The 144,179-nt window shown below is 43.3% G+C and overlaps 2 protein-coding genes across 4 annotated transcripts in view; one reads left to right on the forward strand and one right to left on the reverse strand.

Annotated features, from left to right (window-relative positions):
* The first annotated feature begins 20,951 nt into the window (after positions 1-20,951).
* Positions 20,952-85,619, forward strand: PAFAH1B1 (platelet activating factor acetylhydrolase 1b regulatory subunit 1). The gene is made up of 11 exons (XM_075013715.1): positions 20,952-21,076; positions 55,976-56,193; positions 61,894-61,978; positions 69,830-69,904; positions 70,863-71,069; positions 73,074-73,242; positions 76,891-76,993; positions 77,808-78,036; positions 79,609-79,710; positions 80,194-80,350; positions 81,730-85,619. Exons 2-11 carry the CDS (start codon positions 56,162-56,164, stop codon positions 81,801-81,803), a joined length of 1,233 nt encoding a protein of 410 aa, XP_074869816.1. The 5' UTR covers positions 20,952-21,076; positions 55,976-56,161; the 3' UTR covers positions 81,804-85,619.
* A 6,416-nt stretch (positions 85,620-92,035) lies between these two features.
* CLUH (CLUH binding protein of NUMT mRNA) overlaps positions 92,036-144,179 on the reverse strand; it is a 65,139-nt gene continuing 12,995 nt past the window's right edge. The window contains exons 1-26 of one of the 3 annotated variants that reach the window (XM_075013337.1): positions 137,568-138,978; positions 127,551-127,741; positions 124,512-124,683; positions 123,242-123,385; positions 121,088-121,215; positions 119,757-119,911; positions 117,625-117,750; positions 115,749-115,896; positions 114,291-114,383; positions 112,990-113,684; positions 111,480-111,697; positions 110,475-110,576; positions 109,720-109,820; positions 107,692-107,844; positions 107,176-107,238; positions 106,234-106,478; positions 105,368-105,452; positions 103,140-103,293; positions 102,351-102,490; positions 101,302-101,382; positions 100,320-100,445; positions 99,604-99,725; positions 97,711-97,804; positions 96,825-96,959; positions 94,722-94,795; positions 92,036-93,814 (exon numbers count right to left, since the gene is read on the reverse strand). In XM_075013337.1, the coding sequence (XP_074869438.1) occupies positions 93,649-93,814; positions 94,722-94,795; positions 96,825-96,959; positions 97,711-97,804; positions 99,604-99,725; positions 100,320-100,445; positions 101,302-101,382; positions 102,351-102,490; positions 103,140-103,293; positions 105,368-105,452; positions 106,234-106,478; positions 107,176-107,238; positions 107,692-107,844; positions 109,720-109,820; positions 110,475-110,576; positions 111,480-111,697; positions 112,990-113,684; positions 114,291-114,383; positions 115,749-115,896; positions 117,625-117,750; positions 119,757-119,911; positions 121,088-121,215; positions 123,242-123,385; positions 124,512-124,683; positions 127,551-127,741; positions 137,568-138,495 (4,839 nt within the window). In that variant the 5' untranslated portion in view covers positions 138,496-138,978 and the 3' untranslated portion in view covers positions 92,036-93,648. Of the gene's footprint in view, positions 93,815-94,721; positions 94,796-96,824; positions 96,960-97,710; positions 97,805-99,603; positions 99,726-100,319; positions 100,446-101,301; positions 101,383-102,350; positions 102,491-103,139; positions 103,294-105,367; positions 105,453-106,233; positions 106,479-107,175; positions 107,239-107,691; positions 107,845-109,719; positions 109,821-110,474; positions 110,580-111,479; positions 111,698-112,989; positions 113,685-114,290; positions 114,384-115,748; positions 115,897-117,624; positions 117,751-119,756; positions 119,912-121,087; positions 121,216-123,241; positions 123,386-124,511; positions 124,684-127,550; positions 127,742-137,567; positions 138,979-144,179 lie in introns of those variants that run through there. The other 2 variants (XM_075013336.1, XM_075013338.1) reach the window with 2 other exon arrangements.

The raw sequence follows: 144,179 nt of genomic DNA on the forward strand, positions 1-144,179 counted from the left end.
AAACTCTCAGTGGCTCCTTATACATCCTGTTGAGGGAAAAAGCCAGCAGCATGGTGGGAGGGAAGAGAGTCAGCAGAGCCCACCAGCCACATCATGTGGCAGAGCAGTCCTGGGAAATTTAAATGGCCAGGGAGCAGTGCGATAATTTAAGGGGCCAAACTCTAATGAAACTTCTCATGCTGCTTCTAGGTTGCAAAAAGAGACATCTGCCTCCTAAGAATAACAAAGAGTGAAAAAAGAAAATGTACTCATACTGTGTGAGCACAGGGTTGGAAAATTTGCCAGAAAGCTGTGCAGTGCCACAATACCAGATTACTTATTCGCTGCCTGGCATGGCAAGGTGTGCTATCATGGAAGCCACAATAAATCAGGCCTCCCCAAAAACCTTGTGTGAACAATAAAAGAGTAACTGGTTGAGATCTTTATGGAGCTCTCCAAAAGGGATAAGTGGTCCATCCCCAGAAATACCAACAAGCTGTTCTAAGGGGCATAGCTCCAACCTGCCTGACCCCCAACCTGCTTATAACAGTGTAAAAAATGTGCTCCGCAGAAGTAAACCTATACCCCAACCCAGACGCAATCCGCTTGCAGCATTCTAAAAATTATACTCACCAGAAGAGCCCACTCCACCATTTCTGGAACATCAGGTCTCAGTGAGGAGACTGGCTCCAGGGTGATGACGAGCTGTGGGCTGGCAGGATCAGCTTCCTTGGGTGCCCGCTGACTGTTGAGTCCCCCTATTCATCTGCCTCTGCCTCCTGCTCCCCCTCTTAGCTCCCAGCAGAGTCCTTAGAATAGTGTCCTGAAGACTCCCTGTGGAGCATGGTTGGGTCCTTCCCAAGAATAGTGTCCAGTTGCTCATAGTAGCCACGTCTTGGGAGATGACCCAGATCCACTGTTGGCTTCTCTCACTTTGTGATAGCTCTGCCTGAATTCCTTTATTTTGACTCAGCATTGCTGAGCATCCCGTGTGTACCCTTTCTCAGTCATGCTCTGCAAAATCTTCTCATAAATGTCCGCATTTTGCTTGCTGATTTGCAGTCTGCTCATCACAGATTCTTCTCCCTGAACAGAAGTGAGATCCAGGCTCTCGTTATGGCTCCATAGTGGAGCTCTTTTGTGACCCTGAGAACTCAGATCAAAAGAACTCTAAGTAGTAATGATGGCCAGATGTAATGGCTAGATGCAATGAGATGGCTCCTGAGATGGGCTCCTGACGTGTGCTATCCATGCTGGTCAAAAGAAAATTAATTCAAATCCCTGGGCTTCCTGTTACCTACTTCCTGTGCACCTGGAGAGCAGCAGTGGGGTGAAAGTAGCCAGAACAGACACCTGTGGGTAGGATACCTGTGGAGGTCGATAAAACTGATTTGAAGTAACGCTGTTTCCACACTAGCATTAATTCAACTGCCCCACTGCCTTGTGGGTTATCCTGGGAAGGAGCAAGGCTAAGGGAGTAAACCCTGACAGAAAATCTGGAGGGGAGTCCTAAGGCGGTTCTGTGCCAACTTCTGGCATTGACCTGGCAACTCCTGCTGCTGAGCTGGTACCAGACGTACAGGTTATCCACTCCTTTGGACTATATCAGTAAAGCCGAGAGGGGGACACTGGCGTCTGGGCAGCCCAGGGTCCCAAAAAAAATTGCCCAGCTCGTGCCTGGAGAGGTACTCCAGCATTGCTTAACAGCGTTGAACCAACAACGGGAGGTAACAGATACCAGTTATAAGCTCTTGCTCGAATGGTGTAGAGAAGGAGTGCCAGGGGTTGCCTTTGATGGTGGGAGAGATCATCGCATCTCACTGGACGGTAATCACCCGCCTCAAGCTGGGCAGCCCCAGCCAGTAGGGTACTGTCCCGCCACAGTTCACCTGCCTCACTGGGTGTGTGAGGCTTAAGGTTCCCAAACCTGATAAGTGACTGAAATTTCAGCACCAGACAAACCAATAAGAAAATCAACAAGAAAAGGAAACCATCAAAGTTTTAAGCTTGCTTGCTGGAATGTGCAGACCATGCTGACCAGTTTGACTGAAGAGCTTCAGGACATCAGCGACACCTGAAAGACCGCTGTCATCAATGAGGAACTGAAGAGGCTCCAAGTTGACATTGCTGCTCTGCAAGAGACGCAACTCGCAGATTCGGGATCTCTAAAGGAAGAGGGCTACATCTTTTTCTGGCAGGGTAAAGCCCAAGAAGAACCCAGGGAGCATGGTGTTGGCTTTGCCATCAGAAACACCCCTCTACAAATGGTGGAATTAGTCATGAGCGGATCAGAAAGACTCCTTCAGGTCATACTTCAAACTTGCGCCAGTCCTGTCTGCCTGATCAGCACTTACGGTCCAAACCTATACGCCACACCAGAAGTAAAAGACAAGTTCTATGACGTGCTTAGTGCTGCGATAGTGCAAATACCTGCTCGCGAACAACTGTACATTTTGGGTGACTTCAATGCAAGAGTTGGAGCCAATCGTGACTCATGGCCTTCCTGCTTAGGCCACTTCAGTGTGGGAAAAATGAATGAAAACGGATAGCGTCTTCTCGAACTTTGCACGTGCCACAATCTGTGCATCACAAACACATTTTTCCAAACCAAGCCACAGCACAGAGTATCATAGAGACACCCACGCTCGAAAAACTGTCATCAACTAGACATGGTCATCACTAGACATGATAACCGCAGAAACGTCCTTCTGACACGCAGCTATCATAGTGCCGACTGCGATACAGATCACTCGCTAGCTTGCTCCAAACTCAAAGTGAGACCCAAGAAGCTGTACCACTCTAAACCAACTGGAAGGCCTCGCATTGATGCCAGAAAGACGGCAAACTCAGAGAGAGCCGAAAAGTTCAGAGACCCTTGAGGAGAATCTGTGCAGGAGCCATGGGGGTGCCGATGTGACATCCAGATGGCAGCATCTGAGGGATACAATTTACAACGTGGCTTTGTCGGTGTTTGGAAGAAAAGCTAGAAACACAAATGACTGGTTCGAAACTAACTCCAATGAGATGATTCCAGACATCGAAAAGAAGCGCATTGCACTCCTGGACCACAAACACTCACCGAGCCAGAGTACCCTGCAAGCACTCAGAGCAGCCAGAAAAACAGTACAGCAGACAGCCAGGCGCTGTGCCAACAACTACTGGCTCGAGGTATGAAGCAGCATCCAGACCAGTGCTGACTCGGGTAATCTCAGGGGAATGTACAAGGGCATCAAGAAGGCATTAGGACCCACCCAGAACAAGATGGCACCTCTGAAATCCAAATCTGGTGAAGTCATCACTGACAAAGCCAAACAGATGGAGCGCTGGGTCGAGCACTACTCACAGCTGTACTCACGCGAGAACATTGTGGTTGATACAGCCCTCAATGCCTCTGAGCTCCTACCAGTAATGGACGAACTGGATCAGGAACCAACTGTGGACGAACTGAAGAAAGCAATCGACAGCATTGCAGTAGGTAAGGCCCCAGGCCAGGATGGTATACCACCAGAGGTAATCAAGTGTGCCACAGACACCCTCCTGGAACCCCTACATGAGCTACTGTTCCTGTGCTGGAGAAAGGGAGAGGTTCCACAGGATATGCATGATGCTAACATTGTAACCTTGTATAAGAACAAAGGAGACAGAAACGACTGCAACAATTACCATGGAATCTCCCTCCTAAGCATCACTGGTAAACTGTTCACTCATGTCATCCTTGGCAGACTCCAGAAGATTGCTGAGAGGGTGTATCCCGAATCACAGTGCGGATTCTGCACAGAGAGATCTACCATTGACATGGTCTTCTCTCTGAGGCAGCTGCAGGAGAAATGCAGGGAGCAGAGGAAGCCACTCTACAAAGCCTTCATCGATCTCTGACCAAGGCTTTCGACTTGGTCAGCAGGGATGGACTGTTCAAACTGCTCCACAAGATAGGCTGTCCACCACAGTTACTCAAGATGATCCAGTCTTTCCACGAAGACATGAGAGGAACCATCCAATATGACGGCACATTATTGGATGTTTTCAGCATCAGGAGCGGTGTCAAACAAGGATGTGTCCTTGCTCCGACATTGTTCGGGATCTTCTTCGCACTCCTCCTGAAGCACCTCTTTGGATCTTCAACAGAGGGCATCTTTTTGCACACGAGATCTGATGGGAAACTGTTTAATCTTGCAAGGCTGAAAGCTAAGTCTAAGGTGCGGGAAGTCCTCATCAGAGATACGCTGTTCGCAGATGACGCTGCTGTAGTGTCACACACAGAAGACCAGTTTCAGAAACTGCTGGATCAGTTCTCCAAAGCATGCAAGGACTTCGAGCTTTCCATCAGCCTAAAGAAGACAAACGTACTTGGTAAGGACGTTGCTGAACCTCCATCAATCAGCACTGACACCTATTCGTTAGAGGTCATCCACGAGTTCGTTTACCTTGGGTCTAACATCACTGACACCCTGTCATTGGAGACTGAGCTAAATAGGAGGATCGGAAAAGCAGCCACAACTCTGTCCAGACTCAGCCAGAGAGTGTGGAATAACATCAAGTTGTACACCCACACCAAAATGCAAGTCTACAGAGCCTGCATCCTCAGCACCCTCCTCTACGGCAGCGAGTCTTGGACCCTGTATGCCCGCCAGGAAAAGAGGCTGAACGTCTTCCACTTGCGTTGCCTCAGGAACATCCTTGGAATATCATGGAAGGATAGAGTGCCCAACACCGCCGTCCTTGAGCAAGCTGGCATCCCAGCCATGCACACCGTCCTCCGGCAGCGGCAGCTCGCTGGCTTGGCCACGTCCACAGGATGAATGATGGAAGGATTCCAAAAGACATCCTGTATGGCGAGCTAGCCTCTGGCAAAAGACCTCCCGGATGCCCCCAACTGCGCTACAAAGATGTTTGCAAGAGGGACCTCAGGGAGGTAGACATAGAGCCGGACAGCTGGGAGGAGCTGGCAGACAATCGCAGCAGATGGAGGCAGGAACTACACAAGGGCCTTCAGAAGGGTGAGATGAGGATCAGACAGCTAGCAGAGGAGAAGTGAGCCCACAGAAAGCACAGTAAGGACTTGCCAGACACCCACTACACATGCAACAGATGCAGCAAGGACTGTCTCTCTCATGTGGGCCTTCACGGTCACAGTCAACGCTGCAAATGATGATCCCAAATGGATCTATGAAGGGCGCGATCCATAGTCTACGTAGACTGAAGGATGCCTACTACTACTACTATTATCTCGACCTTTTAAATTTGAACTTGGTGTTTCACTGCATCAGAAGTGAGAAAGCTGACCTTAGGCTCCTCTTAAAATTGACCTAATAGTATTTGCAAAATTGTAAAATTGAGCTAAGTGCCTTAAAATCAACGGTAGTCAGGGGGGTAGCCATGTTAGTCTGGATCTGCAAAAGCATCTGCATCTGAAGGAGTGGGTCTTTGGCCACGAAAACTTATGCTCATACATTTCTGTTAGTCTATAAGGTGCCACAGGACCCCTTATTGCTTTTGTATTCTGTAGTGCAGACATAGCCCTAGAAGGATATGAAAAGGATTTTTAAGAAAGGGAGTGGGGAGAACAACTTGGAAGGCAATTTAGTCCAAATCTTGGATAACTACAGATTAACAATAATGTGATATTTGCCTGTGCCTTCGCCACCTTTAACTCTATTATCTCACACTAACATGCTTTGGACCACGTGCCTCCAAAACTTTTTACTAGTAAGTGCTACAGTAGCTTCTTTCTTATTACACAAACTAATGATGTATCCGTACACTTTGTTTATAACCATCTGGCCAAGCTGCTTTTCTTCACCTCTTTCTGACTAAAATGATTTATAATTTGTAATCATGTTAAATGTGTATGTGTGATTGAAAAAGTATCAGCAAAACAAAAGGAACACTTGTACTTCAGTATCCAGCTTGTTCTCTTGTTATTCAGAAAGCTCAGATTACATTGAACTTCACTTGTCATGAAATTGGAGATATTATGCTAGGATTACAGAATTATCTATCCAGACATTGGATGTCTGATTTTTAAACAAGATAGCTCCATAATTGAGTGACTTTTATAATGCAAATCAGATACCTGTGCCCACAAATGACCTTAATTAGCCATTTGAGCCTATGATTACCTAATTTACATCTACATCCATACTATTTGCATGCCCAAATTTCCAGAACAATTGTACATATATTGTACAAGCAGAGCCGAATGCCTAACTAGTTTAGAAATCAGTGTGTGCATGCACATGCGCATGTATGTGGTTTTACTGTGTTTTTTTTTAACAAAGCTTTGCGTGTCACTCATAGTTTTTATTTTATTAAACTAAACATTTTTAAGGCGGTAGGAATACTTTTGGAAATATGTAATGGAAGATTTTAATTTTTAATTATGTATTAGAATTACAGACTAATGCCTCCTCACAAACGTGTAGTAATTTGCCTATATGGGGGGGTATGTTACAGCATTGCTTTAAAATGGGAAGACATGAGCTTGTAATGGGCAGTGTGCCTTAATGCATCGAAAGAAATGGAAGTGCATGTAAATATGAAATCTACTTTTTTGTTGGAACATATTAGCAGGAATGCTATTTCAGGCAATGTTTAAGTATAAAACACAGGTTATTTTTATTGGTTTGGTAGGCCATTGAAAAATATTGATACTAAATTGATGTAATTGCCCCAGTGTGCCTTGGAACTGTGTTTCATTGGAGTGTGTTATGCTACTATTGAAAAGGTTGGGAACCACTGCTCTAGAAAGATGTCTGAACATGAAATGTGAATTTCTTAAAGTATGGAAATAAATGTCCACAGCTTATACTAAACCTGAAAAGCTTTGTCAAGGACATTATGTTTGCTTCCGGGTCTTAAGTGTCACCAGTAAACACATAGAAATACTTACAACACTTGTAGGTATGACATTTCACAGTACTGCTGTCAAAGAAGGTTGAACTTGGCAATTTAGCAGAAAAGAGCCCAACAGCACTACAGTACAAAGGAGACAGCAGATAAATGGTGACTCACCAGATGAGCCAGATTTACAAGTGCTAAATAAAGCTGTATTTCAAAGGTGAGCAGCAAAGGTTTTATAAAGTCCTCTGCTAGTGAAGACCAATAAAATAGAACTGACGAGCTACTGAAATAGTATTTGTAACAGGACTTTTGCCTTTAAGCTCTAAAGACAATTTGCCGATTTTGAATAACCATGTGATTTAAAAAAAAACAAAAACAAACCCAAAAATCCTAACCAAAATGCAAGCTGTTCAATCAAGGCACAGATAGAATTGCATTCTTGTTTACATGTGCCACTTACAACACAGCAAGGGCTCACTAGCCTTTTCTATAGCCACTATAGAATAAGAGGGGTATACAATATTTGTACCAAAATGCAAAACACTTTGAAAGTAATATGATAGAGTATTCTTTATGAACTTGAAAATGGGCTCACTTCAGTCCAAAATTCCATTAGGCTGTGTGAAGGCTGCACAAGAATGGGTCTATTTGCCAGGTTCTCAGTGTTGGAAATCATTTCCCGTAGTCTGCTAGAACCCAGATTTACTGATCCTCCATGGTGCTACAAAGATTACTGAGCACTGTGACTTAGCAACACAACTATCATCCATCTTCCGCATTTCATTTTCCCATGCTTTTTAACTATGGCCAACATTTTTTTTCTCTGTAACATTTCTTCCTGGGGATACCCACCCCTCACAGGTCTGGTTTTAAAGTGAGGTTCTTGTTTCACGAAGGCCATTCTTGGTAGCTTTAAAATGTTCATTAATGTTATCTTTTGGAAAGTTTCTAACGACTATATTGTGTTCTGCTTGCAAATAGATATTACTCACCCCACTACTACTAACACAGGCCTAGACGCCTCTTAGAAAAAACTCAGCAGCAGAACACAGAATGGCAAACGTATGCCACCTATGGTTGATGCATGGCAGACATGGGCCTTGGTGTGAGACAAAAAAGTCACCCCACCTACTTTGATGTATTCATTGTGGAATGGTGAAATACTACCCAGATGACAGGGTCTGCCCAGAGATACCTACAAGGACCTGGTCTAAGAGATTAAATACTCACCTAGTTCTAGGTAGTGAATAAAGTCTCATGACACACATACTATGTCTACACTAGCCAAAAACTTCGAAATGGCCATGCAAATGGCCATTTCGAAGTTTACTAATGAAGCAGTGAAATACATATTCAACGCCTCATTAGCATGCGGGCGGCCGCAGCACTTCGACATTGATGTGGCTCACCAGCGTGCGGCTCGTCCAGACGGGGCTCCTTTTCGAAAGGATGCCGGTTACTTCAAAGTCCCCTTATTCCCATCTGTTCATAGGAATAAGAGGACTTCGAAGTTGGTGGGGTCCTTTCAAAAAGGAGCCCTGTCTGGATGAGCACACGGCAGCGAGCCATGTCAATTTTGAAGTGCTGCGGCCACCCGCATGCTAAAGAGGCGCTGAATATGTATTTCAGCGCTTCATTAGTAAACTTCGAAATGGCCATTTCAAAGTTTTCGGCTAGTGTAGACAGGGCCATACTGTCATAACTAGCTGTCTCTATACATACACAGGGAATATTAAGTTTTAGTAGCATCTCACCATTCAAGTTAATGAGTCAATGGGCAGGTCGACTTGTCATTACCACTGTCAATATATATCACATGAGGATTTCTTCATCCTCCCACTCACCAAGTGGCTTCTCTTGTGGTTTAAAGCAGGGCTTACTCCTAGAACTATGCAAAATTTCCTATTTAATTGGGGGGGGGTTTCCCCCATGGAATTTAATGAAAAAGGTTTTTGCAGTGTGTTTTGCAGGAACTGACAACTTTGGAATTGAGATTCAAAGCCACAACTGCCACACCACTACACATGGGTGTACTCTGTGTGGAAACAGTTTAGCCCAGAACCAGTGACAACATGCCTCCAGAGTCAGTTTCAGTTTGGTAGCTGTTACTTCATGATATGAGCCAGACCGCTTGTTGTTCAAGGCTTGTTGTATTGCTTCTGCCTCTCCAGACAGAAATTGTGCCACTCTGGAAGCTGACTCTTGACAAGTGAAGTTGACTCCTGACAAGTGAAGTTGACTCCTGACAAGTAGCAGCACAAGCCACTTGTTCAAAGGTGTGGAGGAAGGCCTTATTTTCTACGTTCAATGTCACATTCCAAAGGCCAGGGTGTGACCTATCTGAGCTACCTTCCCAATGAACAGCAAGACTCCCTGAAGCCCACTTTTCCAGTTACTTTACAAATTGCTTTTATTGCTGGCATTGGGTCTCCTGCTCATGTATCCAGCCAGTATGTGGGTCTGTTACTGTTGTGCAGCCAACAGGCAAGCAATTTCCTTGATCCAGTTTCTTCACAATAAAAAAAAAGCAAGAGAGGGTTCCATCAGCTAAACCTTGCCAGCTCTCAGTTCTGCCATTGTTTCTATAGCTGCTTTTGTTTTTAATTCTGATGCCGCAATTTCTTGTCAGTTCAAGGAGCCAAGTGCCTGCCCACATTCTTCACCACATTTTGGCTGCTGGCTTGTCTTCCAAGCCCATGAACGATTGATGCCACATTCAAGGTTTCATTCATGGGTGACGCAATCTTCAACAAAACCCCAGAATAAACAGTTCAACGTAAGTCCAACAACTAAACACAAGTCTTTTCTTTTAACTCAGCACTTCCCACCACAGTTTCCCTGCTTCCAGCAGCTTTCTACCCCCAGCTACCCCTCATGCTGGCTTTTATAATCACCTGATCTTTAGTTGATCAGTTGCTCCTGGGAGGTAGCTGATCTGTTATAAATGAAACTAGGTTCATCTTCTGTTAGAGGACCAGAACCCTACAATATTATGTATAATAATGGCCCTTATGAGATTTTAAATACTAATTTTAAAGACGTATAAACTGAAGCACAGAGAGTTAAAGACATTTCTCCATATTCAAACAGAATCAATGACAGAAGCTAGATGAGAACCCAAGAGTCTTGAGTTACAGCCCACTTTTCTGATCACTAGATGAAATCTTTGTCTAATCCTGATAAAAATAATCTCTGAGCTTCCTATCTATTTTCTATGACCCAAACCCAGAATATTTATCAGGAACCTTTTGACACCTCCGAACTCTGCCAAAACAGGAACGTGGGGAAGACAAAATATGTCTAGCAGAGAAGGTTTCACATGGCACAGAAATGATTTGTTTAGCTAGAACAGAATTTCCACAAAACTTTGTCTATTGATTCAGCGTTCCTAATGTAAATAATTTACAAAAATAAAAGAAGGAAAATCTGTGTGAAACCAAGGTCTAGAAAGGCAAAATATGAATACACTTATGGACTTGAGAAGGTAAAGTGAACACTCAAAGCCAAAATCACCTTCCATAGCAACAAATATTTTTGTCACTGTATTTTCTTGCATGCCCAAATACAGCTGCACCGTCATGCACATTCATAAGCTAGTACAATAGCCAGAAGTTAAAGTAAGCCAATGCAACCCGATATGCAACACCCACAAGAAAGTAGCCAGCAAGGTTCAGTATTCTGTACCTCTTATTTGTATCCTGCATGGCAGTGGTGGGCAACCTGCAGCCCGTGGGCCTCATATGGTCCGCTGGGGCTCCACTCTTCTGTCCCCCTCCCCCAAGTACCTCTCATGCATTGGGGCACTGGATCCCTGCACTTGCTGCTCCTTTCTGTCCCATCACTTCTGGATCACTATGAATCACCTGATTCACACCTTGTCCCCGCTCCTCCTCCTTCTCTCCTAGAGCTGGAATACCACAAATCGGCTGTTCAAGTTCTGGGTAGGAGCAGGAAGATCAGGGATGGAGTGTGAATCAGCAGATTCACTGCACACCAAAAAGTTCTGGGAGGGAAGGGAAAGAGTAGGAAGTATAGTGCTGTGCTACACAAGAGCCCGTGGAGGACTGGAGTAGACAGGGGGACTGAAGGCAGAGCTCCAGTGGGCTGTGGGTTGCTGTGATCCACTGAGGTGAGGGAGGGCCACTCATGAGGCCCACTCTCTAGTTTTGGTTGCCCATCACTGCTGTATGGTATACTGGAAAGACATCGTACCACCCCAAATCCCTCCATGGAGCTGTCTCTCCTCCGGACCCATCTGTACAGCAGCAGCCCCACAGGAGAACAAGGTGGGGGAAGAGAAGCAGCTGGGATCAGTATGGTGGCTGGAAGCGTTACCAGCATTCTGTGCCTTTCCCTGCTTCCCCGCCAAGCAGGGAAAGGAGAAGAACCCCCAACTCTGTCCTTTGGCAGGGCTGCTTCTGTACAGAAAGAGCTGGAGGAGAGGAAGCTCTGTGGAAGGACAGGAGGCAAGGCTGGGGCTTCTACTAATTTCCCCACTGGAAGGGGCAGAGTGGAAAAAGCAACAGCACAGACAGCAGATCCTTGGCTGCCATACCATCTCCAGCCCCTCTCCCATACCCTTTCTCCCTACCCAAGCAATGTGGGATATGGAGTGGAGAAGAGGGAAGGAGAACGAGCATGGGGGCTTTGGACTGGGGGTGGGGCAGAATCACATGGCAGTTGATACGGGGAGGTCATCTGCCCCCCCCCCGCCCCTAAGCTGGCATGCCCTCTGGGAAAAAATGAATTTTAATTTCACCCAGTAATAACCATCACAGCTTTGTTCATCTATAACAATTAGTAAATATGCTAAAGGATGAGTGGAAGGCATTTTAATATACAAGGTTACGTGTTAGTTGGCAAAATTAATACCTACATACGGGTTTATAATATATATTCCCTTAAATCTTATTGTAAGTCTAAAGCAAGATCTTCAACCACAAATTAATTTTCATGCAATAGTTAATATATGTGTAAAATACACCTACAACATAATAGATAAAGCTGTGCCTGTCTGGCAAGGTATAAAATGCAATGAGGAAGAGCTCATTCTGAAGCATGGCTGTATTATCTGTAAACGTTTACATTAGGAATACAGGTTGAACCCCTCAAGTCCAGCACTTTTGGTCTGGCACCATTTGTGGTCCAGCATGATTTTAGTTAGCCAGATGTCCACTATAACGGTGTGGCCAAGTTTCCTGTGGTCCCATAAAGTTTATATACAGCCATCAGACATGGCTCTCAGTGTTCTGTGCTGTTATTTAGTTCTAATTTACCCCTAAATGTCTTCCAAGAACCCAGTAAGCAGTGGAGGTGGTAACACTGCTAGACTAGGGATTGGCAACCTGTGGCTCTTTAAGGAGTCAGCTGCAGCTCCAGGAACTGCTGCCACTGACTCCCCTTGCAGCTCCCAGCCCTGAAAACCACTGAAATAATGGAACTAAATGTAATTGGTTTAACGACCAGCAGGGCAGCAGGTGGAATCCGGCCATTAAACCAACTGAATTCAGTTCCATTATTTCAGTTGGTGGCAGGGCAGAAAGGTGCCTGCGCTGCAGGTTGGGGAAGTGCTAAGCCCACAGGAGAGCTGGCAGGAGGGACGGCAGAGCTGCTGAAGCTGTGCGGCCCCACTGAGGAGGCAGCAGCCACAGAAGAGCAGTGGTAGTGTGAGCCGCTGGAGGAGCTTGTCAGCTGAGGCAAGTTAATCCTGGGTATGGCGGGGGGCAGGTTTGGGGCTCTGAAGGGTTAAGCCTGCAAATGGGGGGGATGGGTTTGGGGGCTGAGGTGGGTGAAGCCTGGAGATGCGGGGGGCAGGATTGTTGGCCAGGGGAGTAGAGTCTGGGAATGGGTGTGTGTGGAGGGTTGATGCGAACATTGCTCTTTCTTGCTCAAGAGTCTATCTCCAGGCACAGCATTTTCCTTGTCTTCATTTGCTCTCCAATTCAGGGGTGAAAATAACTTAAACTTTCTAACTGGTACAAATTGTGTGTGCACTGTTCTTAAAATAGGGGTTACAAAAAGTATGATTTGACATTATTTGTTAAGGACTGTCTCAGGTTGACAAGCATTGGGGCTCTTGAAGTATTGATTTTGTATCTAAATTTGAAAGAATGGCTCTTCTTGCATTTTGGTTGTAGACCCCTGTACTAGACAATACTGACTTCCCATGGTTTGGCAAATTTTCTGATTTGGCACTAGTTAGGTCCCAAGGGTTCTGCACTATACAGATTCAACCTGTAGTATGATGACACATTACAAAAGAGAAGGCCTACTCACAAAATTTGGATCTTGATACCGACTCAGAATGAAGATATTCTAATCAGAGATTATTCTGATACATTATTAAAATACATAATAGAGACCAAACAAATGGTTTTAATCTAGTTCCAAAGTTAAGAGATGTTTTGATTTAGCAGTTTGGTTCAGCCAATGATTAAATAATGAAAATTACAAGGAAGGTAAACCAGAGATAGTAGTTCAGTATCACATTCTTTACAGAGAAGTGTGATTTATGATTAGACTATATGACTAAAAGCCAGGGCATGTCCAACTCTGTTGCCTACTTTTACTTTGGGAAAACCACAGTTTCTCACTGTCTCAGATTACCCATCTGTATATTGCATAAGGTTTCAAGAGTCTTAATCCATATTTGTGAAGTATCTAGAGTTTCTCAGATAAGTGTAAAATATTACTGAAGTGTATCTCAAAACAATATTTGGTATATAGTTATAATTCTCAGATGTTCCAAACCAGGTTCACCATTTAAATTATAACAATAAGCATATGTGCACATCCTAATAATGCTGTACATCAAAAGCATATACATGCTTTGGATTTACAGCATTAGTTCTAATCCCAAATTTCAATCTCTCTTTCTTCAAAGTGCACAGGTTGCAATTAATGTAATGGATTGATCCTATTTAAAATAAGATCCAGTGATGACCATAGCAAATAGGACACTGTCACTTGAAAACACCCTCCCTTTTGTTGGCAACATTCTGAAGTTCAGCCCAAAGATTCTTGTTTGATCCTTAAAACCCTGTTAGAAAATGTCTTTATGGTTTCTAAAATGGAATTCTTTGTACTTTATAGGCATCTGTGCCTCATGGCAGTTTTTAAAGTAATACTGATATGCACCTTTACAGTGTATATTTTTAAAAATCAAGGAAAGGTTGTTAATGTTTTCTTACAAAATACCTGTTTATTTTTTTTTTAAATCTTAAAGATCCGAAAGCAGAGTGTAGTCTCTCTCTCTCTCACACACACCTTTTATATCTGCATGCAGCATCACTACAGAAACCTTTCTCTTACAGGCTTTTGGTTTAAATTCTATTTAGTATCTTACTCTGTATTTCAAAAATCTTTATTTTTTCCTGTATAAGGTTAACCTTAAAATGCAGTTCCAATTGGGATAGCTCAGCGACTTGAGCATTGACCTGCTAACCCTGGGGTTGTGAGCTCAATCCTTGAGGAGGCCAATTAGGGCAAACAGACATCAGGGATGGTGCTTGGTCCTGCTAAGAGGGCAGGGGAGTGGACTAGATGACCTTCCAAGGTCCCTTCCAGTTCTAGGAGATGTGTATCTCCAATTATAACAAAACAATTATAACTCCTGATTTGTTCCCATTGTTTGTATTTACTACTGAATACACTTGCTGGGACAAACAATCCTTCCAGGCAAATCTGCTTATTTCAGTTCTTTGTATTGTTAACATGACTACATCACTCTTTGGACAGCAGGGAAACCTGGTTCGATATTTAGGGACCATTAATGGATTATTATGCAACATAGAGGAGTAGGAGCCATTTGTCACAGTCATTCAGGTGTTTAGCTAATTGTGACCACATCCACTGGACTTGATATATTTGTTTAATATCAGCATAAAGGCTATCTGTTAAGCATTTCCACAGGAACATAGAATCACAGAATACTAGAATTGTAGGGAACCTCGGGAGATCAAGTCCAGTCCTCTGCACTCATGCCAAGATCAAGCACCATCTAGACCAGCCCTGACAGGTGTTTGTCTAACCAGTTCTTAAAAATCTCCAGTGACGGAGCTTCCACAGCTCCCGTAGGCAATTTATTCCAGTACCTAACCACTGTGACTAATGTCCAACCTACACCTCCTTTGCTGCAATTAGACAGATGATGCTTTAAAGAAAGCCAAGTCCAGTTTCTTCAGCTCACATTCTGAAAGATCACACAGGATGAAAAAATTGGTTCCCGCTACTTGATGGTATTATAAGTGTCACAAACAATGTCACTTTTAGAGAGATATAGTGACAGGAATGCTTAGAATTCCAGGGTCCATTCCTTGGCTCTTGTGATGACTCTACTATGACCATGAACAAATCACTTAAGGATCTGGGTATAAAGGTACTTAGGCTCCTTCCTTCAATTAATCTTTTGAGGATTTGGGCCTATGAAACTTCTAAGAGACCTGCCTTATACCACTAGTCCGTATTCTGCAGTTAGAGCTAATGACACTTGGACTCATAATATAAAATAGACATCTATATTTACTGAAAATATTTAAATATGAAAAATATATTAGATAAGTATTTTAAGAGCGTAAAATGAGATAATGCTCAATGTCTACTAAGACTTAGAGTCTGTAGTGTGATTTTTTTACATTGTGCATGAAAAAATATTGGGAAATGTCCCACAACAAGTTCTCTTCGTTGGCTTGTTTCTGAAATATTACTCTGCTGTACTTGTATACAGAACTACATGGGGAGAAGAAGGGAGGTATGCTTTGAGTAGAAGATACCATGGTCAAGGTTTCTATGAAAAAATACTTCCTTTGAGTGGTGTTTAGATATTATGGTAATACGAATAATAACAATAACAAAGGGAGACAAGAAGTACGAGTACAGATGCAGGCTGAAATTCAGGCCTAATATTAGAAGGTGTAATTCCATTGTAGTAAGTAGTGGACTTGCATAAGTTTACATTAGGGTTGAAGTGGGCCCACATAGTATAGATTTGCAGGCAAATGCTTTCCTTAAAATACAGGATGCCCAGAGTTATTGCACAGTAGTTCTGAGATGCTTATGTCGCTACAATTTACTTTCTATAATGCAGTTGCAGTGAAAATCATGGGTATAGAAGAGCAAAAATTCATGTCGCTTAGGCTGAAAATTTAAGTTTAGTTACAGTGAAAATATTTTAGAAAAACAAGCAAACAATGAATTTTTCGTAGATTAAAAATAAACCCTAACAACCTAGATATTTTCTTTCTGGATCTCAACCTTAACTGCTTGAAATTCAAACTTTGCAGCATCTTGTTAGTGCATGAGAACGTGAAAGTGGAAGTGACAAGGAGCAAAAGAAACTTATTCTTTCTTATGCTCATCTAGCAGTACAAAGATGCCTTAAAATAGGTGTAAACTACATTTGCATCCTCTTCAAGACTTTTCAGCAATGCCAACAGAGGGCAAAGGGACCTTAATATAAATCAGAATCAATTTAAAAAAAAAAGACTGATCTGTTTTTACTGTTCAAGATGAATGAAATACAAAAAGTCAACTGTGTAAACAGTGCAAATTAAATGAAAAATGCATGCTGTGAAATTTAAACTAATTATATTCAACCACAAGCTTTTTAGTGTTAATAATTTCTGGTGTTATAACTCACAGAAGTAAGGAAACTTGTTCTGATAAATTTTTTAAATTAACAATGGCATTTTCAACATTGAAATCAACATACTTTAACAATAAGCCCCAATCCTGCAATTAAAGCCACATACAAAGAGGCTCCACATGGCATGGCATGTAAGAAGCTTTTTGAAGTTGTGTCCACACAGCAAAGTTATTTCAGAATAATGGCCACTATTCCAAAATAACTTTGCAAGCATCTACACAAAACCATCACCATTTCCAAATAATTTTGAAATAGCGGATGGCTTATTTGAATTTGGGAAAGAGTGCCTATTTCAAAATAGGTATTGCAAAACAGGGACTGTGTAGACAGGGAATAGGAGCTATTTCAAAATAAGCTATAGTGTGTCCAAAGGCTCTATTTTGAAATATGCTCTACTGTGTCTGGACACTATTTCATTTTGGCTTTCTGTGTCTGGACACTATTTCATTTTGGCTTTCTGGAAGAGGCATGGTAATGAGCAAAGGTGAATACTCAAATAAGGCGCAGATTTAACTATCTCACACCTAATTTGCATACTCCCCTAAGATTTCGCTTCCGGAAGAGCCCCTTTTGGAAGCTACAGAGCCATGTAGACAGGGCCCTTCTGGAAGGAACTGCCCCTTCTGAAAGCCCAAGGAATAAGGGTGCTTTCGGAAGGGGTGGTTCCTTCCAGAAGGGCCCCGTCTGCATGGCTCTGTAAGTTCTGAAAGGGGCTCTTCCAGAAGCAAAATCTCACAGGAATATGCAAACAGGGCATGAGATATTTAACTCCTCACCTCATCTGAATATTCCCCTTTGCTCATTACAATACCCCTCTGGAAGGGAGGAGCCTGTGTAGATGCGCTATTTTGAAATGAGCTATTCCAAAAAATCTCTTCCAGAATAGTTTATTTCAAACTAATGCTGCTTTGTAGATATAGCCTGAATGAGTGGATATTTGTTGTAGTTTTAAATTTTTTGTTTTATCCCACGAGTGCAGTTTTGAGCAAATGATTGAGTCATACTAGACACCTGAGCTAAACACAGTAAAACCAACAACTAATTACATCCAACTTGGCCTTTTGCACCCAACCTGATCTATGCTTGCTATCCTGGATCTTCTGAATGCAAGAATGGTCATTCTACAAAACTGTACAATAACAACAATGCACTTTTATGATGAACGAAATAGAGAACAGAATCAGACCACAAAACTGCTTGTCCTTTAAGTTAGGATTTGAACTCTTCCCACTTTAATATAAAGCTTCTATGCTAACCATAGTACCATCTAGCTCACTACTGGGGCTAGTATTCATGGCTGTAATAGTGAATGACTTTGTACTTTGGATACATTGTGAACCCCTAGAATTACCTTTGGAACATTTGTCGTATCAGCTGCTCTGGATATAAAGTACAAGGCGCCTTCATAACTTAAAATGGATTCTCAATTGCAATCTACTCATTAAAAAATAAGTTAAAAGAACCTTTGTATTCCACACTTCCCCCCAAATGACCCTGCTATTTTGTCAGTTATACAATCACATTTCACTATTTGTTTTTTTCTTTCCTATTGCTACTGAAAGACCAAACCAGTGAGAGGGAAAAGGGACTGGTTATACAGGGCAGGAAATATGAAATTGGTTATGCACAAAGTGCTGTCTAATGCAACTAATAAGCAAACAAACAAAAAGCCCCACCCCAAATATGCTATTTTTTTCTAATATCTGTTACTTGTGTTGTAATCTTATATGTTAATAACACTAGGTAAAAATATTCATACAGAAATATGATTGTGAAAATAGCAGTGTGCCTTTAGTCCTCTTAAAATGTATACCTCACAGCTAATATTACATGGAAAAATAAAATTTAGGTTTTTGCTGTCCACCAATATTTTAGAAAACTTTATGGACCAAATTCAGGTCAAGTGTGAATTGGATGAAACTATGGAGTTATGCCTGTCAACACAAGGAGTGATTTAACTCTCTATAACATTTCCTGTAATAACAAGGCTCTTTCTGCTTTTCAGCTTGATGTATTGTAAGTGGTTGCACTGATTCTATTACCAACTCATCGCTTTATCATATCTTCTGCACAAGATATATTGTGAAGAATCTACCCTAGAGTCGGCTGTCACTGACACTCAGGCAAGCCAGTGAAGTCAGTGGAGATTACATAGGTGTGAAGACAGAATTTGGTGATTGGGGTATAAATTCTGAGAAAGGAGTACCATAAATAAGCACATCAAGAAACTGGGTCTTAGCTTTTGTGGATTTTATGCCAACTTCTGCTACTTACTTGCAGTAAATTAGTGGACAAGGCACCATCAACACCTATTTCAAAGGCACATAGTGGATGTTACTGGACTAGTTTTTGTAAAGGGTTTAGAGATATTTGGCTGAGAGATACTATTTAAGTGCCAAGTGTTATTACTGAGGGGGACAAGTTAGGTGAAGTACAGGTTGAACCTCTTGAGTCCAGCACTCTCTCATCTGGCAACATCCATGGTTCAGCACCATTTTAGTTAGCGGAATACCCTGAGATCTGGAGACGATGACCAAAATGGCCAAGGTGAGGCAGACTGTTTATCAACAGAAGTTGGTCCCGTAAAAGATACTACCTTACCTATCTTGTCTTTCTCATATCCTGGAACCAACATGGCTGCAATAACACCACAGACAAGTATTATTACTCTCTCATACTGTTCTAGGGTAGTACAAGGGTCATGAATGATGTGTGTGTTCCTTTTAGATCTAGTAATCTTAGTTCCTAGGGGCAAGTTAATTTGTTAAATATACTGCTGATTGAGCAGCAGATTTTATACAAACCAGAATGAGTGCAGCATGCCAATCCATCTCCTTGTGGTGAAACCAAATTCAACGCTCACCAGACAGGAACAGCAAAGACTTAGCTCTAGTGTTTTTTTCCATACAGCAGCTACCTCCAAAGAACCTGATGTTCCTAACATGTGAAGCTGCTACCATGGCACATTGCAAACTTACATCTAGCTGCCTGCTACTACCACTACTTGGTTTCTTTCAGTATTACTCTTTCCCAGATTTCTTCCTATTTACTGTACGTTTCAAATTATTTTTCTCTGTATGTACTCACAATCTGTACTATTTCAGATGTGTTATTCTTGGTGGATGTAATTATGTTAATTATGTTACTCTCTTCCTATATTACTACCCTCTTTATGTGCCCTTTTAAATGTCTCTTCACAAGTGTTTGCAATTCTTAGTTTAGCATCATGTGCAACAGTAAATGATTTTAAGTAAATGTTCCAGATCATTAATAAAACATTTAATAAAAATAACAGTGAACTTTAAACTGACCTGTGCAATACTCCCACCGGGACCCTTCCACAATTTAATACAATGCTATTTAGTATTACCTTGTGTTTATTGTCCTTGAACCATTTTTCAGTCCACAGGGTTCAGATTCCAGCCAATTTGAACACACTTTTGTAATAAGATGTTGTGAGTTTGCCTGACTTTCTGTCCTTTGAGAAATGCATAGGAGCGCACAAAAAGTGTGCCTACTTTATGACCATATAATTCAACATGAACACGCCAGCCTCCATGACACCACCGCTCTGGGATCTGCACTAGCTCCCTCTTGGATTCATGTTCTGTTGGGCTAGGCATTGGACACACTGAAAAATGGAGTGACTGGTGTGAAGATGGGAATAGAGGATGATAGGGAGGAGGTTTGTGCGTCTGGGAATGAAGGAACTTGAGACGGTTATGTACTGCAAATAGGGTGTGTAGGGCTGGGTGAGAGAAATGCCAGAGGATGGAGTGTGGGGCTGAGAGTGAGGGATGCTGGAGGACAGGGTGTGTTGGGCTTGGAGTGGGAGATAACAGATGATGGGGTGTGGAAGGCTAGGAAGAAGGGAAGTGGTGTGTGGGGATGGGGGATACTGGAGGATGGGGTGCTCACGGCTGAGTGTGGAAGATTCTGGGGGGGGGGTTTACACAGAGGACGTACTGGGCTAGAGGGGGGCCTGAGGGCTGTAAGTAGGGGATTACGTAAGCGGGGAATGGCAGAGAATGGAGTGGGAAGGATGGGATGTGCGAGGCTGGGAGTGGGGAACCGCTGAGGAAGGAGATGGGCGCGGCGGGGGAGCGTGGGGCCGGCAGAGAGCTGCTGCGCGTGGCGCGTGCGGGGCTGGGAGCGGGGGACGCCAGAGAACGCGGTGTGCGAGGCTGAGAGCGGGGAAAAAGGCGGGGAGAAGATGTTGGGTTTTGATGTGGGAGATGCTCCAAGGGGCCGGCCGCAGTGCACGCCGGGAGAGCCGGCAGGGCGCGGTGCATTCTGGGTCGCGAGCCTCCGCTTTAGCTTCCCAAGATGGTCTCTAGACTCCTGTCCCCGCCCTCTCTGCTGCACATGCGCAGTGGGTACGGCGGGCCGAGCTGCTCCCTCCCTCCCTCCTGGCGGCCGGGTCGCTACTGACAGACCGAGGAGGAGCAGGAGCCGCAGCGAGAGCGGGTCGGAGCCTGCCGAGACCCCCCCTCTTTTCCTCCCCGCACCCCCGGAGAGCTACCCCCCCTACTCCACAGGGCCCGGCGCCGGTGAATGGGAGCGGCGGGCGGTACCGGCCTCAGGGATCGAGGAGAAGCGGCGGCGACGGCGCGGGTAAGGCCGCATCCGGGAGAGACACCCCCCGCGTCCGCCGCGGGGCTCTCCCCTGTCCGGCAGCGGTAGGGCGAGCCAGGCCCTGCGGTCCGTGCGCCTCTCTCTTCCCCTTCCCCCTCCCTCCTTCTCTCCGGCTCGCTCTCAAAATGGCCGCCGCGCCCGTTGGTGGTGAGGATGGGGGGGGGGCAGGGCGAAGAGGGCGGACAAGGGGGAGCTCCCATCCCCTCTTTCTTTCACCCAGCAGGCGGGTGGGGCAGCCGCCCCCCCTTCCCTAGCCTCGGCTGCCCCGGGGGGTTTCAGAGGAAAACAGGGCAGGGCGGGGGTGGGCCACACCGAGATGTGCTTCTCTGGGATGGGCTCCAGACCCCCCCGGGGGCCTTTTGCGCCTCCCCCCGCTTCTAGTCCTTTCCCCCCAACGCCTTAGCGAGAAACCAGCGCGAGGAAGGACCTGCTGGGCCGGACAGGAGACTGGTAGATCTCCCCATCCTCGGGTTAAGGGTGGGGGTGGTGGGGTGTGTGTCACGTAAGAGACCCTAACGCTCCCCACACCAGAGTGAGATTCCTTAGAGGGTCTAGTTTTGTTCCTCCTCCTTGTTCCGCCTGAGATTTGGTAGGAGGTGGCCCAGATCTTCAGAATCAGTTGCAGCACTAACAACAGAACCAGAGTTGTTTGTGGAGAGGAGAGGTCCAGCCTTTATGATGAGCCCGTTTCCCACAAGCCCCCGTCTCCCTGCGGTGATTCAGTAAAGGAGGGAGGGACAGGGCACGTTGCTTGGAGGTGGGTCAGACCTTTAGATCCAACTGCAGCAGAAATGGGGGAGGGAGTTCTCACCTCTCCTGGCGGGGGGAATGTCAAACCCATGCCTAGTACTTAGCATTCAGATGGCTGTTAGGACAAAAATAGGTGGCTGGTTGAAGGGGGAAGGATGGAAATCCTGAATTGGAATCTTACCTGCCCCTCTTAGATGTTGTGCAGGATAGCGTTTATAGGGAACCAGTTTTTTGGGTGATTTGCTGTGATGTCTTTTGCCTTACTTTCATATAAAGTTGGTGTGGCTTGGTATTCTGGGTGTACAGTTTGTGTGTGAAGGTTGTAGGAGGTAGTGTATTTGACCTTTGATATAACAATAATGTGACACCCCTCCTTTCCATGGTAGCTGTGGTAAAATTTCACTGCTGATAGTGCTGCAGCAGGGGTTGCTTGTTGCAGGTCAAATCAATTCATAATGAATTACCTAAGCAGGGTGGTGGTAGGTTACTGAAGCTTTATTAAAAGCCTTCATTGAACTATTTGACTGCAAAATAATCACGTTATGTTTAAATTTATTAACATGATTGACTCATCAGTGGGATGTGGGTGAGACTCTTCAGAGTGTATATTATGCCAAAATGCTACTTGTACATTTTAGTTCTGTGTGGTGAGAAGAGCCTGTGTTCACAATGATTTGTCATTTATGAAATGTTTGTGCAGCATTGAACTGGCTTTCAGAAGAGGGAGGGTCTTCTACCAAAATGTATCATTTAGCTTTAAAGTGGCTCTGGAATATATACTGAGGAGCTAAACAAAGAAAATATGCATTAAATAAAAGGTTTTGTTGCTGATATCCAGTTTGTTTTCAGCGCTATTGTTTTTGTGTTTTCTTTTGATTTGACCATGTTTATGAATGCTGGGTGCAGCCATTGAGCAGAGAAGAGACTGGGTGGAGTAAGGAGGCAGAAGCTGCGAAATGGCTAGATTACCCTTTCATAGCATTTTTTTTCTTTGCTTGCATTTTGCTGGGGTGGGGGAATGCTAATTGCTGTAACAATGAAGCCTTTTCTTCAGGGATGAGTCTAATGGTGCAGCAGCCTTCTGAAATTAAATAAATCTTGTATTCCGTTTTGTGGTTTATTTTTCTGCAGGGTGGATATCGATTTGTCTGGCAGTAAAAAGTGATCAGTCACTGTTGCAAAGCAAGGATTATTTTGTCTGCTTATCCTTTTCATATGTTGACTTTGACTTTTTTCAGTTGTTTACTTAATTTCATTTAAATAAGTATAAACTGTGGATTATTAACAATATTTAAGGGAGATTGTTAACGCAGAAGGTGAACTAAAATAATACATTCTGAATTATATTGTGACTTGGTGCTCTGTTCATTCAGATAACGATGTATTCCATACACTCCCCAGTGCCTTAGCAGGATAATTTTATAAGGTGTAGAGCTCTGGTGGCCAGCCAGTCCTGGAGCAGTAGCTGCTATAGCCAGCTAGCCACATTATTCTGAAAATATATTGTTTAAGACAACTAGTTACACTCAACTGGCCAAATAGCTATGCGTAGCTAGTGGCTAGCATGTTGGATACCAGAGAATGCAGGACTACAAGGTGGGTAGTCCATTTATGTGAAGTGATACGTAAGGATTTTTAAAGCTCTTGTGTAAAATTACTGCTTTGTGTATCGTTCTCATTATTAGTCTTCTGTATCATGGGTAGTATAGGTCCTTAGATTTAAAGATAAACACAAAAAGCTTTAGAACACTGTTGTGAGGAACATAATAGGTATCAACTGGTAGACAACTAAGGAAGGGCTTTTGCTTCTCTAGAAATACTTTACTACCCTAATGAGGGCAAGCAGTGTTCTTCAGTCTTTGACCATAGAAAGTGTACCTTTGAACTGAGGGTGTGATTCTACGATAAGCTATCTGAATCGTTGTGTGGTTTTGTATGCGTTTTATTTTCAGATTTAGTCTAGTCTTGACTAATGCCAGAGACTAAACTTTCATTTTGTTAATTTGACAAATATCTACACAGGACAGTTGTAAATTGTTTTCTTTTAAAAACTAGATAAATTGGTGTTGGCATGGATGAGGAAAGGCTTACTCTCACTAAAACATCTGACCTCTGGGATACCTTTAGGATAGGAAGACTAAATCTAGCAGAATACTTTTCTACTTGTAACTTTGATTGTCGTCTTTCCTTGGCAAGATGAGATGCGTCCTCTTGAGTGTCTTTAGTACAGGAATAACCTGTTAATTTTCTGTTTTTCTAAAGGAAGTAGTAGCTAATACTCACTTTTATTCAAGGTCTCTCCTGCCTACAATCTGACATTTCTTCCTGTGCTCCACCCAATCTTCTTTTGAAACTTTAGTCTTCTTGTGTGCTGTCAATGTTGTGCATTCTTCCTTGATACCTTTTACACCTAGAACAGCCATTCAGTCAATAGCTTCTGAGTGTCTAGCCTCGCTCCCAAAACCATCTTTCTTAAGGTTCCTGCAATATAACCTGCATCCAGCTGCATTATACAATTGTATTTTTGAACCCAGGGTCTGGTCATGCTTATCAATGGTTATTTTTTACTATTGTAATATGTTGTTCATATAAATGGTACAATAGCAGATAGTCGGATATTTACCTTCTTATTTGAGAAGATTTTATTCGGCAGGAACTGAAAGTGGTCTGAATAATTGTGTTAGAAGTAACATTATTTGCATAGTACAGGCTGAACCTCTCATCTGGCATCCTTGAGACCTAGCCAGTTTCAGATGAGAATTTGCCAGACCATGGGAGGTCAATACTGTCTAGCACATTAATAATACTTGCACTGCTTACTGGGCTCTTAGAAGGCATTTAGGAGTAAATTGCAGCTAAATAACAGCACAGCACTGAGAGCCAGGACTAGTGGCAGTAAACAAACTTTATGGGACCTAGGAAACTTGGCCACACCTATGGCAAGTGATCATCTAGCTAACTAAAATCATGCTGGATTATGGATGTTGCTGGATGAGAGAGTGCTGGGTTAGAGAGGTTCAACCTGTAGAAGCTGGATCGAGATATAATTATGATGCGTTTATAACTTTAGTATGGAAAATTTGGTTTGGCCTGTAGGCAAAGGAAAATGTGGAAAATTCATCCAACTTCAAAGGAACAAACTGATTTGGAGAAGACACAGAGCTATCTTGATTTTAAATTTAGTTCCCTTAAATTAAAAACAGCTTGTTGCCCATTCAGACTTCCCATCTAATTAAATCTCCTTAAACTCTTAATGATTTTGTTGCATATATTTTGTGATCAAATCCTACTCCTAACAGGTGTAGTTTATTGGCTCATTGCATCTTAGAATATATAGGTATTTGGAGAGGTTCTAGTTAGATCATCCTTTTTCAAGTGTTAGAGGCCTGTATGTTGGAAGAATAGGTTCTTACATTAAATGTTAAGATGAAGCAATGGTCTTCATAAAATGAAGACTGCAGCAACAGTTTTATTAAATGACTAATTTTGTACTCCCTTGTAACTCTCCCTTGTTTTAGAATGAAGCAGGCTAACAAAGAGCTTAATAGAGATTTTCAAAAGATAGATACCACTTTTTGATTAAAATACTTTAATGTGGCTCTTGGAATAGTAATTAAAAGTAGTTCCAAGTACAGTGGGGGGTCCTAATCCCAACTGGGGCCTTTGGGTGTTATGATGATATAAATATTTACTACCTTCTAACATTGCTTTATGTTCTTTCTGCTCCACAATCATATTACACTTCATATTTGAAACATGTGAGCTTTGACACTGGTTCATAGAGGGTACAGTAATAATATGTCCAGGAATCTGCTGCTACATGTAAATTAGACATGCTCTAAAGTAATCATGTCATTGGAACTCACAGGAAAAACATAGTGTCCAGAACATTAACTGGGGTGGCCAAGGCTGTTCTTCAAAGAAAATACCATTAGTTTTGCAGTTTCCACCAAAATAGTCCTGTAATTTTAGGGGGAATATGTGCAGGGTCATCTTCTATATGGAAGTATGTTATAGTTCAGAACAAACTCTTGACTTGTTTAAGTGGTAGACACACAACACATCCTGGTCTCTCTCTCTCTCTGTCACACTCACACTCACACTCACACTCACACTCACACACACAGTGTGGTCTTGTGGATGAGTCTAATTTCTGTGGTAAAGTCAAGTATAATGAGGATAATGCCTTTGATAAAGTGTGTTTGGGCCTGCTAGTTACTGTATAATACAAAGGGCTTTTAGCAGCCACATCTTTCCTTGGGGACAGTAAGAGAGACTGATTTAATGATTTGTCTGAGACATCACAGCCTATGCCTACACTTGCCCCCAACTTTGAAGGGGGCATGGTAATCAGGCTGATGGGAGATTACTAATTAAGTGCTTCAATGAATATGGAGCATTTAATTCTCCCCCTGTGGCAACTGCAGTGTCAGACTTCGAAGTGCCAGCCTGTGTGTGGCTAAGGGCACTTTGAAGTGCCTTTAACTCTCCAAAATTTTGTGGGGGCAAGTGTAGACATAACCATAGTGTAGCAAATTGCACAACAGATGTGGAACAGAGCTGGGATCTAGTCTTCACTCTGACCTGCAACTTGCTGTAATTCATGTTGCATATGCCATAAGTGTCTGATTTAGCTGTGTAATAAGAAAATTATTTAAGTAACTTTTCTCAGGTAGAGAGGAGGGACTCTGCTGGAACCATACCATTCACCATCGGTATTTCTAAGTTAACTTAGTGAATAGTCTATCCTGTGTCATTAAACATTTTTTGGGCGGCTGGGCAGTAGCTAAAAATGAAGTGTAGTGAATTTTTCAATGTATTCTCAGTTAAATGGTTATTAACAACTGTATTTCACCTGTCCCATCACTTACAAAACTCAATGCATATGAGTAAAGAATATATACTGAATCTTGTGCTAATGGAGCAGTAACAGTTCTGTTTAAAAGGTTTATTACGTCATTACATATTACATCACAAGGTTTATTCACTTAAGGATTCTCACATTAATAGGCATTAGACCAGGGGTTGGCAACAATTGTGCGGGGGGGTTGGGCAAACCCCAAGATTTTTGGTAAGTGGTCAAGGGCCACACTTTTCTGTGGGGTGTGGGGAATAGAAAGGGTCTCAGGGTAGGCAACTGGGGTGCAGGATAGGGTGTAGGGTCTGAGAGGGAGTTTGGTTGAAAGAGCCAACCAAACCTGAGGCAGGATATTGGGATGTAGGGTGCAGGAGAGGATATTAAATATTGGAACCCAAGGCATGGTTGTGAAGCAGGACTGTGTTCTAATCAGGGTAGGGGTGGGTTTCTTCCCCATCCCTAGAAAACTTCTGATCCTATGACACATTGATGAGGGTTTTCATGTTTTGATTTCCTGGGCTGTGTAGGCATTAACATGGATACTCGCATACTGATGTTTGTTTATGCTGGAAATAAAATGTGATGTCACTTGAAAAGGCAAAGAACACTTAAAAATCCAGACGATTGCAACTTTATCAAGATAAATTTATGTAATGTTCTGCTACTACAGACTCTTAGACTTGAGTTAAAAGTATCTGATCATCTCTGACTTCCTGCACACCACAAGCTACATAACATCAGGTTCCCACTCCTGTAATAGATCATGACTTCAGTAACTCCACCTGAAGTTCTTAAGTCTTAATTTAAAGACATTAAATTAAGGAGAATCCACTATTTACTGTCGCTGAAACCAGCAAGTGACCTATAGCTGATACAGCAGAGGCAGGCATACTCTCCTCCCCCCCCCCTCCCCCCCCCCAAAAAAAAAAAAAAAAAAACACCCTCGGTATTCAACCCCAATATGGCAGAGAGACCCTGAGCACATGGGCAAGATTCACCAGCTGGACACCTCAAAGAATTCTTTTTAGGCTGTCCTGTGGCACCTTATAGACTAACAGATTTTGGAGCATAAGCTTTCATGAGCAAAGACCTGGTTTGTCAGATGCATGAGTGGCGGGGGAGGGGGGTTCAAAGAAGCATTTAAAGAGGGAATTAGTCAAGGGGAGGGCTGAGACTCCCTCTTTAAATCCTCCTCTGAAACTCCCCCACTCATGCATCTGATGAAGTGGGTCTTTGCCCACGGAAGCTTATGCTCCAAATTATCTGTTAGTCTATAAGGTGCCACAGGACTTCTTGTTGTTTTTGAAGATAGACTAACTCAGCTACCTCTCTACTTTTTAGGCGGTGTCTACACTAGGCATAGGAGTCAACCGCAGATATGAAATTTTTTTCCACACCATTGGTGTAGCTAAAATCAACTTATCTGTTCTTGGTAACTTGCCTGTCTTAACAAGGGAAGGTCAATGGGAGAATTTCTTCCTTTGACCTTCCTTACTCCTCTCTTCTTGTGAGGAGCACAGGGTTGACTTTGACCCCTGAGAGCTAAGTTTCATGCACACGCAAAATCAAATCCCGGAAGATCGACAATGAGCAGGTTGATCTTCCGTGGTAGTGTAGATTAGCCCCGGCTAACTCCATTTTCCCCATCTAATGTTCCAATTCCTAGTGTTGGGTATATTTTGCTAATAACAGTTGCTGATGATCCCTATGCCACTGTAGGCAATCTCAGCATACCGTCTCTGCCATAACCATATCGAGCTCTATCTTAAAACCAAGTTAAGTTTTTGCTCCCTCTATTCCCCTTGGAATGCTGTTTCAGAACTTTACTTTTCTGTCCGTTAGAAACTTGGGGAATTTCAAGCCTAAACTTACTGATGACCAGTCTATTTCCATTTGTCCTTGAGCCAGTGCTGGCACTTAACATAAATAATTCTTTTGTCTCCCTCGTGTTTATCCCTATATATTTATAGAGATCAATCTTACTTCTGCTCATTCTTCACTTTCTTAGGCTAAATAAATTAGGCTCCTTAAGTTCATCTTGTAAAGTAGGTTCTTCTCTGATCATCTTGTAAACCATTCCTAAACCTGTTTCAGTTTGAATTAATTTTTCTTAAACACTTAAACTCTGAATTGTGCACAGTATTCCAGGTGAACTCTAAACAGTGTCTGGTTTAATGGTGGTAACACTTGTCTTTTCTGGCAGTATGTCAGCTGATGTATCCTAGGACTACATTCATCTTCTTCATGGCCATATTTTCAAGTGTATAACACAACAGTCTGTTTTAAGGAAATAATTGAAGTACATCACTCTAAGGCCATGTTGGGAGCATTCTGCCAACATCCCTGTCTTCCTCATTCCACGAAGAAGGTTTCTTGGAAGAGGGGTTTTTCCCCCAATAGTTGGCCCCATGTGGATGGGCCAAATGTTGGGAAAGCCTCTCCTGACAGAAGGAGATACTGCAAATGCATTGCACAATTTGCTTATCTTTTGCCGACAGTTCTCGGCAATCTAGACATAGTCTGAACGTATTCCTACAGACAGATTTAAAGTTATAGGACCACTGCTTAATGCAATGAGAAAAAGTAAAGACAAAACTTAGAATAAAAGAATCAACATTGAAATCCAATGCGAAGGTACTCAGCCAAACATAATGTATGGCCCGAAAACCACTCTACAGAGGAGCCTGGTGTTTGTTGATGCTGTTGACTCTTTGAAATGAAAACTGTGAAATGTGTTCAAGCTTCTGAAGATGCAGTACAATAAGGAAGACTTTGCCATTTGGTCACACAAATTATGTGTGGAAAAAGACACTTGAGTGCAATCATTTTGCATGTCTGAGTTGTTGAGAGACTCAACACTCATCTTTTGTACTTAAGAGTATGTGCTACAGCGAGGGACACATACCTATGTTTGCTCACTAGGTGAGTGAACTCCCCCCCCCCCCCCCCCCCAACCGCTAGTACGAGCCTTACCCCTCGCCGGCCCTGCAGACCCAACCAGCCGCAGGCTGAACCCCCTCACCGGCCCTGCAGACCCAATCTACTGATCTACTGCAGCCACCCGAACACCCCACTGGCCCAACCTGCCACCAGGTTTTAACCCTCGCTCCTGCTTATGGTCCCAAACTGACCCCAGTCTTTAACCTTCTCCAACTCTCCTCCAACCCAAAGTTCCCTTACCTTTCAAAAGCAGCGCCACATGCTGCCACTCCTTCTCCGAATTATGAGCACGTGGAATGAATCAGACTTTTACGTGTATTTTAATGAGAATTTAGTGTCCCTCTTACAAGTTCTCGCTTTTGAACAGAAAGTTTGGAACCAACTGTGCTCATATAGTGAGGGATGAGTGTATTTTAAAAACAGTCTGAGAGCTGATTGTGGAAGAGGGGAAACTCTTCCACAGCCACCTGATTGCTCCCCAAAACATGATAGGTATCTCAGTTTCCCCACAATATTCAGTGGAATAAAGATAGTCTTTATTTGTATCAATCAAAAATGTGAGTTGAAATTTGACTGTTGTCACTTTGTGTAAAGTACTCTACAAAAAGACACTAAGCTTAAAATTGTTTGATACTGATGAACTTGACAGGTTGCAGACTGCTATAGAAGTTGGAGAAATCGGTTGATCTGAAACAGAGAACCACATGGGCAAAATGGGAGAACTACAGAAAATGTTCTTTCCATCAATGTTCAGTAAAACTAATAAGAAATTGCAAGGTTATACAGAAAATCTAGAAAAGGAAGAAGCTGAAAAGCACTTAATGGGATATAATTAGGAGATTGTTCCTTTTCAAGTATTTAAAATTCATGATCCAGGTTTCTGATTTCAGCCAGTTTCTGATGGAAGCTGACAAACTTTGTTCCATCAAAATCGGTGGAAAGCTGAGGAACAAAAGCAATGGAATTCAAAAGTGAATCTGGTTAAAGCTTGATACTTGTTTTGCCTCATCAAGTCCTTTTGTGGCATGTTTGGTTGGGTCAAAGCTTTACTATATGCTTGATGCAAAAAGGACATCTGCAGTGTTGCATTGGTGTCCAAGAATAGATAGTCTAGAGTTCTTGATAGTGAGAGGCACACTGAATTTCCCTGTCTACTTTTTTTAAAGGAATTGTAAGGGTTTTTAATTTTTTTTGACACCGTGCATGTCTTTATTGCTCAAAGAAGATGTGGTGTTTTTTATTTTTTTTTATTTTCTAAAACCTTAGCAGGTGTTTTTCATACAGCAAGCTGTTTCTCCCACAAGAAAAGCAAATCGTAATTCCTCAAATGAATGGTGTCAGTGGTCTAACTTCAACCAATATTGCCTTCATCTTGGGCCAGTAAAACATGCACCAGCACAGTGTTGTATTGTTTTTATTTTTGTATTAAATAAACTGGCTTGTAAATATGTTCTGAAAACAAAACTTGATCCGTATCCTTTTGCTTGATTGAGTAACTGGTCAGAGTATTTCTCTTTGTCAGATCCTGTGTGCAATAGAGTACGTTACTATTTTTTGCTTTAAATTATTTTGGGTCATATTCTAAAGGGGAGTTTGACCTGTTTCAAACCTAGTTATGTGGCTTTAGTGTGGACACCTTTTTTAAAAAAAGAAAAGATTCATAAGTCTTGCCACATTTGTTTTCTGTAACTTAATCATTTGCCTATTGGCATAGGTTGACTAGAGGAAAGGTTAGTTGACTTCATAAGTGTATTTTCATTTTGTTTTGTTGCAGTTTCATCCCTGCTTGCTTAGCCTATAGTAGTCCTAAAATATTTTCCAGGGTAGGTCCTCCAAACTGGGTCATGTCTGATTAGTAGGTAGTGCCATGGTCAAAACACAGGTTTAAAAAAGTAGAGGGGAGAGAACTAACAGTGTTCCTAAACTGTACTACAGCTGTGAAAGCCCACAGCTATAGTAGGATGTAAGACTGCTGTTTAAAATTAGTTTCTGCCTCTACTCAAAGATTCATTGGTATTTTAACTGAATTTCCTGGCAGGGTAGGTAAAACGTTAGTATGATTTTTTTAGAGCAGGGGTTTTCAAACTTCACTGCACCACAATCCCTTCTGACAACAAAAATTATTACACAACCTTGGGGGGCCGGGAGTGCTAAAGCCCCAAGATTTCAACCTGAAGCATGCGGGTGGGCCATAACGTGAGGCTTACCACTCAGGGCTGAAGCCCAAGGGCTTGGCTTCAGCTCTGAGCAGTGGTACTTGCACTCAGGCTTCCACCTGAGGAGGAGGGGCTTGGGCTTCAGCCCTGGGTCTCCCGAAATCTGACACACCCATTAAAATGGGAGTAGTGACCCACTTTTGAGTCACAGCCCACAGTTTGAGAACAGATGGATTAAAGGTTCATTTTATCCCTCTTGTACTTTACCTTGCAGTTGCTTGTCCACTAGTAGACACAAACTTGTTTTTGACGTCCCATTGTTTCCAACAGATATGGATGTTAAGTCACTAGTTTTTGGACCAGTTCCAGGGCTAACTGGCCACCCCCCCTCCATGAATGGTGGGGCTCTCTTCATAGTCTCATCTTTTCCCATCTCTCACATTCATCATAGAGAGACTGGATCTGCTTTGTGGTCACACCATTAGAGTTCAGTGGTTTGCTAGATCTGATTAAATGTCTTTCTCACACCTTTTCCCATAATGTTTCGTAATTATAATTTTGAAGGCACCAGGGAATGACCACTTTCTTAGTGTCTTTTGCAAGTGTCATATTAAGGCTGCTAGTACCTTGTGTGTCTCTGTATTTCACCAGCAATACAGCTCTACATATAACAGTAGTTTAGCCTTTAGTAGTGCTTTAAAAGGATGCCGTTAGCCTATATATGGGGTCTGCAACCAAAATTGCAGGAAAAGACTTTTTTTTTTTTTTTTCAAATTCAGTTAGAAAAATCAATAGTTCAAGAGCTGCAGTGCATGTGAATGAGACAATCCTTAATAAATTACATCAAACCATATTTTTTGTAACCCCTATTTTAAGAACAGCATGCGCACAATGATTTGTACCAATTAGAAAGTTGTTACATTCACTCCTGGGTTGGAGAGCAAATGAGGATAAGGAAAAAGCTGCACCTGGTGGGGATAAGCTCTTAAGCAGGCAGGAGCAATGTTTGCATTAACCCTCCATTGTGTCTCCCCCGCCCCCCATTCCCAGGCTCTACTCCCCTCAGCCTGCAAACCTGCCCCTACCCCATCTCCAGGCTTTAACTGCCTCAGCCCCAAAATCCACCCCCATGTTGCCAGGCTTACGTCACCTCAACCCCATACTGGCCCCCAGGACTTGGCACTGTCTGGGCAGGAAGGCTGGCATGGAGATGTTCCACTGGTGGAGGTGAGCCACGCCCCCTGGAGTGGTGTGACCGCTCAGGTAGCAGGGCACTTCAGGGGGCTCTCTGTGGCTCCCTGCTCTGCTGCTGTTGAAATAATGTAACTAAATTCAGTTGGTTTAATGTCTGGATCCCTCTTGCCAGCCGTTAAACAAATGAAGTTTAGTTCTACTGTTTCAGCTTTGGCAGGACAGGGAGCCGCAGGGGGATCAACAGCAGCAACGTCCAGAGCCGCAAATGACTCTAAGGAGCCACAAGTTGCTGAGCCCTGGCCCTGTACCTACTGAATAGTTTTGAAGTTATGTCCACTGAACCCCTTTGCCCATGCTTGTGGCTTAACATCGTTAAGTCCTTTTCCTCTTGGTGAGTTTGAAAACTTGCATGAAGAGAGAGGGCTGACTAGACACATTTCTGTGAACTGAATTAACAAAATATAATACTTAGGTGTACTTGTAATAGTAAAGAAACCATCAAACAGAAGTGACTTTTAAATAATGTCCCTTTGATATGTTCAATTGCCTCTAATTTTAAAAGGCAGATCAGTCTTAGATAATTATACTGATCATTGGATCCTAAATTTGTGGCTAGTTATAATATTAATTCAAAACTTAAACAATCCCTGTATCATTTTTATTTTGATTTTGCAATGTAAATCTTTTCTTTGCTTACTGGATTCTTTATAATTGGCGCTCTAGCAAATTCATAGTCCATTTTGGTCAATTTCACAATCATGGCATTTTAAAAATATTAAATTTACTGATTTTTGGGAAGCTAAATCTGAAATATCATTGTATGTATAGGGTCCTGATAATGAGTTTAGGGATGGGGGAGAGATCCACAAATTTGAACATATCATCTGATATTTGTGTGTGTACTTCTTACACTATGCTACAGAGATGTCACAGGGAAGACCAGTGTTTCTCAGACTAGGAATCTTGACCCAAAGGGAGGTAGTGTATATGTCACAAGGTTATGTTGGGGGGAGAACTGTGGTATTACCACCCTTGCTTTTTTTCGGCCTTCAGATCTGGGTTGCTGGAGAGTGTCTGCTGCTTGCTGGGCAACAAGCTCTGAAAGCAGCGTGACCTCCAGCAGCAGTGTAGAAGTAAGGTTGGCATGATGTGGTATAGCAAGCCTAATTTCTGCACTGCTTCTGGTTGCCTTGCTGCCTTCAGAGCTGGATACCAGGCCAGCAGCCAACATTCTCTAGCTACCCAGCTCTGAAGGCAGCATAACAGCAGGGGTGACAATACCATGTGCACTCCCCCACCCCGACCTCTTTGGGTCAAGATTCCCAGTTTGAAAAATGCTGGTGGTCTTCCCTATGAAATCTGTGTAGTATAGGTAAAAGTACACAGGAGACTAGCTTTAAAGGTCTGTGACACATTTCTTGCAGCCATGAATTTGGTAGGGCCCTATTTGTAATTTTACATGGATGCTTAGTATAATCCTGTTTTGAAAAATATCTAATTGGAAGTTTTAGTCCCTTGAATTCAATCTACTGCTAGTTGGTAGTCCCTCTGTTTACAGGCAGATATGGATTGCCATTCTACTGTTAAAATGGCTAGTCTGGTACATGTATGTGACAATGAACAGTGGGTTTTGGACTACTGATATCTCATTGATTTTAGTTATACCTTTTCACATCCCTTTACTTTCTTGCAATATTTTTAACATTAAAAATCAATGTGAGAAAATAGATCTAGTGAGAAATTAGTCCCCTAGACAAGGTTTATATATGGTGTACTAAATAGGGATTAATCCTTTAGCTAACATGCCACTATATTGAGAACTGCAATTGAATGTTTTGGAAGATGTTGCAGTCGTTAAATATGTAGCTTGTTTTCGACTAATCATTAAGAGGAAACAGAAGTTTTGAGAACTTTATGCTTTTTTTCCCTAAATATTTTAGGACAAACTAACTTAAAATATGGATTTCAAAAGGTCAGTTTTTTCCACCTGTACCTTTTATAGAACATTCCTGAGTTTGTTTTATTTTTAAAAACAGGCCCTGAATTTTCACTGATATAACTTGCAATTGTTGCCTTCAGACTTTCTTAGAAAGTTGTACTGCAATATAGGGGAAAGAAGTTAACACTCGTACTGTATTAAACTCTTAGAAACACTTAGTACAAAATCTTTTCAGAAATTGCTTTACCTTTGTTTTTAAAGCAGCAGTACAAGTTAAAGATTTTAATAAAGGCTTTTTTTAAATAAAAGGTGACAGAACAAGGCTCTTTCAGTGGGCTGGATAACAAACATGTTACCTTCCTCCTTAAAATGATCAAATTTGTGAATGACTGGGGTCTAATAGATCCTGGATCATACATGCTTGTAAACGTGCCGAAAAGCTTATTTAACAGACTGTAGTTGAGTGGGGTTTTTGTCTTAATGTTTGTTACCCCAGCAGGGCACTAATAAAAACTACCTGCCATTTTTGAGTAGGAGAGAGACTTGTGCTTTAGGAGCCCTGTCCATCAGTTTCTACAGAATTCATCTTTTTGAAGAAGGGAAAGAAACAAACCAAAACCTCCCCTCATTGCAAAGTATATGCTGAATATAAACAGACATTAATAGTGTTCTCTAGAGTCTGTGGATAGCTCTGTCAAATTAGCAGCTGCTTTTTGATTTTTCCAAGCAGCTGCAGAGTAAAATTAAGATGACTCAGGTCAGTTTCACAGATCCTTAATTTTCAATTTCAATTATTTATTCATAACAGTTGGCTGGTGTGGATTGATCAGTTAGTTTAACTGTGCCAGGACATATAGGATACTGAGGATTATTGGTGAGGCTCACAAACGATGACCAAAAATGATGTTTGAGAGGTTACAAAGAGTGATGGAGGCATTGCCTTCTCATGACAGCCTGTAAGTTGCTGCTTCCAGAAGATGGAATGAATTGGGGTACTTTTTGTCAGAATGACAAAGATGTCACTCATAAGCTGCATTTTGGAACAGAATTCTAGCAGATGTCACTGGCTTCTACCATGATGCTGTTGAGGACTTTTTTCTATGTTGATCTGCCCCACCTCTTTTAGCAACTTTTTAGCTCTTGTCCTTTTGGCTAGTACAGGGGCGTGCAACCAAAATGGCAAAAAGAGCCATTTTTTTTCAAATTTAGTTACAAAAGCAATACTTGAGGAGTTGCAATGCATGTGAATACGAGACACTCCTTAATAAATAATGTAACCTTTTGCTTTTTGTAACCCCCTGTTAAGAGCAGTATGTGCACACTGATTTGTACAAGTTAGAAAGTTTTCTTTCACCCCTAGATTGGAGAGCAAATGAGGACAAAAAATGCTGCTTCTGGGGTTAGGCTCTTAAGCAGGAAGGAGCAATGATGGCATCAATTCTCCATAGAATCATAAAATGCTAGGACTGGAAGAGACCTTGAGAGGTCATTGAGTCCAGCCCCTTCACCTCCTGGCAGGACCAAGTACTGTCTAGACCATCCCTGACAGACATTTATCTAACCTGTTCTTAAATATCTCCAGAGGTGGAAGTTCCACAACCTCCCTAGGCAATTTATTCCAGTGTTTGACCACCCTGGCAGTTAGGAACTTTTTCCTAATGTCCAACCTAAGCCTCCCCTGCAGCAGTTTAAGCCCATTGCTTCTTGTTCTATCCTCAGAGGCCAAAAAGAACAAGTTTTCTCCCTCCTTCTTATGACACCCTTTTAGATACTTGAAAACCACTATCATGCCCCCCCGCCCTTAATCTTTTTTTTTTCCAAACTAAACAAGCTCAGTTCTTTTTAGCCTTTCCTCATAGGTCATGATCTCTAGACCTTTGATCATTCTTGTTGCTCTTTTCTGGACCCTTTCCAATTTCTCCACATCATTCTTGAAATGCGGCACCCAGAACTGGACACAGTACTCCAGCTGAGGCCTAACCAGCGCAGAGTAGAGCAGAAGCATGACTTCTTGTGTCTTGTTCACAACACACCTATTAATGTATCCCAGAATCATGGTTGCTTTTTTCTGTCATACTCCTTCCTAGACAGTCACTTCTCATTCTGTATGTGTGAAACTGATTGTTCCTTCCTAAGTGGAGCACTTTGCATTTGTCTTTATTAAACTTCATCCTGTTTACTTCAGACCACTTCTGCAATTTGTCCACATCACTTTGACCCTATCTTCCAAAGCACTTGCAACCCTTCCTAGCTTGGTATCATCTGCAAACTTAATAAGCGTACCGTCTATGCCAATGTCTAAATCGTTGATGAAGATGTTGACTAGAACCGGTCCCAATACAGACCTCCTGCGGAACCCCACTTGTTATACCTTTCCAGCAGTATTGAGAACAATTAATAACTACTCTGAGTACGGTTATTCAGCTAGTTTTGCACCCACCTTATAGTAGCCCCATCTAAGCTGTATTTGCCTAGTTTATTGATAAGAATATCATGCGAGACTGTATCAGATGCCTTACTAAAATCTAGGTATACCACATCCACTGCTTCTCCTTTATCCACAAGGCTCATTATCCTATCAAAGAAAGCTATCAGATTGGTTTGACATGATTTGTTCTTTGCAAATCATGCTGGCTGTTCCCTATCAGCTTACCATCTTCCAAGAGTTTGCAGATTTAATTAATTACTTGTTCCATTATCTTTCCTGGCACAGAAGTTAAACTGACCAATCTGTAGTTTCCTGTGTTGTTGTTCCCCTTTTTATAGATGGGCACTATATTTGCCCTTTTCCAGTCTTCTGGAATCTCTCCTGTCTCCCATGATTTTCCAAAGATGATAGCTAATGGCTCAGATACCTCCTCCATCAGCTCCTTGAATATTCTAGGATGCATTTCATCAGGCCCTGGTGACTTGCAGACATCTAACCTTCCGAAGTGATTTCTAACTTTTTTTTAAATCTTCTAAACCTACCCCTTTCCCACTAGCATTCACTGTTAGGCATTCCTTCTTCAGACTTCTCAGTGAGGACCGAAACAAAAGTCATTAAGCATCTCTGCCATTTCCAAGTTTCCCGTTACTGTTTCTCCCTCATCACTGAGGAATGGGCCTACCCTATCCTTGGTCTTCCTCTTGCTTATAATGAATTTATAAAAAGTCGTCTTGTTTCCCTTATGCCCATAGCTAATTTGAGCTCATTTTGTGCCTTTGCCTTTCTCATCTTGACCCCGCATTCCTGTGTTGTTCGTCTATATTCATCCTTCGTGATTTTTGTCCTAGTTTCCTTTTTTTATGAGATTCCTTTTTTATTTTGAGATCACACAAGATCTCCTGGTCAAGCCAAGGCGGTCTTTTGCCATATTTTCTATTTTTCCTATGCAGAGGAATATCTTGCTTTTGGGCCCTTAATAATGTCCCTTTGAAAAACTGCCAACTCTCCTCTGTTTTTCCCCTCAGTCTTGCTTCCCAGGGCACCCTACCTACCGGCTCTCTGAGTTTACCAAAATCTGCCTTCCTGAAATCCATTGTCTCTGTTTTGCTGTTCTCTCTTCTACCCTTCCTTAAAATTGTGAAAGCTATGATTTCAGGATCACTTTCACTCAAGCTGCGTTCCACTTTCAGATTCTCAATCAGTTCCCCCCCTTTGTTAAAATTAAATCTAGGGCAGCTTCCTCCCGGTAGGGTTTTCAGCCTTCTGAAATGAAAAGTTGTCTCCAATGCAGTCCAACTATCCAGACATATGTTGGGAAACTAACAGAGCGACACACATACTAGCCAATAAGTTCTTGAAGTCCCCCCATCACCACCAGATCCTGGGCCCTGGATGATTTTGTTAGTTGTTTAAAAAAAGCCTCATCCACCTCTTCCATGTGGGTAGGTGGCCTGTAGTAGACTCCTAGCAGGACATCACACTTGGTTTTTTAACCCCTTTTAGGTTAATCCAGAGGCGCTCAACACATCCATTTCCTATGTCCATCTCCACCTCAGTCCAAGTGTGTACATTTTTTAATATACAAGGCAACACTTCCTCCCTTTTTCCCATCTATCCTTCCTAAGCAAGCTGTACCCTTCCATTCCAACATTCCAATCGTGTGTTATACCACCAAGTTTCTGTGATGCCAACAATGTCATAGTTGTATTTATTTATTAGCACTTCCAGTTATTTCTTGCATTTGTGTATAGACATCTAAGATATTGATTTGATCTTGCCTCCCGGTTTTGCCCTGACCCTCCTCCTTCTCTGCCATTATCGCCTGTGCTCCCTCCCATTTCTGACCCATCTCCCAGGTCTCTATCTTCTCTGCTTACCCGTGGGCTTTGCTCCCCTGTCCCCATCAAACCTAGTTTAAAGCCCTCCTCACTAGGTTAGCTAGTCTGTGTCCAAATAGGGTCTTCCCTCTCCTCGAAAGGTGAATGCCATCTCTGCCTAGCATCCCTTCCTGGAATAACATTCTGTGGTCCATGCCTCCCATTTCCAGGCTCTCGCCTTTTGCCCCCCAAACCCACTCTCCCATCTCCAGGCTTTACCCGCCTTAGCCCCAAACCCACCCCCTGGACTAACTTACCCGTGGCGCTGGCTGGTGAGCCTTTGCTGGGCTGCCATGTGTGCCCAGCGGAAGGAAGGCTGGAACGGAGGTGTTCTGCTGGCAGGGGTGAACTGAGCCAGGCCCACCGGAGGTGGGTGGTCACTTGGGTAGCAGAGTCGGGGCTCTCTGTGGCTCCATGCCCTGCTGCCTCTGAAATAATGGAACTAAATCCCATTGGTTTAACAGCCGGATCCTTCCTGCCACCCTGTTGGCCATTAAACCAATTAAATTTAGTTCTACTGTTTCAGTTTTGGCGGGGCATGGAGCTGCAGAGGAGTCAGTGACATAGAATCATAGAACACTAGGACCGGAAGGGGCCTCGAGAGGCCATCGAGTCCAGTCCCCTGCCCCGACGGCAGGACCGACCACTATCTACACCATCCCTGATAGAAATCTATCTAATCTGTTCTTAAATATCTCCAGCGAGGGAGATTCCACAACCTCCCTTGGCAACTTATTCCAGTACTTGACCACCCTGACAGTTAGGAACTTTTTCCTAATGTCCAATCTAAACTTCCCTTGCTGCAGCTTAAGGCCATTGCCTCTTGTTCTCTCCTCAGAGGCCAAGAAGAACAAGTTTTCTCCCTCCTCCTTATAACACCCTTTAAGATATCTGAAAACCGCTATCATGTCCCCCCTCAATCTTCTTTTTTCCAAGCTAAACAAGCCCAATTCTTTCAGCCTGTTTTCATAAGTCATGTTCTCCAGACCTTTTATCATTCTAGTTGCTCTTCTCTGGACCTTCTCTAATTTCTCCACATCTTTCTTGAATTGGGGTGCCCAGAACTGGACACAATATTCCAGCTGAGGTCTAACCAGCGCAGAGTAGAGTGATGTTCACAACACACCTGCTGATGCATCCCAGAATCATGTTTGCTTTTTTTGCAACAGCATCACACTGTTGACTCATATTTAACTTGTGATCTACTAGAACCCCTAGGTCCCTTTCTGCTGTACTCCTTCCTAGACAGTCTTTTCCCATTCTGTATGTGTGAAACAGATTATTCCTTCCTAAGTGCAGCACCTTACATTTATCTTTATTAAACTTCATCCTCCATCATCAGCCTCCAGAGCCGGAAATGACTCCTTTTAAAGAGCTGCAGGTGGCCGCCCCCTGGGCAAATAAGTTGTTGCCACTTCAGGAAGAAAATCACAATTTGATTTTTAACTATTGTAAAAGACTGCTAGTATACTAAAGTATCAGAGAGGAAGCCGTGCTAGTCTATACGCTATCAAAACAAAAAGCAGTCAAGTAGCACTTTAAAGACAAGCAAAAAAGTTTATTAGGTGAGCTTTTGTGGGACAGACCCACTTCTTCAGACCAGAACAGACTCAATATATAAGGCACAGAGAACCAAAAACAGTAAGCAAGGAGGACAAATCAGAAAAAGATAATCAAGGTGAGCAAATCAGAGAGTGGAGGGGTGGCGGGGGAGTCAAGAATTAGATTAAGCCAAGAATGCACACAAGCCCTTATAGTGACTCAAAGTTCCCATCCCGGTTTAAACCATGTGTTAATGTGCCGAATTTGAATATAAAAGCCAGTTCGGCTGCTTCCCTTTGAAGAATGGTGCGAAAATTCTTTTTCAGTAACACACATACCTTGAGGTCATTGACAGAATGGCCCATTCCATTAAAATGTTGACTAACTGGTTTGTGGATCTGGAGTGTTTTGATGTCTGTTTTGTGCCCATTAACCCTTTGTCTAAGGGAGTTAGAAGTCTGTCCAATATACAAAGCATCTGGGCATTGTTGGCACATGATGGCATATCTGATGTTAGTAGAGGAGCATGAGAAAGTGCCCGTGATTCTGTGAGTAACCTGGTTAGGTCCAGTGATGGTATTTCCAGAGAAGATATGTGGACAAAGCTGGCAGCGGGCTTTGTTGCAGGGAAAGGTTCCAGGACTGGTATTCCTGGGGTATAGACTGGCTGTTAGTGAAGATCCTCATGAGGTTGGGAGGTTGTCTGTAGGAGAGAACAGGCATGTGACCCAGGGCCTTCTGGAGAGTGGCATCCTGATTAAGAATAGGTTGTAGGTCTTTAATAATTTGTTGCAGTGGTCTGAGTTGGGGGCTGTGAGTGATGACCAGTGGTGTTCTGTTCTTGGCTTTTTTGGGCCGATCTTGGAGTAGCTGGTCTCTGGGTATTCGTCTGGCCCTGTCGATTTGTTTTTTTACTTCTCCTGGTGGGTAGTTCAGGTTTATGAATATTTGGTAAAGATCTTGTAGTTTTTGGTCTCTGTCAGTTGGATCAGAGCAAATGCGATTGTATCTAAGAGCTTGACTGTAAACAATGGATCTAGTCGTGTGCAGGATGGAAGCTAGAAGGGCTTAGATAAGTATAGTGATCAGTAGGTTTTCGGTACAGTGTGGTGCTGATCAGGCCATCCTTGATTAGTACTGTAGTGTCCAGGAAATGTCTCTTGCATGTTGTAATTTGAGGCGTAAGTTGATGGTGGGGTGTAGATTGTTAAAGTCTCTGTGGAATTCTTCTAGAGTCTCTGTACCGTGGGTCCAAATCATAAAGATGTCATCAATGTATCTTAAGTAGAGGAGGGGTAATAGAGGATGAGAGCTGAGGAATTGTTGTTCCAGGTCAGCCATAAATGTATTAGCATACTGTCTCTTGCAGTGGAATGCTTCCCATGACGCTCTAAAAATGTCTGTCACAATACATACACACATGCACTTTGGCCTTGTTTTCCATACAGCTTTTTACTGTCACTTTTTGTATCTGGTACATCTGTATACCTAACTAGATATAAAAATATGTTGTCCATACATCAGCTTCTGTTATCACAACTGTGTACAGTGTCTGCATGTACTGCTTGTACTAATGTATTTTAGGAAAATGCTGGTAACTATTACCCTTGCTAATGATGCCAAAATGACATGCCCACAGAACAGTTAAAAGGGCTTAGATATACATGGTTATAGAATCCTGACCATGCTATAGGAAAGTGGTGAACTGGCTGTGGAAGATAATCATCTGGTAGCTGTTGTCACAGGTAGTAACAGCCTCTGTGCTATGTGTACATAACCTACATTTGGATCCAGTTGTGATAGGCGATAATTACACAGTAGCAGCGTAGTTCAGAACTAATCAATCATCCACTCTAGCATATGGCCCTAAGTACTGTTTAGTTTATATATCCAAGACCAAATTGAGTGGAAAACCTATTTCTTCTCACTGCCAGTGAGATTTGATTTCACCTCAAATGCTGATATGCCACTTCCTCTATTTGCTCCCTGGCTCCAAGATCCAAGCATCTTAAGTATTTTTTTAAAATTTAGATGCAGTCCGTTAAATTACGTCGTCATTGAAGAATTTTTTCCTTTATGTTCTAAATTTCCTTAGGTTCTCAGCGGAAAGATGAAGGACTTGGACTTGATTTCTCAGTAGGCATCTCCCAACAGAATAGTTTGAATATAAATCTTTTACATAGTATATTCTTGGGCATGGATTCATTTCCAACAAGCTTGCTTAAATTGCTCTTTATTAGAATAAATTATGCAACACCCAACAAAAGTAGGTAGTTTAAAAGTAATTGAGAATTGGGGAAACAGTAGACATTCTTGTTCTAGAAAACCATTTTTGTAGGGAGAAATTTTACATCCTTTTAAAAATAAGTCTAAGGAAAACTGGTTTGCAAGTTCCAGTTTCATCATTTTAAAAGTGCCATCCTGTCCTGCAATATCTGATAAAAATCAAAGCTTGTATGCCTTTATGTTTTACTTTACATTCCCATGAGAGAAGATTTAAGAAGACTGGGATAGTTCATTTTTGAAAAGATAACTAGGCTGAGGGTGTGGAGGGACAGGCTATGACCACAGTTCCCTGTGAGCAGCTCCACAAGTACACAGCTGTGGAGAAGTGGCTAAACAGCCATGTTAAAAAGGCAGTGAGAGAGAAAAGGGCAGCTTTTAAAAAGTGGAAGTCAAATCCTAGTGAGGAAAATAGAAAGGAACATAAACACTCCCAAATTAACTGTCATAATGTAGTAAGAAAAGCCAAAAAAGAGTTTGAGGAACAGCTAGCCAAAAATTCAAAAAACAATAGTAAAATGTGTTTTACATACATTAGAAGCAGGAAGCCTGCTAAAAAAGCAGTGGGGCCCTTGGATGATAAAGATATAAAAGGAGCAATCAAGGAAGACAGTGCCATTGCGGAGCGATTAAATGATTTCTTTGCTTCAGTCTTCACGGCTGAAGATGTTACAGAGGTTCCTAAATCTGAGCCAGCCTTTTTAGGCAACAAATCTGAGGAACTCACTCAGATTGAAGTGACATTAGAGGAGGTTTTGGAATTAATTGATAAGCTGAATAGTAACAAGTCTCCAGGACCAGACGGCATTCACCCAAGGGTTCTGAAAGAACTCAAATGTGAAATTGCGGAGTTATTAACAGTGGTTTGTAACCTATCCTTTAAATCCACTTTGGTACCAAATGACTGGAAGACGGCCAATATAACGCCAATATTTAAAAAAGGCTCTAGAGGAGATCCTGGCAATTATAGACCGATAAGTTTAACATCAGTACCAGGCAAATTAGTAGAAACACTAGTAAAGAGTAAAATTGCAAGGCACATAGAAGAGCATGAATTGTTGGGCAAAAGTCAGCATGGTTTCTGCAGAGGGAAGTCGTGTCTGTCTAATCTATTAGAATTCTTTGAAGGGGTTAATAAACATGCGGACAAGGGGCACCCAGTGGACATAATATACCTAGATTTCCAGAAAGCCTTTGACACGGTCCCACACCAAAGGCTTTTATGTAAATTAGGTGGTCATGGGATAGGAGGAAAGGTCCTTTCATGGATCGGGAATTGGTTAAAAGACAGAAAACAAAGGGTTGGAATAAATGGTAAATTTTCACAATGGAGGGGGGTAACTAGTGGTGTTCCCCAGGGCTCAGTCCTGGGACCGATCCTGTTCAACTTGTTCATCAATGATCTAGAAAATGAGGTAAGCAGTGAGGTGGCAAAGTTTGCAGATGACACCAAGTTGTTCAGGACAGTCAAAAGCAAAAGGGATTGTGAAGAACTACAAAAAGATCTCAGCAAACTGAGTGATTGGGCAGCAAAATGGCAAATGAAATTTAATGTGGGTAAGTGTAAGGTAATGCATGTTGGAAAAAATAACCCAAATTACGCGTACTACATGATGGGGTCAAATTTAGCTACGACAGATCAGGAAAGGGATCTTGGAGTTATAGTGGATAGTTCTCTGAAGACATCCACGCAGTGTGCAGCGGCAGTTAGTAAGGCAAATAGGATGTTAGGAATTATTAAAAAAGGGATCGATAATAAGACAAAAGATATCATACTTCCCCTATATAAAACTATGGTACGCCCACATCTCGAGTACTGCGTGCAGATGTGGTCTCCTCACCTCAAAAAAGATATATTGGCATTAGAAAAGGTTCAGAAAAGGGCGACTAAGATGATTAGGGGCTTGGAAAGGGTCCCATATGGGGAGAGGCTAGAGAGACTGGGACTTTTCAGTTTGGAAAAAAGGCGATTGAGGGGCGATATGATAGAGGTATATAAAATCATGAATGGTGTGGAGAAAGTGAATATAGAAAAATTATTTACCTTTTCCCATAATACAAGAACTAGGGGACACCAAATGAAATTGATGGGTAGTAGGTTCAAAACTAATAAAAGGAAATTTTTCTTCACACAGCGCACAGTCAACCTGTGGAACTCCTTGCCCGAGGAGGCTGTGAAGGCCAGGACTCTATTAGGGTTTAAAAAAGAGCTTGATAAATTTTTGCAGGTTAGGTCCATAAATGGCTATTAGCCAGGGATAAAGTATGGTGCCCTAGCCTTCATAACAAGGGCAGGAGATGGATGGCAGGAGATAAATCACTTGATCATTGTCTTCTGTTCTCCTTCTCTGGGGCACCTGGCATTGGCCACCGTCGGCAGATGGGATGCTGGGCTTGATGGACCTTTGGTCTGACCCAGTATGGCCATTCTTATGTTCTTATGTAAGTTCAAATATTGATTAGCTGAGTGCTCACAGCTAACTTTGTGTTTATATTGGTGGTGCACATTCTCACATACCTCATTGCACATAAATTTATTCTGCACATGGATGGAAAAGATTAGAGGGAATATTTTCTGTGACAGAAGTCTGTAAAATCTTACTGGTGTAGAGGAAGTAAATAAGGAAATGTTGTTTTACTCCTTCAGATATGTCACCCAATTAAATTAATAGGCAGCAGGTTGAAAAAGGGAAGTATTACCTCCACGCAATGTACTGTCAGCTTGTAGAAATCTTTGTCAAGGGACATTGGGACGGCCAGAACTGTAGCAGAGGGTTCAAAGAAGAGCTATGTAAATTCATAGAGGATAAATCCATCCATGTCTATGAGCCAGGGTAGGCAGTGATGCCACAACATGGCAGAAGATACAGGTGGTTAGAGGGGATGGATCATACTATCGCCTGTTCTGTTCATTCTCTCTGAAGCATCTGTTGTTGGCATTTGATGGAAAATTAGAATATTAGACTGGATGGACCTTTCCTTTGACATATGTCTGTTCTTATTTTCTCAGACTTTTTTGCCAGTTCTTCTCAATTATTTGATGGTCTGGATGTATTCACTGGAACATCAAACTTACATTCTCAATGTTAGATTCCAGTCCAGGCTTCCAAACAAGGAAAAACAGTGCATCAAATCATGACTCTTCCTACTCCTAAACTAATAAAGCACTTTCTAAATATAACTATTTCAATAAAATTTATGTTTAGAAACCTAGACTTCCTGACTGGTTATCACAAAGTGAAGACATTTAAGGATATCTCTCTCTCCTCCTCCTCTCTTTCCCCTCCCCCCCCCCCCCCAGATCAGGAAAGAATACAGTTGGTGCTGCTATTAACTAGTTAGAGCACTCTGGTAATATGAGGAATCGTATGTTGAAGAAACCATCTTTCTGAGGGCAGGAAGGAAGACATTCAGTTTGTGTGCCATCTGTTCATTCTTGCTTAGATCTGGCCTAAGCTTAACTTATAGGCCAATTATAAGTATGTCAGGCTGACTACTGATGTAGACACAGCTACACAGATGAAATAATGCATTCTTCATTCTCATTGCCATCATTTGTGGGTGGTGGTTCCTACAGAGACTGAAATATCCCTTCCATCGCTCTTGGTTATTTCTGTACTGCAAGACTATGCTGGCATAACTACTGGGACTACAGCTTTGATGCCCTAGAATAGACATGCTTCCATCTTTCTTCTGATGTACCTGGTCCTGCTAGTTAATCTGCTATAGGAACATATGTAAATGTGTTTGTGTTTCAACTTATCCTTCTTACTGGAGAGCTCTTCCCTCAGAAGACAATGTTCTTCGTATGGTCAAAGCAAGGCATGATTTGCAGGGAAGTAGTTAAGAGCAAATCTGTCACATTTTTATTCTTTGGTTTCCATTCAATTTTATATAGTGGGAGGTAGAGAAGCATCATCCTATTGCATCTGTGCTGTGTTGTATGTACACTTGGTAGTCTACAAGAGCTGTATCTGTTACTAATCATTTGATATCTAGAAATGAAAATCTGTTCTTGCAGTAATAAGTACATCTATGTACCTATTCACATAATTACCATCTTAAATGAGAAAGTGATACTTGTATTAAGGACAATAGAAGAAACGTGTCTCATTTTGGTAGGAGAGAAGGAATGTCTCCTTTTGTGTGTGTGGTGGGCACCAGTTGACACTTTTTTTGTTTAGGAAGTTTGATCCAATAGCTTGTAGGTTGATTGATAAGTACAGTATTATAGCTGTTACCTCTATAGGAAAATTGTTCATAGGATGTTCCAGGTAACATCAAAAAGCAACTTCAAAAAACAACCACCTCAATAATAAAAAACTAAAGATAACCAACCCTTTCCCCTACCATCTAGGATAATCTCCAGAAACATGTATTAAAAACATGTCGTCTTAGTTAGGAGCGCTCTCATCTCAGAATAGATATATATAGGGCATTATTTGACCAAGGAGATAGAAAATACTTTTGAGTCTTAAAACAGTATTCCTAGAATATTTACTCTAGCCACCCAGGAGAGATTCAGGTGCCACTCGGCAGAGTGCCAACAGCTGGTAACGTGTGTTTCCACTTTGTGCACGTGCTTTGGTGCACAAAATGTGATGTGCCCATGGATAGAAAAAATTGGAGGGAACAATGAACAGTATCTTTTCTTCCCCAGAAGAAATTAAGGAACGAGAAGTAGTTAGCCTGTATTTCCAGCTTAAAATGTAGAACCCTTAAAACATGAATATCGCTAGACACAAACAAGTTAGAGTAGTTCCTACCTTTGAAGATTAATTTTTTTCTCAAAGCCAGATTTTTATCTTGTCTGAATATGGCTGTCTTCATACTTAGTCTACAGACATGGCAAAGTGTGGAAAATAACTTATACTTCATCATACAAGAATCCCAACCAGTCTAGCCACTCCTTTTTAGATAGTAGAAAAGCTATCTTAGATCTCTTGTAGGATGCTTCCTAAAAAGCTCAAGAGATTTACTGGCTCACAGTGCTGACCCTTTGAGTTGTCTGTATTAATGGCTTGACATCAGCAAAAAAGGTGAAACTCCATACCACATGGTATGTTAATACTCCATTGCATGTTTCCAGATCTGCACTGTTTGTTACTTATTTCTTTGTCTTGAAAGATGACAAACTCAAAGGTTTGTGAAGTTGTCTGGTCAACTTTGATATGGAAAAGTCTATTCACACAATATCCAATAAATTCGTCGCACACTACATGTGCTGAATAGGCTACTACATTGTGGCGAATACGGGGATGGCCAGTATGTGGCTCTCAAGTTGCATGCAAGTCTTGAGGCCTTTAAATGCGGATCCCACTGAGAACCTCATGCAGGGAGTACTGTCCACCCACTTAGTGCACACACCCTACCACTTGGTGGGAGAAGCATGTGGCGGCAGTTTCAGCGGCTCTGGTGAGTCTCTGGCGTTGAATTAGAATGGGGGGAGGGCATTCAGTTAAAGTGGGGAAGGGGACTGGGCATGCCTGGCTTTGGGGAAGTGGGAGGGCATTTATTTAGAGCAGGGGGAGCAACTAAGGTGGCAAATATGGAAAGACAACCACCACAAGTGTGGTGATCTCTGAATTCCTTTTGGACACAACTGGTCTATTCATAGGCAAGATACTATCAGATGGCTACTTGAAAATGGTATGGCCTCAAAGTAATGTCTTTTAAAATGATGACTTTGCTTAACTGTCATTACAGATGGCTAAAAATTGTTTTCCTCTTAGTCTACTTGTTTAGTCAGCAATAAAGGGATGCCTAGTTTCACTGGATAAAGTATACCTACAAGCAGTTTATCCTGCTGCTGGCAGGATAAATTGCTTGTATATAAACTTTAAAGATTTGGACAAAACAAAGCTGTTGAAATGAAAACTTTAGGCCCTGGGATGCACTAGAAAAAGACAGTTTTTTTTGGTTTTTTACCTGTAGAAAAGTAAGTCCTATGATAAACTGCCTAACCAGGAATTTGTGTGGTTTTTTTGCTGATTCCCCACCCGAAAAAAGAAAGGGGGGGGGGGGGGGGAAAAAAAAAAGGAAGGCAGTATAGTCTGAAACTAGTCCATGAATTTAAAATACTGGGTTCTCGGTCCCTCACTGACTTGCCTTGTGATCTTCGGGTTTTTTTGTTTTTTTTTTGTTAGTCCTGGTGTCAGCTTAGACATTTGTAAAGGGAGTACAGTTGAGTTCATGATAGTATATAGGATCATATAGCTTTCTTATTAACTGAATTGAGGATATCTTGCAAACCTACCCATTCCAATCTCCAAAATACCATAGTCTCAATCAAGTGTCCTGCTGCACCAGTAGTAGTACACAGACTCATTGGCACTACATGGTTGATCTCTTGATTTATTGTAATATCAGCTGTAGTTTTGTTCACAATATGCTGTTTCCACAGGGAAAACATCATCGGTTTGATACTGCTGATTAATCTCTAAATGCATGTGATTAATTCAAAAATAATTGAACTGTTACACAAAAGAATAGCAATTATAATTAAATATTCTAGATGGTTTTCTACCTTTTCAATTGTATCTTATTACAGCACAAAATACAAACTGTACAGTGCTTATTTTATATTTTTATAGGGCAAATATTTGTAATTAAAAATAGCTACTTTCAATTTATCTCAGATTCTGTAGTGCAGTGTTTCCCAGATGGTGTTCTGTGGAACCCTGGAATTCAGTGAAATGAAAATAAGGGTTCCACAAGAAAACTCCATTACAATAGCTGACTCCTCTGCGTGTCTCTGCCCTGCTGTCGCTGAAACAGTAGAACCAAATTTAATTGGTTTACCAGCTGGCAGGGTGGCAGGAGGGATCTGACCATTAAACCAATGGAATTTAGTTCCATTATTTCAGCAGCTGTAGGACAGGGAGCTGCAGAGAGCCCCTGACTCACCCGCTACCTGAGTGGCCACACCCCTCCAATGGGCATGGCTCAGCTCATCCCCGCCAGTGGAACCCTCCAAGCCAGCCTTCCTTCCACTGGGCACATGTGGCCACCCAACATATGCTTCCCAGCCAGTGCTGCAGATGGATTAGTCCTGGGGGCTGAGGTGGGTTATGCCTGGGAGTGTGGAGAGTTGTTTGCAGAGTGGGGTGGGTAAAGCTTGGGGTAGGGGGCAGATATGGCAACAGAGAGCCTGGGAATGGGGTTCTGCAAAATTCTCTTGAGTTTAAAAGGGTTCTGTGGCAAAATAAAATTGGGGAAACCCTGCTGCAGTGTAATATCTTTACCGGGAAGTTGAATTTACTATAGAAGTTTTTTGTTCCATAACATTAAAAAAACAAAAAGGTGTAAAACTTGAGAGCCTACAACTCCACTTGGTCCTACTTGTTGTTCAGCCAATCCTAAGAAAAACAAGTAGGTTTGCATAGTTTACGTAATGGGGGAGGGATTGCTCAGTGGTTTGAGCATCAGCTTGCTAAACCCAGGATTGTGAGTTCAATCCTGGAGGAGGTCATTTACAGGTCTGGGGCAAATAGATTAAAAACTGTCACGGATGGTGCTTGGCCCTGCCAAGAAGGCAGGGGACTGGACTCAGTGACCACCTGAGGTTCCTTTCCAGCTCTATGAAATGTGTCTCCATATTTTAAAAAAAAAAAAGATTGCATAAGGTATTGCTGCCTAGTTCTTCTTTACAATGTCACCTAAAAGTGACAACAGGTATTCACATGGCACTTTTGTAATCGGTTTTATAAAATATTTACATGCCAGATCTGCTAAACATGCACATGTCCTTTTATGCTTCAGCCACCATTCCAGAGACATGCTTTTATGCTGATCATGCTAATTTTTTTTTAAAAGCACATTCATTAAATTTGAACTCCTTGGGTGAAAATTGTCTCCCCTGTTCTGGTCTGCTGACATGCTGCCATATATTTCATGTAGTAGCAGTCTTGAGTCATGACCCAGCACATTTTTTGAGAACAATTTCATGGTACATTTGACAAAACACAAAGAAGATACCAATGTGAGGTTTCTTAAAATAGCTACAGGACTTAACCCAAGGCTTCAGAATCCGGTGGCATCTGACTCCAATGATCAAAATTGGCATATGTCAGTCCTCTCTGCTTTGAATTGTTATTCAGCAGAACCCATCACCGGAATGGACATTTTCCTTCTGGTATGGTGGTTGAAGCGTTAAGGGACATATGAGTTGTTGTTGCATCTGGCAGGTAAATATCTGTGATTGGCTATGGCAGTGCCATGTGAACACCTTGTTCACACTTTCATGTGACATTATGATGAAGCAGTCAGCAGTATCTTTTGTAAATGTAAGCCAATTTGTTTTAAGATTAGCTGAACAAGAAGTAGGGGTCAGTGGACTTGTAGGCTCTAAAGTTTTACACTTTTGTTTTTTGTATGCAGGGATTTCATAATTGTATGTTTAAGTTCAATTTTCATGATTGAGATTGCACTATGGTACTTGTATTAGGTGAGTTGAAAACTATTTGTTTTTACCATGCAAATATCTGTAGTCAAATATAAGGTGAGTACTGTTCACTTTGTAATTGAAATGAATATATTAAAAAAGGAAAGTACAAGATTTGTTAACACCTCTGTGGTGGTGAGAGATGCATAAGGACCTGGAAGGTGGAACTGGTTAATGTAATTACATAGATAATTGTCTTATGTAACCAGTGGAAGAACTTTTGGAAGCCTGTGCAGCCTCATAATGTGGTTCTGTTTACAAGTTGGATTCCACACATACAGGCGTTAACAATTTTGCATGTGGACATCACTATTGAGTCAATAATTTCATGAAGCGGGTTTGAAACTAAAATGTTCTCGAGCATAGGTAGATCCATGAATGACTAGGGCTGTCTGTTTTGACATTTAAATGGTAGCTAATACACTTGCAGCTGTTTATACACTTTAGCCTCTTTAATCCGTCGTTATGGAATTTTCTGGATCGTTGGCGTTCGCCATAATACGAAGACTAGTACTGAAGCTTTTATGCATACAAACTATTCATGTGTAATGTGTCGTAAGATAAATCCGTAATGTACTGTATTGAAACAGTTATTTTGTTTATATGTAGGTAATTAAGCAGAAAGCCTCTGATTGTACAGTGCTTTGCTATTTCTCATATTTACAAATTAAACGCGTGCTAGACAGTATAATGTATGCATAAGTTTTTGTTTAGTCGTTCTGTATTTAAACTTGTTTTGTTTTTAACATTGTGGAGCTCCAGCCATGTGGGAGTCCAAACCAGAGGTATTCTCTGAACACAAGCGCCTGGATAAAGGAGGTTCAAGTGTACTTAATGACTAACTCTATTGAGAAGAAATTGTGCTTGTTTATGTTCTTCATAAAGAATAATATATGCTTGCATGAAATAGACTTCTCCCTCTAGCCTAGTGCAGGTTAATAAAATCTTTTGTAAAATATTATCTGAGTAAATGATTCACATTAACTGGATTTTATTCCAGGTAAGGAATAAACAGGTGAATTTTATAAGGCCCTGCTAATGAGCATGATCTTAGGGGAGAGGAACACATTCCAGTTTTCATAAGCTACTTGCAGCACTTCAGTGACGTGGGAAGTAGGTGTTAGCCTTGCTGAAGTTTCCTCAGCTGTTCAGATGTCAAATTTGTTAGCTCCTCCATTCATTTGTGAAGAGTACTGCTGCTTTTACAACATAGTACTTAATATCTACACTTTCTGCAATACAGTGAATCCTCTATTTTTGACCCTGATATAACAGATGCTGTTTGCTAGCCCCCTGCTCACCTCTCCCCCAGTAAATTCCAGAGACTCACCAGGGCTGGAGGGGCTACCCCAAAGGCTGGGGCCAGAGAAGAAGGGGGGACGGGCTGTGGTGGGGTGCAGGAGCTCTCCTTCCTCAGCCCCTTGCGTGTGGCACATGTTGCCACTCCACCACCACTGCCTGCATTGGTGCTGAGCAGCAGCCATGGTGTTGGAGGCTGTTGTCCACTGGCAGGCAGGGGGTGGCTATGCTGTACCTTCACACAGGCAGATTGGAGCCGGGGGCTGGAGGAGCCACAGTGCTGAGAGCTGCAGAATCTGCTAGGAAAAGCCTGTACCAGAGAGATGAGGCTTGCAGGATGAAACAGCCAGCTTGCATTATCCCTGATGACAGAACTTCGGTTCACTCACTGTATTAGGGATTTTTAGATGTCTGGGTTGGGTGAAAGATTATTAGAAATCTAAAACTGTTGGGGAAGCATTGGCACTATGATACTATTTGGCATAAATAAAATGGGCATAGAAGTCCCAGTGTCTTGAATGCTATGCTTGATTCTTGGGCTCTGACAGTGCCCTCGTCCTAAGCTAGAGACATTACAGCAAATCAACCCACTGAGGGTTGATCTTCCAGGGTTTTATTTCGTTCTTGTGTGAAGTGATGCTCCCAGGGTCGATGTTGACCCCTGTACTCCTCATGAGATGGGAGTGTTTCTCCCAACCACCTTACTTATTCCTCACATCAGCCTTCTTCTCTGTGGACAGACCTGGAAGCCTACTGGATAAAACAATTTTAGCTATGTAATTGGCATAGCTAAAATTGCATGTCAGTGGTCTACTTCTGTGTCTGATATAGACATAGCCGTAGTGAAAGAAGAGAAGGAATTTTGGCTTATTTGTACGTCAGTCTAGGTCGGAGGCCAGTGCCACCTCCATGAGGAGAATCTTACAACATGACTCTCTTGAGCTTGGTCCAAGGCTTGAAGGCCCTGCAGATTTTGTAGGCCTTGAACAAGTGAGCCTCACCCAGACACTTGAGACAAGCAGAGTGAGGGTCACTACAGGCCATGGGTCTCTGGCGATACCTAAAGGGTTTGAAGCCTTGGAAAACTGATTACAAAAGTGCCATGTGAACACCTGTTACTTTTAGGTGACATTGTAAAGAAGTGGGCAGCAGTAGCTTATGCAAGTGTAAACCAACTTGCTTGTCTTGGGATTGGCTGAACAGGAGTAGGACCCAGTGAAGTTGCAGGCTCTCATGTTTTACATGGTTTAGTTTTTTGAATGCTGTTGCGGAACAAAAACCAACTACTATAGTAAATTCAACTTGCAGATATTGCACTTTAGCAGTGTGTCCCAATTTTATTTGGACACAGAACCCTTTTGAACTCAAGAGAATTTTGCAGAACCTCATTCCCAGGCTGTACCTGCCTTTGCTCTTAAACCTACCCACCTGAGCACTCAAGCCCCCAAATCCACCCTCTGTCCCCAAGCTTTTACCCCCATTCAGCAAACCTGCCCCTGTACCTCCAGGCTTAACCTGCCTCAGCCCTAAATCTGCATGTGCGTGGGCCCCCCCCCCCACATCCATATGCTTAACCTGCCTCATTCCCAAACCAGCGCCTAGAACTAACCCATATGTGGCACTAGGTGGGGAGCCTATGCCAGATAGCCATGTGCACCCAGCAGAAGGAAGACTGGTGTGGAGGTGTTCCACAGGCAGGCATGAGCTGAGCTAAGCCCATGGGAGGGGTGTGGCCGCTCATGTAGCTGGGCGAGTCAGGCTCTCTGCAGCTCCCTGCCCTGCTGTTGCTGAAATAATGCAACTAAATTCCAGTGGGTTTAATGGCTGGATCCTTCCTGCTGGCCAGTGAACCAATTAAATTTAGTTCTCCTGTTTCAGTGGCAGCAGGATGGGGAGCCACGGAGGAGTCAGCTATTGTAATGGAATTTTCTCACTGAACCCTTATTTTCACTTTGTGGCACCCCGGGGTGCCATGGAATACCACTTGGGAAACACTGCTTTAATGTAGTAAAAAAAATACTCTGTTTTGCACGGGCTTCTTACTAAAATTCTGGGTTAGACTGTTTCATTTAATAAAACTATTCTGAATGTAAGGAAGTTAGTACAGAAGTAGTGTAATGAACACTTATTTTCACATTTTACTGTATTCCTAAAAATAATTTGTTTGGTCAGTCTGCTTTGTTCTGTTGTGCAAAAGCAGAGCATGGAAGATCCCTGGAACTACAGGGGAATTTGTGTTAAAGTAATTCTAATGACCTCTCCTGGTTCAAATATCCCAACCAAACAGTAAAAGTAGCCTGTGCACTGTGGCTATTTAAATTCCAGTACTGCATAAGATAAGGTTAAGTGGTAAAAGATGAAACTTTAAGCCTTGAGCCATCTTAGCACAGTGAAGATTTTTTAGATTTTGAAGATAATGTTGAGAATGAATTTGAAAACACTCGTGTAAATGAGTGGTTACTGTCTGCAAGACCCTCCTTGGGATAGTTAAAGCAACAAGTTTAAGGTAGTCCAGAACACCAAGATTGATACTGATCAGATCTTTAAAATCTAACATGTTAAAACTTAATGGCTGGGTAAGGACTTGATACTAATATTCACTTTTTTTAAAGGTATACTTAGCAGATGATTACTCCACATTATGGTGGAAATTTATAATCTTTTTTTGGATGGTATACAAGTGTCATAGAGTGTGCTTAAAATCTCATTTCTGCTTTTTCATGCCGTAGGTTTTAGCCTAAACACTTGAATGCAGTCTATGTAGCTTTCATTCAGGAGCAGTTTTCCTTAAAGTCCATCCTTGAATTTGGAGAAACTGTTAGTGCCAGAATGCTTCAGATCATTGGTGGGTTTTGCAGACTGAAATGGACTAATCATTGGAAGCCTTCACTTTACAGCATAGTGTGGAGCTGTACATTAGAGTTACGAAGACTAGAGTAAGAAAAGCAACTAGAAGTTGGAGACTTCTGTAGTCTGCCGAGACCTTTCCTGTGAGAGGTGGCGAGAACTTACACACTTGCAAGTCAGAAAAATTAATGTAGTAAGAAGAATGTAATGGTTAGCACACGCTATCTTCTGATAACTCTAACCTGGGTACGTAGACATTCGTATGGCTTCAAATGGCTGCATAAACTTTTTCAAAAGCAAAATGTATTTGTTTTCCTTCTAGATGGAATGAATCTTCCGTGTTGAATGCCTCCAGATTTCCTACTGGATTTCCACACGTGGGGAACCATTTTCCTTTTGGTTGAAGCTGCTCTTTGCAGGCAGAATTGTGGATCTAGGAGTCTCAAGGTTTTTTAACCTTGAGGAGGCAGCCACAGCTGAATCACGTTAACTTGACGTCCCATCCACAATGGTGCTGTCACAGAGGCAACGAGATGAACTGTAAGTATTTTTTTTACAGTATTTAAAAGAGCAAAAGTTGTCTTTGCTCACATATAGTTCTTATTTTATCAGATTTCCAAAGAAGCACTGATCTTTCTCTTCCAGCTTGGCTTCATGAAATGGCTCTTCACAGATTATATTTGTTAATTTGCTGTGAATTACCTTTTATGATCTACCTGCACATCTGTACTTTGGTTATACTAGTGAAAGAACTTGCTATTATAAACTTGGATGTTTAAGACTAGGAGTTCAGGAATGGTTGGCTGGAGGAGGGGGAAATGTAACAAATTATTTGAAAGTGTTTTTAAACAATTAGTTTTAGTGGTCAGGCTGAAACTGGAAATTTTGGGTTTGGTGTAGGAATGACTTGTTGAAAACAAATAATCTTTTCAAAATGCATAGGAATAAGATATGGAAGGTTGGAACTTCTAAAAGTTTGGAGCCTTTGATGCCTAGCAAGTGCACTGAAGTTCTGAAGGACCAATGTAAATAGAGTAAAGAACAAATATAGGTAAAGTAAAATTATAGTGGTATAGTGTTTCTAAGTCTCTTCTCTTTGCGGGACTAAATTAAATTAAATTATGCACTTGCAGCCTGTCCCTATGTCATCCTGCTTCATCATTGGAGTTCGTCACTACTAGTCTCTCTCTGTCATTGAAAGGGGACAGAAAGCATTGAGAAGAAACTGATACAAAATGAGTCCATCCATTAGTTTTTTGTTTTCAGTGGGATGGAGTAAAAGGGACAGAATGTGGTGTCTGGGGCATATCCTGATGCATCTCCTGCCTCTTGACTACTGTCATGGCCTGGTATGGATATAGTTGTCAGGGTTCATGTTGAGCCAGTACTTGATCAACTTACTCCTGCTTCTCTATGTAGTTTTCTAAAATTAAAGCTCTACTTAAAAAGGAAAAGGTGAATACGATGGCAGTTCAATTTGGGGGAATAGACAGTTGTCTCATGAGAAACTACAAATGGTCGTCTGAGCATACTCCTTCACCCTATATGCTTTAGCAGCATACTTCAATGGGATGTTTTAAATGCCTGCATATAGGAGTTGGTTGCTTCAGTGTGCAATGCCCCAGTTGTTACTGGATGGCAGCCTAAAACAGGGGTGGGCAATTTTTTGATGGGGGCTAGTCCAAGAATTTGGTAAGTGAACAAGGGCTGCACTCGTCCATGATACTAATGGAGGGGGTGCAGGAGGGAGTGTTGGGTTTGGGAGGGAGTTTGTGTGAACAGAAGGGATTTTGACCTCGGCTAGAAGAATGTGGGGTATGGTGCAGAGTCTAGGACATCGCCATGGAAGATGTTCTTTTAAAAAAGAATCTGGGATCCTCTGCTGCTTTCACTCTCACATTTTTCCCCAAAACAATAAGGCATGTATCCAAATTTATTTTAACTGCCTACCTCATGGATAGTCAAAAGGTAGACTGTGGGGCAAATCCAGATCGCCAGATGCTTTTGAGCCGATCCCAAAATCAATCTATCTATCTTTTTAAAATAAAACACCCTTCTCCTGTTCCTCTGAATTCCCAATCCTTACTCATTTTCTGGGATCTTTTCTCACATCCCCACCTTCCTTTTATATGGGTTTTTTTTTCATTTGTATCTTTAGAAGTCTATTTTCACTTTTTAGATGCCAGGTTTTTCACTACTTAGTATTGAAGCCCATATAGTTTCAGAAGTGCATGTAAAACTTTATTTATTCTGAAGTAAAACTTCCACTTAATTTTTTCTTGAAGATTTTTCAAGAGTTATAAGGTGGCCAGAAACACAGCCTAGTTGTCTAATATGAGATTAAACTCTGTAGTAGTGCTGGCAGTTTAGCTGGAATCTTTATAAAACTGTTCAAATTACTCAGTTTTTACTCTTGTCAAATCATAGTTGTTTTGTAATGTAGTACCAGTTGACAGGAGTAAAACTTTCACTGTCCCATGCACGTGAACAGAGTTTCTCACGTTTCATGTCAGTGATGTACTCTGCACAGTGTCTCCTCTAATTTATAAAGCAGTATGCTGTTGCATGCCTTCAGATCTCAGGGTATGAGAGAACTGACTACCTGGTTTCAGTTTGAACAATACAATTATTTTGTCTCCTGATAATGGGAGACATCCTGAGGACTTGAATGTTCTGTTGTTGCTTGAGTTTTTGCACACATTTAAAAGACATCTTAACCTCCTAAAAAGTACTGGATTTGACTTTCTGAATATTAACCCTTATCTGGGAAAGGAATTTCTCTTTTTTGAGGTATGGTTCTATGCAGAAAAGTGACTATAAAAATGAAACTGCTTTGCTGTGTAGATTTTGTCCCTATGTGTGTCTAAAGTTCTGCTGCTTTTAGTGATTAACAATAAGTGGTGGTGGTGTGTTTTGCACTGTGTGCTCCTCGTGCTGCAGATTCAAGATATTTGAGAGTGAAGGTGTATTCTCTTCAGACTGTTTTTAATAGGAGTGATGTAAGTTCCAGTCGTAGTATATGAGACTGCTTGTTTTCAAGGCTGGTACTGTGGAAAAGTAATCCTTTTAGTTGTAAACTAGGTACATTGAGTTTGGGATCATTTGAGTTAACCATGCAACCTGACAGCCACTAAATTACATGCTCAGTTGAGCTATACTGAGCTTCTGTAACAAATTCATTCCCATGGGTGAAGAGCGTATAGTAGCACACAGTGATGAGTGAATCTTGAAGTTTGTTGCACCTAGCTTCCCAGTCAACGTAACGTTGTCATTTCATTCATACATTAGAGTGTGGAAAGAGGTGTAATATCAGGAAAAAAGGTGAAATTCTAATCTTTTGGGGGTTCTTCCCTGACATCAGAAAGTTTCTGCCTCTTGTGAATAAATATCACAAGCTTTAAATGTTCTCAAATGGTTTAATCTTAGTTTGTCTGTCAATAGCCCTTTGTTTAGAACCAGATCTGAGCAGGATAGCTTGAAAAATTAAATCCTTCATAAATATAAATTAAAACTGTGGTACAATATATAAGATCAGTTTTAATATGTCAGCTATTTTTGTTAATTAAGCACATTACTTTATTTCCAAACATATTTCAATATATTTTCAGTCTTTGAACTTTTTAAAAAGTATTTCTGTTTGTTCATTAAATACTTGCTCATATATGCAGTATTATCATCTGATATGTAATAAGGTAAAGTTTGTCGTTCTTATGTTTGTATTTTTCAGAGCTGATCTTGCCATGCCATAGTTAAATGCATTCAAAACATGGAATCTAGTTTTTCTACCTAATTTTGGAGGAAAAATTATGTTAAATGGTGTACCAGAGCTTGAATCTTCTAGAAATTGCTGGCTTGTCTTCATGCTTAATCAGGAAATCTTTCTCCTGGCAAATAAGATATTTGAAGCCCTGGCTCCTCTGCCTTAGAGTCAAAGTTCTAAATTTAAAAAGGAATGGTTTATTTCCAGTACATTATTTCACTTGGGCTGCATCTACACTAGCTCCCTCCTTTGAAGAGAACATGGCAAGTGGGGTGTTAGATTATTAATGAAGTGCTGCGGTGCATATACATCACTTCATTACGCTAATTCTTCCCCGTGGCAACTTTGAAGTGCCGGCCGGTCAGCCGGGGCTACACGTGAGCCGGTATTTCGAAGTTGCCACAAGGGAGAATTAGCTTAATGAAGTGCTGCATTTGCATTGCAGCACTTTATTAATAACCTCCTGACACCCTACTTACCATGCTCCCTTTTGAAGTAGGCAGCTAGTGTAGACACAGCCTTGGCTTTAATATATTTCATTTTGCAGTTATAGCTACAGTAGCAGACACTACCATTTGGAGACCCTTTTCAAGGACAGAGTAAACAAATTTCGGGACTTTTTCAGACTCGGTCGTAATTTTCATTGCCTTCATTAGGCTGGAATGAGATTCTGTAATACATACAGAACCCACTGTCTAAGCCTCTTTACGAGGTTAGCTCTGGTTGTCCAAATCAACATCAGTGAACTACATACAACCACTTGTAAGAGCTGCCCTTTCGACTTGGTTATTTGACTCCCAACATACTTGTCTCTTAGGAAATTTGAAATATAGGAAAGGAATGTGAGCAGGGTCATTCAAGAAATTCATGCTCTTGGAAAAATGTCAGGCTGAAATCTGGTCTTTTTGTTTGTTTTTTACATGTACAGCATACATATTTCACAGGGGCAACCATTGTTTCTTAAATCACGAGTCAAGGTTTAAAAGGGAGTTTACAAGGTTTATTTTAGGGGGCTCATGGCATTGCTGCCTGCAGAGCTGGATGTCCACAGAGTGGTGGTTGCTGACTGACGGCCCAACTCTGCAGGCAGCAGCACAGAATGAAGGGTGGCAATACCATACCAAGCCACCTTTCTGTGCTGCTGCTGGTGACAGTTTTGCCTTTGGAGCTAGTCTTAGTCATCAGCATCTCCATCTGTCTATCTTTGTGGTAATAGAAATAAGGGTATCTGTATCACAGCCTGCCTCTGCAACAACCTTTTGACCATCTGTAACTTCTTTTTGGCTCAACCCCCTACATTATAGACCATCATGAAATTTCAGATCTAAATAGCTGGAATAATTAAATATATTTACTTTAAAAATCCTAGGACTGTGTGAAATTGACAAGTGGACCATAAATTTGGTAGGCATCTAAACATGAGAGACTGCTTTCATTTGGAAGTGTCTCCAGTTGATCAACACATGTACTGCAGAATGGTCTAGCTTTCTGTTAGTTATACCACGTAAGAAGCTTCCTCCCGCCTCCCCACCAGTCAGTATTAAAGGAGCATGAATTAAACTTCTTGGTGCATGAGGGCATCCTTTTTATGTTAGAAATTCCTTTTGCAATGATCAGTCTTTTTAGTAACTGCTAAGTCACTTATCTTTTATAAGAAAGAACTGAAAGTCTGAAACTTTGTCTCCTTCAGGATGTTAATTTAATTTGAAGGTATTACACACTTGTGGCAGAAATGTATATAGGGGTACTTGCCAATTAAAAACAGCTTCACAGAATAATATTGTGTATTCTAAAACTTGGGTCATCTTCATTTGAGAGAATTGCAGTGTTTAACCTGAAATAAGAATTTAAACCAATGGAGGGCAAGTCTACATTAGATCTGAAAGTTGATTCTAAATACATAATTGCATAGCTTGAATCAACATACCTATGATCAACTGTCTGGCTATCCCCATTGTGGGAGGTCGACTGGAGAAACACCTTAAGCTGCACAAATCCCTGTGGGCCCTCTTCTTTAGGTTTTGTCTTAAAATTATTCCCAAAATCTACTTGAGCGAAGTCAAAAACTGCTGTTAAACCATTGTAGCTTTTTTTAGTGAAGACCTGTGTTTTCATCCTTAGAGGGATAATGAATATTAAAATAGTCTGCGAGAGCTTCCTTTGTTGGAATACTTGTCTGTTAAGTATTGACTTTTTAATCACAAAGTGTACTAGAGTTCCATGCTGTATAATAGACTTTTTTCTTTTGTTTTACTGGTCGCTTTTTGACCTGATAAGTTTTTAAAATTGGTTTTAAGGTTTTAGTTACACTAAAGCATAATGCTGTCTTAATACAATGAAGAATAAGATTTACCTCTTTGGTTGCAGTTTGGTCCGTACTCGTGTTGTGTGTGTGTGTGTGTGTGTGTGTTTTTCCACACTGTTTAGAACTGTGGCTGATGGGAGTGTCTTACTGTTATGTCTTTTATTTCTCGGTCTAGAAATCGAGCGATAGCAGATTACCTTCGATCCAATGGCTATGAAGAGGCGTATTCAGTTTTTAAAAAGGAAGCAGAGTTAGATGTGGTGAGTTGAAATGCAAGATTGTTCATACACTTATTTGTTGTGTAAAGGTGTATGTTCTGTGGAGTGCGCTACTTTTGAACATCTGCTAAAACAGTACTGATTGCCCTTTAAAATGTAGAAATCAATAATTCATATACAAACTTAATGCAGTAGTCACCTTATGACACTAATAAATATTCTCTCTATGTTGCGGATGGTCTCAACTCCCAGACATTCCTACCTTTTTCCTTCCATTCCTGAAACCAGTGTTCGCTTTAATTTTTTCCATCCATGGGTGGAATAAATTTTATGCACCGATGCATGTGGGGATGTGTACCACCAGTAGAAACACATGCTGCTGTCTGTGGGAAGCTGTGGGTGCTCTGATCAGCTAGACAACACCTGAATCTCTCACCCAAGTGCTTAGTTTACAGGGACCGCTGCCTGATACTGACACCTTGTTCTTTAGGCCTGCCACCCTTCACTCCAGAGCAGCCTGCTTTTCTGTGGTATTGGAGGGATCCAGTTCCTAGGGGGCACTGAACTTCTCCAGGATGAAAAATGCTATTAGCAGTGTAAAATAAACTTTTTTTCTTGATACCAACAACCAAAGTAAATATTCAGGAGACTGCATTTCATTTTCTGACACACACACAGCGGTATTCCTTCAGTATTCTGATCACAGTGATCATCTGAACCTGGTTATGAGTTTACCTCTGCTAGAAAATAAGGCAAACTCCTTCGTTTCTCAATTCTTATACTGCGCTTTCTCCTTTCTGATAAAGGACAAATCAGAGCCCCTGCTGGGGAAATGAATATAGGTTATTCAGTTTTCTAATTTAGTATTATGGAAACAGTTTCAACCTTAACGGTGGTAAGATTAATCAATTTTTGATCCATCTAGCTTAGTCAAAACTAGTCCTGTCCATATCGGGTTTGGCAGGAAGTTTTTAATCTGGAGGAGGAGCATTGAGGCATTCCAAAAGTAAATAGTATGAGTTGTTTGTCTTAAGGAGAAAAGGAAGGGATTCTCATCCTTCCAGGAATATCAGAGGAGAGCTGGAGAAGAACTGGGCTAAGAAAGCGCTACCGCCTCAGGCACTGCTGATGCTCCTGGGGAAAAGATCAGTATGAAAAGACGTCCAGAAGTCTAGGGGAGTTTGGGGGAGAAAGAAGGCATTTCCTGGAGGAGTATGGCTCTTCAGTAGTAGTAGTAGTTGAAGAAGAAACTCCTACTAAGGTGGTCTACCTGGGATGCAGTCACCCATGAGGTGGGGAGCACCATATGCAGTGCACTGGAAGGGTTCTGGTATCACCCTCAGGGTGTGGGGGTTGAAACAAGGGACTCTAATTCAGTAGCAGCCATGTCTCAAACAGAGGCCTCAGTTATAGGAAGTGGCCCACAAGAAAGTGAGTAGGAGATGGGCTTAACCCTATCTATTCCACACTTTTCCTATGCAGCCCAAATTCCCTTATTTCTAACCATGGGATTGATGAGGCAATGAGTTACTGGCAAGGAAACTGACCCATCTGGGACCTGGTCCAGGACATGTTAGGCTGAAAGAGAATAGAAGCAGAAGGCCCACAACAGTAGGCTTGTGAACTGAGCAGGCAACACTATTACATGTGTTTATATGCCTACATGTTCTAGCCTTCTGAAATTTCCTGTCTTTCTAATGTGTATTCCGTGTGAGAAGGTCCCCTCTGAATCTCAAATTTAATTTTTTTACTGGGAATTATATAGAGGCAGAAAACTAAAGGGAAGCTTATGTAGTCTAGAGAATTTATCTGCCAGCTCCTATTGATCAAATGCTATATGAATTCTGAGCCTTCTGGCTTGAAACATTCGTCTGCACCCCCATTTAGCATTAATACACTAGTGCAGTATGTTCTGTATAGGGCACATACCAGTTGCTGAAGAAGAGTGATGAAGTCAAGTGTCTGGACCAGCTGTAAGTGTCTTCCGGATGGGTCTGAAACTGTTTTGGCTCCTCTTACACTGAGACATTGTTTTGTATTGCATGTGGTGATGGAGGGCAGAAGACAGGGGTATGAGTAGTAAGTATTGGGATGTGTTGACTGGAAGTGCTCCTGTTACCTTTGATCTTGTAAAATACTAGCCTTTGACTCGGAGGTGGGCAATAATTTTTGCTGAGGGCCCATTCCAAGATTTTGGTAAGCGATCAAGGGACATCTTTTCTCTGGATGGGATGTAGGCTCTGGGATGGAGATTGGGTGCAGAAGGGAGCCTCAGGGTAGGAGACTTGGGACAGGAGCAGGTGTGGGGTCTGAGAGGGCATTTGAGTGAAGGAGGGGGGTTGTGATCTGGGTTAGGGGATTAGGATGCATGGTCAGGGGTGAGGATGTGGGTGCAGGAGAGGAATCTGGCCTGGGAAGGAATGTTGGAGGGAATGCAGGATCTGGGACCGATTTGGATGTGGTGCCGGAAGCAGGCTCTGGCTGGGGAGGTGGTTATCTAAACAGCACTCTTACAGAGGCAGCCTGCCACCAGCGCTGTCTGTTCCATGTGGCTCACAGTATTGCGGGGGTGGGGGGTCATCAGCTTCATGAGCTGTTCCTGCCCCAGCAAAATCTGTCAGCTCCTTTTGGCTGAAAACCAGCCCGTGGGAGCTGAGAAACTGTGCTGCAGTGCTCCCTCCACACCCAGCAAACTCTCTCAGCTCCCATTGTCCAGTTTCTGGCGACTCGGAGCACCTGAGACTTTGCTGGAGACCAGAAGCTGCAAGGAAAACTCCCCCCGTTGTGGGGCAGATTAAATGGCTTGGTGGGCCATATCCAGCCCACGGTCTGTATCTGCCTTGCCCCTACTCTAAAATCTAGTCAATTCAGATTGAGAATATGTGGAATATCCAGTAAGATTACTGATATTTAAGACAGCTGGATCTTGATAGGAGCAAAGACTGGGGAAAAAAGCAAACAAACGAATGAAAGCATTTCTTGAACAGTTGAACGTAAGTAATTTTGTTTGAAGATTGCTTTTTTTCCCCCCTAGTGTTGAAGTATTTCGGTCAGAATGTGCTTATGTCTTTCCAAAGAAATAGTTTACCTTTCTGGGGGGTCTATTTGAACTTAAGACTACTAATTCTATAAAGTGACAGATCTGAAATCATATTATTCTTGTGTTATCCACACATCTTGGTTTTTATTCCAAAATCTAAGATTTCATATAGGAACAAATTATGAAGGTCCTTTTAAAACTGGAGTGGTGAATACTAATGCACTGTTGGAATCTACAGAGACTATTAACAGTGGCCTTGCCCTTTTTAGTTAATGTTCTGTGAACAGTGAAGCCTAATTGTCATCTTTGTCACTACTTTCAATGCTCATCATGCTGAGAGCATCCAGACAAATTGTTCCTATTATATCCTGTGTTGGACTGATAAAACTACTTCACCACCTGAAACTGTTGGAAATCCAGCTAGTGGTAGTGGTAGAAAAGTTTTAGTGTTAACTTCTTCAAAAATGCTGCCAATTTATTTTGACAGGGTAACCAGTTTGATGTTTGTTTGGAAGTAGGGGGCGAAACTTCTTGTCACTATATTTCAATTGACTGGGATTCATGACACAGGTGAATTGAACCCTGTCTGTAAATTTTTGTTTCATTTATTGGCATTTCAATGGTATTTGTCTCCATAGTAACTGATCAGTGGAAGTCGAAAACTGGATTATATTCAAATTCAGGAACTTCTGTTGCATATGTGCAATGTCTTCTGACAAACCATTTGCTAATTTTCCTACTTCCAAACCACATGAAGAAAATCTCAGATCTTTGCTTTACATCTAGGAGGTGGCTCTAAAATTGACAAATCCCTTGATTTGGATTGCATATCTGTAGTGAAATTAATGTTCTGTAACCATATGTAAGATTGATCAGGAGAATATTTAGTTGACAATAAGCAGGTTATGTTTGTAATTGTGTTTTCCACTTGTCTCTGAAAACGATCCCTCAGGACTAGCAAACTACATAAATTAGCATTTTTCTTAAATTTTGGATTATCCATCCTGTTTGCTAAAATACTCAGTAGAGGCTTTGCTTGATTTCCCTAAATTTCATTCAGCATTCTAAGTAATCATTAGAAAAGACTAGTTGGAATATAATATATTTTATAATTGAAAATCTTAATAACCTTCACTCATCAAACTTATCCATCAACCTAATTAAGCCTTTTTGCCCCTCAAGGTTAAAAAGACCTGAATATGCTAAGCCTTATGGTTATTTGATAATCTTGAGAGGCAAGAAAATCAAGTTAGTTAAAATTGTGCATAAGAATGCTCTCATAGGAAAATGTGTCTGAGATGGCATTACTTTAAAACAGCTAAAAAGGATGAATGGTATTTGACCCAGTATTGGGTTCAGTGAGTGGTAAGGAGTTAACAAGAGCCCTGCACAGGGAACAGTTCTGGTTCCAGTACTGATTAATTTTGCATACAACTCCAGTTCTCAGAAATATTTCTGGGCTAATAGGCTGCTCCACCATGGTTTCTGACCTCAGAAACATGTTTAGCTAGAAACTCAGAAGTCTTCTGCCCTGCCTTTGTCCACAGTCTGCATTGTTCTGTGTCTTGATTTAAATATATAGTATCTTGAGATGGAGAGACAGAAGCTTCTCATCTTATTTTTTTTGCCCCTCCTGATCTGAGTTTTCTCTTGCTCTTCTCACAGACAGAGAGAGGATCAGGATTTAGTGTGTGTGCCTCCTTTCCCCATGTTCTTGATGTTTGTTAGAGAAGAGAAATATTCCACTCCAGTGGTTGGCTTGGTTCCTTGACTGAGCACTTCAACCATAAAAGGGGAAAAGATGCTTAGGAAAAAAGCCCTCAATCAACCAGGCTTTGTTACATTTGTTTCTGGAAGAGCTTCAACCTTCTGGTTACCCTCTCATGTCCCTTGCTTTGTTCATCAGCACCTATGTAGTAAGCACCTGTTCCCCAGTGCATCTTGAGCTCATTCAGTGAACTGCCTCACGGAATCTCTCTGAAAACTTCACAGGAAAAATGGATTTCTTGGTACTCAGAGAGCTAGCAGAGGTCACTTTTAGCACTCTGTCAGAAGAGGAAAAGGAATTTTCTGACATAGTCCCTCCTGGTGCCTCTTCCCCAAACGAACAAAATTCCACGCACATTTAAACTTTGGTTACCCTTATGTTCTCTTAATCTAATAGCTAGGAATCTCGGGGGCCTACACTGGGACTGGACATAGGATATTAATTATGTCTTCATCTTGGTAATGAGTAACAAGTTTATTAATAACAAGCAGTTCTATAATACCTTAAAGACTAACAAATTTATTAAGTCATGTGCTTTCATAGGTAGGATCCACTTCCTCAGGTGATAGGACTCTGCTCCAGTCATCTGAGGAAGTGGGTCTTACCCAGAAAAGCTCATGACCTAATAAATTTATTAGTCTCCAAGGTACTACAGGATTGTTTGTGAAGCTACAGGCTTACATGGCTGCTACTCTGAGACGAGTTGTTGGAAAGACAGGACTTCCAGAACTGCGGACCCCCAAAAGGATGTGCAAATGAAAAAAGCTCTTCAAGGATGGTCATGATTTATGGTAGATGCTCTTAAGATTGGTCCTGTATATTACTCCGTTTTAAGGCCTTTGATCAAAGTAGTTGCCTAGTATTTAAGACTTTTGTGATAATTTCAGAAAAAACTGTAACCTTGTACTGAATCATGCATTCAGGTTTGTCAAAATGTATTGCTTCCAGAACTAGCATGGAATGTTGTGGAGAATCCTCCAAGTCTAAACTGTGTGTTTATTCATGGCTTGATTCAGTGAATAACTTTTGTTTTGGTTTGGGTCACTCTCTTGTTTCTTAATTCAGTAGCTTTGCATGTCACAGGATGTCTTGGCTTCCAGCATGAAAATCTTGATTTCTGCATCATAGTGGCTTACTGTAACATCCTTTAACAGAAATGACCTTCTTTGAGGATACCGAGATGAATAATACTTCAGTCCTTTGTGCTGAGGTTGGATTAGCGAGATGACCAGTCAGTCCCTTCTAGACCCACATTTCAATGTCCACGTTCTGTCCTTGGGATGAATCTTATGGAGACCTTAGATGTGCTAGTACTCTTGCACTACTGGGATCTTGAGAAACCTTTAAATCAGTGTTACCAATGTATTCCTGTTCTGAGAGAATGAACACCTATGAGCTACTTAACATTCCCTTAAAGGCTCTTGAAATACCTTATTAGACATAATGAAACACAAGGACTTAAATTTTTATTTCTGCTTTAGCCATATGATTTGAGAGCTCACCGAAATGCCAAAAATTATTCTGCCCACATAGTGATGGGAATCCCCTGATTGATTGAGGTGTAAAAGCCTGTCAGCAAAGATGGGGTTGTATTCATCAGCTAAAAAGAAACCACCATACTGTATATTGGCCAGACAGCTGCCCAGTAACTTGCTGTAAATTTTTAAGCAGTGCAGCAGATGTCCCAAGTTAACTGATTATGCATGTAAACATAATGGTAGTATATTTCTTTGGCTGTTATACATGCAAATCCATCAGCTTTTGATTGTCTGATCCAAAGGTTAGGTAACTGCAAAAAACTAATTATCACCAGGTCGTATTTACTCTCCAGTCCATGCAATCAACACATCCTTTCCTATTTTTCCTTTGTCTTATGTTGGGGATTGGCGGGAAAGATAATCAGAAAAATTGCAAGTCATTTTTTCTCAGCTATTCATTATATGCGCTAATCCTGAGGGAATTCTGTACCAAAAATAAAAAAAATCTCTGCTTGCATGAAGGTAGAGAGCCCAGGCTACTGACTCCATAGAGGTGACATGGACTTGGCTGTGAATCCATGCACGGTGCAAGGGCTAGCTCTGTCCTAGAAACACCTGAGGGTGTGTGAGGGCAACACCCAGCTGCACCAAGATAGCAAATGAGACGGACAGAATCTCTTGCATGCCCAACCCTCACTCCAAGCCATCTGTGAGCCAAGCAGGCTGAGGCCAGCAGGATCCAATTATGGAGGGGATCTAGGTGCGGAGTGAGAAGTTTGTGTGGAGGGGGTTATCTGGGTGTGAGTGGTTCATTGTGGGATTTGATGCATGGCAATTGGTTGCATAGGAGAGGAGCTACCCTTACACTGAACCCTCCACCTGCAACTGTGCAGTGATGGAGCAGAGCTTTGTGCAACTGGGAGAGGTCTCTGGGGATGGATCGGCCAAAGCACCTCAGCTCCAATCCAAGCCCTGCCCCCATCTTGCTGGGGAAGAGGAAGTTCTGTTCTCCTCTAGCCTTGCCATGACAAGCAGGGTTCGGCACAGGACAGGAGCTTGATCCCTTCTGTCAATGTGCAGTGATTTACCTCTCCACTGGCTGCTCCAGGCACCTGAAACAATGCATCTGTGTTGCTGGGGTAGGCTGCATGACTATTGTTACAACTTCTTCTTGCTTCCCCATCATCTGAAGGGAAGCAAATAAATCTGTGGGACACGAATTGTGTGCTCACATAGTGGCACAGACTTCCCCCTCCCAGCCATAATACTCAGTTGAGAGGCTCTCATGAGCACTATAAATGAGGGTCAGGGATAGTGCTCAGAGCCAGAATACAGTAATGTGGATGACCTGAAAGTTTGGGTTTGTGGGTATGATTTGCAGAAAATGTTTGATTAAAATCACTGTTTTGTAACCAAGGTAGACTGCCAAAGTATTAGTGGTATTAATCTTAAACAAAAACCCAAGATGTACATATGGTGACTGAATTAAGTTGATTAAAAATCAACTGATTCCTCTTTTTTCCCTCTCTCAAAATACTTAATTTGAATGCTTAGACATTCTTAAATTCTATTCCTTGTCTCAATGACTCTTTGAATTACCGTTTCAGAATGAAGAGCTAGATAAGAAATATGCTGGACTTTTGGAGAAAAAATGGACATCTGTTATAAGACTACAGAAGAAGGTAAATGTGGGGGGATTTATTAACAGTATTCAGTGGACTGAAATTGGAAAAACTGTCATATGAATTCAAAGGAAGTTCAGGCTTTTTAAATGTTCTCCTGAAAGTGTTTTGGAGGGTGGAGCAGGGAAGGTAAAGGTGTCAACATGCAGAATATTTAGCCTTGAAATGTGTTTTACTGCCCGCTTCATATCCAGCAAAAATATTTTAAATCTCCTCCTATAATGGCATCTCTGACACCTGGCTCTTTGCTACCTCTCATGGACTTCTGATGACCTTTGTGAAGTTGGTGGGAAATACAAAGAGCGCCCCAGGGCTTTTTTGAAATACAAATACTAAGTAATTTTTACTTAGCAGAGAAGAATGCAAAACCACCCCTTTTATTCCTCTTTGGGGGCTACCTTTTCAGTGAAGCCATTAGTTTGGGTGCATTAAAGTAAGTGATTCTAGTGTAAAATACACAATACAAAACTGTGTGCCCTTAAATAGGGCATCCATAAGTATATAGTATATTAAAACCATCAAACAATAATAGCATGTTAACAGCAGATGCTACCAAATGTAGTGATTGATGTAGGATTTTACTGAGCTTTTAATATATTTTGCCCTTGAATGTCCTTTATGTAAATCCTAGGGTTGTCTCTTGATCCACTGGTCCTTGGGTTGTGTGAGCATTTTTAGTAGCAAAACTACCTCTGACAGTAGTTTGCCAAAACTTGAAAAATTACTTTCATCAGTTTGAAGTAGTGAACTTCTGAGTATGGTAAAGCTAAATGACACTACAAGATTTCCACATAAAACCTGGAGAAATAATTTGATTTCTTGTTAAGAGAAGCCAAATATATCTCCAGATCCTTTCAGAAAGTTTACCTTGGTTAACAGTCACAGCTGATCAACTGATCTTGATGTAGAAAATTGTGGAAACATTTGATCTTAATTTTTTAAACCCTCTAAATGTCAGGTGATGGAACTAGAATCTAAGCTGAATGAAGCAAAGGAAGAATTCACATCAGGTGGACCTCTTGGTCAGAAACGAGACCCTAAAGAATGGATTCCTCGTCCTCCAGAGAAGTATGCATTGAGTGGACATAGGAGTCCTGTCACAAGAGTAATTTTCCATCCAGTTTTCAGTGTTATGGTCTCTGCTTCAGAGGATGCTACAATAAAGGTAAATGTTCGTTATAGAAAGTTACATGATGGGCTAAGCAAATCAGTTTGAGATAAGGGATATACGTTCCCTACACACATGCGGTTCTGATCCGAGGTTTACCTGCTTTCATAATCCACTTTTATCTTTGATATTGATCATAGTCTGTGTGGTGGTATTCAGCAGATGCTTTCAAGTTTTTGGGGTTTCTCTTGGGTCAGAAGAAATATATTTGAAAGCTGTTGAAACCGCAAGTACAGACTTACGGGCTGGGCAGAAGACTGAGGGATAAACACTTCCTTGTGGAAGGTGAAGAGCCAAAGATTAAGATGATGTGGGATATACAAGTATTTGGGTAAAGAGTAATGAGATGTTGAAAGAGAATATCACAAGATGCACTTCAGGTAGTGTAGCCAAATGGAAGAGCTTCTCCTTGACAATTATAATGTCAGTCTTCAAGTTACTGCACATGTAGATTCTGCTTACGGTATTCATTTGCCTCAGCGGAGGAGTTTGGAATATATTTGCCAGCAATGTCTGGGGGAGTTGTATATGCACCTAGCATGCCCTCATACCATCTCTCTGCCAGGGCTCCAAGTGCACAGTGATCTCCTAACTGCCACTCATTTCTTTTGAACCATCTTAGGCAGTGAGTCTAAGCCTAGTGTGCCCCTGCAGTAACCTTTTTACTTAGGTAGTGGTAGGTACAGCTTATCAGTCTCTAAGGCATGGTGTTCCTGCAAGGGAAGGGTTTCTAACAAGATCAGATTAAATTGTTTAATTCCATTCTTACATGCCTTTTTGTTAAATGTTACTGGAAAATGTATTTTTCCTCCATAAACTCTGTATTCTGTGCTATGAGAAGAAATTTATCTGATGGGTGCTCTTCTTCAAACAACATAGTACCATCTGTCATTTTTCTAAACTAGCATTATCTCTTGTGTTGACACACCAAGTATTGCTGAAGTGATGTTGGAGAGCTTGACAGAATACAAATAATTTATTCTGTAGGTCTAGTATAAATGGTTGCTGTTCTTCATTATACCTTGCAACCATAGAAACCTTGCCACATCAGAAATTAAGCCTTACAATATCTGTAACCAGAATCTCCTTTTTTTCCCTGCTATGTTAAATAAGGCTAATGGTTTTAGAATCACAGATGTTCTTGAGCTTCTAAATGTCATAAAGTTAAACTCTTATTTAGTTAATCCTCAACTGGATTGTGATGAGGCCAGTGGCATTAAAGACATTAACATCTGTAGTAGCTTGTTTCTTTCAGAGTGAAGTAGGTTTATGTTTGTGCTTATCTAATGCTTGACAAATAATTGTGTGAATGCTTCATTTTCACCTCTTAATTAGATCCATGATTTGCTTCAAACATATTGTATTTCTGTTGACTACTGTCTTGGCTGATGCAAGATTTCATTTACTTAGTATTAAATTTTGGAAGTGACCTCAGATTTTCTTCTCCAACCTGCCCAAAATGCTGCCTATTGGAAAGCTCACATACTGCTCTCTGGGAGGGAGAGTATTGACCATGTGGCTCTTTAATACCAGATGGTTACTAGAGGCATACTAATCCCTAGGAGGGTAAGGTATAAGGAAGAACACTGGCAAAGGTTTGGGAAAGCGTGTGACAAAAGGATGGGTAAATGAAAAGGGTACTACATCTATCTGGTCTCTTAATTGGAATTTTACCTGCCCACATGATCTTTTTCCTGTTTTTAAGGTAATTTATATAAAAGACTTTCAGCAAAGTCTCTTCCTCTTCACATTAATTTGGAACCTGGGAAGTGCACCCGTTCTTGAAATCTAACTAACCTAAAAGTAACTAAACCATATAAATATAGCACAGTTTTTTTATTTTCTACCACTGTTTGGCTTTTCTCAGAGGGTCTTCCTTTGTGTCCTGCTCAGGTTAATTATTGAACAAGGTGCCAGACTGGCCTATAGGGTGTAAATGTAAAACTAGAGAACATGAAGAGTGTTAGCTGGTGTTAACGAATTTTCTGTTCACTTTGTCAGGTGTGGGATTATGAGACGGGCGATTTTGAACGAACCCTTAAGGGACATACAGACTCTGTGCAGGATATTTCTTTTGACCACAGTGGCAAACTCTTGGCTTCCTGTTCTGCTGATATGACCATTAAGCTATGGGACTTCCAGGGCTTTGATTGCATCAGAACCATGCATGGTAAGGAGTCTGACTTAGTGATCTATAAAAGGAAGAGAAATCAATTTTTTCATTCAGAAAATTGCTGATGTAAGAAGGGATATGCAAGCAGAATACCGGAATGTTACCTTTAGCTCTTGGAGTGTCTTGTATGTAACTGAGTGTTCTGTCGTATCACTCATTGAAAATACATCTCTGATCTGCTGCATGAGGTGATACTAGAAATAAAGTATCTGTAGAGGTGGTTTCTGTAAAGCAGCAGATGGATGGCTTTTATACTTAGTAGAGCTATGTGGATACAAAATTTGTATCTGCAGATGCGTCTGTCCACAAAAATGAGCCACGAATACCCATGGATATCCATGGATTTGCTATGTTCAGAGAGAAAAAATGGAGTGATCCCAAGAGGGTATAAAACATTGTTACATGTGGTTTTTTTGCGTACTGACTCTAGCTCTTGTTCCAAATATTCTTGTTTTGAATTAACATGCTTCCTGATCTAGGTGTATGAATGGTGTATGCACTTTGTGGATTCCTTGTTCAGTGGTGGACCAACACTTTCCAGTTCTGTCAGTGTCAAGAGCCATAGCAGGGCTCAGAAGGAATCATCATGATTCTTCTGCATGCTGCAAGCAACAGAATTTCACCCACCCTTTCCTGTAATAGATTCCTAAGCTCTGGCTGTTTCTGAAGTGGTCAAATTTATGATTTAAAGATTTCAAGTTACAGTGAATCCACTATATACACTAGTTTAAACCTGCAATTGATCTGTGCTCCATGCTGTAGTGGAGGCAGAAATACCTCCAGGTTCACCCAATTCAAGGTTATAAAGGCAGATGGTGATGTTGGGGTGAGGAGTGGAGAATATAGAGGCCACACCTGTAGTCTTCTGAAAGTTCTGAACAATTCTGGTTGGCTTATATTTTGTACATTCTCACTTTAAAGTGGACATGGTATTTAAGTATTCATACGTTGCTCCTTCATATTAAAATACCTGTTTTGTGATTTAGTTGTATTAGGAGATTAAAACAGGAATAGATGATCTTGTTTTAAGAATAAAAGTTCACATTGAAAAGTCTGCTAAAGAACAAGAGAAACAATTAACTGCCCAGAGCCTTCAGTGAAGCATCTGCTGCTCTTTATAAATACCACAGAGTCATTGAGCAGTTGATGAATAAGAGCTGTGTTCACCTTAAGTGAGCTACAGAAAGTACATGTCTTTGTGTCATTGCCTATTCCTCCCCTCCCCCTGTGCTATACTAATGATCCATGGTTACTGCAGAATTTCAGAAACTCAGTACATTTGTCTCACAATTAAGGGTATTTGGCTTTTGTAAACTGTGTTGTCACTTAATATGCATATGGGTTAAAATGGCTTCACTCCAAACTTCATAATTCCATTGTTTTAAACTTTTTTTCTTAAAAGGATGTCACTTTGATGGAGCCATATGAAGTACAGAAAATCTGCCATAAACTAACGTTCTTTTGATGTACATTATTAATATTCACTGTAATAGTGTGTTTTTGTTGTGATTAAAAAACTTGCAAAATTTAAACTTGTTTCACCGTCTTCATATTTTATTCTTAGATATCTGGTATGCAAGACATTGTGTATTTGCCACTAAAACGTAATACAATTTTTGGGAAATACTACAATTTCATATTTACACAGGTTGCTTAAATTAATTTTCTTAAACTGCTGCCCTGAGATTATTCAAATCCTTTGTACCCAGAGCTTTAAAAATACTAATATCTGCCCCAACATCTTAACTGGGTGCAGTGTTCTTTTTTCCCCAAAGATATTTTGCATTTATAATGAATTTTTAAGTCTGCATGAATGAATATACATTGATGTGGTTTAGATTGGTTTTTATTGAACTTATCTAAACAATACAAGGCTTTTTTGGATGTATTTAGTAATACTTTCCATTCATTAATGCTGTTGTTCAGTTGTTTGAAATATTTCTTTTTCCATGGAAAAATATTGCCTTCACAGAACACACGCACACTTAAGTCTCAGCACTCTTGGGTTAGGTTGAGGTTGGCAGTAATTTTTGCAGAGGGGCCACTCCGTGACCTTTAGCAAGTTGTCAAGGGTTGGGTCTGAGTCCCTAGAAGGGGCAGGGCCTTAGATGGATGTGGAGGGGCTGGGGGCTAGAGAGAGGGGTGTATGATAGACAGACTTCATGAGACTCGCTGGGGGAGGGGCGGAGGGGGCACAGACCAGGCAAATGTGTGCTGGCTGCTTCTGGGTAGGTTTGAGTGATGCCATGGGGTGCCACTTTACGACAGGGAAGGGCTCTGTCTCCCCTCCCCTACTCTGCAGGTATGTGATATAGAGATGAGAGAGAGTGTGTTCCTCTTCCTGACCCTTGTGTTGTAGAGCTGGGGCACTGGGACATGACTTCAGCACTCCCCCTTTTTCTTTCCCTTCCCTCCCTCCCTCCTGCATAGCTGATAAGAGGGTTCTGGGAGCAGCTCAGCTGCAGGATGGAGTAATGTGGGGAGTGGGGTGGCTGACACACCACTGCTAATCAGCTGAGTGGGCTGGATAGAAATACTGAGCAGTTTGTATTTTGCCCAGCCCTGGGATAGAGGTAGTGTATCTATCCTCTTCTACAGGTTCCATAATGAAGCCAAGAGGCAAAACTACGTGTCCAAAGTCACTGAATCTGGAAATGCAGGAATCAGAACTGACTATTTTCTGACTTAGTCCTGATCCCATTTCTTAAATCACTAGATGATAATAGGGGAGAGGCATCAGATATGTGGGTCTCAGTAGTAGAGTTGTGCCACAATTAATCCAAAAATGAGGCATTTTGGAAATATTTAATTTTTAAAATAGTGTTGTGCCCCTGAATGAGGCTGGTCACTCAGAGCTTATTCTTAACCACTTAGGCTGTGTCTACACGGGCACAATCTTTGAACTAGCCATATTTCGAAGATTACTAATGAGGTGCTGTATTGAATATTCAGCGCCTCATTAGCATCAGGACGCTTCTGGCTGCGGCGCTTCGAAAGCACGTGGCTACACGGAGGTCCTTTTCCAAAGGACCCCACACCTTTTGAAATCCCCTTATTCAGATCAGTGAGCGGGATAAAGGGATTTCAAAAGGTGCGGGGTCCTTTAGAAAAGGACCCCCGTGTAGTTGTGCTGAGCCACGTGCTTTTAAAGCTCCACGGCCACAAGCATCCTAATGCTAATGAGGCACTGAATATTCAATTCATTAGTAATCGTCGAAATGGCCATTAGCGTGGATATTTAGAAGATTTGTGCCCATGTAGACACACCCTTAGTGAAAACTCGAGTTATTTTCCTGCAAAGTTTTCTTTCTAAGAAATACGATGTTGCTGTATTATATTCAGAGTTTGTTTATAAATGGCTACTTTGCAGTATATACCATGCACGTAAAAATAAAGAGTGAGGGCAATGTTTCAACACTGGTTTTAATGCTCTCGCACTGCCATACAGAAACACTCATGCTACTACAGATTCATTGAAGTATTACTTAGCTCATTAAATTCCACCAGAAGCTAGTAAGATTTTCCCGTAAACTGTATAGCCTATTGTAGTTTAATTTCTCCAGAGAATTGTGTATTGGATTGCTTATGCATTGTAATGCAATGTGTTGGAACACTACTTAATATAAGCTTCATTGTTCTTTTTAGGTCATGATCATAATGTTTCTTCAGTAGCCATTATGCCCAATGGAGATCACATAGTCTCTGCTTCAAGGGATAAAACTATCAAAATGTGGGAAGTTCAAACAGGGTATGTATAGTTGGTTTGGGCTTGCTTTTTTTTTTTTTTTTTTTTTAAATAAACTAACAAAAAAAACCTGGGTACGTTTTGTAAGAAATGTGCTATACATAGCTTGAATGTCATCACAACATATCCTTTGGACTGTGTACCTTGAGTCTGGCTGCTAAAGGAGATTTCCTTAAATGACTGGGCCCCAAAGATCCTGGAACTTCATAGTCCTTTCCCCCCATGCTGTTTGTGGCCTACTATAGGAAAACAATCCACAGCTTACTATATAGTTTTGAGACCCATGACTGTACCTTTATAGCTGCCCATGGGTGTGACTTATTTCATTTCTTGCCATTCTTGGTGTGGACAAAAGCCTCTTATCCTTGTACTGATCAGCATTTTCATTCCTCAGTATGTAACACCCACCATCCCACAAAACTTTGCATTTCTCCTTTGTGCCTCAACCATATGCTCTAAGCTCACACAATGAAGTAATTCTATAGTTTCTCTTGATCTCCTTGATGTCTTTTTTTTTAAAAACTAGTATTTTAACAGACTAATTTTCAGCACTAGTTTTTCTCTATTCCTCCTGTCTAACTACTTGTGTATTTCCTTCCTCCCCCATCTACTTATTTTTAGCTGCCTTTTCTTTCTAATTTGTTTAAACTTTCTGCCCTTAAATTTTAGCTTTTCATCTTTCTCAGCCAGCATGTTGATATTTGTTTATCAGGATTGTAATCATAGCCCCAGTGTGCCTAAACCACAAAACTGCATGCACCATATTTTTATAGCAACATGCTTGGACTGATTCATAACTTGACTTTATATTTGATAGTTATTGTGTGAAGACTTTCACGGGACACAGAGAATGGGTGCGCATGGTCCGACCTAATCAGGATGGCACCCTGATTGCTAGCTGTTCTAATGACCAGACGGTGCGTGTTTGGGTGGTAGCAACAAAGGAATGCAAAGCTGAGCTCCGAGAACATGAGCATGTGGTAGAATGTATTTCTTGGGCTCCTGAGAGTTCATATTCCACCATATCTGAAGCTACAGGATCCGAGGTAAGCGTAAATACGGTTTCCTTTCTGTTCAACACACAGTACAAAGACAACTGTCTAAAGATTCTGGAATATTAAAATTAAATACCTCATCTATTAAATATTTTTACAGTATTGGGGTACAGTGGATACAGCAACACTTAAGGTCATCGTTCTCATCAATGTAACTTCCTGAGCTCCCAGTTTCTAGTTCCCTTTCCATTGAAATTTTTCTGTAAATTCTGGAGCTGCCTGTAAACTTATTTGGGGGTGGGAGTGGCTGGCAGCATGTTTCTTCTGCATTTGGGGATGAGGGCGAGATGCTCTGCTTTTAAGAAGCCTCATTGCCCCAACCTGAAGGGAACATGAAAAGAGAAGGTACACTTTTGTCATTAATACAGCGCCTTTCATCATACATCTAAAGGGCATTTGAGAAGTGGTAGGGAAAATTAACCTGGAACAAAGAGGCAGGCTGCCTACTAAAAAATGGAGGGAACGTCATTTGGGTAGAATTTTGATTTGAATATCCTTACACGTAAGAGATTCTGCTGCTCCCCCCGCCCCAAGTCTTTGGTTTTATAGAGAAATCATCAGTAAGAATGTTTGTTTGTTTTGTTCAGCGGTTGAATAAACTACTTCTGAGGGTGACATAATATGTGATGGTTCTGCATGGAAGAATTGTGGCTGTTGGAAGCTCACTTTTATTTGGGTGAAATAAAAAGCAATAGACAAATGTAAGCTAGGTAATACTTGTCCAAATGACCCATTTGGACAAATGTTAATTGAGATTTCATTCATTTACTTCATGTACTTACAATTTTGAAGTAAATTTAAATTCCAAATGTTAACTACCATGGCAAGAGGAAATTAGTTAACTAAAGCAGTGCGCTCTCCTGCCCTCTTCTGGATTCATTAACTTTATACATTCTGCTTAATCATCAAGCTGGGGGCAGGAGGGGAAAGCAAACAGGTGTGATCGGACTGAAATGATTTTCAGCTGTGGAGCTAACAACCAAATATTACATTGATATTTGGGACTGATGCTAATGGAAATAAATTCACAGACTAAGGGTTTGCAAGTAATATTACTGTCAATTATGTGAAGATTTAGAATACGAGAAAGGTATGTCTTGGTGGTCTGATATTTTAGCTGAACATATTTGGATCCCCTTTTTGCTATTTATTTGACTGCTATGGGAATTTATGCTGAGGAAGCTACATGCTATACCTACCAGCATGTTAAATGAGAGGGCCCAATCTTATGACATTGAGAAGAAGGGCGCTATTATTTTAAGTCTTTTAAATGGAAACTTGGTTTGGGTTGCCACAGAGGGAAACTTCCAGCTATATTTCTTGCTGTAGCTTTCATATACTAGTTCTATGCTTGTGCTTTTTCTTAATTAATGTTAAGTTGATCAGAATTTTATCATATTTTAGTTTGGTATTACATGCTTATAACCTTAACCATGTCAGACAACACTCTAGTCTCAGCCCCAATCAGACTGATATTTCTAATTAAGGTGTCATTTGAAATGTCTCTGCGTATTTTTTTTCCATGGAAAATGCCATGATTTAAAATTCTGCTTGTTTCCATAGACTAAGAAGAGTGGTAAGCCTGGGCCTTTCCTGCTGTCTGGATCTAGAGACAAGACTATTAAGATGTGGGACATTAGCACGGGCATGTGCCTTATGACACTTGTAAGTTTTTGTTTTTGTTTTTTTCTTCACTAGTGCAGACACAATATTACTTTAATCAGTAACAGCACAAGTTTTGAAGTACTGTTGTAAGTCATGTAACATCGGGTATCTAGATTCACCTTGTGAAACTGTAAGCATAAAGTTTTGTCCAATTTCTTTCCTACATGCCTGTCCTTTAAAACCCAACAAATTCAAAAGTGAAATCAAGTGTGTTGCTGTTGCAACACTTATCAAGGCTGGATGAAAATTGGTTTAAAAAAAAAAATAAAATCCAACACTGAACACATTAGGGCTGCATTTTTCTTGGTTTTTGTAGATCAAACAAGAAATGTTGGATGGGGTTCTAAGATGATACACTAGCATTATGTATTGAAGAAATAGCTTTATTCTGTGTTGACAGCAACTTGCTAATGGTACACAGTTGAAATATTATAAGCAGAGCTAGAGAATGTAAGAAGTTTCTTATGTCTGCTTGTTCATAAGGTGGGCCACGATAACTGGGTACGTGGCGTTCTGTTCCATTCTGGAGGGAAATTTATTTTGAGCTGTGCTGATGACAAGACCCTACGTGTCTGGGACTATAAGAACAAACGATGTATGAAAACCCTTAATGCGCACGAACACTTTGTTACCTCTTTGGGTAAGTATTGATCTAAAATGCTTACTCCAGAACACCAAACCAAAACTACCAGCTTTCTGCATTTTCACTCTTTGCATTCTAGGCCAGAAAGAGCCATTCACTTAAATGTAGTACTCAAAGGAGTAACAGTATTAGTTGAATTTCAGCAAACAAGTGAGAGACATGTACCTAGTCTAATAATTTCAAAGACTCTTGTGTTCCCTTCAGATCAGGGTCCAAGCAGGTGGGTGAAGTTCTGTTCAGAGCCTTTCCTCACCCATGCTGTCTGACCTATGGATGAAAAGCTCTAACTTGCAGCGTTGTCGGTCTGAAACACTTTACTAGTATGTGTGGATGGGATTGTGTGTACAGTGTGTTGTCCTTTTAAATACCTTACATAGTGTGCATATGTATTCTTGTTTCATGCTAATTAACTTTTCAGTCTTTTTTCCCCAAAATTTTAAAATACTGCTCAGACAATAACAGTGCTAGACTTATCATAGACTTCATCTCCATTTTTTTTGTGGGTCTTTTAGTATTTTTTAAGTTTCTTCTAAGCCCTGTGTGTCAAGTTAGTGATAGGCCTGAAACTTTGACCACTAGATATTTATCACAATTAGCACGTGAAATCAGGCTTTACATATGGCTGGGGTTTCAATTTCTAGCCAACAAATGCAAGACTTGAGCCTACTTCCATTTGGTAACAGACTACTTACAACACTAATTTATGCTATAATTTTCATGTAACTGTATATGTACACATCACTTTCTAAAAATAAGACTTTTTTTTTTTACTGCTCCATAAAACTTATAGCCTAAATGTTAAAAAGAGGTAGACATTTCAGTATCAAAGGGGAGAATTTTCCCTTGAGGGAACTGAGAGAACTCCTGCATTCTTCTGTCAAAACAGTCACACGGAAGGGCTGCCCATCTGATTGAGGTTCTCTGTGGCTCAGATTCAGAACATTGTTCCTTGTGGCAGAATTCCAGAAGAAAGCTGTGATTTGCAACTTTTTAGACTATTCAGAATATACTGTTCATTGAAATTCTGTGGCAGCATCTTTTATCTTTGTCTTTCCACTAACATCTGGGCTGTGGAGTTTTAACACTTTATTTGGCACTTCTGATTACTAGTATCACTCTAGGGTACTCTCCTTAGGCGTATGGTTTTCTGCAACAGTAGTGTTTAGAAGCCCCAGGTGTGGGCCCTGAGTCTGTGTTGGTACAGTTCCTAGCACAATAAAAGATGGTCTCTGCCCCAAAGAGGTTGCAGGTGGAGTCTCTCCTTGATCTTTATGGAATTGTTGTGCTTTTTCAGAGGCAGGGAGAAGTTATCTTGGATGAGGAGGGGAAATGCTGTGAATTGCTGCCTTCATCTAATATGAGTTTCTTTCTCACAGATTTCCACAAGACAGCACCATATGTGGTTACTGGCAGTGTAGATCAAACAGTAAAAGTGTGGGAGTGCCGTTGATTGAAGTCACACTTGATCCCCTTTCCTCTGGATGCACTCAGATACCATGGTTATCCATTGAGCTCTGTTTAAATAAATATTGTCCTTTCATGTAAATTATTCTGGATGTAGATTGAGCTTATTAAATGTTACACACAAAGTATTCATGCATGGTGAATCCAAATTGTATACTGTAAATTTACATACGTTGTCTAGAAGTACCATAGGTTTAAGAACATGGGCTGGCATTGGTCACATCAGACCTAAGAAGGCAGAAGTTGGATAACTGAAATAGGGCACTTAACTGAATAGCTGACGGTGTCGTTCTATGTTGTATAATTATACCTGTTTTTCTTTCTGCTGTCTGTTGGTGCCTGAATTGGTGACCTCATTTGGGAAAAGTTTTGTAAGGCTCTTTCAGAAATGTGTATCTATATAACATCACTTAAGTGTGCTTAATAAATCTTCTCTAAGGATACTAGATAATAAGGCTGCAATCCAGAATCTTCTGAACCTTATATGTAATTAATGGGAATTAATTAAACTTTGGGATTTTTGACATGACACATTTGCCAAATCAATAGAATGCATTTGTTTTGGCCTCCTGTCTCACGAAGGGTGGTGTATTTACATAAACCAATTAACTTGTAAATCTGAAATAAGAAAACACATCTTAGTAGCAACTGATGTGATGTATTTATTTTATTTGGTCATTCAGTGGTTAAGCTATATGTAAAAACTTTACGCTTAATACTTTTCATGTTAGACATACTTCTAAGAGGAGCCCTCCTTCCTAGTAAAATTTAATGATCTAATTTCCATTGAGAGTTTAATCTCTCCAGTGAATACATTGTGGTCCCAATTTACTGTTTGGCTTTGACATGGTTATTAAGAGTGTGCAATGCCCATTACTCAGTATCAAAGGATGCTTTCCCTGTGTTTATATATGGGAAGTGTGTGTGTTGGGGTGGGGTTGGGGGGTGGAATACAAGGTTTTCATTGCCACTCAAGGTCCTCCTAAAACTGAGGTAATATAAAATGTAAGATTTAGCATAGTTTGCATCAAAATTTAGTATGGTCTGTGTTTAAAAAAAATAAAAAAGCATAGGCTACAGTATTTAAACACTTTTAAACCGCCAAAATGGATACGATTGTAGAGTGATGGACTCCATTGCATATTTTGATGCAAGCTTTTAAAATTTTCATACGTATGGCTTAAATGAGCTGCCCAAGTATAGGAAGGATAATATCAGGTAAATGTTTAAAACTAAACAAAATCTTAGTCTGATTAGGTAACTAGTGTAGCCATTTCTGGAAGAAATTTTCTTTTGTATGTCCCTAAAATTACATATTTTGATCCGAGGTGAATGAAAATATCAAATGAATATTTTAATCAGCATTTTGGTGACAGATTCCATTGTCGATAATTAAGAATTCCATTGTTTAGTGAACCAGATCTTTTTAGAAATCCGCTTTAAAATTTGCAGTATAATGAAGTACCAGTCTGACGTTTTAATAGGTGAATTTATGCTGTGCATGGTTTTATTCATTTTGTTTACATGACTTTTTAAAACTGTCCATTTTTAAAGAAATGATTCAATGGAAAGCATTGAATTGGAGGGTATACACACTAACAATTTTACCACTCACCATTTTTCTTAGTTTCCTACAGTCATACCAAAAAAGGTCCATAAAACCACCATAAGGGGCTGGATTGCGATTCTAATATTGATTTATTTCATAAATGTGCCTCTGGTGGAGGAGAGGAAACTGAGTGTTAATGTATTCTGAAGGCAAATGAAGATGGAGTCTAATTCCTTAAATCTAGCAGTTTATATCCTTCAGGATAATGTTTTCCACAGTAAAATATCCACAAATTTTAAGTCTTTATTTTTTGCCTAAGCTGTTTCAACTGGAATAACTTGCTGCTATTTATTTGTTCTATTTTGCGAATTCCAAATACAGAGAAACGGTGCATTTTAAAATTCCTTTGTAGATCTTCAGTTGTAAAGTAGTACTGCATTTTAGTTCCTGATAGGATCTAGTAACTTCAGTTATTTAAGGGTAAAGTAAACCACACGTGTACATAATTCATAAGCATAAATAAAAACTTAAAGGTACCCATTATGTGGAAGTTGTGCACTGCATTTCCCCCTCCTGTAGCATGCAATGATTTACAGGAACAAAGAGGAAGCAAAGTTTTGTATGCAGCATTTTATTTGCTTGAGAAAATGAAACACCCTGCTGAGTATTTTAGACTTGCAACAACTTAATCTGCAGTCTTCTCCTTTAATAAGCAGTGAATAATCTCAGGGATGATCCTAAAATGGATCAAATGTTGAAGCCCTGTTTTTAGACAAGAAGTGAAAGCTACAACACAGGAGTTGGATTTCTGAGGGTTTGCTGCAGTTTAGCCCCTTGATATTACACTGTGTTGATCTTTTTTTCACTGTTTTCAATGTTCTCTGTCAGCTTTCTAATCCTGTGCCTTTCCTGTGATAAGTACAATGATGAGGTTACCGGTTTGGATTGTAAAAGGAATTTATCGGAGGGTTTAGAGGTTCACTGCTGCTTTGTCACTTTCCTTACTAAAATTGGCATTTTAATAATAAAAAAAACAAAAAACAAAAAAAAAACAAAAAAAAAACCCAAAAAAAAACAAACAGGAAAAAAAACAAACCAGCCACAGGTAGTACTACATTCCCAAATAGACAAATATGGATTCTTTGTTGAAAATGCATGAGAACAGACATTCCAGTGCCACACTAACTTAATGTGCCCAGGAAATTCTAGATGCATTCTTGAAAGTGCAAAATTTATTGTGGTTTAGACATAATCTGAAAGTTGATGTTTTATAGCATCTTGCACTTTAAAAGATTAAAAAGCCGTCCAGCTTTTGTGTATGGTGTGACCAATGATGTGCCCAGGGCACTAACTAAAAATAAAAGAAGAAACAAAACTAGTTGCTAGCAAGTTGTCCAAGGGCTGTGGAGCACTGTAGTGGTTTGAAAGCTTTGGCTATAGACTCACCAAGCCCAGTCTACTTATACTGTCAGTACCCTGCTTCTCCTTTTTGCCTCCTTCTGTTTTTGTGAACTGCCTGGTAATAACACACTCTTAAATAGCTTTTGTTTCCCATAAAAGCTATTTAAAAGAAAAAAACATATACTTTTTGTTGACCGTGGTGGCTTGATAATCCTTTTAACAATTTGAAGATTAAACATTGCTAAACTGAATGAAGGAAAAAGGCACTTAGACTACTCATTCTTGGTCTGGCTGTACATAAAGTCCAGTGTATTAAAAAGAAAACTAGTTACTACAAAGAATAATCTCCACTAGCGGAGAAAAACTATATCTAAAAATGGTAGAAAAGAACAGTTGGGTATGTGTGGGAGGCGAGCTGGATTTACAAGTCACGACTGGATTTAACTGGCCTTTTTATCTTTCTACTGTGTCCATGTAAGTAGCTGCTTTCTTGTCCTACCTGTCCCTCAGGCTTTCCCAAGTTCATTCTGAAGATAAGTTAGTGAAATCTTCAAGTTTAGAATTTGATCCTGGCATTGACATGAAGGCAAACATCAACTTTTTTTTCATAAGAACAATGTAGAGGCTCCAGTTGGAGAAAACAGTTCCCAAACTGTAGGAGTTAACTGAAGATATTGACACAATAATAAAAAAAAAAAAAAAAAAGTAAAGGAATGTATATAATACTCCTCTGTGTTTTACAGTAAGATTTGTTGCTCTCAGACTGTGTAAAACAAAATTTATTCATGTTTTCTGCATATTAAAAAAATCTTATTGTACCAATTGGTAAACTATTAAATGCATATAAAACTAGATGTGGTTTTTGTTTCCTTGGCTGCAGGAATTAAAACTACTTTGATAGAAGCTTCTTGTAGGTTCACCCTTCAGATTTTACTTTAGATCCATTCCAACTAGAAAGTAACTATTTTATGTTGATTAGTTGTAATATTCTGAGTATTAATTGAATTATGTAACGGAGAATTTTGAGTTTGTGATGAAAATTGAAAATTTGACTGACTAGCTCAAGTGGGACAAGGTGTGTGAGATAATAGTAGGTTTGACTGGACCAGTTCTCATGCATAGGTCAAAGGAAACTGTCAAACTCTATTCCCATTTTTGATTATTTTTTTTGGCATCCTAATTTTTGTCCTTGCCTATTAAACAAGTATGAGCTCTTCAGTAGAGCACTTCCTTATTTGTCCTCAGCTTTTTTAATGGCATCAGCCCAGCTTGGTGATTTGTTGAGATGTCCTTCATGATTGCTTCATAGCAGTGTGTACAGAGATACTGTAGTGGCTTCGCTCTGCAGTGCTTGCTTGTTGGAGGGTGAATTTTTGTTCTAGATTTGTCTTATCTCGAGGACAGTTCTCTTCCACAGCTACCAGTTTCAAGACTAACAAATTTTGAACATAAGCTACTTAATGTGCAGCACTCTAAGCTGGAAGGCTGTGAGACATGGTTATGGCAGCAAGAACGCCACGTGAAAGGTTTCTTACAAAGCACGATGGTTGTATTTGACATGCACAAGATGAGTTAGACCCCATCAGTGAAGGAAAAGCAATATGAACCTTTTCAGTCTTGATATGTGCTACCTGGCAAACAGCGGAGGCTATTGTGCCAAGTCCAACTTTCTGCATTGGGAAGAGGCTTTGAAACACTTTCATTCATTGATCACTAACGTCACACGACTACTCTTTTGAATGCTTTGGAGATTGAGGATAAACTACGAATGTGGTGTTCCACATACCTAGAAAGGAAGCTTTTGCTTGTACCAAATCACCCGTCAGTCAAGCTAGCTGCTTGTTCCTCACTTTGGATTGTTTGTGTTAGGCAAGCATAGTTATGTCAGTGAGGATTTTCTATTCTCTAACTGGACAATAGGTGGTAGTTTGTACAGGCTAAACCAGTGAGGGACAACTAAGCTAGTGAGTGGGGTGCACGTGTGGCTGTCCATGTCAGTGGGCCACAAGACTTGTAACCAAGACGATCTCCCAGGACAGCGCAGATTTACTAACTGTGTTTACATACCTGAATTTGTGGGTGTGCTGACTGAACCAGAGTGCCTTGATTGTACACACAGACCTGTGCGCTCTGTCTGCATCCAATTGGCATGCAGTTCACTTGTGCCCTGGGTTGTGTGTCACTTGTAATACCAGTAGGAAAAAGCTATGTGGATGAAAACCAGTGGAATCTGGCAACCCTGTGCATGGGCAATGGTAAACAAAATGTCCCATGGGCCATTCAGAGAACTCAAATGGGCTGCAAGAAATCCTCAAGCTGCAGGTTGGCCACTACATGGTTTAACTTGCATGGCTGCCTGCAACTCAGATGTGACAGTTGTATTGAATAAGTTATCAATCTTGTCACTTGCATGAAGATCTGTATGTTCTGACTCCATGAAGAAGGCCTACCAATGGCTATTGTTGACTGTCAAGCATGTTCCTGTTTGTGTACATAAAGAAAGGGGCTCTGTCTTTGCACTAGAAGGAAAGTAATCATGCAGCATGCCATATTTGTAATTTTCCAGCACCTCCAAAGAACATACTATGATAGATTGTTTAGCAGAGCAAGTGACAAGCTGCAACTGGACTACTGGAGTGTTCTGTTAATGCAGTACATGTAGTAATGTACTAGATTGAATGATCACTCTTTAAGGCTTAAACTTAGCAATTGCCCATACCCAGAGTTGCCAGCTATTGACATTTGGTGGGTTTTGCCTTGATGGCACAGCTCCTGGAATTATGTATTAGAAAATTCGAGCTTTGAAATTTTAAGAGGTGTTTAGCCTCATCAGAAGACCAAGTAAAAGAATTCAAACTAAGTTAAAAGCCTTTTGCCAGTCTGACTAATGATTTAGGTTAGATATCAAATATTTTCTTAACTCAAGCAGGGGAACAGGTTAGCCTGGTGAGATGGGGAACCTGTCATGTTTGTGTAAGAACAGGTTAGAACAAATGCTGGTTGGGGATGGTCTAGATATACTTAACACCTGCAACAGTGCAAGGGTTTAGACTAGGTGACCTCTTGAGGTCTCCTTCAGCCCTATTTCTATGTCCCCTCTCATTTCAGTGCAAAGTCTCTCCGTCCCTTGCTGTGTAACATAGCAGCAGATAAGTGAGTGAACTTGATATTGATAAAAGGCATTGTTTCTATTTATTTTAGTTCTCAGAATAAACAAGCACAACCTGACTGGTGGTAGGACAAAATGATGACTTGCCAGTATGGTTCAGAAGGGGTTGTCCAAATTGTCCAGCAGCATGCAATAACTTCTGGATGTTAGCCATCTTTGACAAAGAATTCAGCAGTGTGAGTCAGATTTTTTTCATTTCATTTACACATGTTGTCTGGGTGTACTAATACTGTAGACTGAGCCTGGGGTGGACCAGAGATCTCTAGCTGAGATACACGCAAATGTAAAATAATTTGTTCTGCTGAAGTCTCCTGACTTGGCAGCCAGGTCAAACAATAAAAGGCCACCTGCAATTTTAAAGATACCAGTAACTCCATCCAAGGTATGGGAGACAAGACAGCCAGAGGAATTTCACACCATTCACATTTGAAGTTTGAAATCCACATTTGACTTTCCAGCTCCCCCTATTTTTGATGGATAGCCTAGTTGGTCTTCGAGTACCTCTATTGAGAGAAGCTTGACAAATAGCTAAGACTAATTCCCACGGCAATTTTTCTATTAGCTGAGGGATAAACTATCAGTGTCTGAATATTCTAGCATATGGAGGTTTTCAGAATTCATTTTAATGTGCTGAGTATTAATTCTCTGCTTTGGAATTTACGGCTGAAGTTAAGAGTAGTTCATTCTTCATTCAATAGGATGAGAAGGTGGTTGAATTCTATTCTAAATACCATAGGGGTTAAAATAGTGGCATTTCTGCTGTACTAAAAGCTAAACTTGCAGCTAATTATGTATTGCAGAATATTTGACATGAACTCAAATCCTGGAAATTCCTTTGGGAAAGGAAGCAGTGGTGATAAAAATAGATATCTATTTTTTCATACTAATCAGGAATGATTTCCTGCTGCTGTATTTGCCAGCTTTTTCTAATGCAGTTACATTTCTGCCCCCACGGGTTCCAAATGACTATATGAAGAGTGACATTGTAAGTCCATTTGCCTGCCTGATTAGTAAATGGATGAAATTTTGTAGCTTTTTATGGTCCCATTAATAGCAAATGTCCAGAACACTGCCTGCCAGGTGGGCAATGGGAGTGTGGATTTGGGTTGAGTAGTTTAATGAGAATTGAGATAGAGAAACATTGTCAGGAATGGCTTGCTCATTAAGTTAGTGTTTCTCAGTGGGGGTACATTACCCTTGGGGATACACTGAGGTCTTCCAGAGGGTACATCAACTCATCTAGATGTGTCTACTTTTACAACAGGCTACATAAACCCTGGTAAAGTCAGTACAGTCTAAAAGTTCATTCAGACAGTGACTTGTTTCTACTGTTTCATAGTCTTACTCTGAAAAGTACAATATTTGTACTTCAATTCATTGTTTGATAAGATGGTAAAAGTCACCAAATTTTCCGTAACAGTCTTCTACATGTTTTTCTAAGCCAGTAGTTTTTAAGTGAGATGTAGCTTAGTGGCATGTAAAACAAATAACTCCTGAAAAGAGTACAGGAGTCTGGAAAGGTGGAATGGCCCTTTGTTTCAAGACCTCAGATTACTTTAGGACTATGTTTCTCAGTCAATGGTGTGTGTACTCTTAGGGGTACTTTAAAAAAAAAAAAAATTGAAACACTGTGTGTGATTAATACCACCAGGAACAGTTGACAGAGTGGGAGAATGGCCCTCATTAGGGTGTTAGCCTGGGAGTTTGGAAAGCTGGGTTCAGCACCTTCCTCTGAGAAAAGTCACAAAGGACTTGGCTTTTGTGGGCTGTGTCTACACTTGCTGCAAATGAGGGAAATCAAAAATGCAAGTAAGTCATATGTACATATCTGGTGCCTCATCTGCATATTTCAAAAGAAAAGCAGCGTTGATGCAACTCTTTCAAAAGTAAACCCCATCTTTGAAAGAACCCTTCTGGTTTTTTGTGGGAAGAAGGGTTCTTTCGAAGATGGGGTTTACTTCTGAAAGAGCTGCATCTATACTGCTTTTCTTTTGAAAGAAAAAATGTAAATCTGCACCTCATTTGCATTTTTGATTTCCCTCATTTACATACCTCTTTCAAAAGAGGACTGCAAGTGTAGATGCAGCTGTGGAATATTGACTCCATTCAGGTTAGCTGGGTCTGAATGAGAGCAGCCTTGTAGAATGAGCAACACAAAGTTCTTTGGACTTTGGTCCCCAGTCTGTAAAATAAAGATGACCATAATTCCCCAGCTGTTTGGGGTTTGTGGGTGTGGGGGGGGAAGCATTCTTGGAAGGTGCTGAGATGACATGGTGGAGACCAGTTCATGTTTCTTACAGTCTGCTTTAGCAGAACCCTTCAAAACTCTCAAATCTCCTAAAATCTAAAACCTCAGCTAGGAAGGCATAGGGAAAGGTTGGCAGTCCACAAACTGCTGTTTGATGTAACAAGAGGGCTGGCGGTTGTATTTCAATCAAGCTGGTGGGGGCATATTGTGAAAAGCAGCTGCTCATCATCATCTCTTGATCTGCAGTACTGCTTGAGTGCCAGGTTCCATCAATAACTTAATCAACAGCTGAATTCATCTTCTGATGTGCAGAGGTGGAGGCCCACCTGTCATTTAAATTCTCCAAGAGTGAGTAGTTCATTTTGTGCAGCTGAGTTTCATATTAGGAATGATTGCAAAGAAGGTTCCTTCTGTGCATCTTTCCTCACCCCCAAGAGCACCAAACATTGTGTTAGCAAGCCACATACTGATCTTGTTTTTACAAGTAGACATTGGAATTGAAAAGATTTAAGGCTTTAACTGTTGAGGTTCAAGAACTTCAGTCCAGGTATGTTGTCTGCAGCTTTTTTTTCCTAGGGTGTAGAAACAGCAGCAGAGAATCTCATACTCTTTAATTCTATGCTTTCCTTTTTGCTCATTTCTTCTTAATTAACATATCCAACAGCCTCCCCTATGCAAGGAGCAATTTTGTTCAATACTAGGCAGCCTTGACAGCAGCAGCTGCGGTTATACTAACTATAAATTATTCTATTGATTGAACCTCCCTCAAAACCCCTTGAGTGAGTAAACAGTGGTATCTTTCATTACAGAACCAGACTTACTGTACTTTCCAACCCTACATTCTTGTGTTCCATTTGAGGAAGCCACCTAATTGTCAGCTGGTTGCTCTTGTTTCTTGAAGTAAACTGTCTGTTATGCCCATTCTTTTACAAGCCCTCCTTTAAAATGGGCTGTGTGCTTGTCTGGAGAAAATGCCAAATGTCTGGGGTGGATACTGCTCATGGGCCAGTCCATTTATTTAAAAAAAAAACAACTCTGCTCTAGCCAAGCAAGTGATGCAATGTTTTTAATGCTGAGAATAGAGGTGGGAAGCTAGCTTTTAGGATTTGCTCTTTGCTGTACTTAAAATAGGACAGACATTTGTGCATAAACCCAATTTAGCACTTTCCTGAAGCTAGAGTAGGTCAGAAAACAACTAACACTCTAGGGCTCAAAGTGTGAAAAGTCACATTTGCAGTTTAAACCATTTTTACAGTGACAAGAAAAAAGCAGGAGTCAGGGTATTCCCCCCACCACACAATGAAGGATGGAAAAACCAATAGCCTAGAGAAGAATCAGAACATGCTTCAGCCCCTCTCTTTCCTGCAAAAGGACTCTAGAGCTTGATATAGCACAATGAGGAAGGAAACTACTGCCAGGGTTAGGAACAGGGTGTGAGCATTCATTTTCTGTAGTGCTGGGAGAAAGCAATTTACCACCTAACCCTGCTTTTGGGAGGTAGGGGTAGGAAAAACTGGAGTTGTTACTTATTAATCTTAATTTCAAGAGAGAAAGTCCTGTTCCCTTAACTGGTGCCTTCAGAATATGGAAATCAGACTAGCCAACACAAGTAGGAGGTGATGGTGATTCAGCTTCTGTCCCTCAATCTCATCACTTACTGCCTGGGATGGGAAATAGTTCTGACTAATCTTTCTCTAGTAGTGGGACTGGCTAATTTGTTTTTCTTATGCATTTGCTAGCACATCCTCCTTTGAGGGAGTAAGCTCTGGGAGAGAAGTTCAGTAAGTTCATCATTCCTGAAACAGCACGTACCTGGCTAAATCCCTGACCTCTTATGATTCAACACAACACTTATGTTCTTAGTAAACTACTTTGCACATTTTTATTTAAAAGGTTTAATTAGTGGACCAGAACTGGAAGACGTGACCAAAAATCCTTGGGTGAAAGATGCCTGGTAGTCATTTGAATATTTTCCAGGGGGGAGCAAGTTCTTCTGGATCACAGATGCCTCCTTCTCCCATGCCCCATCCCACCCAAAAAAAAGTTACAAATACCCCATGTTGTACAGGAAACCAAGGATAAAGGGTACAATGACAGCACTTGTTTCCCCAAAAGGTCATCAAAAAGCATTGCAAGTTAGCATAGTACTGCTGCTGACAAAAAAAACTGGACTCCTTTAGCAGCATGATATGGTTTTGGACTAGCAATCATCTGTTACTTACTTGGGAAAGGACATTCAACTCTGTCGGCATACCATAGTCAGCAGTAGATAACACCTGCCTTTTGACTGCACCAGCAGGAAGCATGCTGCATTTAACAGGCTGATGGGAGCAAGGGGGATCAATATTGGTTTATTAGCATCTTATATTTCAGTAACATCCATTGCCTGCAATGGAAGCTCTGCTGGGTGCAATCAAGCCAGCATGCAAAAAACAAAACAAAAAAAAAAAAAACCCAAGACATTATCCATAGCATTAAGTGCTATGGGATTTTGAATATTCTTTTATCCCAAGGGAAACAATGCCTAGTAATTTAAGGTTGGGTAAAGACATGATTCAGACCTGTAGTTTGCTGATTACCCTAAAAGATTATTCACTTCTGTTGCTCATTCAGCTTTGTATTAAAGCAGCAGCTGTAAGAATTCCTCCCCAAGCTATTCCAAAAGAGGCAAGGTTTCCCCATTATGTGAATTTCATTGGTACAGTCCATTTTAATGCCATCACCACTATTATAGGCACTAGGATTTTCCATTTTTAAATGGATTATATATATATTTATTAAATCTTTATTCTTTGGATGAAATTTCCTTAGTTACTCAGGCTCAAGCAGCAAGCAGAGGGATGGCCTGATCTACAGATTGTAAAATGAGAATGTTGAAAATCCCTACAAACGCTCTGAATTGAACGACAAAAGAAAGGCTAGTGGACCCAAAGGGCTATACCCCAATTTAGAAAAAAGCAGTACATTTCCCCTCCCTCTTCACAGGTTTAAATCATTTTAGCCACACACACACACACACACGGCTGCTTTTTTCAGGGCTAGAACTGAACAATGGGATGGGGTGCATTTTTGCAAAATAGTGTCCTTAGTCAACATAAAAATGACCTGAGAAATGTTCCACTGCCAGACAATTCATTTGGAATTCATATCTATGTACAAAGTAGAAATGAACTGACACACGCACACGTGCAGGCACACACACAAACAGACATGACAGCCAATGGCTGTGCTCACCGAGCATGTTCTTTCATATGCTGCTGCCTCCTGGCCACCTTCCCCTTTCGCGTGGTGGACACGAGCACAGTCAATTCTATTTCTCAAGTTAGTTCTTTGCATTGTGTATTAATTGTACCAGTGCAATAACATTGTCAAGAAAAGGAGAAGCTGCCCCAGGGGAGTCCAAGACCCTGGTTCAGATTCAGAAAAGGGAGGGTTTAATGATTTTTTTTTAAGCCAAGTACACTTTAAGCTGAGCTCTGAGCTGGGACCTCAACAGAAGGCAGGCTTGGCTCAGCTTCTCTCTCCTCAGAAACTTTGTCTTCTGCTTCTAGCTGTTCACTGCTTTTCATGGTCTCCTGGAGCTGTTGACGTCGCTGCACCTCCGCTTTAAGGTTCTCTAAGTCCTTTTGGCTAGGGAGAAGCAGAAAAATCAGAAGCCCATACAACACATCTTATGCATTTCAAACTGGGCCTGCCCCCTTTGCAGCCTTCCTCCGTCCAAGAGCTTAGTGCTGCTGACGGCTCCTCTGGGCCTGTGTCTCAGCCAAATGACAGCTAGTGGGTCACACTAGCTGCTTCTGCCTTACCCAAGAGGCAGACTCGGGCAGCTGCAGGCCTGGCATCAGTCAGCATTCTGCAATACCTTAAGGCCTCTATACCAGGCTCCAAAATGATTTTTTTACCAACACTTCGGCAGTGTCTACACTAGCCAAAAACTTCAAAATGGCCATGCCAATGGCTATTTCAAAGTTTACTAATGAAGCGCTGAAATACGTATTCAGCGCCTCATTCAAATGCAGGTGGCCATGGCACTTTGAAATTGGCGCAGCTCGTCCAGACGGGGCTCCTTTTTGAAAGGACCCCGGCTACTTCGTAGTCCCCTTATTCCTATGAGCAGATAGGAAAAAGGGGACTTCCAAGTTGCCAGGGTCCTTTCGAAAAGGAGCCCCATCTGGACAACCCGCATCAATTTCAAAGTGCCGCAGCTGCCCGCATTCTAATGAGGCGCTGAATATGTATTTCAATGCTTCATTAGTAAACTTCAAAATGGCCATTTGCATGGCTAGTGTAGACGTAGCCTGTGTGTTGACTTGGTGCCTCTTTGCTAAATGCAGTAAGAAAACCACCAACTTCAATGAGTTAGCTAGATCTCCCTACCACTGACCCCATTGCACCAGACCTCAATATAAAACAGAAGTGTCATAATCCCCTGGGATGAAGGTGTTACAGAGCCTAAGTGATTTTACCTAAACATGCCTTTGGGGTGGGGTGCTGCTACTGGCAAGAGCTCAGATAAAAAGCACTCATCAGACCCTACCTGAGTGGAATGAAGAGAATTCCATTGATAATATTGAGCTGCTCCAGCACACTGGTCATATTGGGAGCTGTGAACTAGGATTTAAAAAAAAAAAAAAGCCATTAAGTCAGCCTAGAGAGCAAAGACACATCCAGAGCGATCTCAGCATCAACTCCCACTTAATAATACTTCTGCACCTGCTAGGGGGAGCTGAAAGATAAATCAGGTGCACCTGTCTACACGTGCACAGCCCTGACCATCTTAGTTGGTCCCTAGGGCTATTGTAATAAATCTGAGGACCAGTACAATACTGCAGGCCACAGAAGTGCCCATGTAGACAGGAGAGGGGGGAGACAGAGCAGGGCAAGAGAACTGAAGAGCTGTATCGATTTTGAGACAAAACCATGAGCCAATTTTCACTGATTTGAGGTTTTTTTTTAATTTCAGGGAATAAGGACGATTAAACCTTATGGGCTTAAACCTGTGGGATTTGAGCCACTCCCACAGCAATTGACAGGATTAGGGGCAAGGGTTAGCTTTAGCATATCTAAGGCCTTGGTCCCTGGCCTGAGAGCATCACCTAATTTGAGTTGTGTTCATAACCTCACTCAAGCGGTTTCATTTTACTCTCTCCAGATCTGTGGGAGGAGACACCTGTGGGCAGGAAAATGCAGAGCTGTGGTTCCTCTCAATCCCAGTTGTTCAGTGCCTGGGCAGAACCAGTGGGGTACCCTGCCAGTAACCATGCAGTACATTAGCTTCTGCACAGCAAGTCCCAATTAGCACTCATGTATGGTTGGGCTTTTCCCAGGCACAGCATGATTTCCTTGGTTCTGCAAGGTGCATGTGCAGATAAGAGCAGCTGGTTATGGACACAGACTCTGTGGACACTCATGCCTACTCATTTAGTTATGTGGTGCTTGCTTTCCATGGATTTCAAAAGGCTTTATGAAGAATCACAGAATCCTAGAACTAGAAGGGACCTCAAGAAATCAGAGTTCGGTCCCCTGCATGCATGGGAAAACCACGCACCATCTAGATCATCCCTGACCAATGTTTATCTAAGCTGCTCTTAAGTATCTTCAATTATAGAGATCCCATGACCTCCCTAGGAATTTATTCCAGTACTTACCGACCATAACCATTAGGATATTTTTCTGATGTCCAACCTCAACCTCCCCTTGCTGCAGTTTAAGTCCATTGCTTATTGTCCTACCCTCAGAGGTCAAGGAGAATAAATTTTTCACCCACCTCTTTATAACCCCTTTTTAGGTGCTTGAAAGCTATTATGTTCCTGCCCCACATCAATCTTCTTTTTCAGACAATAAACGCAGCTCTTTCAATCTTCCCTCATTAATCATGGTTTCAAGACCTTTAATCATTTTTACTGCTCTTCTCTAGACTTTATCCACATCTTTCTACAAATGTGGTACCCAGAACAGGACACAATACTTCAGTAGAGGCCTAACAGAGACCATAATTCTCATTTTGCAGAGAAAGGAGACGGAGGTTGAGTGACTTGCCTCAGTCACAGTGAATCAGTGGCAGAGTCAGAATTACAACTAAGGTGGTTCCAGACTATGGACTGAGCAAGTGCCCAATTCTTTTGTACATATTTTTCCAGATGAGGCTGATATGTTATAGAACAAATCACCCAACTTCCTAAGCTTAGGGGAGATCAGAACCCAGCAACATCCAGGTTCTTAGCCTTTACTGCAAACTTTCTGACCATGAAACTGCCTGTAAAACCCAAACGTACATGCATCATATCCGCAAATGAACTAGTGTTACAAAGAAAAGTTTCCTAGAGTGAATTGTAAAAAAGGCACCCTGCTGTGTCAGCCCATTTCTGAAATCTATAGACCAAGACAGTTGGGTTTCTCTTGGAAACAAAAGGAAGTCTTAACCAGGAGATTCTGGGTAAGGAATCCTCTAGTACACTGGTGAGTAGGTGGGGCTTTGAAATATAAGGTTGCCTTGATCACTTCTGCTCCAGATGATTCTACCTGCCCAAGAATCCCTATGCATGCAAAATATCTCCTAAACCAGTAGACATCTTTGCACCGAACTGTTTAGCCAACTGTTACTGCAGCAAATCTCCACTGATGCATGCATGCAAGTTACCTTAAGTGGCATAATGTTAGCATTGGATCCATTCTTGTAGATCTCGTTCATTGTGCGTTGAAGAGCCACTGCTTGCTGAGTCAGGTATTTCAAGTACTCAGAGCTTTCTTTGGTCTTTTCGTGGTGTTCGCCAAGCTGGCCAGAAACAAACAAAACCATCGTATGCGAACAAACCCCAAACTGTCTGCATCACAGCAACAAACAGGTTATTGGAGCCAGTGTAAGATTTCACCTATTGAAATCCACTGGCACTGGATTTTGCCTCACTGCAGAATGAGTGCAGGTGACCTAGTCTAATATGCAATACTGCCTGCAGCTGATCAAAACTGGGCGCTGGCAACAAGTAGCTGCATGGTCTCTCCCAGGTTAACTGAGGTTTCCTCCAGCAGGCTGAGCATTCTGTCAATGAGAGTGAGCCAAACCAACTGCCTGGCTTCTTTGTTGGACAGGTTTGCCTGAACATGCTGTCAGGTTGGCTGCGTTTTAGTAAGTTCTGCATGCAAGAGAGGCAACCCCCACTGCACTGGTTTGTGTCTCAGAGTTAAAGGTGAGGGAGTGAAAAGCACACTTCGAATCTGCTCCCTGCTTTCTTATTGGACATTAAAATGTTCTACAGCAGCGCTGAAGCCAACAGATTTTTCCGCCAGACTGAATCTGTCCAGTGACTGCAACGCTGAGATTGTAAGTCAAATGGGAGACACTGTGGCAATACCAGGAAAGGAAATACTAGCTGTCTATAGTCATGTGACAAGACTGTCTCCTCCTATAATCTAGGAGGAGCTCTCCAGTAGCTGTCCGTACATTATAAGATGCAGGGTGGGTTTCAGCACAGAACTAGGTGCTCTGAACCAGAAAGCCAAGGGGTGCAGCATGTGAAGCCACTCACCTGGTTTTTGTAGATTGTGTAGCCTTCCTTTTCATGCTGCAGAGCTGATCGGAATTCTGCTTTACTCTCGTACACCCGGGCCACCAAGTGATGGCTGCAATGGAAAGGAAGAGATTGGGAGATTGACCCTGCATTCCTGAATCTATCAAAAGGACAAAGCATTTTTTGTGCTGTGAAGAGGTGCATGTGGTGCTCAGTGCTACGAACATAAAAACAACCACACAGGGTCAGACCATTTGGCCATTCTGAGCCTGCAGCCACACTACTGCAGAAGACTGATCCCCTCTGGGGTGGTCTTCTGTAGTTTTGTTTCATTCATTCATGCATGAAATGGCACTTTCCAGGGTCAAAGTTGACCCTAGAACTCGTCACAAGCAGTGAGGATTAAGAAAGATTGACAGAAGAAATGCTCCCATTCACCTTCTTCCAGGTAGGCAGACATAGCAGTCAATTGCTGATAAAGTCAGTTCTAACTATGCAATTGGCATAGCTAACATTGCATATCAGTGGTTGACTGCTATGTCTAGTACAGACACTGCCTGAGAGTGGCCAATACCAGACACCTCAAAGGGAATTTATAGAACAGGAAAATCAAAGTGATCCATCCCAGTACCGAGTCCCAGCACCTGGCACTCAGGGTTAGACACCCTGTGTGTGGGGTTGCTTCCCTGATCATCTCTGATCAATCCTCCATGAGTTTATCCAGTTCTTTACATTTTCACCTTCACAACATCCCTTAGCAATGAGTTCCACAGCTTGACTGTGTTATGTGAACAAGTCTTTCATTTTATTTGCTTTAAATCTGCTGCCACCACACGCTCCCAGTGGAAGGGATGACCAGGGGCAACTGAGGAGGCAGCCAAATATTTGACTCTCAGTACAGCATTCTAGTGGTTACCTTCTCTGTAGTAAACTCAGCAGATTTATTCCATCCTACACTAGAAAGTCATCCCTAAAGCCTAGCAACAGCAGAGCAAAAAGTCCAGCCAAATAAAAGTCACCTCAGAGCAGCCTTGAGATTGAGGTGTTTTGTTTTTTTTTTTTTGCAGTCACTTTTTGCAATTTGGGAACAGGAAGCCATGGAGGGGAGATGCTCTCTTATGAACTGTATCCGTCAATTATTGGAAAAACCCAATCAGATTTGTGTGGGCGCACAATAAGATTTCTCTTCACTCTAATGAATTGCAGATGGTTGCAGTGGATGGTAGGGGGAGGTGTATGAAAAAAGCTGAGCAAGACAACACACACTTGTTGGTGTTTCAAGGCAGTTGTCCACTGCAATGAGTATTTACTTATTTTCTAATGTGGCCAATAATTTTAAGATCTGATCCTGAGCAGTACTGAGTGCTCTCAACTCCCAGTGGAAACCCAAGGAGCCGCCTCTTAGAAATGGTCTCTGTCTTGCTCAAATAGCTCAGCAAGAACTGTCAACCTGGAATTTCCCCATCATCTCAGCTCTCAAACTTACTGATGATTATTCATCCCTCTCTTCCCAGCCTTCACTTCCTGTTTGTAATCTTACACAGTAAGCAGGGATCATCTTGCTTGTGGACAACATCTAACGTTATATTATGGTAGACCTGACATGGAAATGCTACTAGGTTGAGAATACCCATGATTCTCAACCTTTCAAATCAGCTATCCCTGACTCAGCCAAGCCTAGCATTGCTGCTTTCCGACTGAAGGGGGCAGCCAAGGTCACCCGGCAACAGTCACACAAATGGTTCCACATGCCATGGAATAACAAAGGCTTGTGCAGCGTCTCCCAGGAACAGCACTCAACTAGCCAGAAGTGGACCCAACCCCAGATGTTACAAGGGTAGATCCACTTTTCCCTACATCACAACTCTAAACACAACCACCAACCCATTTCTCCACACCAAGGTGCCATACCTCAGGGCAACCTTCAGAGACTTGGAGCCATGGTACTTTGAGTTGATCACCAGAGCATTCTCCAGGAATCGGAGGGCCAGGTCGTATTCCATGACGCCGTGAAGCACCAAACCGATGTTGTTCTAAAGGTAATCACCATACACAGGTCAGAGAACAAAAACGAGGAGTTCCGAAAGGTGACTCCCAAGTCCTGAGCAAGCCTTTAGTTCTAAAAACACAGACATTTGTGGGCCTTTTATTTTTATTTTCGTTAGCTGTTTGTGGAGGGCCCCAAAGATCAGGACCAGGGTTCCATCTAATTTTTTCCATCCAAGGGCAGAATAAATGTTATGGGCACCAAGGCATAGGGTGATGTACACCACCAATAGAAACGCATGTTCTTGGCTGTGGATGCTCTGCTGATCAGCTGGGTGGCACCTGAAACTCTCATTGGTGGCTGAGGTGCACACAATTAACTTGCCCAAGGTCACACAAGAAGTCTTTGGCAGAAGTGGGACCTGAGCCCATATTTGAATCCCAGTCCAGTGCTTTAACCACACAACCCTTCTTCTACGGAAATACTATCTACACATCTGCCAGTATGTTCTCTTCCCATAAGGTATGCTCAGTAATGCACGTTGGAAGGGATGGAGAGACATCACCTATGGAGGGGATTAAACAAAGTGAACAAGCTTCATGGAGCCTAGACAAGGCATTTACTCTGAAGGATCACTTACATCTAAAAGTGCCATTTCTGGATGATCTTCCCCAAATACCAACAGCATGAGGTAGCGTGCACGATACAATAAATTTAATGCTGTGGAAAGTTGGCTGTTTGCAAAGCAATACAAAGCAAGGTGCATCTACAATAGAAGAAACATTCCACGGTTAAAACTGTGACATCACATCCTCAGTACACACAAACCAATTTTCCTCCTATCCCTTTCATTTGGGGCACAGAATAAAGCTCTGTCTTTAAGACACTTAAGTTCAATAAGATATAGCATTGAGATGTGGTTGTGTTAATATACATCACATCAGTATCTTCTAGTAACTGCAGAAGATATAAATACAGGTCAACTTTGAAATAACAACCCAGGGGCATACAGTAGTTTGTAAATATAAAAATCTGGCAAACCAGAACAAAAAAAGCATTTCACACACAGCAAGAAAAATAAAAGATGCGGGGGGGGGGCACACGGACACAACTTTTTATATCATCTTCTGGTTGAGGTATGAATTTACATCAACGTAAGACTTGGTGACAATTAAAACATGAGCAACTGCAGGATCAGATTTTTGGAGAGAAACTTTGAATATGCCCTTCTGCAGTATGATGGCAATAGTGAGAATGGGAGGTTAAGTAGGGAGATTCCATTTCAAACTCTACCCTCCCGTGAGTGCTGTAAATGGTTGTCTTTGCATATGAAGTATTGGTTTAAGGGCTTGCTTTTCAGGACCTTACTTTTCACTCTTCTGATTCAAGAGTGTGTTAAGACAACAGAGTTTCACTTTTTACGCATCTTCTTCCTAGTAATAAGACACCAATACAAAACAAAATGCCCCCAAGAAAGCCTGCAGCGTGGGAAGAACAAATTCATTAAGTGACTATTTACAAAGTTAACGGGGCTGCAGCTGTTTTGCCAATGGGGGTATCAAGTAAAAATTTTACTGTCATCAAGTGCCAACGCCCCCATGCAGTTCTCTCCTGATACTCACATATTCTTGAATTGTGTTGGGATGCTCAATGCCCAGGACCCGCTCGCTCATTAGCACTGCTTTCTGTTGATTACTTAAGGCCTACAAAAGAATGACCAACAGGAGGCTGTAGTAAATTATGAGACACGCGTTTCAAGAGATACTTGGGACAGAAAAGAAAAAGGTATCTTCACTTCCAGACTCAAGTCAAGAAAACAGGAGATGCCCAGCTCCAGTTTCCATTAATTTTCCAGACCCCAGCAATAGAAATATTTTCCAGGGACTCAGTGAGAAGTCTGGATCAGTTGAACCAAGGCACTGCTAGGTTTGCCTCATAGTAACTTCTCTGCCTTGGCAAAGGGGAAAACAGTTTCAGTTCCATTGGGAGTCAGAGGAGATGGTATTCTCTGTTCTCAGGGCACGCTCCGATTGCCAAGGTTTGAAAGGCCGTTAATTCCAGCACTCCCCAGGCCAAATGAGCCAGCAAAGGGGGCATTACTGGGCAGGACGACACATGTTCTGGCTACTAGATAAGAATCTTCAACAGAAGACTAGCAGGAACCAATGATGTTCATCTAGGAATAGGAGTAGAGACCCCAAGCTGGCTTCTCATTGGTATGCCCACTATATTGTGTTGAAAGCAACACTGAAGGCTGGCCACACAGCCCTGGGCATTCCCAGCTAAGATGGTCACAAAGGGAGAAAGGGGAAACCCACCACAGCAAATTATTGTGTTTCCCTAACTAATATTTAATACTTAGCTTTCCAAGAGATGCCAATTAACCTGAACAGGCACCATTATGCAGTAGGGACACAGGGGTCTTATCCACTCCAGAGACAGGAAAATAGGCTGATTTAAATAGACTAGACACAAGACTGGAATTAGAACCCAGGAGACCTGGCCCCAGACCTGCAGTCAAATCCACCTGTCAGCTCAACAGCGCTTCTAATTCTGCAGTTCTCTCTGGAGTCCCTGAACACACAAATGGCTGCAGCAAGGTGGTGAGGGAGAGAGACGAGATCCCCAGCAGGACGTTTCTCAGGGAAGCGGCAGCGGGGAGTCAGCATACCTCTGAGTAGTCTCCCATGATGTAGTTGAGGCGAGCTAGCAGCCGAAGGCAGGCACAGATTTCCACGTGCATAGCACCGTACACATTGTTGAACAAGTTTAAGGCTTCATTGATGAGTTCACAGCCCTCCTTCAAGAAACCTAAATAAAACCCAGGCAATTAGTTCTTATGAAGTGTGAACTGTTGACCTCAATTCCCTTTCCTGAAACTACATTGCAGAGAGTAGGCTGGTGAGCTGAATCCATGGGCCATTGTATTACCTATATGCAAGGGGAAGTCATATCTCCTAATGCCACAGGAAGAACAAGTGTCACCTGTAAAGAAAAAGACACACAACAAGGGAGATCTAGACTGCTCAGGGAAGTAGTAATGGCACACGCACTTCTCTACGAGGACAGCCCCAGTCCGCCTTTTTCTTATTTTTGGTGATGTCTAAAATGGCTTTAATCTCAGAGAGACATTCGTTCAACCATCTAGGTCACAATCTAGGCAGGATTTAAGGAGATCTGACAGCAGTTTAATAGTCTGTGTGCAGCAAGATGCAGGTTTCAATCCACTTCCTAGAAGTCACATCTCCATCTGCATGGCGGGCTTGCTTTATGACTGGGCTAGGAGACTATATTTTCCTCTCCCCTCTGAAGGGACACCCTCATAAACAAAGTTAAGGGATGGCTGACACACGGTAGTCTTCCATGTTCATAGTGCCTGTACTATTAGGCGAGGACAGGGCACAAAGCAGTGGTTCTAAGCACTACATGAAGCAAAGAGAGGCGGCACACTGAACACTACCTTGCTGGACCTTTGCTTGCCCGCTCTGGAAGAAGTGGAAAGCGTCTGAAGCTTTGGGGTTGACGTGCTTCACTACTGGGAAGATGTTGAGAATATCCTCTTCTGTGAAGGTCGGCTTGTGCCTGTTATCAAAGTTATATTCTTTCAACAGGATCTGAAGGAACCAAAAAACAAAGCCAACATCTTTCAGCTACTCTTCTCTCTCGCACCACTTCAGACACCTGGGGCAAATGTAATCCTCAGTGGCACTTGTGTGCCCCAGTGAAGTCTACAGGGGGCTGCCTGGAGATAATAGGGCACAGAATCAGGCCTCTGCAACTGGCTGCACAGCAGGCAAACGTCCCCATTTCCCAAACGGGAAGGAATTTGCCCCAGTCACGCAATGTGTTGGTGACACAGCTAGGAATAGAATCCAGCCGCCCTCAGCCCTAAGAGCCACATCGCATCCCTTTCGATGCTGCAGAACCTAGAGGGGCATCAAATTCATCCAGTGCCAAACAAAGCAGGCCAGAAGTTTGATTGCTAGGTCCGACGGGCAGACATTTATTTAGGACTCTATAGAAAGGCTGTGAGGTCTGATCACCTTCACTTGACATGGTTTCCTGAGGGAGACATTTATGTCAACCCCCTTAGATTCTCTCCTAGGCCTTTACAGAGACGTGTGCATACAGCACCAGAGGCATGTGTGGCTGTGACGGGGTGTACCAACCCCGCACTGAGCCGGGGGGTGGAAGCCAGGCGTACTGGGCAGAAAAGGCCCCGCCCCTGAGACCCTGCAGGGTGTGCTCTGGCTACAGCTCAAGTATAAAGGTTGGGGAAGCCTGGCAGTTGGGGCTGGCCAGCAGAGCGGAAGCAGCTCCCACTGGAGGCTGGGAGCAACAGCCACCTGAGGAGAGGCAGCAGCAGCCGCCATCGCCGCAGTAGCAGTCCGCAGCAAGAGCGGCTGGAGGAAGCGCAGCCAGAGCTGGGACGGTGGATCACATCAGGAGCAGGGTAGGAAATAGCCCAAGATGGGAGAACCGGGAAGGTTTCCAGTGAGCTCAGCGTGTTGCGGTGAGGATCCACGCTGAGCTGGTGGCTGGGGTCGCACACCCACCACCAACAGGGCCCTGGGCTGGAGCGTGGTGGAGCGGGAGGGCCCAAGCTCCCCTACCCCCACCTCCCTGTGAGCCTGAGGCAGGGAGAACCCAGGCCGCTAATGCTTGACTGGGCTGTGAGACCTGCCTATTGGTACTAGGCCGCTGAAACCTGACTGGGTTGTGAGGCCTGTGCACTGGGCCTGGGCCGCTGAGGCCTGATGGGGTTGCGAGACCTGCATATTGATACTAGACCGCTGAGCCCTGACTGAGCTGCAAGGCCCTGTGTACTGGTACTAGGCTGCTGAGGCTTGACTGGGCTGTGGAGCCCGGGGGCAATGCACGAGCCCGCCAGAGCGAGGCAGGGCAGGAGACCCCGCCACAGTAACCCTTTGCAGACAAGTAAAGGCTAGTCCTGGCCACACAGGAGCTTAGAAGCTCAATGAGACTTAAACACAGCCCAGGCAACAGAGGACGAGGGAAAGGTCCCAGGCAACAAAAGGGAGAACTCAGGGGAGTGTTAATGCACATGCAGCCAGCTGCCCTTTGGATTTTAAGTTGCTTTGTGTGTGAAGATATGGGGATGTTGCCTTGAAAAGGGCCAGGGAGGAGGCCAACTCTATTGCTCCAATGTTGCATGCTCATATTAAATCCCTGAAGTGACACGATCCCTGTTGTGGCAGCATGCTGGAGATGCTGAGCTCAGGCTTGTGCCAGCGCTTGCATTATCAGCGCCAACATTCAGGTATTTATAGCCCATGATGAGGCGTCCATCCAAGCTGAATCTTGGAACAAAACCTAAAAAGCAGAGCCATTTGTTCTCAGTCAGGCCAGCATCATTCTGCTTCACAAGGCGGAAGTTTAGCCTATTCTGCTTACCACCAGTGGTTTCACTAGGGTTGGGTAAGGCCATTTGGCCAGCATGAGATTGGACAAGACAAAGGACTTTAGCAGACCAATCTTGTATGTAGCACGTTTATCCTAAATACAATTATAATCCCTTTGTGGGGCTAGAATTGGCGTTTCAGCACTAATAGGACGAGTGAAGGACCGGGGAAGGGGGTCATCTTTTGAAAGACCTCGTGGTATGACTCAGTGTATTTTGACCTTTGGGAAAGTGGTGAAGGAAAAACAGGAGGGTTTGGATCTCACCTGGATTCCAGTTTTGAGGGAGATCTCACGTAGAAGGGTGATTTTCTGGAGGTTATACACCTCGGCTGCCTGGTCAACATTCTCACTGCAAAAGAGCAAGGTGAGAGCACGGGGTAACTTTACGTTCAAGAGTATCCACCTAAGGTGTACCTGAAACACTCCTCCCAGTACAGTTAGGAGCTAATCAACAAAAAAGGTGGACTGAAACAACATCAGCAAGCAAGGAGCGTTCCTGTGAACGCCCCAGAAGGCTGGGTGTATCAGCACTGGTTTGTATCAGTCTTACATGCATCTTTCCCCTTCCCCCACTTCAAGTATTAGTGACAGAGCTATTCAACTATCTAATCAGGACTTAAATCTTGTGTGTTTTCCTGTTTTGAGAAAAGCTCTTATGCATTTGCAATGTCCGTTCACTGTTACTCCTCTTACATCGTCTACAAGCTCTTCATTACAGAGACTAGCTAAGATTTGTCCTTTGTTTTAGGAATATCCACAGACTTCACTCCTGCCAGCTCATGGCCATGAAATCTCTACTCCCCACTCCGCCTCTGCTCATCTCACACTGGTTTCTTGTCCCCACTCCTACCCTTCACACTGCCACCTCTGCAGCTTGGGCAGTCTGAATCAATCTCCTTGGGCATCACTGCCTCCTGCATTTGATCTCCTTTAAAATGTCATTGTAATCCTAATTCACTACCATAGCTGCCTGTTTCTCCTTGTCTCCTACTTTAGCCTTTTGAAAGTCAGAGTCCAACATGCGGCAGATTTTATATACCATGCAAGCACCGTTAGCAATAAAACTACTAATGTTTGGAGAAAGTAATTGGGCGGAAAGATGGGAGGGAAAGACAGATCATCCTACTTACCATTCAAGATTAAAATGAAAGTAGTTGTTTGCCTCAGAACAAATATTCTTCCATAGCTCCTGTGGGGTCATGCTGGCCCAGGCAGTGTTATCAGCATTTCCAAGATTCCTATTTTTCCTTTTCTTATTCTTCTTCTTGGAAGCCAGCTCATCAACTGGGAGATGGGCAACTGGATTCAGGAAGGAGCTCAAGAAGCAATTGAGGAAGTGACTGATGGCTGCCGACAAGCCTGACAGCTCCACACCCTGCAGCAAGAGACTGAAGTCAGTTGCGGAATCTTTTTTTTATGTTCCATATGCATCAACCTGACCCAACTCTAATGCAGATCCAGTCCCATCCAGATGGCAAATATCATGGTGCCTGACAGAGATAGATGGAAGGTCTGCAAGGACAGCGTGTCTCAGAACAACAAAATAAACATGCCTGAAGGGCCATGCAAAAAGTCACACACAGCTTTTATCAAATGTCAAAAGAGGGAAAATGAACAATTACTTGGGACCTGGAGACTATCATGTGGAATGCTTACAACAGATTTCTTTGCAGCTGGAATAGAGCCAAATGCATTGCTCTAGGTCCCAGAGTTCGTCTAATAAACAAGCATCTTCAGAGGTCAAAAGAACTACTAGTTTGCTTAAACAGAGTGTGTTACTGGCACAACAAGCTGTGATTTCAGTCAAAAAGCCTTCAGTGTAATCAGTGAAATTCTGGGGTACTAAACCATGAATGAAAGTCCTCTGGGATTGCTTCCTTCGAGCAGGAACTTGTTTTCTCATGTACCCAGATCTATACCTATATTAGGCCTAATGAGATTGCACTTCCAGTTGCTAGGCAACATCCACAAAGTAGCTAATGCAAAAAACAGATTTAAACAGCTTCTATTTCTGAAAAAAAAAAATGTTAATGAGAACATCACATGATACAAGTTCAGGCAGCCGCTCATACCTGAAGGTATGTCTTGAAGATGTGTTTGGCTGATCGAGTGATCAATTCGCTGATTCCAATTTTCTACCCAAAGGAATAAAGAGCAAGGACACAGAGTTAGTCAGCGGGAAAAACACACACACACGCCCACACATGGCAGAACTGGGCCTCAGAGGAACTGCCTAATCAATTACAAGTAATATATCTTTTCCATTCAATTGAGGGCCCCTCTGGGCCATTGCATGGCTCAAAAAACACAGACTTTGCTGGACCAGTTGACAGTGCCTTTTACCCCAAAGCACCTTATGGACCCTTAGAGCATCCATCCTCCCGAAGCATAATTAAAACACACACTTGTGAGTAAGACCTTCCACCAGCACTCCTCACAATCAAAGGCTTTGTCATTTCGTTTCAAAGCCCAGCTGTTTATTCTTACATGGCAGTCGATGGAATGCAATTAGCTGAGTTGGAATCTGGCCAGGCCCCCTTATCCCAGCAGCAGCCAAAATGAATCTGAAATCAAACCCAAACACTTACATATACATGGTCCAGCTGTGGGCGGGCAGGAGTCTTGGTGATGAAGTCAACGACTTTACCTAGGTAACGCATGTTGATACCCCTCTGGTGCATGGCCTCTGCCAGTGTTGCGCCATCCATTGGGAGCACAGTGTGGTCAAGGCAGTCTTTCACCTGCAGAGCACATGGAGCTTACGGGAAGGAGCCACTGACCAGAAAGGAAAGCACTGAGAGAACCAGACGTTCAAAAGTGCCCAGCACCTGTTTGCTATCACAGTCCTGGTTCCTGACAACTCATGCCCCAAAGAGATTCTCAGGAGTGTCTCACATCTGATAAAGATCTTCCCTCCTTCTGCCTGCAGTCAAGACAGACACACTGCATGCCCATGGCTGGAGAAGTCTGTCTCCTTTCACATTCCTCACAAGAGGCTGAGTAAAAGCTCCTGACCAGGCACGTTTGCATTCTGTTGCCTGATACAGCCCTGTTCTTCCCTTCTGTAGCCAGGAGAGGAAACCCACAGTTCCATGCTCTCCATAAATCTCAATGGACTGGACCAAGACAACAAGGATTGGGTGTGATTCGCGTTTCTACTGCTGGCAAATGGAAGCCATGAAGTACAACGAACAATGCAAATGTAAATGCGTCCCCTTGCGTTTTAAAGTTACCATTCCATATTGAGAATGGGTGGGAGGTATGCACACCACAATTCTAGCCACATTTATCAGCTAGTTCGCATCCCTACCAACCCAGTTGTGTAGTATTTTGAGCACTAGTTAAGTTGCTTACAGTAAAGAATTCCACCAAGAAAAAAAAATTGAGCCCTTGCCCATTTATTTGACTGATAGAAGGGGGAAGGGTTGACTTTTCTTTTAGAGTAGAGTTTTAGATCTTGAGAGTTCTGATGAATACTGAATCAGTGAAATGATGACATCAGAAGCATGTGAAAGCTAAGCAACTAATCCAGGAAAACCTTTTCATTCATTGTTTGTGTCCCTCTTTGTCAACTCCAGTGACTAATGAGCACTCTGGAGAAAAGGGAATTTGCAGACTCACCATTTCTACCCTTCAGTCACAGCATAAACCACACCCACAAGTACATGCCCCCACACCAAGTCCACCTCAGAAAAATGCTTTCAGAGAAACACCAGCCTGGTCTCTGCAGATATTCTTACATTAAAAATCACAAAAAGACATCTTAAAACAAAATCAGCCCCTTTGCAGGCCTTTCATTTCTAGCAAAAAGAAACAGGGCACAAACCCAATTAGTTGTTGGATTGGGGGTTGTTTTTTCTTTAAAGGTCACCATCAGTACTAGCAGGGTGAGTGTGCAGAGTATTTTCTCTGTTGTGTACAGTGTATTTCTTAGCGCACTGTAGCGCTGCACCGCCACAGCTTTCTCTCTGCCATCGTAAGTTGTTATTCAGACGTTCCTGTCTGCAGACACGACATGGTCAGTGCCTCCATGGCATGGATCTGAACAATCTCCTGCTCTGGCTGCAATACTTATTGGGGTGATCCAATAGGTCTGTTTCATTTGCAATTTCCATAATACTGTAAGTAAAGGAAGATTATTTTACAGCTTCAGAAAATGGTAGTATGGTGAAGTTTGTGATAGGAGGAATTGAAGCTACATACAAGGAACATATTTGACAGTAAGGGCAACTGATGGCATTCCCAAGGGAATCTAATCACTAGTCTAGCAGAGTCAAATCTGGGAAAGATTATACAGGAAGATATCCAGGATGTCAAGGGTCAGGCTGCGTGACTCGTGTGGCTTTGTCCGCTACATGGCATTTATCAGCTCCATCTCTTACCAAAGAACAAGATTTCTTTGTTCTGTGGCACATTTTTCCTTCTAAAGAAGGAGCTTTGAAAACAAACCCCCTCTCTCCTTGCACTGCCAGAGACGTTCGCGTTGTTCTTTGTGCTTCACAACTTCCATCTGCCAGCACTAGAATCCACCCATTGTTTGTGATGAGAAATAACTGCACAGCTGCATTGACTGGCCAGATCGATGGAGGAGATCAGCACAACTCCCAATTCCTTACCAAGCCTGGGATTTGGCATGACAGTAAGAAAGCAGCAGCATCCTTCAATAACTGCTTCTGATCCCGCACTTCCTCCTTGCTCGACTCTGGGAAACGAACACCTAGGAGGGAAATGGAAGAGCTGAGAAATGGACAGAAGAAACCCTGAATTCATAAAATACATCCACAAGACCAGGTGGCGATAGATGTGCACCCATACAGCAACAGCTGGTGGAGCAGGGGGCAGTGCTGTGCAGGAAAGAGGCAGACAGCACGAAAGCAGGGACGGAGGGTAAGGGTCTGTGGCTCCACAGGTCAAGGCTCACCAGAGAAAGGAGAAGGGGGACTAGGCAGGGCCAGTACTTGGCCACTCCTGCAGGGAGATTTAGGATGAAACCTCTTGCATCCTTTCCCCGCTGGCTGTGCTGGGGCCTGCCCTGGTTCCCCTCCCCGACTTGGCAGCTGGGCAAAGGCAGAGAGCCCTGCACAGGAATCTGCTCCGGTATCCACACCAGTCTCCATGGCTGTGAAGCGGATATACACGGCTCTACTCATAGGTCAGGCCAGCATTTTTCACACTAGCAGTGTCTGGGGCCTAACAGCAGGAGACAGCTCAGTCCTACATGGGATCTCTCAGGCACGACAAAAAGGACACCACATCTCTGCCTGGCCTGGAGAACTGCCCCAGGCCTATCAGCGAGAACACAAAGGGAGTTCAGACCTGTGGACACCACTATGCTCCAAACAGTCCCACGGCCACTGCTCTGAGCCCCTACCTGGCGAGAAGATATCCGGGTTAAAGCGGATGTCAAAGGAAGTGTTGCTGATAGAGCCCACGGCTCGGCAGGCGTTTTGAATCACCTCTCTGCTTTTGGGATCTACTGGGTAAGGAAGGAGACAAAGTTGGTACAGCATTAGGTAAAAGTAATGCAGATTCTACAGCCAGCCATGGGCAGACATTAAGAGGCAAGTTTCATTATGTACTAGTGATGTCACTGCACTGCTCTGTAAAGGGACATGTAAAGGATTTGGCTGTGCACTATTGCTAGGGTACAGACAGAGACCACGAACCCCAGGACAGGGACATAGGAGAATGCATCTGAAAAAAAAAAAAAAAAATCTCCGGGACTTTAAGTTGGGGGCACAATTCCTATTGATTTTGGGTGGGATTCAGGTGCTTTGCCCTTTATCCCCACTGCAGATACCTGCCCAAGCACACAACAACTATGGCAAAGAGATTCCTAATGAAAGCAACAGGATTTTCCTCCTGCAGTTCTGGGGGACCACTTCTGTTGAACTGTTTGATCCTGTGCTTTGCTGTGGTGCTGTCTCAGACCTGAAGAAGAGCTCTGTCTAGCTCAGAAGTCTGCCTCTCTCCCCGCAGGAGGAGTGCGGCCAATGAAGATATTACCCCCACCACCTCGCCTCTCTCGTTTTTGGTGGCGAGGAAAACACCTGAGGCAACATGGTTTAGTGGCCTTACCATGATACAGACTAGAGACATGCACATTCCGGTCCCAGCGCTGACAGTTTCACTGTGTTGCAGGGCTAATGCCTGCCCAGGCATACCACGGGGATGGATATATGTACTAGTGCTTGAAGAGTGCCACTAAAGCCCTAATGCTGAAGGGGGTGGTGGGAGAAAGCCGGGTGTTCCAGGCTGAGTGATGGCAAACAGGCATTTATTGTGAGCCACCTACTTGAAGCCATTCCGATTAGTGACCCAATCAAAAGCCACGGATTAAAGCAAGGCCCTTTTTTCGTGCGTGGGGAGCGGGTACCTGTTCCATCATCAGATGCAATGGTCTCTGCTAGCTCCTTCACCTCATCTAATCCAGTCACATTCTCCTCCATTTTACCATCATCTGATTCTGATTTCTCGCTTCCCCCTGTTCCGTTCTCTACCGAAGCCCCGGTTTCCAGCAAGCCAGAGGATTCCTGCTTGGTGGCCTTCTCCTGCATCAGCTGCAGAGCAGCCAGTTTCATGAATAAGAGATACCTATGGGACAGAAAGGGAGACAGCTAAGTCAACACAACACTCAGAAAATAACCCCAATGAGCTAGACTACCAGAGGGGGGTGATCATCCAAAAGCCTCGCTCCTTCTCTAATAGACAAGATCACAGTGGCTACAGACGGACACTGATCCCTGCAAGGGCATGTTAACAGTCCACATCTCAGAGTGGAGCAGTACAGCGTTTGATCAGACCATACCCCAGCCCACTGACTGGGTGCATTCACTACTAGCGTTTGGGTCGCTCCATTGTCCGTCAGCATACCCAGAAATTAACTCCCTGCAGTTGGTGTTTTGCTGTCTGCAGCTAGCCACAGGGATAGGAGTCCAGGGACTCCCTCGATCCCCAATATCTGATCTCAAAACGTCCAGGAGCCCCAGGCTGCTACAAGTGCAGCAGTGGCACTTACCTAAGACCCTAACAGTTGGAGTTTTACCTACTTTACATAGGCAATGGCCAGCAAGACCCTGCAGTCATGCCAGCCTCAGGTAGCTGGCCTGGCATGGCTGCAGCCAAGCAGGTAAGGATGCATCAGCGCAGGGCTGGCAGCATTGTAGGGAATACCAAGCAGCAGCAGGAACTGGGGCTGGTGATTCAGCAGCTGGGGCTGCTCCTGAAGTCAGCTCTCCAGCAGTGTCTCAGTGCAGGCACCAGGAGAGGGCAGTGCCGTTCAAGACAGCAAGTGAAATCTAGAACTGACTATCTCGCAGGCCGCCAGGAAGATGGCAGCGAGTTAACCTGCATCACATGGCAGCCCAGGGAGTTCCCAGCCTTTTGCAATTGCAACAGGATATGGAGTTCTTGTTCAGTCCCTCCACTAAGCAGCATGGCACACCAAGCAGTGGCTACGGCCCACCCTGGAGAGCAGTTGCCACAGTTCCCGTATGGGTACATAACCCTTTCTTGACTCTAAGGGGCTCAGTTAGCCTCTAGCAGCCTTGGAGTTCCTCAGAAGGCTAACATCCAGGAGCAGCACCACTCATTACCTGAACAGTGAATGTACAGCTCTGCAACTCTGGGGAAAAGGAGAAAGAACTGGAGATTTAAAACCAAGACAACCTTCCCACATCCCCATAACCCAGTCAGGAGTCCTGCTGGTTTCACCACTCACTAATTAAATTCTTATAACTGCATCTATGGCACTGGGGAGGAAAAAATAATTGGCTACCCTGTAATGGACATTTTGCTGCAATTCTGCCATGTCTTGAACAATGCCACATGCATTCTGGCCTCTGTTGATGTTCCTCAGCAGTGGGAGGGAAGTCTGCGCAGCTCACCTGTGCTCTACAAATGCGTCCACCAGCTCCTGCCTGAGGCAGCAAAGCTTGTGTCGATGCTGCTTGGGGAATCCCATCTTCTTACATTCTTCCGGCATCTCCTCCCCTTCGATGGGCAAAAAGTTCAGGTCGGGGGGGAAGGTGCGGAGCAGGTCAAGGATGTAGTGGCGCCCATCATTGCCGATGATGCCTTTACACTCCACAGATGAGCACAACTCCACCTCCTCGTTCTTGTCATTCAGAACTTTGTGCTTCTGGATCTTGAGGGGCCGGCTGGTCTTCTCCAGCAGCTCCAGGTACTTGGGGTGAGAGACAACAGTCTTGCCGAAATCTATCGACCCATAGATGACACTCTGTTCCTGCTCTCGTTCCAAGATCCCTGGAATAATGGACTGTGCTGTCACCCTGTAACCCCTGTAATCCACCACCACAGTTCCCAATGTGTACAGCCCCTCCACGTCCACCGCGTTATAGGTCCGCACCCCGTTGAGGTCATTGGTGGGTGCCACATAGGCAGCAACGTCCCCCCCAAAGTCCTTGTAGTGGTCACGAACATCAAAGCCCAGGCTGAAGAAAATGTTGTTCCAGATGAACATCTGCATCTTGGTCTCCTCACTGGGATTGATGGCCATGACATTCCCATCGATGACAGCCATGGCTCCTCTGGTGGCAGCTGCCGTGAAGTCACTGTGGACCTGTGTGTTGGAGGGAAGGGAAGCATGAAGGCAGGGGAGAGAGCTGCTCACTACCCACGTAGTCCCAGCACCTGCTCTCGGTTCTACCTGCCGTCTCCTCACAATTGTCCAGGGCAAAGAGTCAGGTTGGATGGTTTTCACCCTCTTGGGCCTGGCTAATACTCAAGACGCCAAATATCTGACAGACTCGGACCAGTTTCTTCAGCTTGGCCACTTGTGGTGCTACAACAGGATGGTACCTAACCAGCAGGACCTGATCAGGGGCTCTCTCTAACCTATCCAATGTACTGAACTGTCCTTGCCCCAGCCTGGTCAAAGCTAGGCTGTGTGGCGTGAAGCAATGGCACTGGGCTGGGAGGAGCCTGTCTCCCTCCTGGCAATGTGAGCAGAGCAGGAGAATGTTTGTTTCTCTCCTATCATGTTGGATGAGATGAAGACAAAGCTCCTGACCTGCATCTGAGAAGCCTCCAGCAAAGTATCTGTGCTGATAAAGTTTAACCCACAAAGCCCGAGCGAAGCTGTCAGTCAACCCAGGGTACGTCTCAAGTTGGACGAGATTGGATTACCTCCGAATCCAATTCCTCCTCTCTCCCACCTGCAGATTACCTTGAAAATGGCTCGTTCTCTCAGCAGCCTCTCTGGCAGATTCTTGCGCGATAGCTCTCGTGTGGTCTGTAACTCCTCATTCCAGTCTCTGGTCTGAAAGGGGCAATCCTCAGGTCAAGCTGGGCAAGGAGGGGAAGTCCGTTCTTACAGTTAAGGCTACAAGTCTTTCAGGGAGGTTGCACACGTCATGTGACTTCCAGTGACCAACATGACTTCAGCCAGCAACAACCAGGACATCGGGGTAATCCCAGAACTCCTGGCTGCCACAGGTGGTAGGGTGGCCTCAAAGCTCAGGGATACTCTGGAGCTGCCAGATGCCAGGCCCCCTGTAGCTCTCAGGGCCACAGGAAGGACGCCCCCACAGGTGGTGAGAACCCCCATGGATCCAAGCAGAACCACAGCTGCCCAGCTGCTAGGAATGCAAGGTTGCAGGATCCCCCTATCTCCCCATTTTGTCAGATATTTTTAGTAGAAGTCATGGATAGCTCTTGGACTTTCATGAATTTTTCTTTGTTGCCCACGACTCATCTGTGACTTTTACTAAAAACATCCATGACAAAAATCTTAGCTTCACTTTCAGTTTGCAGAAATCTCCCCAACTCCACTCGCTGAGCAGAAAGACAAAGGAAGTCTGAGCTACACGGCACTTTCAAGGAAACTTAGCAGCCGCAACAGGATCTCAAAATTCATTTAAACAGCCAGCCAGCACAGATCTTCCATTGTCTCAGTTACCCAGTGCAGCTTAGCAGGAATATCAGAGGGCTTGATGTGATGGGATGCTGCATTTAATTAGCCAGATGACTCAGGTTTAATTACATGCCAAATGGGCAAAGAACCAACATTTCCCCATCCTAGGAACTTTCAACATTATTAGGGCCAAGCTATCAAGCTCTGTGGCTCTAACCCCTAACGGCTATTTCAAGAGAAGCACTCAGAGCTGTTTTCTGAAGGAGAACCAGCCAGTCATTCAGGTCCTGATCCCACAAGGAGTTCTACTGAAGCTTAATTTTGTGCCCCTAAAGTAGTTTCACTGACTTCTTTGAGATTACTCCAAGTGAGCAAAGTTGAACATGGGTCTTTGCAAGATCAGGGCCCGAACCTCAAAAACCCCTCCACATGCTGCAAAAGCTACTTCTCAGGAGAGGTCAATGTACAGGACCAAGTGATGATATAACAGAGAGAACATTTTACCAGGTGGAAAGACAGGAGGCAAATGTAGCTGTTAGGGATGGCTGCTGGGCTGCCATGAGTCCTGGCTTTAGGAGACACCTTGCACCAGCACTTGCTACTTCATGCCTCTGTCCCTCCTTCTGCAAGATGAGGATGTTACTTCTCCCCCTCCATCACCTGGATGCTGGGAGATTGTTATTCCTTGGCAAGCAATTGTCAGTTCTCTCTATGAAACGCTCTAACAGCGTCATTACTGCCCACAGCAGTACAGAGGACTGCCAAATATACCTGTCCAGGTATGTGCTCTTCATAGCCCAACCTTGACGTATAAGCATCTTCTGCCCTCACGCAGTCCATGGCATGCTCTGCCTGTGGTGCCGTCCAGCTGTATACCTGGAAGGGGGTGGCTATCCTTTCAAAGGGATGTCTCTGAACCCTATGGCAGGAGTTCACAGCTGTCAGATTATGTCCACTCGAGGGGGCTTTAGATCTGGAAAACACAATAAAGCTTCCCACCCCCCCCCAATTCCCAAACAAAAGCCCATCAAGAACTAACATCTGTCCTACCAAGGGACCACAACCCTCTTGACAAAGGTCATCTGATCTAGATCAGTGCTCAGAACTGGACACATCATTAGAAGCACAGCGTTAGCCTGGAGAATAAACTGGATACATCCGATTCTGTCTTGTTCTTGGAACCCATCTAGCTTTGTACACAGAAAACTCTCCGTGATGCTTCCCTCCCACTACCCCACGTACAGCTGTGTGAATTCAACCCAGCTCCACACATTGGCACTAGGCTCACATGGATTGTGGTTATAAAAACATAGCGCATCTGCCAGTGAAGCGGAACAGCAAGCTTCACCTAATGGCCTTTCGTGTAGCTTCTCTGCTCACAGCAGGTGCCAGACTTGCATCTGTCCTCATTTCTGGCTCAACAGGCACCAGACTAATCATTTTTTAAATGGCCAGATAGTCACAGTGGCAGGCTGCAGGCCACGGCTAATTTCCAGCTTTCGTATGGTGTCACTTTCATCTCCTTAATGAGAACAGAGGCAGGATTTTTGAAAGCTGCGTAATGCGGCTGTCAATTTATATCCTGCCGAGCCCAGGCAGTTCATTAAGTGGACTCTCCACAGAGTGACAGGTTTTGTTTGGAAGCAAAAAAAGGGGGCCCCTGGTGCAAGGACAGGGTTATAAAACAATGAGTGTGTGTAATAAAGAATGAAAGTTACACCCAAATACAGGAAATTCACATGCATGTGTGCTTGCAGGTTTGTAAGGAGCAAGAGAGTCTTTATTTTAAGAAAAATCACTCTCTGGTATTTTTCCTCATACGATACTGGTTTTAGTCTTATTTCTTCATGCCCATGCAGGAACATCCACTGATAATGGCCAGCAAAGACTGCTACAGACTCAGTAATCTTTTACATTAACTCTTTGGTGCCTGGGCTAGGCATGCCAGTCACAATACTTGCTTCAGGTCAAGCAAACAACTGTAGATTCTTGAGTGCATTTCTTCATCCAATCCCACCCTCACTGGAGGTTAATGACCCCCTGCCCCGAAAAAGGATGCCTCTTTCCCATCCATTCTCAGGCACCCAACCTTGAACACAGGCATAGATGTTTGATTTCTGCCCAGTGCAGTGACAGGGAACTTAAGCGTTCCAGCTACAAATTAGCATTGCATCACATGGAAAACTTATTCCCCTCTTGATTTATGCAGCAACCATTCATGCCAATAGGTACACATACTCTCCATGTGGGTTGGCTACGGTTTCTGGAAAAACTACCCAGGGGATTAGGTCTCAGGACACCTGGATTCCAGGTCTCTCTCTGTCATTCTCTTCCTGAGAAAAATTACTTCAGCACTGCACCTCAGCTTCCCCATCTGACACAAGGATTTTACTTTCTACCTCAGAGATACCAGGAGGTTGAAGAATTTATAAAAAGCTTGGAGTTCCTTGCTACAAAAATGCAAAGTTTCAACTAACTGCCACAAAGCATTCCCCAGCTCTGTATGAAACATGTTGTGGTCAACATCTGGCTTTGAGATAGTACCATCCAATCCTCTAGACAGCAAGCCAAATGTCTGAGCCTCACACTAAGGAATTTCACCAATCAGAACACCCCAGGCAGCTAAACGTGGAAATGCTGCTGCTACCGTTTCTTCTGCAGAGCTGAGAAGTTTTTTTTGAAGGTCGGGCTGATCTGGTTAAGGAGTTCCACCAGGGAGTGACTGAGAAAACTGGGATTGGCAGGTTTAGGGTTGAAAGTGTATGCAGTCGACCTGCAAAGAGAAAGACGCTCTTGTTGAGGCAGAGATACACATACCACACTCTTGCCAAGATAAGGCGCAGCATTTCAGCAGCTTTTAATTTACACACTATAGGAAGTGACTCAGGATGGGGGTGGAAGAAAAAGAAAAAAACCACAAGATGTGCAAAACAGGAGAACTTTGTGACTTATTCTCTACCTGTCAGATGGGCTGTGTAACAGGCTCATTTGAGAACCATCTAGTCCCACCACTTAAACCATAATCAGCATTCTTAAGTCTGCAGCGTGATAGATGGGGAAACAAATATTGGCTGGAAATCAGTCTACCCATCATCAGGTAAGTGGTAAGGGAGTTTTCCTTTCCCAGCTTAGAAGGGTGGATTCCACACAGCAGGTCTTCTCCAGAGTTCTAATCACAGACATCTCATCTCTCAGTTGGGAAGACTCTCCCCTCTACCTACTCATTGTCTCACAGCAGTTGCTTTTTTGAAAATGTCTTTCATGGAACATTCAGACAAGAAATAATGCTAGAAATGAGATGGTGCAACGAACTGGATCTCTCCACAGTTCACCAACAATTGGTCTGCAGGCCACAATCTGGGAAACCCCAATAAGGAGTAAATCATTTTAAAAGTGGGCCACTGCATCTGCCTTCTAATGGCCTAAACCAGGGGCCTGCAACCTGCAGCTCTTTAAGGCATTCTTTGTGGATCCTGACACTATAATTGCAAAGTAAAGAAACTAAAAACCTCTCCTGATTATTTCTGATAAATGGTGAACATCCTGCAGTAAATATGTATCACATTACAAATCAATGTGGGCGCTGTTCTGAACATGGGGTTACGAAAAGTACAGTTTGCCATTATTAAGGACCATTTCATATTCCTGTACATTGCGGCTCTTGAGGCTTTTGCCAAACTAAGAAAAAAGGCTTTTCTTGCTGTGTTGATTGCTGACCCCTGGCCTAAATGCAGACTCTTTACTCCTGGAAGTTAAGTTATGCACAGACTTAAATCCTCATCTTCCTAGCTAGATTGTGACCAGGTCTACAGACCACCAGTAAAAGCTTCTTTTCAATTATTTCTTCTGGGAGCTGGCTTTGCACTGGTTTCAGTGGCTCACTCTCATTCTGAAGAAGAACAAGACATAGAAACACACAGCTTGTATGTGGCCTTAATGAAGGGCTTTTGCTTCTATTTTTGAGTTCAGTTTCCTCCATGACCTTTACAATCTTCCAGCCCATCTGTCAGAGTTGCCACAGAGATTAGCTAGCCTTGCAAATTCAATTCACCTACAGCAAGTACACCCAAATCAGATCATTTATCATTTGCATTAAGGTAGCACCTAGGAGCCGTAATCACAGACCTCATTCTTTAACACCATCTACAGTCAAGATATAGTTGGGAAGTCAAACCTATACTGGGCTAGCAAATTGCTAGATTTTGCTAGGCTGAGGTAGACCAATGCTCCATGGCATAAGGTGACCACTACAGGGGTCAGGAAGGAACCGTCTTCCATTCAAACAGGGCTGCGCAACTCACTTGGAGCATAGAGGGAAGTGTTAACTACTGCTGAGGAAGAACAGTCTGTCCCAGAAGGGCAGCTCAGGATCTTGCATAAATACTGAATGATACAGGTTTTCCCTGCCTGGTCCAGCACCCTCAGAACCTAACCAGTCCTGAGCAAGGGGATTTACCACACCAGGGGAGATCAGTGCCGCCCCCTCTGCTGCCACCGGCAGGGTGGCTCTGGAAGCCCATGGCAAGGGGCCAGGAGTGCCAGCCTGTGGGAGCACAAGCCGCCATGCTGCCACCCTGCCTCTTTCCCCCAAATATCCCCCTCATCCCTTCTCCTCCTCCTCCCTCCCCGAGCTTGAGCAGGGCCAATGAGTTCTTTGCAGCACTCCAGAAGGGTGGGGGAGGAGTTACCGAGCCATGGAGACGAAGAGGCACTTTGTTCTAAGACACCTAAGGCAAACCCGCTATTTTGGGGAGGCAGCGGAGAGTCGTAGTTACTCACTGATTGAGATAAAATCCTCTGGTGGACACGGTGATACTAACGTGTCGATCCTCCACAGTGATGACGTACAGGTACATGAGGTCTCCGTGCATCTTCCGGTTGCCAGGTGGGGGGTTCCAGCCACTCATGGTCAAGACTTTTAGGCACTGCAAAGGCTGGGAAGCAGACACCATGCGCACTCCTGTCAGTCCGGACCTCAAGTTTCAGAACACACTTCCTACAGTGAGAATGCACACGCTCTCCAAGTGCAAGCTCCCACTCACTCACACGCTCTCCCACCCACCATCCCCAGTTCCAGGGACAGTGCTCGCCAAGTTACCAGTCCTGGAAGGGCAGGCCCACAAAGCACTTTGCAAGTCTTTTCAACTGCTTGCATCTCCCTCCAGAAGTGACCCCAGCCGTTTGGTCTCTTGGAACTACAATGTAGCAACTGTCCGTGACCGACTGACTGCTGCTCCCTTCTCCCACTCTGCCATGAGCATTCTAGCGGAAAGTGGCTTTTACTAAACACTGAGGCTGGAGGTTGGGAGTTAGACATTTACCTCCCATTGCAAGTCATCTTTGGCACTGCTGGAAGCCTTTTGGCACCTGACTCCTTTTAAAGGTTACTTATGCCTTCTAAGCTACTGTATCCAGAAACAACAATACCCACCTTTCCCACACACTTTGATTTTTAAACCAGTAAACATCCATGTCCCTATACAGACACTAACAGAATAAAGCTTCCATCAATAATCAGAAAGGTACAGACAGGCAACATAAGAAAAATACTGCTTTAGAACCAAATTAGAATTTGATACAAGGCTACTTGGTTGGTGTATTTTGACATGATGGTGAGATGGGACAGTGCACATCTCACACCAGGGATCAGAGCGTAGGTTCTGTCCACAGCTGGGGAGCAGGCCCTCCCTGGCTTCGGAAGGGATAAAGCATGGATTTCTGGATGCAATGGTTCGCAAGGCAGCAGCTGCTAAAGCAGTGCTGGAGTGCAAGTGGGGAGAAATGCAAAGCACCAGTGTTCCTAGATTAAAGCAATTTGGAGTCCCAATCTCCTAGAATTTGCCAGGGGTAGAAAGAAAAGCTCTCCCTCCACCCTTTCAAGATAATAGGTCACTGCTATAAACTAACCCGCCTATCCCGTGTCACCCATATGCAAAATACTGGACCTTAAACTGTATGCCTTTGGCCTAGCAGCGCTAGCTAGTCAGGCACTGCTCCAGGACTCAACAGAGCAAGTCCCAAAGGTCACAACAGTGTAACTTGCAATCCCTGAATGTGTCCCTTCAAGAGCAGTCCCGATAGCCATCTTCAAAGATGTAAGAGAACGTTACCTTCCAGTCTCTGTTCTGGGGCTGGAGGGCACAGAGGGGTCGCTCTTTGCCACCAGGCAGGATATGTTCAGGTGGGGTGCAGTCAATTTGTTCCAGCTCAGTGCCCTTCTTCTTCCGTTTCCCACTGTCTAAACAGACAGATAGACAGACAGATCAGGGCTGAACGGTGACAGCCGGGCAGCACACAGCACAGAATATTCCACGTGGGAGTCAACTGCTTGCATCTCCCTCCAGAAGTGACCCCAGCCGTTTGGTCTCTTGGAACTACAATGTAGCAACCGTCCATGACCAACTGACTGCTGCTCCCTTCTCCCACCCCGCCATGAGCATTCTAGCGGAAAGTGGCTTTTAGTAAACACTGAGGCTGGAGGTTGGGAGTTAGACATTTACCTCCCATTGCAAGTCATCTTTGGCACTGCTGGAAGCCTTTTGGCACCTGACTCCTTTTAAAGGTTACTTATGCCTTCTAAGCTACTGTATCCAGAAACAACAATACCCACCTTTCCCACACACTTTGATTTTTAAACCAGTAAACATCCATGTCACTATACAGACACTCACAGAACAAAGCTTCCATCAATAATCAGAAAGGTACAGACAGGCAACGTAAGAAAAATACTGCTTTAGAACCAATTAGAATTTGATACAAGGCTACTTGGTCGGTGTATTTTGACATGATGGTGAAAATTTGTAGTTCCATTTCTAAAAAGCTTTACCTTTTTGAATCTCAGGGTCTACCATCATTAAGTAATCACATCTGACCACCTTGTAATTTCATAAATTAAATTTGATAAAGTAATTAAAAAAATTAAAAATAAACATTGATAAGATCAGTTCAAGTTATATTAAAAAAACAAACAAACAATCAAATTCTGCCACACCTCAACAGAATTGCAGCCCGACCAGCTCTGCACCCCTGGGTTCAAGCACTTCCCGACTCAATCAGAGCAGCTGGGTGTTCCACACATCTGAAATTCAGGTCACTCAGGACGACGCCCAGGTACAAACTTGGTATCCTAATTCTGGGACCAGTTTTTGAAAGTCCTGGCCACTATTTGAATACAGACACAGACCCCACTGGACCTCCCCGCTGCACACTGTCACATAAGAACCTGGGAAAGAGCCTCAGGGTATATCTGAAATTACTGGAGGATGGACCCAGTCAGGGTCGCTCTTCTGAGGTTTGATGTAGCATGCCTTGTGGGGGAAGTGCTAAATTGAACCACCTGGGCTCAAGCGTTGACCCCTGTACTCCTCATTTTCACAAGATGTAAGGGAGGTCGATGGGAGAGTTTCTCCTGTTGTCCTTCCTCCTGTGAGGATGGCCTGATAAGTCGACCTTACATAAGTCAATTCCAGCTACACAGTTGCCCTTCCTGGAATGGCATATCTAGAATAGACTTTCAGGTCTCGTGTAGACTTGCCCTCAGGCTATGCCCTGAGGGGTTAATAGGCCTTCACATTATAAGGGGGCAAACGGACCCACCCGAGAGAGGAAAGATAGTCCAGGGCTTAGAGCAACAGCCTCATTCCAGAAGAGCTCTGTTCAACTCCTGCTCCAACTTGAACACCCTGTGAGAGGCTGACCTATTCACAGAATCCTAGAGTTGGAAGGGACCTCAGGAGGTCATTGAGTCCAGCCCCCTGTCTAAAGCAGGATCAGCCCCAACTAAACCATCCCAGCCAGGACTTAAAAACCTCCAGGGATGGAGATTACCTCTCCTGATAACGCATTCCAGTGCTTAACCTCTGTATGCTTCAGCTTCCATCTGCCCAAGGCGGGGTAGAACAGCACTGCTTTACCTCACTGAGTCCCGTGAGGATAAACATTAAGGCGTGTGAGCCACCCACGTACTGCAGGCATGGGATCCACATGAGCAGCTCAGACAGAATACCAAGGAGGTTAAGTGCCTGCAGCCAGTGGCAGAACCAGGAAGTGCTGTCAGGACTCCTGGCTTCCCAGCCTCCACCTCATCACCTAACACTCCTTTCCTAATGTAAATTACTGTTGAGAGTTTTCACCCCAGGCCCCACCGATATGAGACATCCATATATTAGCACTTTAACCAGTGAGGAAGGCAGTGTGATGGAACAGCTGTGTTTTCTACCACAGCAGACAGCCTTGTCACACCCGAGAATCCTCCTGTCCTGTACCTCCTAGGTCTCCTTCTGTGAAGACACTCAGGAACGAGAGCGAATTGCAGTCCACGCCATTGAAAGCATCTGACGGGTCAAGGCTTTTCAGGAGATCCCGAATGTGACGCACATGTATCCTGGCTTCCCGTACCGTGTAGGGCTCTGATCAGCAGAAGGGAAAGAGAGTCTCAATCTCACAACAGTTTACTCCCTTAGCACCCATCGTGGCTAACAAAGGTCTCTACACACTAATGCCAAAGGACAGCCGCAAGGGATTCACTTCATTTTATAGCCATCCTTGTGCCTAATGTGCTTGTCCTTATTGACAAGTGTCAGGAGTAGCTGAATTAGTCTGTATCTTCAAAAACGAGGAATCCTGTGGCACCTTATAAACTAACATTTTGGAGCATAAGCTTTTATGGTCTTTGCCCTATTAGTCTATAAAGTGCCACAGGACTACTACTTGTCCTTATTGAGGGACTCATCCAAGCATGAACAGCAAAAGGCAACTTTACATCACTTCCCACTTGTCCGAGGCTGTGACAAGGCCTCTCTGCCTGTGTGAATGTCTCACATGGCACCGTACCTAATCACTCAGCTGTCTGGGCTTTAGCTGGGCAGAAAGTAAAGCCCATGAGTCCAAACTCCAATCACCAGGTTGCTGAAAAGATGCCACACACACAGTTGGACACATCACCACTCTAGTTGCTGTGTTCTGCCCTAGGAATAAGGGGCAGCCACAAAGTGGCATTTTTCCCTGGATATGTGGTATGTTTGGCAGAGATGAAACCCACCTGACAAAGATGTACCCCCGACTGTGCAGTGACTGCCCACCTTCATATGATCAACCTCACCTTTAAGGGATGCTACCTAGGAGTCAGTAGTTTGCAGTTACTCAACCCTTCACCTGTAGGCTAATGGTACAAACCCAGCTCAGACTGGGGGAACGAGAGGAATGACTCCTCCTGATGGATGTTTCGTGGTCGATGTGGGTGAGTTCATTTCCAGTCCAGCCCCCAACCACAGAGAGGGATCATATTACAAAAACTACTTCCACTACTGACATTTTTGGGGTCTCAGAGTGAATGCTCCATAAGGGATTCTGGGATTGGTCTTTACACACGAGGGCTGAGGCCAGGAGACAGCAGTGGGGCTGGAAAGGGCCCCTGCCTCATAAGTACCTGGTCCTCACCTACACCAGGCCTGTAGGAAGACAATCCAGAGTTTTCATTCTCCTATCCCTCAGACTGTCCCCACCCCACTCCTTCCCCCCGTTTACGGAACGTGCCTTCAACCACTTTCAGCACCGACCCCTCCTGCAGCCCTTCAATGGTTTTCAGCTCAGCGAAGTTATCCAAGACATTCCCATCCAGCTGCAGAGAGAAGCAGGTTCGGTGGCAGGTGTCCTCTCTGTCCATCAGCACTTGGTGGATCTCCTGCACCATCTCTTGGGGCGAGACCTTTAAACACAAAATCAAACCAGTGACACTCTCAGCTCCCCCTCCTTCCCATCCCTGTGCCAAACAGTAACCGGAAAGGACGTGAATGATTGGGCAGTGGGGGGTTTAGACAGGTCTCTGTCATCCTCGCTACCAATGCAACATAACAGCAAGTTACTAGGTTTTACTGTTTCCAGGGATGTCTCCACAGTGAGCGCTGGCACCGAGCACAGCTCTGTAGTGGGGTTCTTAGTTCTACAGCCTGGTCTCTCCATGGCTGGCCCCAGGTGATGGCTTTAAGCACTCCTGTAGACCTCTACACTCTTAGGACCTTGGAGAAGGAGGGTTTAAGCTTCCCTCTTGGACTCGGTGAAGGGGACAAACATTCCCACATTGTATTTCTACCCCTCCAGCCCCACAACAGCATCAGCCGAAGTGGTTCTGCTGCATGGAACCATGGAGAACAGGCCCATCACGGCTTAAGGCACAGGGCGTTCACAGCTGGAAGGCTGGACAAAAGTCTAACAGGATTAAGCATTTAGGGCCAGGTTTTGAAGGATGCCAGTGGCTAAATGGATCATTAGGGATCCAGATTATTTCCCCTTCTAATTTGCCTTGCATGCCCAATGCTGGGTTAGGTGTGCACAGCCACGCAGCATTGCATGGGGAAATTCAGCCCTGCATGTGTGCAACTTCAGCACCAGCAAAAAGCTCTGGCTTGTGCAACAGGCTCACCGAGTCTTCTCTCTAACGTTCCTGCCACCTTTCAAACATCATTCAGGCCATTCTCAGGCTTTGCAGACATAAGCCACTGCAAGGAGCACAGCCTGTTATTATTAGCCTATTGCACCTAACAGCCAAAAAGGAATTAAGGGAAAAAGGAGATTGCCTGAGATTCGCCTGGTCGCGCCGGGGAAATCATTTAACCCCATTTGCTGCCAGTTGCAGGTAGTTACAGCTTCCTGACCATTAGCAGCTCAGATGCCTTCGGAAAAAAAAGCTCCCCCCAGGCAGTTTGCAGTCAAGGATGGTGCCAAAGTGTAGCAGCAGCAGCTGAGCATGTTAAAGCCCATCCTGAGCGGCTGGGATAGACACTTGTCCATGAGTCACATGCTTGGATGTTCAGCCTAGCTCGCATAACACGAAGAAGGTTCTGTAACTCCTCTGCCCTTCAAGCAGAAAGCAGAACTCACCTGAACACTCCATCAGAGAGCCATCTGGCGCACAGCCCAGCACTGTCCCAGAAGCCCCCACCTAGGGAAATGCTCGGCCTGCCTCAAGGCTCAAAGCCAGACACTATGGATTATCGTCCCTCTCGTGGGAGAGAGCAGGGGCACCTCCTTTACAGAGACCACCTAGGCCACTAGGGACTGCCCCCACTTTTCACAGCCTCCTTTGCTTTGGCTGGAGCAAGGCAGAGGAGCCCTCCCCGCCTCACAGAAACACTCAGCTCCAGTCCTCATCACTACCATGGCTGGCAGGTGAGCATGGAGCACCTAAGCAGCCCTGCTGCTCAACCTGACTTTGCCTCCCACGAGCTCACGTTTCCTCTCCAAGCTCAGGACCTTGGATCCTGAAGGATTTTTCAGGTTGGATCCCACTGTTCAGAGCTGGAAAAGCAACGTCGCCGGGCCAGAATAAGCATGGTGGAGCATGAACGGAGAGGGAAGGGAAAGCAAATCTGAGGAATGCTCGGGGCAGCCCTGCCCTACAAGGCAAAGGCAAAGCCACTGCCCGCACCGACAGATGGAAGGTGTGGTATTTGGAAGGCAAACAGCTGGTGCAACCGCCAAATGGCAGAGAGAAAGGCACACTGCTGTAGGTGTGCAGCCACATCTCCCCAGCCCTAATGGCTTCCCCCTTTATTTCAGGGCAACACTCTCCTTGGCTCGAGGTCAAATGAACCTCTGCAGGCTTGCCCCAGCTGGCATTCACGACTACGTCTCCATCACTTGTCCAACCTCCCTTTTCGCCCTTTGCATGTTCTCAACACTGCTGCCAAGACAGCATTCTCCTCTGGGGCATTCTCCTCAGGCAAGATTTAGAAAGGGAGGGGAAACAAGCAGCCAGGGAGAGAAAGGCATCTTTGTGACCAGGAGATTTGGGATAAAGATCCTTGGTACATTAAATGCACTTCCTGCTAGCGTAGCCCTGCCAAAACAGCCAGCCAGACACCGACTCTTCCCCCTTTACTTACCAGGAGAGAAGGTAGGAGGTGTGTGTTCCTACCTCAAAGGCTCTTGGCACACAGTGTATGCAGAGTAGGTGGGTCTCAAGGAAACAAAGTTCTAGCCCCAGTCCTGCTACTGCTTTCCCACTATCCTGACAAGTGATTTAATACCTCTCTCCTCCCTGTTCTACACACATCTAGGGACCTACCTTCCCCTTGCACCAGGGGGGTTAATGAGTTAGCACTTTTAATTTAGAAGATTAGCTTTGCAAGTGTCTGCTATATGCTGGCATAAATGATCACCCCCTCAATGGGGCCAACAGCCAGCCTGGGCCCTGGGGCAAGGTGGGGTGCGGCCTGGCTCTAAGCCATCGGAAGGGGCGGGGCCTAGAACAGTCAGCCCTTAGCGCCATTCTAAAAGCGGAGCTGCGCAGAAGAGCGCTGCCCCAGCATTTCAAAGGGGCCCAGAGTGCCAGCCGCCGGTGCCACAGTAGCACCGATGGGGGCTAGAGCTTTGGGCCCCTTTGAAACGCCAGCCCAGGTGCAACTGCCCTTCTGGTCCCCCGCACTTCCTCGACAGGCCTGATTCCCCCCCAAGCCAGCGTCAGCGAGTCCTTTAGCAGCCTGTCTCCTGTCTTCGCAACCGCCTCACCCACCCCCTCAGTCTCACCACCGTTCCCTCTAAACCAGCCGCCGCATCTCTGAAAAGGTTGCTCACCTGCAGGGAAAAAGGCTCTATTCCTGGAGCGCAGATCTTGACCGTGAAGCCGGTGTCCTGTATGACGATAACTTCCTGGTCATTCGCCTCATCCCCCGGGTCGGCCTCCTCGTGGCCATTCTGCCGCTTCTCCTCTGGGAGGTGCTCGTGCGAGCTGTCGCCGTTCATTAAAACCATGCCAGGCAGGTGATCTAGAGGAGAGAGAGAGAGATTGGTGTGTGGGGCCCACACAACAAAGCCAGGCACCCCGGCTTGCTGAACAGGCTGTCCCACCAGCAGCTGGGGATCTCCATTTCAAAGCAACCTGTGTTTTCAAACAATAAGATTAGTTTTCTTTTTTTCCCTCCATTCAATTGGTGTTTAGACATAGGTGTGCCATGCCTTACCTCCTGCATATGCAACAGCCTTCCCCTGGCCTGAGGGGTACACCTCTCCCAAAGGGAACAGCATCCGCCAATGGAAAAAGATAGAAGCAGGGAGAATGTGTTCCAGGCTGAGCCATTCAGTTCAATTTTAAGAACTTAATTACGAGAGATGGGTGTGCGGTGCTTTGCAGCCCGAGGGCAGCCGTAGCCTGTGTACTAACCAGTTACATGGGTTCTTATATCCCTTCCAGCTCAGCTACAGAGGGCAGCTGCATTACTCACCCTGCTTGTCACACGAGACCCAAGCTTCTTCCCAGAAACCCAAACAGCTCCCACACCTCTGTGCACGCCACCCAAATTTTAAAAACACTTCACAGGTTTCTTGCGGTACGCAAGAGAGAATCTGTGCTTGAAGAACACTGCTTCAACTGACACTCAGAAAGAAATGACGTGTTGGCTTGCACTTCCTCCAGGCAGGAGACAACAAGACTTTCTTACTTAAGAAAAAGCTGCAGATACAGAAGGCATTTGCAGTGTGATGATGGCAATGAGCTGCTCTGGACACACTGTGCTGTCCGACTGTCTCCTAGAGAGTCCCGTGAAATACTGACAGCTCAATAATTTACATGAGGCTGAGCAGAATGCTGGGGAATGTATTGGAGGGAGATCATCGCTGTACTGATAATGAAGGAAGGGCTGGCCGGCTCAATCTATAGAGCCACCTGAAGTTTTTGCAAGCTGCACCTCGGTTTCGGGGAAGTTTTTGATCAGGACAGTTTAAGGAGAAACTCTGTCACCTCATAGTCAATGCTTAAGAAACCGGCCCAGGATGTAGGAAAGCCAGATACAATTCCTTGCTCTGCCTGATTCAGAGTGATCTGGGATGAAAAGCTCTTTTTCTGGTGTCATTCTAATCGCAAGAGAAGCCCCTTTCCACCTCTAAATGATTTTTCTTGCCAAATCAAACATTCATTAAGTTTGTTTTTCCATTGTTCTAATACAGATCTAAAACAAAATTTCAAGACCTCAAAAAAAAATGCTGTGAAAGGAAATTGTCATCCTCTGGTCCAGCGGGTTTTCACAGGGCTATTTCTTGTAGGGAGTTCCTATCTCATCCCCAGCTGTGGTTCTGCATATATCAGATCATTTGCCTAAACACCTTTCATGTGCTGCTCAATTGTTGTAGAGGATTCAAGCGAGGACAAGCAACGTGACTCTCAGGTACATATGGGTAAGCATCAGCCACGCTAGCCTGAAAGCATCAGCTCCTTCTGCAGCCCCAGGATGGTCACCTAACACCTCTGTCATTCCCTTTTATTATCTAGATGAATGCAACGGAGAGGTAGCCGTGTTAGCCGGCATTCTAACAAATCAGAAGTCACGTAGCACTTTAAAGGATAACAAAATAATTTATTTGTTGATGAGCTTCCATGGACAGACCTGAAGAAGTGGGTCTGCCCCACGAAGGCTTATCACCTAATGAATTATTTTGTTAGTCTTTAAAGTGCTACATGACTGCTGTTTTGTTAGATAAAGGCAGGTAAAAATTATAGCCTACTAGAACTGGAAGGGACCTTGAGAGGTCATCAAGTCCAGACCCCTGCCCTCACAGCAGGACCAAGCACCATCTAGATCACCCTGACAAACGACTGACAAACCTGTTCTTAAATATCTCAAATGAAGGAGATTTCAGCACCTCTATAGGCAATTTAGTCCAGTGTTTTACCAACCTGACACCGTTAGGAAGTTTTTCCTAATGTCCAGCCTAACCCTCCCTTGCTGCCATTTAAACCCACTGCTTTTTCTCCTCCCTTCAGAAGTCAAGGAGAACAATTTTTCTCCCTTCTCCTTGTAACACACTTGAAGCTGTCACCAGTAGCTAGCACCAGGCAGGTGCTAAGCGTCTCCTCTCGTATGGTTATTATTTGGGACTTCTGGCTCCAGATGATCACTCAATGTACTCGCCTCCTACTTGGAGAGGACTGTCCAGGCTGAATTACAACTCGGGATCCAAACCCCTGTTTAATGAGTTAACTGGTTAAACGCCAGGTTTAACCAGTTAACCATTAAACGTATGTATGGGAGGACCTGGGAGCCCACTCCAACCAGGCTGGAGCATCTCCTGCCTGCAATGGCCCCAGGGGGCTGGAGCAACCCCCGTGCCCAGCGCCAGGCAGGGGGATGCTCCAACCCTTACCAGTTAACCGAAACTGGTAAATCATTAACATCCCTAATTACGACAGGGAGCAGGTGAAAGACATGGGATAGGTAAGGGCTTCTCTCTATCCACTGGGATGGAGTAAACAGCAGAGCTGCTTTCACAACCACTGGTACCACCAGTAGTGGCTGCCGAGAGGCTGATGTTTCATGTCTCTCTCCACGAACCTCCCACGCTGTGCTCTGACAGAAACCCATGAGCAGGGCAGACTAAAGGCTCCATGGAGGATTCTGACAAGCTCAAGCCATGCTGGGAAAGCAGAACAGATGCAAGCGACGTTCCCTGACAAGCAGGTTAGACAGACATCTATCAGGGATGGTCTAGATGGTGCTTGGTCCTGACATGAGGGCAGGGGACTGGACTCGATGACCTCTCGAGGTCCCTTCCAGTCCTAGAGCTCTTTGATGCTAAGGCCCTGCCTTTGAAAGGCACATCCCCAGAGCCCCAGGGAGAAGTGCCCTTTGTGACACCTACAGAACAGGTGTCACCAGAGCTCCCTCCAGACAATCTGGTGCACAGCAGGACGGATCACAGGATCCACTGAAATGCTACCTCTGGGGTTACTAGCATAGATGACAGCACTAGCCCCCCCTCCCACCCGTCCCAGGCTCCAGAAGTCAGGCCAAGGCTGTAAAGGGGCCCATAGCCAATTGGCATTCTCCCATATTGCTACCTTTACTCGCTCAAAGGCAGGAGACACGTCCAATGGAAACACTTCTACATTCCCAGCAGGTGAAGTTTCTTGTGAAGCAAGTGGAAATCAGCTGGCCTGCTCAGAGGCAGGCAGTTCTAGAGACAAGCACGCCACTCATGTCCCTGCTAGTGTTGTTTCTTGCTGAGGCAGCATGGACTAACATGCAGTGCGGACCAGCAGTACCCTGGCATCAAGCATGAACTGAGCAATCCATCTACCCACACGAACCCTGCCAACAAACAGGGCAAAGGAGATGTTGCAGCTGAATTTTCCTATATAAATTCAGGGCTTCTGTTTGCAACTTTCCTGGGTTATAAAAGTTACAAACTAATGGAACAAGCAGCATTTTGGTGGATTGCTTCCTAGCAGCAGACTGCCTCACATCAAGGAGCTGCCATCACCAGTATGTTACAATATAGTCTGCATCAGTGCTCCCTGTAAGTTGGGTGCTTGTGAGGCTGCACAAGAGAGAATCCAATGTGGCCCAGCTAATTAGCAGAGTAGCCACAGATGGTTTTCGTTTCTACTGGTGGTACACATTCGCACATGCCTTGGTAAATAGAAAATTTATTCCACACAAGGATAGAAAACATCAGAAGGACCATTGGTCCTCACTGCTGATCAGGAAAGGGTATGACCTGGTAAAGCTGCAGGGAAGGGCAGCAAAAGTTGGCAGTTTACTGATCCAAATCTAGCCAGCACCTCAAATTGCAAAGCAAGACATCATTCCTACTCTAGACAAGAGAGAGAGTCTAGCACAGTAACCCAATAGTCTAAGTCACCTTCAGAGGGACAAAAAGAGGGTTTTATAAATTCCCAAAGGGTTTGTTTGCAGGACACTGCTGTTTCCATGCAAGCAATCTCTGGTTGCAACCACACCCTGCGGCGCTGTTGGGGAGTCTCCTCAGACTGAGCATCGCATACGCTGCAGTGACTCACAAAGCCTCGCTGGGCTTCTCAGCGAAGTTTCGCCTACCCACTTTTAAAAGGAGTCACCAGTTTTCACTGCTGCTCTGTAGAGCAAGACAGAAAGGGAGACAGAGACTGCTGTGCACTCAGCGATTTCCACAAAGAAGGCTGAGGTCATCAAACTGCACCGAGAGGGAAAGGAAAACAAAATGGTACACGTTCCCCTTTAGAATATTTAAGATCACTACTAACAAGAGGATTTTATTTTTTAAAAGTTAAGCTTTGTTCTTAGAGACCATGCAGTTCTAGCTCACAAATCTCCCTCTGAACCTGGAGCTGATGTGATGCATTATTATAGCCATGGATACATTCACTTGAGTAAAAGGTAATCATGTTTTCCAATTACAACACACCTCAGGGCCTCTCTTCTGGGTGTTTTTCATGTTTCACCTCACACGTGAATGTGTTTGTAGGACTGAGCCCTTCTCGATACAAGAAAGTGCAAAGCAAAACATTTTAAAAATACGGCATGGAAGGCAATTTACCAAAACCGACCTGAGAATCTGTTCCATTCTTTCCAGAAACTTGAGCCTGGTCACTTTAGCCTCCTCTCCACTCAGTAACCCTGGTCCTAGCACTATAAACAGCAACATGGACATTCACTCTATTTCTGTGCCAAACCTCTACAGGTTTGTGGCGACGACGGTTCATTTTAACCTCTGGGTTCTTCCATTCTTTGAATTGGCTGTATGTGTTTACAGTAAGAAGCCTCTGGATCTCCTCCTTCCGAGGCTCCCCTAAAGTGGCTGAACCCGGCTTCCTTTGGGCAAAGAAGTCAGCTGTATCTAAGGCTTCTGGGGCAGCGGTTCACATCACACTCTTCATCTGTGTTCGGGTTCTGCTGACCCCTGTGTTGTGAAAACAAGGCAGCCAAAGCAGTATGGTGATAACAACTCTTCAGAGGGAACAGAGAACCCTGTAGTACAGGGGAGGGCAAAATACAGGCCACATCCAGCCTGAAAAACTGCCAGATCCAGCCTGTCTCTGTCCTGTGGTCCACCAAGAGCCTGGGGCAAAGTCCCTGCCTTCTGCGCACCCCCACTGTGGAAGCCATGAGCGCCATGCAACCCTGGACAGGGTGGGTTTTGTGCGCTGTTCCTGCCCCCAACACAACCTCACAGTTCCCATTGGCCAGAAGGTGGCCAATGGAAGCTGCCGGGGCTGAGCCTGCAGCTCAAGCAGGGCACAAAGTACCACCTCCCCTCCCCAAAGCACATGGTGCACACAGAACACATGGCTCCACAGCTGCATGCTTTAAGTGCTAGGCAGGGAGCCAGCCTGAAGCTCCCACTGGGCTGCTGGCCAGGAGCCATCTACATTCGAGGCTAGAGCCTGCACCTGCCATCTCAGCCTCCCCCCTCAACCCCCCCTTCTTGTACCCCCGCCCCCGGTCACAACCCAAACCCTCTGCCCCCTTCCCCCCCCCCAGCTCCTGCACACCAATTACAACCCCCACAACCTTCCTCCAAGTCAGAATCCTCCCCTGCACCCCCATCCCCTACCCCAGATACCCTGAACCCTAACTCTTTTACAGACCTCACGCCCCCTGCACCCCAAACCCCTACCCTGAGCTCCCTTCCATACCCACCTCCACCCCAGACCCTGCACCTCCTCTATTAACACAGAAGAGTGTGGCTCCTGACCACTTACAAATTCTTGGAATGGTCCCCATCAAAAATTATTGCCCACCACTGCTGTAGCACTTGACCAAATGAGTCACACCTGGTGTAACCATTTCCGTACAAAAATTAGTTTCTACCTACTTACATAAACAAACAAAACTATTGAGACACATGACACCATATTGTGATTATCTCTATCGGCGCTGAACCCACAGGTGAGGTAGTCATCTCACAAAAACAATTAGATGAAGGTCCCTGCCAAGGTGTAATTTTCTCATCTGAATTTGAATGTTACTTCCTGTAAGCAAGAGAGATAGCGGAACATCAGAAATTTAATTCCATAATGTCCAAACAAGCCAGGGAAGCGTCAAGCAGCTAAGTCAGCTGTTTCCCAGTCTCTGTTCCCTGGACAATAGGGGTCTGCAGACATTGTACAAGAGTGCCACAGGGGTCAGCATATGCATTTGAAAACCACTGAACTAAGTCATTCTGTTACTTTGAGGGACAACAGTGAAGACTTAACGGAAAATCTGTGCTGCAGACTTCATCCTCAGGCCGAAGACATAGGAGCCTAAAAGCTGCCACAAGCTAACCTACTAAACAGTTACTTTCTGACCTTAAGAATAAAAGCGACATTGTCACAATAAAGTGGGGGTTTTGTTTTACAATCCCCTTAACTGCACTTAGCAACGTTCCCAGCAGGTGGGTAAAGACGAAGGAATTAAAAGCCTACTCTGTCCTTATTTGGATTAAGCATGAGTCTGTCACCACCATGAGCCCAGGTTCATTTTGAGGCTACAAACATGTCTCAACTGTCGGAAACTGGCTTCCAAACACCAAACTCTTGTCTTCCTTTCTCAGTCTGCAGATTGAAAACACACCATTGGCACAGAAAGAAACACACAGAAGAACCACCCTGTATCATGCTAGAAGCATTCCCAACATCTTATGAGACAAACTCAAGTCAGCATGCAGGACAAAACTCACTGGTGCTAAACTGCTGTAAATATGAAACAGCAGTAACAGGGCAGAAACCGCACCCAATTCATGGGGTCGCAGGAAAGGAGCAGAAGCATTGAACCCAGGACTTTACTTGTTTTCAATTATCTGGGTACAAGCATAAGCCTGATTGGATAATCACTTTGATCCCAGCTTTAAAAGTGACTAATATTTAGATGCAAACCAAGATAGTGTCAGTTTTCAGAAAGAAGCCGAATGGGGGAAGAGGGGAAAAAACACAACAAACCTTTTCTCCAAGTCATTTCTACTCAGAACCAAAGCCAGCATGTCTCCTAAGTGCCTCGGCACCTTTCTGGTACAATTCAGCGGCAAGCTGATCACATCTGTCCCAAGTTTTAAATAAACGTGTTATTTGTAAAGAGTGCCGTTAACCCAGCATGCGCGCGCAGGCTACAGCAGCAGTGCTGTCTGTTATGGCTATCCACAGTGCCTCCTGGGGAGACGACCAGGCTGAAATGCAAAGCAGATCCCATGCAGCGTCTCCAGGGCAGAAATCACAGGAGCTCAGTTCCTATGTTTTATGACATCACACCAGAACCCTCCGCTAAACCACCCTGATTGGTGTTCGCTGACCTCCCTCACCTACTTTACATACCTCATAGGACCTACTGAGAAGAGATCTAAACTGTGCCGCTGTCCAGCTGTACCAACTCGCAGTCTGTAGCCATGCTGCCCTGACCTAGAGGCTTACCCTTTGCTCTGCTCCCAGTTGAGTTTTCTGCTCCAGTCTATGCAGCAGTTCTTAAACCTCCCCTGCCCGCAGCAGACCACTTAAAAACTGCTGAGGATCTCAGAGGCTCACTTAATGATCTTCCCAAATGTTGAATAGTAACAGAGAGGTAGCCGTGTTAGTCTCTACTCCAGCAAACTGAAGCAGCAGAAATGTAGCACTTGAGAGACTAACAAAATGATTTATTTTGAAATAAAATGAATAAATTGTTTTGTTAGTTTTTATAGTGCTACGTTTCTGCTGCCTTGGTTTTTCCCAAATATGGTTTGCTAATGAGCATGACATGCTTAATAGTTAACATCACCAGGGGATGTGTGTATGGGGAGGGGGGGGGGCCGGTTCCCAGACACAGTAGCCAGAGAGCTTGGGCTGGGAAAAGTCACCACTTTCTCTAGCTGCCACAGCCCTGCATATCCCAAATTCTCCTCACACCCTCTTTTCATCCACTGCTCCCTCACCTACCTCCTATTTCCCTCACCTCACTGTCCCCCCCCCCCTCAACTATTCCCCCCACGTCACCTTACAGATGAGGGCCCAGGATCCAGAAACCTCATTAGTGAAGTCACGCCTGCGAGCCACTAATTGGGTGGGCAGCCCTTCATTCTCTCATGTGCAGTTGCACAGGTGCATACCTTGGAGGGACCCCATGAATGGAGCTCACAGATCGAACCTTGAGAACCTCTGCTCTAGAGCCAACGAGGAGCTGCTTAGCGGCTGTTCCATCTGCAATGGCTCTGCCCAACCCCAGCCTTGGCTCCACAAAGAGGCCAGGGAGCCAAAGGCTTCGAGACTCCCTTCCTTTCCCTTCAGTGTAATCCATCTCTGACCTTTGAACACAATCACAGCAGCACATGCATAAACAGGGGTTGTATTGCCCTAAAAATAAAAGGAGTATCAGACCGAACACCTTATTTCTTCTCGCAGACGTCTGCACATGCACTGGTACAACCACACATCTTCAGATATGACAGGCACCGGTGAGAGCTACATGATGGGTTGCAGAATCACACAAAAGCCCATGATTTTTCATGCATCTTTCACAGCCTCCAGGGCACCGTCCCCTCACACCCCACCCTCTAAATATTCTAGACCACAGTCAGCAACCTTTCCAAGGTGGAGTGCAGAAATTTGACCTTTTGACCTCCATGTGCCTCCATGTCCAAGTGCCAGTGATACTTTTTGAAGTCACTAATAGTCCTACTTACAACAGCTGCAGTAATAAATGAAGATGCAGAGCTTTACCATTTAGGTGGTGGTTGGTAGCATTAGATGGTCTTTTGTTAATCCACAGGCTTTGACCAAGCTCTTGGCAGCATGGGGGAGAAGGGGTGGGGCTGAGCTCCCATCTCGTGTGCCAAAGAAAATTGGCTCATGTGCCACTCTTGGCACCCGTGCCGGGGGTTGCTAACTCCTGCTCTAGACCTTAAAACTAAATAATAAAGTGGGGAAAAAGGTGACAGAGGCATTTATTCCCTTTTCCTCGTTAACCATGGAGCTTCACCCTGAAAGCAACACTGGCCCAAGGTGAGAGTTCCATTCTCTTACCCAGCTTTAGCATCAAATCTTGCTACCTCTCTGCCAAAGAAAAAAAAAAAACCTAATTTTATTCTGATAAACACACATGAAACAAAACTAAAGGTTTTCTTATTAACTCACCTCTACTGAGAATAAGCACACATTGCGCCTCAACACATAAAATAAATCAGACCAATCAGTTCTGTATGTTTAAGTTAGTTTATGCATCCACTGACAGAGCAGGAACTGCATAAGAAAACAACTAACACTGCATTAGCTTACTCTTTTAAGGAGCCAGGGGAACAGCAAAATGCAAAAATAAATCTTAAATAAATGCACACTTGGATTTAAGAAAGAAAAATCATATGGCCTGTACCTAACGTTGCACAAGTCTGTCATTTTTGCACATTATCATGGTGCTGCACTATTTAAAACCTGCAGTTTTTTCATACTGCCCACACACACAAAAAATCTATGTGCAGTGCACAGACCCCACTCTACACACACACACACACACACACACACACACACACACAGAGAAATCTCTTAAAACAGATCAAACTTTCAACTCCATACAGCAACTGTTCCTTACTGAGTTCTAGTCACTTCTGAAGTCAGAGGTGTTGATTGCAAGAACTGAGTTCTGGGCAGAAAGAAAGTTTGCTTTCATAAAATGGAAGAAGTTCTTGTGCCAATTGTCAAAAGAATAAAATATACAGTCACCTTCTGGCTGAGGGCATGCATGGGATATTTCAACCCACAAGGAAAGTTTTGAGAGGGAGTGAACACAGTGTTGATATGGAAATTTTCTTTTTCCCGCCCTTCTCCCACCCATTTGGACATATATAATACATACAAAGAATAAAAAGTCATCCCCCAAGCACCTAGAAAACAAAGCTTCCTTTTCCTCCTCCTCCTCCTCTTCTGCTTTGATGGCAGTACGCTCAGCTCAAGGTCAGGACCAAGGTTTAATTCTCCATCTAGGCCAACTTCAGGATCATTCGGTAAGCAACAAGAGCTTTCACCCTGGACCATATGCGTACGCTCATCCGTACAGAGTGCAGACAAGGCTGCCCTTTGGACATTCTGACTCTTCTCTGCCTTCATAGAGGGGTGAGATTCAGGCATTTCAGCTGTTTCACAGCTTCCTGAGCTAGCCGCATTAGTTCTGTGTTTTAATTGGGCACCTGGGTTTGTTAAAGATGGCTCCAAATTTGAGGCTATTCCCACCTCTGAGAGGTCTTGGTTTTGCTGCCAATCCACAATAGGAATTCTGTGGTCTGGAACTCTTCTGTCACCTGGTACTGTAACTACAGGCTCATCTGGGTTGCACAATCTAGAGCCAAGGCCACTGTCCTCCAGTTTCCCACAACCCTTGGAGTGAGAATTATTTAACAGCGTCACTGATCCTCTCTCAAGGTCAACAGGAAAGACAGCCACAGCAGAAGACGGCTTTGCCTGCTTTAGTAAGCTAGCAACAGCAACACTGAGTTTCAAGCAGCTGTTTTCACCAACATTCTCCGTTTCTTCTCTGCCCTTCTCCTCGGGTAAACCATGAGCACATTCCGGCCACTTCTCCAGACAGCCATTCGATGCATTGCTAAGAATAATGTCTGGGTACAGAGGTGCACACTTGCAAGCTTCTGAAATGTCTAGTTTCATTTGAACAGGGAGAGCCACATCAGGAGATGCAGTACAGCTAACTGGAGATTTGGGTAAGAGAGGAGCTCGCTCGGATGAATTAAAGCTCTGGGTCTGGAAGATTAGATCAGTGACATGCTTGCAACAGTTAGCAAAGATACTGTTTCCCATGGTTGCATGGATAAAGGAACAAGCTGTGGAAGTAAATTTTGTTTGCAGTCTCTTATTTGTACACAACAAAGAGGGGTCTCACATCCTCAGCTGTTTGGACACGTTAATGTTGTCACACTGCTAGCTAGCCAGACTTTCTAAGAAAATTCTTACTTGAACCCCATGAGATTCAAAAGCACAAGAATAAATTCTATTGCCAGCATGCAAAGAGACAGAAATAAGGCAAGAAGAAAAGCATTTGCTTCAACACTCATCTGTTCCTGCCCCTGGAAGATCTTAAGCAGATTTAAACCTTGGATTCACAATTGTAGGAGTTCTCCCCAAGTTCCTTCCAACGACCTTCATCTTCCAAACATCTTTGTACCCATCTTCAAAATACCAAGCTGCAGAGTGCCAGGGCAGCCACAAAGTAAGAGAGACACTCCCCAAGCTGCAGAGTGCCTGCTTTCCCCAGAGACTGAGGCAGGGGAGAGAAACAGGAACAACGAAAGTTCTTCAAAGTCACTACGACAGAGTGGATTCCAAGCGGACGGCTGGAGCCCAAAGTGAATTATAAATAGAGTGGTGATAGCAGGCCCTGAACCGATGCAGTATGGGACACTGTTACAGCATTTCAGCTTTGCCAAGTTTATAACCAAATGGCATGCCCTGAATTACAAAAACACGGCTCGTTACTATGGCATGCCTAGGCTTATGCAGAGCCATCCATGCTAAACAGTTTAGCATAAAAGGGACTGTGGGGAGTGAACTAGTAGAGCTGACAAATGAGTTTTCTGGCCCCACAAAATGTCTCTGCTTCCAACTAATTTAGGGAATCCTCAGTAACTTTGCAGGAGGTTGTAGGTTATAGATTTTCACCTTGAAACAAGAGCACTAAAACTCTTCCAGTCTCAATGGACTCCAGTCCAAATCAAAACTGCCACACAAGAGTACTGAAAGGCCAAAACACATAATCCAACCACCCTCTGGCTCTCATCCTATGCCGTCTTCCAGTACAGCACATGCACCACTTGTGTGCGGGCACGCATGCGCCTTTGAAGTGTCTAGTCTAGTAGGGTCTTAATGTTATTATTGGCTTCTGCAGTGTTGCCAGGTGGTTGTTTTCCTCTGGAGACATATCTTCCAGTGCAAGGGTGAGCAAACTTTTTATGTTGGGCCCCACTTTTCATCCCTGCAATTAGCAGCTGCCTCACCCCAGCCAGCCTGTCTAATGTAATCCAAAGCGACAGAAGTTTTGGTTATGTTCACATGGGGGGTGGAACAAAAACAAACCCCTTCTGGCTTGTGTAAGAAAGTAAGTCTGTAGAATGTAAAAACTGTATTAATCAGGATATAAATGTGAATACACACACAGAAACAGTAACATTTCACCATTTCTAATGGGATGAATGAGCCTAAGACCCAGCAACCGATTGTGCTGCACCCCCTTTATGAAATTTCATGCCCCCCCCCAAGGTGCCCACCCCTCACTTTGCACACCCCGGCACTAATGCAGGTGGGCTGTGTACTTGGGACTTGCCCCTCCCCCCCGGCAGTGGGGAGTTCGCCCTAGCTTGCCAGCCCTGCCTCCCCCACATGTTACAGCTGCATATCTATGTTGTTATGCGCCAATAGCCTAATCTGAATAATTTAGTACTTACAATATTTAGAGATAAGTGAATGCATATTCCCATTCCGGGTGGTTGGCTGGTGCAGTGGTTTCCAAACAGTGACCTGCAGCACACTGGTGTGCTGATAGAACTGTCCAAGCGTGCCGTGAAATTTCAATCTCCCCTGACTATACCCTTTTGCAGAGCCACAGTGAGAGGAAACACTGACCCTGCAGGACCCCACTCGCGCCAGGAGGCAGCTGAAATGTTTCTTCTCAGCCTGAACGAGCTGGTGGGGAGCTCGCCCCACACTTCCCACTGTTGCAAGTGGGAGGGGGGCGTCTGATGGAGCTGGGACATGGTTTAAATGCCGCATTCTGCCTTCAACAGACTGGCCGGGAGAGGAGTCTGCTTTCACTGGTTACTCACTTATCCCCAGCATGGTGTTGAGCAGATTTTGGAAATGCATCTGTGCTGGCAGACCAATATTCTGTGGTAGATTTGAAACATTAGTGCGTTTGATCAATCTGCAGCTTGTTGTATGCACTACTATGTTGCAAACCTCTCTAGTAAGACTGTAACCATAGTAAACCTGATGTGATGAGCAATCCATTCAGCCAAAAAAAAAAAAAGGTGGGTGTTCTGTGAAATTGTCTGTCTCATAGAAGTGTGCTGGAGTACTGAAAAGTTCAGAAATCACAGAGGCTGGTGGTCCAGGTTTGCAATGAGGGGAGTGGACCACAGGCCAGAAAAGTTTGAGAACCACAGCTCTAACGAAGTATCAGAGGGGTAGCCGAGTTAGTCTGTATCCTCAAAAACAACAAGTCCTGTGTCACTTTGTAGACTAACAGATATTTTGGAGCATAAGCTTTTATGGGCAAAGACCTGCTTTGTCAGATGAAAGCACTGTGGGAAAACACTTTAAGGAAGAATATTACATAGCCATGTTCCAAGAAAGAGAAATCCGGTCTGAACTAGGAAGTTTGGCTCTAATGGCAGGTTTCATGCTCCTAATCAAAGCATTTTCTTCTGTTTTGCTGCAGCTTAAGTAACTGAACATGTCTTATCTAGTTTAATTATAACTCAATCTCATGACCTCCAAGCTAGTCCATGTAGACACAGGCCAACTACGTATTTATAGAAGTGGAAAATAAGTCCTCATGCCTTTATTGTGAATACCTCAAAGTTAGGATGAAGAGACACCACCTCACAGACACATCTGCTAGCCATCAATTCCATACCCACTGACATAACAGAAGAATCATTTCTCTTCAGAAATTCTTAGGAAATTGCATCCAGTCACCATACAGGTTGAACCTCTCTAATCTAGCACTCTCTTTTCTGGCAACATCCGTGATCCAGCATAATTTTAGTTAGCTGGATATCCCATTATTATGGGTGTGGCCACACAAAGTTTGTTTACAGACACCAGTCCTGGCTCGTAGTGTTCTGTGCTGTTATTTAGCTGTAATTTACCCCTAAGTGTCTTCTAAGTACCTAGTAAGCAGTAGAAATGTTGGTAATGCTGCTCGATAATATTGACCTTCTGTGGTCTGGCAAATTCTCTTGTCTGGCACCAATCAGGTCGCAAGGGTGCCGGACTACAGAGGGTCAACCTGTATTTTATATTCACTACAAGAAAGTTAACCAGATACAGAGAAGGCATTGGGTGCCGTTTCATTTGTAAAGAATGATATTTGTGTAGGAGAAAGCAAATTTAATAGGGACCTTAACAACTTATGCCATCTTCAAAGGAGGATCAATTATTTCTTTAAGATTCTAATCAAGAGAAGTTGGATGCCCTGGGACTTGCCCACCTCCATCCCACTGAGGACACTGAACACCTAAACGGTCCAACTTTCAAACTAAATTTCCCATTGTCTCTTTCAATGCAACCAACACATTTTCCTTAGTAAGTGCCCTAAGCCAGCATGTTGCAGCTGTACCCTGTGATCAGAAATCCAGGTTTGCTTTAAGCTGTCTGTGGACATCATCAAGGGTTATAAGCATCATGTTTATTTTCCAGAGCCTTTAAGGCTCCCAGAATTGTGCCATGTGATGTTCCTTTGCGCCCCATACTTGGCTCAGAAGGGTAGCCATGTTGGTCTGTAGCTTCACAAAAAACACAAGCAGTTCTGTAGCACCTTGAGGACTAACAAATGTATTTATCAGGTAATGCACTTTCATGCATAAGACCCATTTCTTCTGAAGGAGTCGCTCTTACCCACAAAAGCTCACCACCTGATAAATACATTTGTTAGTCCTCAAGATGCTACAGAACTGCTTGTTCCCTGTACTTTATAACTGATCAAGAGAATCCATCAGATAAAGCTACACTCATTTCAGTCAAAACAGGGGTTAAACTGGAGATGGAAAGAACATAAGAACATAAGAAGATAAGAATGGCCATACTGGGTCAGACCAAAGGTCCATCCAGCCCAGCATCCCATCTGCTGACGGTGGCCAATGCCAGGTGCCCCAGAGAAGGAGAACAGAAGACAATGATCAAGTGATTTATCTCCTGCCATCCATCTCTTGCCCTTGTTCTGAAGGCTAGGGGCACCATACTTTATCCCTGGCTAATAGCCATTTATGGACCTAACCTGCAAAAATTTATCAAGCTCTTTTTTAAACCCTAATAGAGTCCTGGCCTTCACAGCCTCCTCGGGCAAGGAGTTCCACAGGTTGACTGTGCGCTGTGTGAAGAAAAATTTCCTTTTATTAGTTTTGAACCTACTACCCATCAATTTCATTTGGTGTCCCCTAGTTCTTGTATTATGGGAAAAGGTAAATAATTTTTCTATATTCACTTTCTCCACACCATTCATGATTTTATATACCTCTATCATATCGCCCCTCAATCGCCTCTTTTCCAAACTGAAAAGTCCCAGCCTCTCTAGCCTCTCCCCATATGGGACCCGTTCCAAGCCCCTAATCATCTTAGTCACCCTTTTCTGAACCTTTTCTAATGCCAATATATCTTTTTTGAGGTGAGGAGACCACATCTGCACGCAGTACTCAAGATGTGGGCGTACCATAGTTTTATATAGGGGAAGTATGATATCTTTTGTCTTATTATCAATCCCTTTTTTAATAATTCCTAACATCCTATTTGCCTTACTAACTGCCGCTGCACACTGCGTGGATGTCTTCAGAGAACTATCCACTATAACTCCAAGATCCCTTTCCTGATCTGTCGTAGCTAAATTTGACCCCACCACATAGTACGTGTAATTTGGGTTATTTTTTCCAACATGCATTACCTTACACTTACCCACATTAAATTTCATTTGCCATTTTGCTGCCCAATCACTCAGTTTGCTGAGATCTTTTTGTAGTTCTTCACAATCCCTTTTGGTTTTGACTGTCCTGAACAACTTGGTGTCATCTGCAAACTTGGCCACCTCACTGCTTACCTCATTTTCTAGATCATTGATGAACAAGTTGAACAGGATCGGTCCCAGGACTGAGCCCTGGGGAACACCACTAGTTACCCTCCTCCATTGTGAAAATTTACCATTTATTCCCACCCTTTGTTTTCTGTCTTTTAACCAATTCCCGATCCATGAAAGGATCTTTCCTCCTATCCCATGACCACCTAATTTACATAAAAGCCTTTGGTGTGGGACCGTGTCAAAGGCTTTCTGGAAATCTAGGTATATTATGTCCACTGGGTGCCCCTTGTCCGCATGTTTATTAACCCCTTCAAAGAATTCTAATAGATTAGTTAGACACGACTTCCCTCTGCAGAAACCATGCTGACTTTTGCCCAACAATTCGTGCTCTTCTACGTGCCTTGCAATTTTATTCTTTACTAGTGTTTCTACTAATTTGCCTGGTACTGATGTTAAACTTATCAGTCTATAATTGCCAGGGTCTCCTCTAGAGCCTTTTTTAAATATTGGCGTTATATTGGCCGTCTTCCAGTCATTTGGTACCAAAGTGGATTTAAAGGATAGGTTACAAACCACTGTTAATAACTCCGCAATTTCACATTTGAGTTCTTTCAGAACCCTTGGGTGAATGCCGTCTGGTCCTGGAGACTTGTTACTATTCAGCTTATCAATTAACTCCAAAACCTCCTCTAATGTCACT

This window comes from Carettochelys insculpta, chromosome 19 (assembly GCF_033958435.1).
Source record: "Carettochelys insculpta isolate YL-2023 chromosome 19, ASM3395843v1, whole genome shotgun sequence".
Classification (NCBI taxonomy): Eukaryota; Metazoa; Chordata; order Testudines; family Carettochelyidae; genus Carettochelys; species Carettochelys insculpta.

Coding starts and splice junctions, on each gene's coding strand:
- PAFAH1B1 (XM_075013715.1), top strand. CDS start 56,162: ATGGTGCTGTCACAGAGGCAACGAGATGAACT. Junction 69,905..70,862: donor TTATAAGACTACAGAAGAAG/GTAAATGTGGGG, acceptor TCTAAATGTCAG/GTGATGGAACTAGAATCTAA. Junction 78,037..79,608: donor CTGAAGCTACAGGATCCGAG/GTAAGCGTAAAT, acceptor TTGTTTCCATAG/ACTAAGAAGAGTGGTAAGCC.